General features: G+C 38.4%; 3 protein-coding genes across 6 annotated transcripts; 1 reads left to right on the top strand and 2 right to left on the bottom strand.

Annotated features, from left to right (window-relative positions):
* Positions 1 to 81,085: 81,085 nt before the first annotated feature.
* Positions 81,086 to 112,919, bottom strand: SH3YL1 (SH3 and SYLF domain containing 1). Its single transcript, XM_034436785.3, has 10 exons — positions 112,433 to 112,919; positions 104,165 to 104,275; positions 102,187 to 102,300; positions 100,042 to 100,106; positions 97,397 to 97,509; positions 94,999 to 95,127; positions 94,045 to 94,210; positions 92,357 to 92,408; positions 89,633 to 89,689; positions 81,086 to 82,024 (listed from the first exon to the last, which is right to left on the bottom strand). Coding segments are annotated over exons 1-10 (1,002 nt in total). The 5' UTR covers positions 112,434 to 112,919; the 3' UTR covers positions 81,086 to 81,830.
* ACP1 (acid phosphatase 1) lies at positions 112,825 to 124,573 on the top strand. 4 transcript variants are annotated; one of them, XM_087882433.1, is made up of 7 exons: positions 112,836 to 112,957; positions 113,733 to 113,766; positions 117,524 to 117,597; positions 117,849 to 117,962; positions 119,421 to 119,482; positions 121,380 to 121,485; positions 121,593 to 124,573. In XM_087882433.1, exons 2-7 carry the CDS (start codon positions 113,760 to 113,762, stop codon positions 121,668 to 121,670), a joined length of 441 nt encoding a protein of 146 aa, XP_087738559.1. In that variant the 5' UTR covers positions 112,836 to 112,957; positions 113,733 to 113,759; the 3' UTR covers positions 121,671 to 124,573. The 4 variants fall into 4 exon arrangements, with proteins under 4 accessions (XP_034292679.2, XP_034292677.2, XP_087738559.1 ...); XM_087882432.1 differs by lacking the exon at positions 117,849 to 117,962 and adding an exon at positions 117,678 to 117,791 and having other exon boundaries at positions 112,864 to 112,957; XM_034436788.3 differs by lacking the exon at positions 113,733 to 113,766 and having other exon boundaries at positions 112,825 to 112,957.
* A 1,759-nt stretch (positions 124,574 to 126,332) lies between these two features.
* On the bottom strand, positions 126,333 to 139,399 carry ALKAL2 (ALK and LTK ligand 2). The gene is made up of 6 exons (XM_034436792.2): positions 138,687 to 139,399; positions 136,661 to 136,979; positions 130,225 to 130,278; positions 130,049 to 130,129; positions 127,909 to 127,974; positions 126,333 to 126,953 (listed from the first exon to the last, which is right to left on the bottom strand). Exons 2-5 carry the CDS (start codon positions 136,926 to 136,928, stop codon positions 127,910 to 127,912), a joined length of 468 nt encoding a protein of 155 aa, XP_034292683.1. The 5' UTR covers positions 136,929 to 136,979; positions 138,687 to 139,399; the 3' UTR covers positions 126,333 to 126,953; position 127,909.
* Positions 139,400 to 144,179: the final 4,780 nt, after the last annotated feature.

The raw sequence follows: 144,179 nt of genomic DNA, 5'->3' as shown, positions 1-144,179 counted from the left end.
TTCCTGTTGCTCATCCGCCTCTCCCAGTGGCTGGAGCAAATCAAACTCTTACGTTCTATATTGCATGTAATGCATGTAAGATGGTATGAGTGGGTAGGTGGAATTCTAAGGCTGTTGAAAAGTATATTTTCACACCACCATAAAGAAGAGGGGGTCAACCTATTTTCCAAAGCACCTGAAGGCAGAACAAAAAGCAATGGATGGAAACTAATCAAGGAGAGAAACAACCTAGAACTAAGAAGAAATTTCCTGACAGAAAATTAACCAGTGGAACAACTTGCCTCCAGAAGTTCCATCACCGGAGGTTTCCAAGAAGAGACTGGACAACCATTTGTCTGAAATGGTATAGGGTTCCCTGTCTGAGCAAAGGGTTGACTAGAAGACTTCCAAGTTCCCTTCCAATTTTGTTATTCTGCAAGGGATTATAGCTATTTCCTGTCAACCAGAAAACATGATTGCATATCCTGAACAGTTGCTGGCCTGCTGGATTTTCTCACAGAAGTTCATGTGCACTGAGGAGATGTCAGAAGAAGATGATCTGATGTAAGAGATGGAGCTTAAAGTTTTGATTTTGCCTGGACATGACATTCTCCCAACTCATTCGTTGGATTTTTGGGTGCAGCACAGTCTTTGGTTGTCATAGTATAATTTGTCCCTTGACTTTTATCTCACAGACTTGTATAGATATTGTTGAAACATCAGCCCTTTGAGGTAGACCAGACCAAAAAACAGACTCCACATAGACCTAAAATTATTTTTTTAATTAAGATTGGCTACAGTAACAGAATTTAGCAAGTCTGTATGTCTTTCCCTCCTCCCTTCTTTTATATTTGTGTGAATTAGGACTGTCTGTCTTGAGTTGTTTTTGTAAAATTATCTCCTTCTTTGGGCTTAAGCAATGTTTACCTGTTTTTGTTGCCTTGGTAATGGATCTTCCCTTTCTCCGTCTAGGCCATCTAGACGGAGAAAGGGCCGTCTAGCATTCTCCCCATTAAGAGAACTTTGTACAGAGAATAGCATAACACTGTAGAGTGAACTTTTCCCTCCAAAAGGAAACCCAGTAATCCCCAAAGAAAACAAACAGTGCTCAGTTATCTCACATAGTTAATCTTACTGGTTAATTTTTAAGAAGCTTAGTTCTTTTAAAGGACCGAAGAGTCACTGCTTTCCAATTAGGAACAGGAGTGGGGACAGAGAGGAACACATCTTCTAGTCTTATTGAGGCTACTTGGAAGCTTCCTCTGACGCCTTCTTGAAGTGAGCTGGTGGGATCTTGGTGTTTGGGGGATCCTATCCTTGAAAAAGTGGCAAATGAGGAAACTGGCAGACAACTGGCAGTAGGCCCTAACAATATCAGGAACACTTGAGAATTGACATACTTACTGTAGTAGCCTTTCTTGTAGCTCATTGTAAAAGTTTATTTACAGAAAGGGTAGGACTTTGAATACATCCATTACTTGCTTTTACTTTGCATTGCTCTTTTCTTCCACAGAAAGATACATATGCCCAAATATACAGTCAGCAGGAGCAAATTTCATTTCACCCTTACACTGGTAGTCCTTGACTTACGACCATAATTGAGCCCAAAATTTCTATTGCTAAGCAAGGTTAACTGAGTCTTGCCCCATTTTATGACCTTTCTTGCCACAGTTGGACTAGAAGATCTCCAAAGTCTCTTCCAACTCTGCTATTCTGTTATTCAGTCGTTAAGCGAATCACTGCAATTGTTAAGTTTGTTGCTAGTGAATCAGGCTTCCCCAATGACTTTGCTTGTCAGAAAAAATCGCAAAAAGTCATCACGTGACCCTGGCACACTGCAACCATCATAAATATGAATCAGTTGCCAAGCATCTAAATTTTTATCACCTGACCATGGGGATGTGGCAACAGTCATATGTATGAAAAATGGTCATAGGTCACTTTTTTCAGGGCAGTTGTAAGTTCAAATGGTCACTAAACAAATTGTTGTGAATCGAGGACTATCTGTAATCATGAGACCAGTAAGATTTCCCCCATTGTATCCAACTCTAGGGCAGGGTGTTCATCTTTGTTTCTTAGCTAAGACATTTTTCGTGGTCATGTGGCCAGCATGGCTATATGCCGAGGTGCACAGAACACTGTTACCTTCCCACTGAAGTGGTACTTATTTATCTACTTGCATTTGCATGCTTTCAAACTGCTAGGTAGGCAGAAGCAGGGGCAAGTAACAGGAGCTCACTCCATTGCACATTGACTATGGAACTATTGTATTTTTTTAAAAAAAGATGCAAAATAGGGATTGAATTAAAGGAAAAAGTTAGGGTAGTCTAATTAAACCTCTTAGCCCGGGACCTTTTCAATTTTGGCCTCATGTGGTCTTCAAAAGGAACAACTGAGAGATTGGAGGCTAGCTGTCCACTTTGAGGACTGAAATTTAAAAAATATTAGATGTTCATGAAGTTTTCTTCTACAGAACAAGTCCTGCTGTCCCCCCCCCAAAAAAAATTATTGAGCAAATATCTGTACATCAGGAATCTGCTAGGATTTTTAGCTCATTGAAGCGATGTTCATATACAAAGCAAAAATTAATAAGAAACCCTCTATGTGATTCCCACATAATACTCAAACCAGTTAAACTACTATTTGCTGAAAATCTGCCACTGGAGAAGGAAGTGATGAAGGGTGAACCAAAGATTATTCAAGGCGCAAAGTGTAATGCAACAAGCTAGGACTTGCCTATATACTCATGGGTCAATCTACTTATTTTTCAGGTTTTTCATACAAATTTTATTTCCTCAATCAGAATAAAGACAACTTCTGCTCAGAAAAATGGGCAAACTATAAATCTGAGAATTTTATTTATTTATTTATTTTTGTCGGTGAACTATATCTGAGCTGGTGCAGTGGGATGAGATGTCATCTTTCTTTTTCAGTAGCTGACCGTGCCTCCAATACACTTCAAATCACAAAAGTTCCAGATTCTTGCCTGACCTGCTCCCAGCTTCTAGGCACAAGTCAGTGTGACTCTCCCTAACCCTCCATCAATGTATACGTGATGGCTGCAGCTGATGGGGAAAGCACCATAGGCGTCAAAGCTTTCCAAAAGAATTTTATATGCAGAAGGAATGACAGTTGATGGGAAGATAGCTTTCCTCTTGAGCCATAGCTCAAATTTTAGGCCAAATCATCAGGCAAAATGCACACAGTATGTCAGGGAGGCATTTTCCCCCTGCCTATGTGTAATAGGACACACAAGATTTTTGTTACTCCTAGTTTTGACATTCTTCTGTTTTGTTTTTTTTTACTGAAAGGAGCACTGAACAGATTTATTATGGTCCCTGCTTGTTCTCAGCTCTCCAAAGTCAGCAGTGAAGATGGTTTCCAAGTGCTTGGGAGGGATTGGGGAACAGAATTGATCTGTAGAGATGATTGTAGCTTCATTGTAATGTAAATATTTAGTAGTTTGTGCCTTGGCTTGTTGGTCACCTCCAGTTTGACAAAGGGGGGGGATCAGTGGTGGGGTTCAACCAGGTGCACCACTTCAGGAAAACCGGTTGTTAACTGTCTGAGCAGTTTGGCAAACTAGTTGTTGGAAGAAATCATTAGGGCAGAGAACCGGTTGTTAAATTATTTGAATCCCATCACTGGGGGGGGGGGGAATGTGTATTTGAAAGTGTGCTTTTAAAAGGATTATCATAAAACAACTTGTAGTTGTTAGAATGAGAGGCTTTGATGTAAATGAACAAAGTGCTATATAAAATGCCAACTTGAGTCCACAGTACTGTAGTTAATATATGGTGTAACTTGATCTAAAGGAACAGAAGAGAACGTGACCTTTGAGAAGTTCAATCTCTGCGGTTTCCTTGAGTCAACTGAGATCAAGGGGAGCCCTGAAAGGGTTTTGAATCTGTGTGCTGTTGATTACCTCACTAGAAACCTGAGCTGGTCTTGCAAGAACAGTTTGAGAACTGAAAGGGCAAAACTGGAGATGCTATCAAGCGACGAAGATTGGATTAAAAAAAAGAAAACAGCTTGACCAGAAGGTGAAGTAAAGTGAGATATAGTGAACAAACAACACACTATGCTTTATAAACTGGATTTTGCCTACAATGAATCTGTACTCAAGCAAGGATTTGATTAGGTTTCCCTATGCATATGCATATGACATTGGAACAGCATTGTCCATCCTGTATCATAGCTTTCTACAACTTGGTGTCCTTGCTTTGTGTTGGATTTGAGGATTTTTCCAGCCCATATGGGTTGTCTTTCAGAAGGATTGCATAAACAATATAATTTTCTGCTCCCAGGAACCTTGCAGTGGATAACAGTATGGAAACAAAGATGTCAAGTGAAAGTGAGTAGGAATAGGGACGCAAACTTGATTACAGCTGAAAATTAAGATAAGTGAAAAGGAAAAACGAGAAGATTGAGAATGTGTTTAGAGAGAGAAATTATTGTTTTCATTCTGATCTTTTTCAGTTGCTCATTCCTTCCCATAGAACTGCATTATTTACCTCTACATGTTGTATCATGTACCCAGCCCCTACAAAATTGCCTAATTCTGCTCTTTCTTCAATAGATAACATGGTCTAAAAATGATTGCCCATAGGCAACACCTAACAAAAATAACCCAGCACGTTATCATGATTACTAAGCTACCATTCATCATTTCATTAGAGAGATATTGAGATAATTAGAGTAGTTCGGAACAGATCTTAAAGGTCACATAATCCAACCCACTGCTACACTTGGATACCCAGAGCTACCATTTGTTTTTATTTCTCTCCCTATGTCAGATAACTAAGAAAGGCTAACTTGACGAAGACTTACCTCCTTTATCCATGATACTTTTATAGATGCCTCCACCAAAATGCATCAAACGGGGCTATAAGGAAAAGACTTTTTGGACTGTGATATTGTGTTTGGGGAATGTGCTTTTTGGGTTACAGCTGCTGGAAGAAATGTCCATCTGGGTTCAGTTCCAAGTAGGGAGAAAGACATTGGAAACATGGAGACTGTTTGAAAAGATGGTTTAATGGTGGACAGGACCACATGGTTTGAAGTCCTGGGTAGCTGACCACATGGAGCGGAGCATGAGATATTTTTATACCCTCTCTTGGGCTTTGAACTAGCTTCCTGTTCCTGTGAAAGAAATGTATTCTGATTGGTTGTCAGACTCCCATGAGGCCATGCAGGGGCAATTTGTAGGTTGTCTTGAGTCCCAGGCTTGGTTGAATCCCGCTGGGTGATGTAACCTTCCCAGGTGCCATGTGGTGAGATGGGTAGAGGGCTAATCCTAGTATGTCCTGAGGGTGAAGATCTTTTGTGTTGTAGATAAGGTGGCCCAGTCTTTCTGGGGCTATTAACAAAGGTAGGGGCTACTTTCCAAGAGCACGTTTCTCCTTTTCTCATCCAGGGAGGTATAATATTCTGCCTTTTTAATATTTCCTAGAATATTTCATTCTTCTAGGAGAGGGGTGGGTGCTAACTTCCTACACAACATGACTGTGAATTTAAAACAAGGATAATGGCATTGTGTATATCTTGAACACTTGAGAGGAAGCCCTTATTTATCTATACTTACTATTTGAGAAGTTGGGTGTCCCCAATATTTGGGGCAACCAGTGGAGCAGAGAAGTGTTGATATGATGTTACATCATCTCACATAGTCATCAGAGAGAGACTGGTTGTGGGAATATTGATTGAAGCAGTACTACATTCTTGTAGAGAGTCTAACATTTCCTTTAGTCTTAAGTTTTTAGGCAGGAATATCTGCACTTTACTGGATGTCCCTCAGCTAAATAATTGGCTACATTTTACTAGATGTTCCTCAGGTATATAATTGACTGAAGTTCCAACTAAGGATTATTTGGGCCAAAAGCTCAAGTTTCAGGGAATTTGCAGTGAATCATTAAATATATTTTCCTTCAAGGGTTAACGCCAAAAGGACTTTTGTCTTCTGGATTTCTGTTAATGGTGGCATTTGCTAAGCCATCTATGGCTTGTCTGACGCTTGACAAAGATCAAAGTGTTCCATGACAGTAACTGTGAGACTGGGCAGTATGAGTGAGGCTTATATTATGCCTTTCATCTTCTCTGGAGAGCTTCTTTTTTGCAACTCAGATTTGAATATCCAATGATGCAGTTTTTAATAGACATAGGGATACCAGCCAATCTCTCTCTCAGCCCAACCCACCTCACAGAGTTGTTGTTGTGGGGAAAATAGGAAGGAGGAAGGTGTGTTGGATATGTTCACTTCCTTGAGTTATTTTTAAAAATATTAAAGGTGGGATACAAATTAAGCAAATAAGCCATTTTGAACACAGAAAGACTTCATGTCTGGTTATGGCATAAAGCAGCGGTCCCCAATCTTTGCAGCTTTGCAACCCAGCTGGGGGGAGGAGAGGGAAACCAGCCCACCACTCGCATAAGTGAAGCTGCATGCGCACCGGCCCGCTGCTTGCACTGTCCGGTTCCAAATAGGTCATGGCCTGGTAATGGGCGTTGGCGACCCCTGGAATAAAGGCCATTATGTTTTTAAGGAGCGCTGTAAGTCAGCAGATGCGGCCACTTAAACTGCTGTTGTAAATAAGCCTGATTTGTTTATATATACTACAGGGGTGGGTTCCACTTACCTTTACTACTGGTTCGCAGTGGGAGCGTGCGCGCGCATGCACAGAACTCACATGATAACATTGTGGTGGGTGGGTGGAGCCTCCCGCCAGTTCTATAGAACCGGACCAAACTGGGAGCAACCCACCACTGATATACTATATTGACCATATTTGTTTTTGTAGATCAGACTATTTTATGTGTGCTAGTTTGCTGTGTACGATTGGCTGTCTTCCTATAAATAAAGGAAGTTGTTTATCATAGGAAAAGATTTCACTGTGGATCTCAGACATCAGGTAAATCCACAGGTCAATGGGAGGCCAGCAAATGTTATGTGATGTCAGAAGTGAATGAACTCTCTAAATGGCTTCACTTCCAACTTCTGGAGTCCTGGAAACAAAAGTAAATATGGCAGAACATTAGCATAAATGGTTTCAGGCATTTCTGTTGTATCTGACTGCTAGCAGATCTGAGTGGAAAGAAGAACAACTTCAGCATACCTTGTTTTTGCATTTGGTTGACAAAAGGGCACAGGAGATTTGTGACATTTCAGTATACACAGGAGGCAGATAAGCAAAAACTGCACACAATCACATAAAAGTTGGCTTATATTTTGTCAAAAGGAAGAACATTACTTTTGAGACACGTACAGTATTTATTTTTTTTTGCCACTACTCAAGGAGCTGAAAAAAATATTGACTCGTGTGCTGTAGAATTAAAAAGATTTTCTCAAGCGTGTAAATTTAGATAACTTTCAGAATTGCTTATAAAGGACAGAACCGTGTTGCAATATATGCTCAGCCATTCTGAAAAAGAGAATGCTGAAAGTGTGATTTGGCCTTGGATAGATTCAGATTAATAGATTCAGTCAGAGCAGAAGAAGACTTCATGTCTCAAATACAAATTTAGGGTGCCTTTGGGAGTGAGATGCATATTTTGTAAGTTAACTCAGCTTCCTCACCTTCCAGGATTCTTTCTGTTACCATTTTAGATGAGAAAGTTGGGTATTAGCAAGTGCTGCTTGCCAACAAATCTGCAGAGTTGTGGACAGTCAAGTCCCCATGGATTGGGCTTTACTTAGACCATTTGTCCTTTGGTATAAAGTCATCTGATAAGGTATTTTAGCAAAAGAACTGGACATATGTGGTTACATCCAAGCAGTCTGCACTATCACTGGCAATATGATCAAACTACAAAGATAGCGCATTGGCTAATTTTGAGATGGGTTGGAAAGAGCTATTGAAAAGGGAGTCAAGCTTAACAGTTGATAAGATTCTGTTTTGGTAGATGGTGTAAGGCACGGGTGTCAAACTTGCTGCATCACGTTGCCATCACATTGACATATCACAAATTTTTTCCCTTTGCAGAGCTGGGGTGGGCGTGGCCTGCATGAGACACATCCAGTCCATGGGCCGTCAGTTTGGTGCCCCTGGTGTAAAGTATACAGAACACATCTCTAAAGATGGGGACAGTCCAGATGACAGTTAACAGCAAGCTATTAGGAAAATACCATACCCAAAGGTGTTAGGGGCATTTTAGGACGGTACAGTATTTAGCACCGTACATATCCAGAGAATTATTACTAACAGTGGAAGAAGCAGAAGGGGACCGTCCTAGTACCTGTTGGCTGGATACTATAAAAGATGACACTGAGATGACCATGGCAGATCTGAAGGAGGCAGTGTGAGACAGAGGGGCATGGAGAGTGCTGATCCATAGAGTGGCCAAGGGTCGGACACAACTGAATGGCTGATGATGATGATGACATACCTCATAGAAATCTGCTCAAAAGGGATGCAGTTTGATATATTCCACACTGACAGACATTAGATAAATTAATTAGCCAGTTTTATATTACTTTGATCACATTTTACAGTTAAAAATAAAAATGGACATGTCAAAAATGGGACCTAGTTTCAGGCCTAATAATAATGGTTGCTTATATCTATTGTTTTTACCTTTGATCAACTTTTATCAATATGTGCTTAGTAGGATGGCGATTGTTTCTTTTGTACAAAGCCTTTGCGGCGGATTCCTGCTTGCTTCCAAAGAATGTTGCCATAGTTTAGAATTATGAATTTAAAGTAATTTATACAAAAGAAGATGAGATGTTTGCAGCAAATACACTGACCAGAGCAGCCATGAAATTATCTTCAGATAAAGGAAATTTACCATCAATTGAAATGGCTGCTTATAGTTTATATCCTATAGTCACAGAACTATCTTCTGGAAGATCTCCAGATCTCCAGCAGTGCACTAGTGACAACCTAAAAACATAAAAACATAAACTTTACAGGATGACATAGATTGTGTGAATTAGTTAAACCTGCGGTCTGCCCAGAACGGCTGGTTAAAGTTCAGTTGTGTATGGGATAGTGTTATGAGGGGTACAAGGTATTAGTCCCTTCAGATGTCAGGGAGGAAATGGTGCAGTTTATCTACCTGACATATCAGAGGTCAAAGACACAGGCCACATTTGTTATATATAGCTAGGCATAAAGAAACAGATTGGGCAATTCACTGCATGTTGTTCACAGTGTCAGCTGCTTCAGCACAGCCATGTGAGAAAACCTCTGTTTCCTCCTGAGATTCCTGAGTTGCCTCAGATGAAAGTAGCAGCCAAGATCTTTGCGATAAGATGTTCCTTTCTACTAAGGGTTGATTATTAGAATACTGGAATATGCCAGATGCTAAGTTAAAATCTGTATTTGCATGACATTGGATTCCAACTGAGTTTGTTTATGACCACATCTCTTTGGCAAGTCAAACAATGTTGGAATTTGCACTCCAGTGGGGCATCTAGATAATCCATTCTAGCCCTATTTTTTTCACAGTCCAAAGAGAGGAAGCACAGAGAACAGTTCAGGCAGTTCAATTGATGCTAAAAAACCTTATCTAAATGGATCCAATCCACATTTTGCACCTCTTTGTTGGAGGAATACACCAGTGACAGACACCAAAGTCTTGGGGAATTATTTGCTGGGCCAATAATAGCAGAGATAATGAGGCTAGAATTGCACTATAAACCAGGATGGTTTTCTTATCCTCAGTTTTGCCTTCACAGAGATCAAAATAACAGGGAAATGTGTTAATTAAGTGGAAGCTTGAAACTAGCAAGCCCCATAATAAAAGCAATCCTCCTCATAAGCTGATTAAAAATAATTGTTTCCCCACTTACTAGCTTACTATCACCACACAGAAGAAAGGGGCACACACTATATAGCATGGTTCTCCCCATTGCTACCATAATTGAGAAAAGGGAACAGTCCAATTAATCTGGTGCAGCTTCTGTAAAACTACTCTTTTGTGCAGCTGTCTGCAAAAAGACAGAGTAGATCAGAGATGGGTTTCAGCAGGTTCTGACCAGTTCTGGAGAACCGGTAGTGGAAATTTTGAGTAGTTGGGAGAACCGATAGTAAAAATTCTGACTGGTCCCACCCCCATCTATTCTCTGCCTCCCAAGTCCCAGCTGATTGGGAGGAAATGGGGATTTTGCAGTATCCTTCCCCTGGAGTGGGGTGGGAATGGAGATTTTACAGTATCCTTCCCCTGCCACGTCCACCAAGCCACACCCATAGAACCGGTAGTAAAATTTTTTGAAACCCAGCACTGGAGTAGATGTTAATTTTCCAGAGCTCACCATAGGCTTCATCTTAACTGTTACATCAGAACTAGCTATGGATTTGAATTCTTCCCTCCCTACACCATGTGGTTGGTGGCAGATCACTTCCTTGATTTAGACCAACTTTTGAGGGCACTGGAATTTAGTCCAGGTTGTTAATCAAGAAAGAAAATACAAGATTAACATTTTTCATATTTCATTCCAAGAGATTTGGAGTTTGAGGGGGAAAAAAATCCTCTCTTGGTGGGTTTCAGATTCCATGGTTGTAGTTTTGGCTGATTATTTTATTTCCTCGTCATTGAACTTCTCTACCATCATATAACAACTTTAATGTTCTGGATCATTAAAGGTGATTTTCAGGGGCAACTGAGCTTATCAGATTTTACATCAGGGAAAGTCTGAATGGTTCATTTAATCAGTTAAGGTTCCTCTGGTCTCTCTAACAAGAGCAAAGTGGGCCTGAAACAGTACTTCAAAATCAAAGTCTCGGCTATTTAAATCAGGCCTTCTTGGGGGAAATCAAGTCTGGGAAACTATTTCAGTGTAGTGATCAATTGTCCTGAATAAGAAATAAGCAGAAATAATACTTTTTGAAACTTGGCAGCTTTGAGAGGTGTGGACTTCAACTCCCAGAATTCCCCAGCATGGCCTTAAAGTTGCCAAAGTTAAGAAACACTGATAATAGTATGGCTTGCAGGAGGCAGGAACTAGAGGGCAGATGCCAGGTATGTAAGAATGACCTTGGGAGACAAGGCAATAAACCCTTAAAGGGACAGCATTTAACAAAGGTGAATGACAGATACAATATGGGGATTTCCTGGCAATGGGTATTCTAAGATTGGACTGAAGTGAACACACAGAGCCATGGTTTAATCATGGCTTATTGATAATTCTAAATTTTATAGCCATGATGTACAAAGCATAATACTGAAGTCATGTAAAATATCTGGACTCAGAAGCGAATTAGTAGTTGGATGGGAGAGCTCCAAGATATACTAGGGTTGAAGGTGAAATTGGGAAGTCAAAAAATATTTTAGCAGTGGTAAACCACTTCTGCTCACTTGCAAGGGAAATTGTTTTTGTGTTGTGTAAACTCAGAAATTGAATAAGGAGTTCAAATAAGACCTGCAATGTGCCAGTAACAACCACCAGCTTTGTTGTCCTTAGGAATGAATACTTGCTTACAAGTATAGCAAAGATGAAAACCTATTTTACTATGAAGTACCAGTGAAATAAGAGTCTAAGAGTGCTTGGCTCATAAGTTAATTTTTAAAAATTGTCAGTGTCACAATGGAAAATGTAAGTATTCTAGGATGAGAAGATCCTTAACCAATAATTGTGGTGAGAAAACTGTAAATACAATTTCTACCTGGGTTCCATAGCTCTTTGGAGCTGCAGTTTATGTTTTAGAATTATTAGAGGTTCAACCTAAGAAACAAATAAACAGACAAACGCATAGGAAGAAAACTAGCATGGTCTTTGTGGTAATTACAGTTGTTTTCTCCAGAGAACAAGGTAGTTGCTGATACAACAGCATGGCAATTCAGCTTAAATTGAGAACTGGAAAGTTAGCAGGGAAAAAAATGGTGTGGAAACATTAAGTCCCTGGGCATGCTTCTATGGGGTAAATAACCAGTGAACCCTTTGGGGCTCACTTATGAATAGAGACAGGTGAAAATACTTGGGGTGGGCATTTACCCTCTGTGAGAAGACAGGATTGTTTATTTCAGAGATTTTTTTACTCCTAAATCATTGTGCTATCTTCACAGGCAGTGAAGGATGCTGCCCGTTACCAATATTGAATATTAATCTGCTATCTGATGCTTTTATAAGTAGAAAAGTGGGGTGCAGGTTCTCTAAGTTGTTCTTTGCCTCAGGCAAAACAAGGTCTTCAGTTGACCCTGAAGCTCGATTAACAAGAGGAGCAATTCTAGGATGACCAAATAAATAATAATACTACAAAAATATTATTGTATTGATGCAGTTGAAGTGACGTATTGTTATAGAATTAATTATTTGGAGTTGTAACATTGTTTGGAATGAGATCAAAGGAAAAGAATAGAGAGGACTTCACTGTAAGTTAAGGTTTTATTTTTACTGAAAGCATGTCAGATTCATTCATTCAATTGTTCGAGCCAATTCATACAACAATAGCTGTTAGGTGTTATTGGCACATTGCAGATGCTGAAGTTGAACTCCTTGCTTAATATTTGAGTTTTCATGTGATAAGAATAAGGGAGTTTTCTTTGCAAGTGGACAGAAATGGTTAACTATGGCTGAGATTTTTTTTTTTTACTTCCCAGTCTACCTCTAATTCAGAGTTGCTCTAAATTGTTCATGATTAGCTTGCTGAAATCCATCAACAAGCTTAGCATAATTATGAGTTCAGGTCAAAAAGAAAACGAACAAAAATGACCACTTAAAACATTTGGTGTCATCAAGCAAAAATTGCTTACAATTCTAAATGGGAGTTATGTTTCATAAGGCTCTCCAAAGCATTCCAAAGAGATGCTTGGCACTGTATGTTCGTGCAAATGAAACAGCTTGTACTTGTACAGTACTGGTGAAGGCACAGGTAGTAATTCCAGCACAATGACAGAGAGACTTAAATTAACTAGATAATTGCTAGCATGAGATATGTTGCATCTTTCAAGGAGAGATAAAAATGTTTACCCAATTGCATGGCAAATTCAGTCAAGAGACTTTAATTTAATCAGGGGGCTAGAGCTAAAAAATATGAATCTGAGAAAAGGATTCTTTTACATTGTGGAGGAAGTAGGAATGTTGTAATGGGACATATTAAATCACTTACTGAAAAGTGTACATACACTCATACATATTCTTAGATTTACTTTTCTATATGCTGAAGAGCAGAATATAAAAATTAAACAATGGGTTGTTCATTTTTCATGGTGTTTTGTTAAAAATGTGAGGGTCATATTATCTGTGGATGGAATTATTTGTGAGTACAGTAGTGGCCAAAATTGTGGAAACCTTTTGGGAAGGTTTCCTTTTTGAGGTTTGATGGCTAATAACACCACTTCCTTTCCTTTCCTTTCCTTTCCTTTCCTTTCCTTTCCTTTCCTTTCCTTTCCTTTCCTTTCCTTTCCTTTCCTTTCCTTTCCTTTTCTTTTTCTTTTTCTTTTTCTTTTTCTTTTCTTTTCTTTCTTTTCTTTTTTTTTTTTTTGGAGTTTCAAGATAATCGTATTCCACTGCTGGAATGGCCTGGGAATAGCCCAAACCTTAACCCAATTGAAAATCTATGGAGCCGACTAAAGAAACTTGTTAGTCAGAAGCAACCCAGCAATAAAACCCAGTTAATAGAAGCAATCATTCAATCTTGGTTTCACATTATAACAGCTGCAGAACTAAAAGACTTGGTTCACTCCATGGGAAGACCTTGTAAGGCCAAATTCATGCTAAAGGTTACCCAACTAAGTATTACTGACATGGTGATAATTTTTGTATATCTTGTTTTTTCTATGGTGATAATTTTTGTATATCTCGTTTTTTTTCTACATGTTTCACTTTTCTTCTTTATACTGTAACTGCTATTCTAATAGCAAATCCTTCATAAAAGTTATTGCATTACATTCTTGATTAAATTGATATATAATTTTACGGTACTACTAAAAAAAAGTGGTGTTATTAGCTAGTTTTAGAAAATATACTTTTCCCAAAAGGTTTCCACAATTTTGGCCACTACTGTATATATGATGATTAGAAGCTAATGAGATCGTGGAAGTTCCTAAAAACATTCAGTGCCCAACAGCAAACACCAAAGGAAAACAGAAGACACCAAAATGGAGTATAAAAATATATATATATTAATAAACAAAGCAAGATGGAAGCCTGAGGCTGAGAGAAGTTCTATTTAGGATGTGTTTCAATTGAAGAAATAAACAAATGTGCTGACTGAACTGACAAGTGATTGGAGGAGAATAATTGTTTTTTCTATCTTCAGAAAGGATAAAAGAAGATGAAATTACACATCAATTAACCTGATAGGATACCTGGGAATATTCTAGGGAAGTTCATAAAATATCAATCTATAAATGCATTGAAAACAGTATTGAAATTATCAGAAATTATCATTTAATGAGAATGCATCTTTGCCATATGCAATTTTTATCCTGTAACTTGCTTAATAAATTAGGCCAATGTTATAGAAGTAATATTTTAATTTTGCGAATGTGATGAAATGCAGGTTCCAGAGGTGGGATTCACTTACCTTCCCTACTGGTTCGCAAATGTGAGCACACACATTTACACAGTAGTCTCGCATTACGTCCGGGTGGGTGGCGGAGCCTCCAGCGGTTGCCGCTACCAGTTCGCACAATCCGGAGAGAACCGGCTGAATTCCACCACTGGCAGGTTCCCAGGTTCCCAGGAGGGAGAGATGCATTCCAGGAGAGTCAAAGGCAACACAGTCTGGATTTCCGTGTGGGAGAAAGAGAGTAAACACAGGCCTTGCTTAACAGTTCTCAAAGTGTATAATGTAGTTTCAAAGAGTAGTCCTCAGTCTGGCAAGATTTTTGTCTATAGGTGTTGGAATCGTACAGCAGATGACTGCAATTTGAGGGTGAATCAGCTGTACAATGTTGTTGCAAAACACACAAACAAATATGCTGCACTGACAGAAGTGCAGTATAGTTTTCTTGAGAAACACAGTTCAATTCAACTGGTGTATTTAGTGAGGCTCCCAATTATGTCTAGTATTGGAAACCAGCCTTTAAGAAGGATTCAGGAAACCTGGAAAAGATTCAAAGATGTGGAAGCTTACGAGTCTGGAAATAAGGACTGGTGTAAATAGAAGAAAATGTTCAACTCTGAGAAGAAACTATAACTCATTTCAAATACCTGAGAGGATATCACCCAGAAGGTCAGGCCTTGATCTCTTTCATTCCAGAGCAGAAGATAGAGAATAATGGATCTAAGTTACAGGAAAGCAATTCCTGATAGGAAAAAAAGACCCTTAATAATAAGAGCAGTTTTGACAGTGGAACCAATTACTGAGGATTTGATGGACTTCTTCACCAAATGTGTCCAAAGGAGGCTTGACAGTTCTTTTCAGGGTGCCTTAGTGTGAAGTCCTGAATGGAGCAGTTGGTTGAATGCAATCTAAATGACGCTTTTCAATCCTTTGACTCTACAATTTTACACTGTAGCTTTAAACAAACACTAGGTGTGTATATGTGTGTGTGTGCGTCCACGTATGCATACTTGTGTGTATATATACCTAATTCAATGATTTCTTTCTCCCTCTGCCTTAAAAAATAATTTACAATATGAACTAGTTACATCCAGGCAATTCTACATTTAATGTCTATATGCTGAATCTTTATAATGACACGTGTTAATTTATTACCTCCTTTTTCTTAATTTAGCCTACTTTATTTTATGATTTGTTCTTTCTTTATTTTACTTCTTATTTTGCTTTTGCTAGTTATGAGAGTAGGCTATACTTACAGTCATAATATATTAATGGTGTCTCTGACTTTTCCCATAGGCAGTACCTCCTAATGTTCCATTGATGTATAAGCTGCCTAATTGCAAAATAATTCTGATACAAGTGTTTTAAAATAGAAAGTGTTTGATATTGAGGAACAGGTCAACCTTGTGAAAAAAGGATGTAAGAAAGGGGGGGAGGAATATACAGCTGTGGTTGGTGCAGTGGTAATGTTACAAAGGACCAATGGACCATCTGAGAATAATCCTTCTCTTTGGATTGTTACCTTATTCCATATCTCTTTTAAAACGGTATTAAAAGCAAGCAATGACCCACTGTTAGGTAGAATAGATAGATAGCAACCTGGACCACTTCTTTGTGGTTCTCTTTGTCATGTGAGGGAAATCACTAGAGCAGGGGTGGGTAACTATGGCCCTTTTATGACTTGTGGACTCAACTCCCAGAATTCCTGAGCCAGCCATGTTAGCTCAGGAATTCTGGGAATTGAAGTCCACAAGTCATAAAATGGCCATAGTTGCCCACCTCTGCACTAGAGAAAGCAATTGTGTTGGGAAGAGTTAACAGTAATAGGAAAACAGGCCACCAAAGAAAATGTGGCTGGACACTATCAAAGCTGATACCAGCCAGAGAATAGAAAAACTCAAAGAAATAAGATCAGAAGATGTGGAGGGACCTGCCCATAGAATCAACAAGATTTCATCATCATCATCATCATCATCATTGTTATCCATTAGGAGAAGCATTAAGGAAAGTGCATCAAGTTATGGAAGGGCTACTGACTTTCATTTCATTTTGAAAAACAGATAAAATGAAGGAATGTGTTCCCTTAAGGAAAACATTTTCATAATAGAGCTGAGCTCAAGTAAATAACATTTATGAATGTTTCAAAGACTTTTGGTTATTGTCCTTTTTATCTCTGAAAATGATGGGGTGTTTTGGTGTTCTACAGAAAAAGAACAGAAAAGATATCAACCAAAATTAACTAGCTATTTTCTAGATGTAAGGAACAACAGCCACCAAGAAATCTCAACATGTACACATAGATTTCTAGTGATACTTTCCATTACATTATCAAGAAGGCACAGTTGATAGAAATTGAAATGGTTTTTTTAATTATACTTTTATCAGGCCCATGAAAGCCACAGGAGAAGCTCTTAAATCCTGAATATTCAGGGTCACATTCTGTGACATATGGTAAGCATGCAATATGTGCATAGTGCTACAATAATCAGTGCTCTGGGCACATTGTATCTGACCATGTGCCTCTGGCCATAGGCCAAGAGTTAACATGCTCAAGATTTTTCTTCAGCCCCATCTGCCATATGGTCATATGAAGGCTGAACAGCAGAACTCATGAAAGTTTAATGAAAAAGAGTAACCGCTTCTTAAACTGCCAATGGAGCAGTTGGCCATGTTTGTTGTATAGAAGTCCCTTCTAAATTATACAGAGTGCCTTTCTGCAAAAAACAGCTGCTTGAGATGGGATCAAAAGTTTGGAATATAAGAGAGGAAGTGAGACTGCTTTAGTGGTTTTTGATGTGCTCCTCTTTAATCTCATCCCAGTTTGAAAGTACTTCATAGAACAGTTGAAACTTACAGAGGTCAGTTATGGTCCATGATGTATGAACATTTGATCCATCATATGAAAGAACATTCACTTTCTTTCTATACCAACTCAGAAAGCTCAAGCTGGCCAAGGAGCTGCTGATCCAGTTCTACAGAGGAATTATTGAGTATGTCATCTGCACCTCTATAACTGGTTTGGTTCTGCAACCCAACAAGACAGACACAGACTGCAGAGGATAATTAGAACTGCAGAAAAAACAATTACTACCAACCTGCCTTCCATTGAGGACCTGTATACTGCACGAATCAAAAAGAGGGCTGTGAAAATTTTTACAGACCCCTCGCATCCTGTACATGAACTATTTCAAATCCTACCCTCCAAACGATGCTATAGAGCACTGCACACCAGAACAACTAGACACAAGAACAGTTTTTTCCCGAACGCCATTACTCTGCTAAACAAATAATTCCCTCAACACTGTCAAACTAGTTATTAAATCTGCATTACTATTAATCTTCTCATCGTTCCTATCACCCATCTCTTCTCATTTATGACTGTATGACTGTAACCTTGTTGCTGGTATCCTTAAGATTTATATTGACTTTTTCCTAATATGATTTGATTGATTATTTGTTCCCTATGATTATCATTAAGTGTTGTACCTTATGATTCTTGATGAATGTATCTTTTCTTTTATGTACACTGAGAGTGTATGCATCAAGACAAATTCCTTGTGTGTCCAATCACACTTGGCCAATAAAGAATTCTATTTTATTCTATTCTATTAACAAATATAAAATAATTACACGAACCAATAGAAAGATCTCAGCTTTGTTTCCTCATTGCTCAATTTCTTCATAACTTGAGCGACTAGGAATGTATGTATTCTATTTTCTATTTTTTAAAATGATACTGCATCTATTCTCTTCAACTGTTCATTAAATATAATAATTTGAAAGGTTACACACACTGAATCAAAATGAGTGACGAATACTGAAACCACTACTTTCTCCTAGAAAATAGCATGTATGCATCAGTAAATTTTGGTTTTTAGTTTAGCAACTAAATGTCCCGGTAGGAAACATCTTAAATTGGAATGCCAAATGTACTATTAATTGCCACCCTGATCTCTTTGACAGAGCGTTTTGAAATGAAAGAAAGCCAGTTATTCTGACTTTTGACATTTTTGTATAAAAAAACATGCCATACTCTATATAGTAAACAGTGTTTGATCATAAATACCAGGAGGCCTTGGAAAGTACAAATGCAAAATGATTATATTCAGAGTTTAGAGTATAGTAGCAATAGATATTAGACCTGGGCAAGACCATATTTTTGCAAGAAAGTTTATTGCCAAAGTACAGTCCATAACGCATTGCCTTTTCTGAGTCATAATTGAAGATGATTGACATTCTAGTGAAAAAGCACTTCATGACTCTGCATGAGAATCAAGTGAATGAGTAATCCACATTTCTTAAGAATGGCACTGTGAAAAGATGAAGAAATAAAAATATTTCTTGCTTCCTTACCCCAGTTAACATTCCATGTGTGTTGGGAAGAGGCGTAAGTATAATCAAATGTATCCTATTTCATAGATTCATTAATTATGTACTACTCCGTTCACTGATTTAGCTACATCTCATTATTTCATTTCACAATGAGGATACGTTTGCATTCAAACTGATTTCTAAATTTACTTTTACCATTTTTTAAAAAGGCAATAACAGAAATACATGATTTTACTGAGAGGGATACATTCCACCACCCTTCAAAAATAACCATGGTTCTTTTGCCTTGTTCCCTAAACCAGACTACATTTTGATCATGTTGCCAAAATCATGCTAATGGTATATTTCCTGGGTGGCTTAACTTGGACTAGTCCATTCATCCATCATCGGGAGGAAGAGGTTTGGCATTGAGAGGCATTGACTGAGAGCCACTACCCAGCCTAGAGATAATGGGATCTCCTATTTAGAAGCAAATGTTTTCTGGGACAACTGTGGGCCTCTTGTTTTTTGTTTCGCAAAAGAGAATCCTCGCTAGAGGGCATTTTCTGTTTTGAATCTTGTTCTAGTTGAAAAGATGTTCAATAATCACTGATGAAGAACCTCAAGGAGTGAGCAGGAGCCCAGCAGCTACCCCTCAATGGTGAGACATGGATTCAGTAAAACACAAACACAAATGAGTTATTATTGTTTTCTCTATTATGATGAGACATTTTGCCTGAAATGTTATGTAGCATATATAAAAACTATTTTTCTTTACCTTTATTCTATTATATTTTATGCTACTGTAGCTTTAAGAATAGTTCCCCACCCCCTTGGTTTAGGAAAGGACAAGAACTATGCCACATAGTCAGGTGATTATTTTTTTTTTTTGTTTTATGGCCACACAGCTTAGTGATAACGTTTCCAGTCCCAATTATAGTCATGAACTGAGGACTTAACAGAACGTTGACATTCTGATAATGCTTCCCCTTACATTCCTCTTATACTAAAGACAGTCAAGGCCAGACAGTTTTAAGGATTTTGTCTTGTCTCCCCAGGCAGGGCTCCTGTCTTGCTAAAAGCCTTTGTGCACCTTCCCCAAGGTCATTTCTGTGTTCCTCTACAACTGCCCTCATGGCTGATCCACCAATAATGGTGCTGCCTTTAAGATTTTAATGCAAGACAAGTTAAGGAAAGCACCTGGCGGATTGTCCAAGCTTAGTTTCCTTGCCCACAGCACTATTGCTGGGAAAAAAAACAATCATTGCTTCACATGATTCTAGTGCATAGACCAGAAGTGTGTTTCAGCAAGTTCTGACCAGTTCTGGAGAACCAGTAGCGGAAATTTTGAGTAGTTCGGAGAACCAATAGTAAAAATTCTGACTCACCCCCTTTTATTCTCTGCCTCCCAAGTCCCAGCTGATCGGGAGAAATTGGGGATTTTACAGTATCCTTCCCCTGGAGTGGGGTGGGAATGGAGATTTTACAGTATCCTTCCCCTGCCACACCCACCAAGCCACGCCCACCAAGCCATGCCACGCCCACCAAGCCACACACACAGAACTGGTAGTAAAAATTTTTGAAACATACCACTGGCATAGACTCTCTATTCCTGTTACCTATCAGTTTGGTTATTTATGAACACGGATCTAAGGCCAACAAATCCTTTTGGCTATGAGGAGGAAAAGCTACATTGCAACGGTGGAAAGCGGCTTCTTGTGTTCATTTGTTTGTTATTTTGGAACCAGTGATGGCAGGATGCACATTTTTCTTCTCTGGGTGGCTTATGCTGGGTTCCTGGAGGGATGGAAAACTGACAACCTAGGAAAGCAAGGACTGTCTTCAACCCTGTCCCTTTCCTGTCACCTCAGGAGTGACGCAAATCTAGCCTGAGGATTCTAAGAAAAGTTCTTGTACTAGAGCAGGAATGTCTATGGCGACCCACAGACTGGATGCATCATGCTCAGGCCACGCCGTCCACAAAGGCAAAAAATGTTGTGATACGTGATGTCGTGATACATGATGTCACATGACATGATCAAGTTTGACACCCGTGTTCTAGAGCAATGTTTCTCAAACTTAGCAACTTTAAGTTATGTGAACTTCAACTTCCAGATTTCAACATGGCTGGCTGTGGAATTGTGGGTGTTGAAGTCCACATGGCCACACCCATTTACACCACTCAGGTGACCCTGATGACACAGATAAGCCTCCAGGTGGCTTTAATGACTCGCTAAAAGAATGCAAATGACCAGCTGTCTGCAAGGAGTATAAATCCTTCCATTACCCACCATCCAGTCAAAGTTGAAGAAGCTTCATGGATGAGAAGTGAAAAGTCTTCAAAAAAAACCCAGAAAGTTCAGTTGCCTCTTGAAAAAGCACCTTTGGGGCAGCCATGACCTGGAGGACTGAGAATCTCCATTGACACACATCTTAAATTTGCCAAATTCAAATAACACCCTACTAGAGGATACAAGTGTAGTCAGATCTTAGAATAGCTTTGTTCTCAGCTGACCAGCAACTGCTCTGTTCCACACTATAGGAAACCCATAATGGAACCATCATTTTAAGACAATCTGTTGCAGCACAACCTAATGCATCTATTTTACCTGGCAATTTGATTACTCTGTAATCAGTAAGGCTTTGCCTCCCCCCCCCACAAAAGTTTATTTTGCACTACTCTTAATAAGCTTTCTTTCTAAGGAAGATAGTTGCCTAAGCTACAGTCTAATAAATATTTGACTGGGAATAAAGTCACTGGAAATAAGGGAGCAGCTTATGAAATAATCACTGGAATTTCAGTGCCTATCAATCAAAAGGGGGAATATTTTATGACATACAAACATGCTCCCACTCACATGGATCAGCCTGTCAAGAGTGAAATTTATCAACAAACTTCCTCTCTGTCCTCATATCCACTGATGTTTATCTACCACAGTGAAGAACAAACTTGGACATGTTCAATCTCTCCAACCAAGTATTGTTTGTTGACCATTTGTCCTGCTGCTTTATTGCTGGCAGCCCTGATATTTTGCCCTACTGTCTTTCCTTTGGATTACTTGATTCTTTTTCTGCTTCTTTATGAGGTTTACCAAAGATCTTTATCTCTTGAAATCCTCTCTCTGTCTCTCTCTTATCCATATTCATATATACATATATACATACATATATACATACATACATAATATATAAGGTAGACAAATCTAAAGATTGTGCAATATAAAGTTTAAAAATGGAAGTAAAAGGGGAGATACCAATATATCTTTTATATTTTTGCTGAGCTAAAACAGATCTAGTTTGGTGTAGGGGGTTAAGGTATCAGGTAGAAACGGGATGATTGTGAGTTCTTGTCACAAAGCCAGACTGTCATTCTCTCTCAACCTAGGAAGCAGGCAAGAACATATCATAAATGAAACTTCAGAGATGAGTCCAGGCAATTACTGAAGGTCAAGAGCAGTGGTGGGTTGCCCCCGGTTCGGACCGGTTTGCAAGAACTGGTAGTAAAACCGGCAGGAGGCCCTCCCTACCGCCTTGGATGTCGTCATCAGCGATCTGCGCAATCCCATTGCGAACCAGTGGTAAAGGTAAATAGAACCCACCCCTGGTCAAGAGTGATTAGAAGCTACCAGACAAACAAACAAAGTTTCCATACACTCTGAGGAGTTTATCCAGAAAGGCTTATTTTTGTTAAATAAATTGATCTTCCTTAAGCATGAGTATCTATACATAAATGTATAAACATAGGTTCTTCCCCAACCTATGACTTCCAAATGGGTTGGACTGAAAAATTGCAGAAGTCCTACTAGTCCTCTGATCTCACTGGCTTCACATTCTAGAAGATGCAGTCCACCAGATCTGGAAGGCATCTATTGGAGAAGGAAGATAGAGTCACTTAATTGGAGGAGCAACCACTGCCAATTGATATTAAAACTGGCAAACAGGCCAAAGTTTCCATCTGCACTGGGTTGAAAAATAACTATGTGTAGGCTGAGATAATAGGGAGACTGCAGTACTTTATTCAATCCCATGAGTCATAAAAGTGTTAATCTAAAAGCTGTACTGCCTATTCACTCTTTGCTCTCCTATCAAGCAACAGAATTAATTCATGAGCTTGCCATAAAGATATTAAATTACTGGTGAAAATGGAGGGGGGTGTAGACTCCAATAAGTTTAGAGACTTAAACTATTCCTCAGGTTAACTTCCACCCCACTTTATGGCTAAAGTCATCTTCTTTTTTACTTCCTCTTTTATACTTCAGGAGGGATACACAATAAAATACAAAAAGAGATGGTTTAGGTGGCATTTTTAAAAGGGAAGCTTGTTTGCTTGAAAAGTTCAGTTTTTAAAATAAACATTTGCAGATGAAAGTTATTTATGAACTGGTAAAAAAGAGTGAAAGGAGAAGCTACTACAGTATTTATTTATATCAAATAAGGACTAGGGGAGACATGATAGCAGTGTTCCAATATCTCAGGCCCTGCCACAAAGAAGAGTGAGTCAAGCTATTCTCCAAAGCACCTGAGGGCAGGTCATGAAGAAATGGGTGGAAACTAATCAAGGAGAGAAGCAACTTAGAACTAAGGAGAAATTTCCTGACAGTTAGAACAATTAATCAGTGGAACAACTTGCCAACACTGGAAGTTTTTAAGAAGATGTTGGATAACCATTGGTCTGAAGTGATGTAGGGTTTCCTGCCTAAGAAGGGGGTTGGACTAGAAGACCTCCAAGGTCCCTTCCAATTCTGTTATTCTATATTCTATTCTATTCTATTCTATTCTATTCTATTCTATTCTATTCTATTCTATTCTATTCTATTCTATTCTATTGAGTCAGTAAACTTTGGCAGAGATTTGGCTGTGCTGATAAAGACCACATCTGTCACTGATTCTGGGATGCACTGACTAAAAAAGAAAAGAGAGATAAGGGGAGAAACAGGAAGTCTGAATTGTGGTACCGTAAATACTGATCAATTTATACATAAACTTCCATGGATCCCTTTCACTTCTGAAAAAGCGAAGACTGAAATAATTCACTGTGAGATAGATCTTGTGCTTAGATACAAAAGACAAGAGGTTTGGAAAGGTTAGACAAGGGGAGTGGTGAGCAGGCAAGAATGCTTTGGCAGGTTGAGAGACATCAAATAAAAACTGCTTGAATAAAAGTCATAAATTCCCAAAAGTCAGCCCTTGTCAGTCTGGTACAACAAAACCAGAAATCTGATGGCTCTTCAAAGACCAACAATATCTGTTCAAGACTTGCTAGCTTGCTCACTCTCTGGGGGAAAAAAAGAGTCAAGGTAAGAATATATTACCACACTTTGAAGCATAATTTAATGGTTAAAAGTACTGTATAGCATTAGGATAGCAGATGAAACCTCGATGGAGAACAACAATAGGAGACAGTAATTGGCTTTGTGTCTTGCTTAGAACATTGGCTCTCTGATGCTCTTACTTTAGCTGATGAATTTGGGGGTGGGGAGAGTCACATTTTAAATGTCCAGCACCCAGTGGTAAAATCCAAATTTTTTTACTACCGGTTCTGTGGACGAGGCTTGCTGGGCATGGCAAGGGAAGGATATTGCAAAATCCCCATTCCCTCCCCACTCCTGGGGGAAGGATATTGCAAAATCTCCATTCCCATCCCACTTTGGGGCCAGACAGAGATGGTATTTGCCGGTTCTCTGAACTACTCAAAATTTCCGCTACCGGTTCTTCAGAACCTGTCAGAACATGCTGGATTTCACTCCTGCCAGAACCTTTCATAAGGTAAGTAGAACAATTGGGGGGGGGGAATCAGCTGTGCCACGCAATTAAGCTTCGCTAGAAAGCAGGATTTCCTGCTTTCTAGCAAAGCTAAACCCCACGGCACAGCAGATTCCCCCCTCCCCCGCTGTTCTACTTACCTTCCCATGTCTCCTTTTGGCCCGTGCATGCGTAGTACACACCAAACCTACGGCACAGCTGATTCCCCCCCCCCGCTGTTCTACTTACCTTCCAAGTCTCCTTTTGGCCCATACATGTGCAGTACACACCAAAAGGAGGCTTGGGAAGGTAAGTAGAACAGCAAGGGGGGTGGACTTAGCTTTGCTAGAAAGCAGGATTTCCTGCTTTATAGCAAAGCTAAATCCCGCGACATAGCTAATCGTCGGAAATACCGATTCGGAGGAACTGGTAGCTTTTTTTAACAACTGGATCAACCGAACCGGTAGCTAACTACCGATTCGCCCGAACTGGTAGCTTTTTTTTACCGGTAGTTTCTATCACTACCGGTTCGCCTGAACTGGAGAGAACCAGTAGCATTTCACCCCTGCCTCACATCATAAAATGCTAAGGTCATAGGATCCTAAATTTTCCTATCTAAGAACTTTGCTGAAGACTTTGTCAACACAATTTTGTCTTTGGAAAAATCACGAACTTGGACCCTTTTCCACTTCTCTACCATTCAATGTCTTTCCAAAAGGCAAGGTTTGTTAAGGAGAAAAACACATATCACACAGCTAGATGACACATCAGTGCCAGAAAAAGACCTTTGGGTGCAGAATTTTTTATTTACTTTTTATTTTATTTTAAATTTATATACCGCCCTTCTCCCTGAGGACTCAGGGCGGTGTACAGCCAGAATTAAAAAACATAGAATACAAATATTAAAAACAATTAAAATATATATAAATTTGGCCCAAAATTAAAAATACAAACCAATTAAAACATTTAAAATTTCTTCTTAAACCAGCCCGGCTTGCTGGAAAAAGTGGGTTTTAAGGGCACGGCGGAAGGTGCTAAGGTCTTGGATTCTCCTTATCTCTGGGGGCAACTGATTCCAGAGGGTAGGTGCCCCCACAGAGAAGGCCCTCCCCCTGGGGGTCACCATCCTGCATTGATTGGCTGATGACACCCTGAGGAGGCCCTCTCTGTGGGAGCGCACGGGACGATGGGAGGTCGTTGGTAGCAGCAGGTGGTCTCGAAGATAGCTAGGCCCGATGCCATGGAGCACTTTAAAGGTGATAACCAGCACCTTGAAGCGCACCCGGAAGACCACTGGGAGCCAGTGCAGCTCGTGCAGGAGCGGTGTTACATGGGAGCGCCATGCTGCTCCCATCACTACCCGCGCTGCTGCATTCTGGACCAGTTGGAGCCTCCGGGTGCTCTTCAAGGGGAGCCCTATGTAGAGAGCATTGCAGTAGTCAAGGCGAGAGGTGACGAGGGCATGAGTGACTGTGCACAGGGAATCCCGATCAAGAAAGGGCCGCAACTGGCGAATCAGGCGAACCTGACAAAAGGTCCCCCTGGTTACAGCTGTCAGATGTTCCTCCAAGGACAGCTGCCTATCCAGGAGGACTCCCAGATTGCGAGCCCCTTCTGTGGGGGCCAAAGACTCTCCCCCAATAGTCAGTGATGGAGTCAACTGACTATATCGGGATGCCAGGAGCCACAGCCACTCAGTCTTGGAAGGGTTGAGCTTGAGCCTGTTCCTCCCCATCCAGATCCGCACAGCCTCCAGGCACTGGGACATCACTTCAAGGGCATCATTGGGGTGGCCTGGGGTGGAGATGTACAGCTGGGTGTCATCAGCGTACTGGTGGTATCTCACCCCAAAGCCACGGATGATCTCGCCCAGCGGCTTTACATAAATGTTGAACAGAAGGGGCGAGAGGACCGATCCCTGCGGCACTCCACAGATTAGAGGCCTCGAGGTCGACCTCTGCCCCCCTGCCAACACAAACTGTGACCGGTCGGAGAGAAAGGAGGAGAACCACCGCAACACGGTGCCTCCCACCCCCAACTCTTCCAGCCGGTGCAGCATGATACCATGGTCGATGGTATCAAAAGCCGCTGAGAGATCTAACAGGACCAGAACAGAGGAGCAACCCCTGTCCCGAGCCCTCCAGAGATCATCAACCAACACGACGAATGCCGTTTCCGTGCTGTGCCCAGACCTGAAACCTGACTGGAACGGATCTAGATAAGATGTTTCCTCCAGGAATTGTGGGAACTGTCGCGCGACCACACTCTCAACAACCTTCGCCATAAAGCGAAGGTTGGAGACAGGACGATAGTTGGCCAATATTGCCGGATCCAGGGACGGCTTCTTGAGGAGAGGCCTCACCACCGCCTCTTTCAAGGCCTAAAGTCAAATATTTCCAAGATGAACTTCTTAGTTTTCACCAGACTAGGATACTAGAGGAAAGGCAACATCAGACAATTACAGGAGCTGGTTCGTACTATCCTCACTTCATTCAGTTTTAATCCACACAAACTCTAGCAGTGGGTACAATTAACAAGTGACTGTTAATAAATTGCAGCAGTGGATCGCACAGCATGGAGCAAGCATTATTGAGGACTATCACATGCAACAGATTTACTCAAGTGGTATCTAGCGGGCATCCCAGATTATGATTTCAGCAGTAACTCGTGAAAGTGCCCTTCAAGCTGTCATTTGCTTGGTCCCATAAGGTGCTCCAAATAATCAGAGTATTCTAGGGACTGGTTCACTGAAAAATTGCATCTCCTAATAAAGGCACACTGAGGCGTGCATAATGATTAGAGAGATAGTCATCTTTCTATCTGTGGAGATATAAAGTTTCTGTCAGTGGTTTATCTCATATGGCTTCATGAACTAGTAACTTGGATTTATGTATTACAAAATAAAAATTCTCATTAAGTTGTTTCAGAAGAGAAACATGGATTTTATCTTTGCTGTGGATCCTACTGTTTTGAATAATATATGGATTAAGTGACATCACCCACCTTTTAAAAAAAAATTACAGCTGATAACAAAATCTTCTGATTCAGTCCATTCTAATAGCATGTCAAGGTATTGGGATTCAATTTCTAGAATTACTCGCTAGAAATTGTATACCCCATTGACCAATATGAGGGAGGAAGAAAAACATTAATTAGAAGGGATGAGATCAGAAGCAAATTTTTGAATAACCAAAGCAAAGAGAATAGTGGGAAATGGGACAGAGATGCAGACTTTATATTTTAAGACTAATATGCTGAGAGGAAATTAATCATCGAGCTTAGAAATATGGTGTGAGAGTAACCAAGCAACCGAGCCTATTTCATTATACCACATTCATTTTGATCCTTTGTCCCTTAAAGTCTCAGAATACTGCTCCTCGTCTCCAAAATCCTGACATTTTCTTCTCTAATGAAACAGTCTAAACCTGCTCCCAATGTTAATTAAATGAAAAACCATCCAATTTTACTGAGGGAATAATATACTGCAATTACTAAGGCAATGAATTGGTTTTCAAAAAATGTTTTGGGTTTCATGTGTACTTTGTTGTTACATATGTTGTATAGGATCTTGAAAGAGACAATTGAAAATATTTTTAGAATATTTACTACCACTGTGAAAAATGCCTAATCGTCAAAACTTAAGAGAGAATCCTTATAAAATGTTTTATAGATGGCATCTAGATCCTAAAAAGCTAGCCTGTATGTATCCAAGTTTGCAACCTAAGTGTTGGAGATGTGAATGTGATGATGCCACGTATTATCATATATGGTGGACATGTAAAAAAAATTAAGGCATTTTGGATAAAAATATGGTGGATCATCCAAAACATTCTCAAAAAGAAGATAAAATTTACTCCACAGTTCTTTTTGTTAGGTATAATTACAGATTGTACGGTCATAGAGACTAAATTGATTTTAAATTTAATAACAGCAGCCAGACTTTTGGTGGCGCAGTATTGGAAGAAGGAAGACTTACCTACTATTGAAGAATGGACATTAAAAATAGTGAATTTAGCAGAGATGGCAAAAATTTCGGCATACTTGAAGGACCATTCAAATGAAAGATATACTGTACATCGGAATGGAGAAGATGGATTGACTATATTCAAAACAAATATCGGACTAAAAAGTTTCAAATAGCTTATGAATGAAACCAACATTTTCTTTTCGAATTATGTTTTGTTAGTTGAAAGGGGAGTTAAAGAGCAAGAGGGAGTATGGAGTCTACAGAAAGTTAGCATATTTTAGTTTATGTTTGTTAAATGTTATACCCTGTATTTGTTCTGGGAAGTCCGGGGTGGGGGTGGGTGGAGGGGGGGAGAGGGGGGAGGAGGGATGGGTGGTGGGTGGAGGAGGGAAGGGGGGGAGGAGGGATGGGAAAAAAATTGTTGTAATATTTGATAAAACTTTTTAATAAAAAAAAGAAAAGAAAAATACCTAACCGTCAACAAGGGTATATAACAAAATTTCAGTGCTATGGACACATATAATTAATACTTAAATCTCCCTTTTAAAGTATTGCACTTCTAATTTAGCTTTCTTCAGGCTGTTTTTTTCCCCTTTTTCTTCTATAAAAATTGGTATAAGAGCTGCTGATGAACATTGATGATAGGTAGCATGGTTTTGTAATGTACAGTATATTTGGCATTAATTGTTCATATCAATTGTTTTAGCTTGAAAATTCTCAGAAACTTTGTTAGTTCTAGAGACAATTCAAATGGTGCAGCTCCATATTTTGCTGTTGAAGTGTGTCACATCTAAAACATTTCCAGGCCCAGACAGCTGCCCAGCTCACATTATGACTATAAATAAAATATGCTTAGTGAGGGTACTTTAAAATAGTACTTTAAATTAAATTAAAATTAAACCCTTAGACATGAAAGACAGCGGGGTGATGTTGGCCCTGTCACTCTGTCTTAGCCCAACCCACCTCACAGGGTTGTTGTTGTCAGAAAAATAGGAGGAAGAAGGAATATTGTTTGTGTTTGCTGCCTTAAGTTATTTATAAAGGCAGGCAGGCAGGCAGGCAAGAAAGAAAGAAAGAAAGAAAGAAAGAAAGAAAGAAAGAAAGAAAGAAAGAAAGAAAGAAAGAAAGAAAGAAAGAAAGAAAGAAAGAAAGAAAGAAAGAAAGAAATGTATGTACATATTAATATGTCAAGTAATATGAAAGAGTAAGAAAGTAAGAGTAAGAATAAGAATAAGGTTTAGAACTGAAGGGTGGTAAAAAGGATATTGCAAATAATATGAAAAAATGAAATGAAACATAACAATTGGGTGTAATAATATTATGTTTACTTTTATTAAAATGTATGATACTCAGGTATCACACCATTCACACATCAATATATATAAACAATATAAAATTTTAAAAATTGGAAAGAAAGAGAGGAAGGGAGGAAGGCCTAGAGAATTTCATTATGAAGACTTGTTTTACAATGTCATAATCTGATAACTGGATGCAACCATTTTATAATCAAAAGAAAATTAATATCTCAGAAAGCAAAGCTATTTTGTGTCTCTATGGTTTCTGTATTTTTAAGCCCCTCTCTTTGGTGACAAAACAGAATAACAATATGACAGAGTTGGAAGGGACTTTGGAGGTGTTCTAGTCCAATCCTCTACTCAGATTTCCAGTATTGGAGCATTCCCAACTTCTGGAGGCAAGTTGTTCCACTGATTGATTGTTCTAACTGGTGGTGCCCTCTTGATTTGCAAGCACCCCAAATTGCATGTGGGAGAGAAGCTTCTGGAGATGCTTTTTGTTTTATTGTTGTTATTAAATGTGGATTTTTGCACACTTCAGGTCCAGATAAATGACTCTTGGGCTGTTCTCCTCCCCCCCCTTTTTTTTAAAGGAATGCCTGTGCAACTGCAAAATCAGTTAAGAACTGGAAAGGGGTGGTTTGTCTCTGGGAGGTTAAGCTGTCTTCTTGTTAAAAACAAACTTCAAAGCCATCACGTTAGGGGTGGAGAAGCCTTGATCAGCTCTGTGTGTTCCCTGACAAGAGCTGCGTGTTCTGGCAGCCTTTGTGTCTTGTATCCCCGAAGGGATTACCATTGTGTCTACATGCTTCTGTCTCTTCCTTTTTTAAAGCTAAGTAAGTTCATCATATTACTGAAGTTTATGTAACAGCTAGACAGCTGGCTTTCTGCAAACACACCTTACTTGTGACATGGGGTGGAATAGAATAGAATAGAATAGAATAGAATAGAATAGAATAGAATAGAATAGAATAGAATAGAATAGAATAGAATAGAATTCTTTATTGGCCAAGTGTGATTGGACACAAAAGGAATTTGTCTTGGTGCATATGCTCTCAGTGTACATAAAGAAAAGATATATTCATCAAGAATCATAGGGTACAACACTTAATGATAGTCATGGGGAACAAATAAGCAATCAAATCATACAAGGAAACAGTCAATACAAATTGTAAGGATACCAGCAACAAGGTTACAGTCATACAGTCATAAGTGGGAGGAGATGGGTGATAGAACGATGAGAAGATTAATAGTAATGCAGACTTAATAACTAGTTTGACAGTGTTGAGGGAATTATTTGTTTAGCACAGTGATGGCGTTTGGGAAGAAACTGTTCTTGTGTCTAGTTGTTCTGATGTGCAGTGCTCTATAGCGTCATTTGGAGGGTAGGATTTGAAATAGTTTATGTACAGGATGCGAGGAATCTGTAAATATTTTCACAGCCCTCTTTTTGACTCGTGCAGTATACAGGTCCTCAATGGAAGGCAGGTTGATAGCAATGGTTTTTTCTGCAATTCTAATTATCCCCTGAAGTCTGTGTCTATCTTGTTGGGTTGCAGAATTGCAATTGTTGGGTATTAGGTCATATTTCCAAAGAATCTACAGTAGTGGCCAAAATTGTGGAAACCTTTTGGGAAAAGTTTATTTTTGAGGTTTGATGGCTAATAACACCACTTTCTTTCTTTCTTTCTTTTTTTTGGAGTTTCAAGATAATCATATTCCATTGCTGGAATGGCCTGGGAATAGCCCAGACCTTAACCCAATTGAAAATCTATGGAGCCAATTAAAGAAACTTGTTAGTTAGAAGCGACTCAGCAATAAAACCCAGTTAATAGAAGCAATCATTCAATTTTGGTTTCACATTATAACAGCTGCAGAACTAAAAAAACATTGGTTCACTCCATGGGAAGATGTTGTAAGGCTGTCATCTATGCTAACGGTTACCCAACTAAGTATTAACTGACATGATAATTTTTGTATATCTCGTTTTTTTCTACGTCTTTCACTTTTCTTCTTTATACTGTAGCTGCTATTCTGATAGCAAATCCTTCATAAAAGTTATTGCATTACATTCTTGATTAAATTATCTTTCCATTGATATATAATTTTATGGTACTACTCCAATAAAAGGTGGTGTTATTAGTTAGTTTTAGAAAATACACTTTTCCCAAAAGGTTTCCACAAGTTTGGCCACTACTGTAATTGTCTAGCACAATTCTAGATCTAAGCCTTAGTGCCTTTGGTGAGGCTTATTCTTGCCAAGTATGTATGGATTATACCAGTATTCCTTGATTTAAAACCATTCATTTAATGACTGTTCTAAGTTACAAAGGCACTAAAAAAAGAGACTTATGACCAGGCGAACCGGTAGTGGTGCCGGTGAGAGGCTCCGCCCACTCGCCCAGACGTCATCATGGACGCTCTGTGCATGCACAGAGAAAGTAAGTAGAACCCACTACTGCTTATGACCAGTTACAACCATTGCAACATCCCCATGGTAACATTATCAAAATTCAGATGCTTGGCAACTGGTTCAGATTTATGACGGTTGCAGTGTCCCAGGGTCATGCGATCATCCTTTGAGGCCAGATTCGCTTAATAACTGTGTTATTAGTTTAACAACTGCAGTGATTTGCTTAACAACTGTGGCAAGAAAAATTGTAAAATGGGGCAAAACTCACTTAACTATCTCACAGCAACAGAAATGTTGGGTTCAGTTGTGGTCGTAAGTCAAGAACTACCTGTACTTTCAGCATAATTAAGCAATACAGGATATGTTTTCCTGGCTCATGATTCCTCACAAAATCAGGACATTTGACAAGCCCAATTGTAAGTAATAGGCAGTTTATTATCGATCATATGATGTGGTTTCAAACTGTTGTGATATTTTTTATGCAAACTTTGGCACTGTTCAATAGAATTACATAAAGAAGTCTGTAGTTTATGTTTTAATTAGGCATTAGATATAATAATATATACAATGGAAACATTCTAAGTGTTCTGATGTAGCTGTGCGAAAAGTTTGGCCTTGATTTGATTCCCCTGCTGGCTACTGAAAACCATTCTGTGATGCTAAGGAAGTTACAAAATACTGAGAACTATACTAGTTAAGGATAAAAGGTTTTCTGACTCTAAGGGAAAAAATGAACATTTCTTGAGAGCAATTAGGAGCAGAGAACTGTCCCAGTAGAGACCCAAGCATCTCCTTTTTCTGCTTTTATTTGGCCTAATTTCTCCCTGATTTTCTTTGAAAACCACAGTGTCCCTGCTGTTGTTATGCATTAAATTCTAGCATGTATGTTTTAGTTGAGATGGAGTTTATTAGTTGAGATATGGTAAATTCCAGTATTCTGGACTGAATCGGGAAGAAATATTGTGTCTCTTTTAAGCAAAGCACGATTCCCTCCAAAGCAGCTAGTCTTAGAAATTTTTTCTTTTTCATTTAACCAGAAGAAATAACCACCATTTTGTTATATACAACAGGACAATATATCATTTTTTCCCAGGAATTGGTACATCCCTCCTTCTGTAGAAGATCCCACACCTATGACTTTTAAATCATAAGATGCCAGACCACAAGTACAATTTGTCTTTTTCCCGTTTGGAAGCTTTTCTCTGAACATGTTGATGAGTTTCCTCTCATAGTTTGAATTATAGCCTGAAATTCCTTGAGTGAAATGAAACAAAACTGAAAGAGGATCCAGGTTTGCAGAGACTTGAGGTAAAAATGGTGCCTTAGGACACCCTGAAATAATCAGCAAGGGAGGACTATTGGAATGAACTCACCTGGGATAGTTCTATTTGCACTGCATATTCAGAGTTTTTTTTAGTCTTAGGGAGAAAATGGTGCTCTCTCAAAAATGGAGGAGGAAATGAACAAAAAGAGACTTCCCTTTCCCTCTTATTGCTTTGTCCTTCTTAAAATAAACCGTTGTCCTAAGGTGAGACCTCACCATGCTGCACACATGCATTTATTCATATCACCGTTCAAGTAGGAAATTGCCGAGCAAATGGAAAGCGAGTCTTACTTTGGATTAAAATAAGGAAGGCTTAAGTGCAGCTAAGGGATGCGGTGGCTCAGTGGCTAAGACGCTGAGCTTGTCGATCGAAAGATGGCAGTTCAGCGTTTCGAATCCCTAGTGCCGTGTAACGGGATGAGCTCCCGTTACTTGTCCTAGCTTCTGCCAACCTAGCAGTTCGAAAGCACGTAAAAAATGCAAGTAGAGAAATAGGGACCACCTTTGGTGGGAAGGTAACAGTGTTCCGTGTGCCTTTGGCGTTAAGTCATGCTGGCCACATGACCACAGAGACGTCTTCGGACAGCACTGGCTCTTCAGCTTTGAAACGGAGATGAGCACCTCCCCCTACAGTCGGGAATGACTAGCACACATGTGCAAGGGGAACCTTTACCTTTATCTTTAAGTGCAACTAGGAATGCTGTTCGGAGAAAATTATAGAAGGAATAGCAGAACCTGGGGATAGAGTCAAAAGAGGAATCAGCCTAGAGAACATCTACATAGCCACAAATTAAGTCCAACCCCTCTTGAATTGTGTTGACCTTACCTAGTACCACTAACCATTAGTTGAGTCCAATCCTGAGCATAGGCATGAGTAGTAATAAATCAGTTTAATTGGATCTTCAAGTGTGATCCTGATCTTTTGCACCTGACAAAAAGCCAATGACTCAAGCTTCCCCCAATAACGATGCTGTTTGGGGATTATGGGTATTGTTAGTCTGTTAGGTTGGCAAAAGCTGATTTGTGTTAATCATTCTTCTCTGCCAATCTGCTGTTGGAGAATTCCTTTCCCCTATACCAGGAGTTTGGAGACCTCTATACCAGGAGTCTCCAAACTTAGCAACTGTAAGAATTATAGACGTCAACTCCCAGAATTTCTCAGCCAGCCATGTTGGCTGAGGAATTGTGGGAATTGAAGTCCACAAGTCTTAAAGTTGCCAAGATTGGTGAGTCCCTACCCTATACCAAAGAACTTCACTGGGCCTGATACAGTGACCCCATATCAAAAGCATTTGAGCCACAAGAATTCAATATGGAAGTACTGAAGGCTCAGGCTCAACCCCTCCAAGACATAGTGGCTGTGGATACCGGCGTCCCATGATCTAGCTCCCCCATCACTGTTGATGGGAGGGGAGTGTCTTGCTCCCTCGGAAAGGGTTCGTAATCTTGGCGTCCTCCTTGATTCATGGCTGTCTTTAGTGGACCATCTAACGGCCGTGACAAGGGGGGCATTTGCACAGGTTCGCCTGGTGCGCCAATTATGCCCTTTTCTAGACAGGGACGCCCTCTGTACAGTCACTCACGCTCTCATTATCTCTTGGTTGGATTACTACAATGCCCTCTACATGGGGCTGCCTTTGGGGTGTACCCAGAAGCTCCAACTGGTCCAGAATGCAGCTGCGCAAGTAGTTATGGTGCGTCCTGCTACTCCCATATAATACCACTATTGCACGAGCTGCACTGGTTGCCGGTGGTCCTCCGGATTCGCTTCAAGGTGCTGGTACTCACCTATAAAGCCCTTTATGGCATGGGCCCGGGGTATTTGCAGGATCACCTCCTACCGGCCTCCCACCACCCAGTGCGCTCACATAGGGCTGCCCTCCTCCGGGTCCCCTTGGCTAGACAGTGTCAGCTGGCGGTCCCCAGGATGAGGGCGTTCTCTGTGGTTGCACCAACCCTCTGGAATGGGTTGCCCACCGAGCTCCGGACAGCCCCCGACCTCCACACCTTCTGCGCCGACCTAAAGACATGGCTCTTCCACCAACTTCCCCGATCTGTTATGGATTTTAACTTGGGGTTGGAGATCTTAAATTGGTTTTAATTTTTTCTCTTCTTATTTATTGTCGGGTTGTTTTTATTGTTGTGAGCCACCCCGAGTCCTACGGGAGAAGGGCGGCATATAAATCTGACAAAATAAATAAATAAAGAATAAAGAATGGGCTAACTGGTAGACAGTGAGACCAACATATCTGGTCACTGCTAGATTGTGGAAAACTAATGTATTATTTCACCCTTGCTTCATAAAATAGAGATACATTATCAGTCTTGTTCACATTCATCCTATTGTTAACCTCAACTCACAATCACCATTTAGAATCACATTCCTTATCTACGTATTACTTTTATAAGTGCCTTTATTCTAGGACTTCTGGGCAAACCAAGTAGAAGATATGTGCAGGTTGTGGACAACCACTTAAATAAGGTGATTTGACTTGCAGACCAAAAGTTATGGTGTTGTTCCATCATAGCATTGATAACCTGCTCTTCCCTCAGCAATGAGCAGCTTTATCTAGCTTCTTAACTGACCCTTTAAAAACCTATTGGCCTAGTTGCGCTTCCAGTTTCAATCTTAACTCGGAGCAACAGTCCTGTAAGGGAGGTTGTGCAGATTGGCCTAAAGTCACCTAGTAAGGTTTTATAGTCTAGTGTGGACTTGAATCCAGCTCAGATCCAATCTAGATTAAATACTATGTTGGCTTTCAAACAGATCATATGGGGCACCTGCCAAAGATTTCAACTGATACATTAAACATGATGGAGAGACAAAATGATTTTATTAACTATTTCAAAAAATACTTGTATTTCCTAGGGCCGTGATGGCGAACTTATGGCACGCGTGCCAGAGGTGGCACGCAGCTCCCTCTCTGATGGCACGCAAGCCGTTGCCCTAGTTCAGCTCCACTGCGCATATGCGGACACCTTCTGCCGGCCAGCTGGTCTTCGGGTCTCTGCCGCGCATGCACAGGGCACGTGTGGGCCGTGTGTACATGCGGGGAGTGGGGGGCATGCGGGGCCCACACACGCTTGAACTGGGGAGGGGCGCATGCGGGTGGCGTGCATACATGTGAAGGGGTGGGCTACATGCAGAGGACGCACGTGCACAGAGGAGGGCGCACGCACCTGACAAAATGCATTACACTTTGGAGGTTTGGGTACGCACATGCGCACCCGCGCATGCACATGTGCACACTTTGGGCACTCGGTCTGGAAAAGTTTAGCCATCACTGCCCTAGGGGGTAGATTTTCCTGAACTCCAAAGAAGTCATTTTTTTTTTCATGTAAACATACTTGGAATTGCTAAAAAGCACCATAATAAAGGACAAGATTTGTATGTACACTGGGCTGGGGGAAAAAAACCCTAAGCTTATCTTTCATTTACTATCTTATATTCCATTTTCCAGCTATAGAGAAGAAAGGGGTGGTTTGAAAGCTGCTAATTTGCAAATGTTCTTGAGAGGCTGAATACGTTTACAGCTGGATCCTCTTCATCAGGTTGAAAAGCATCAGCTTACAGCAAACAGTCTTATTCTATTCTCAGCCGAGTGAAGCAAGGGTTTCATGTGTACGTGCGTGTGCCTTTTGGGCTTCTGTTTTGTGCGTGTACCAGCAATGTGGAATGCATGGAGATGTTAGCAGTTGATAATGCTTATCTCTATGCTTTGAAAAACATAGCCTGTTGATTCCTGCACAGCAAACAGCAATTAAAAGGCAGGAGCTGTTTAGGCAACTTCAACACCACTCCCCCCCTCCCCCCAATTGCTGAAGTTAGCTTAGGTAGAGTTCAGGCATTGTGAATGATGGGTGTGCTGTGTTCCTAAGTACAAGCCAGACCCCCTGTTCCCCCTCTTACCTCTAACAAACTCTCAGCAAGCTGGTGCTCAGAGTTCTGTCTATGTGTGGCATATTGTCAGCAGACAATAAAGGCCACTGTAGTTATAGGTATATGTGTCTATTCAACCAGGCTGGCTTTAAACTCACGACTCAAAAGTCCAAGAAAAGTATAAATTTTTAATTTAAGACACCTGAAATATTTGGCAGAATTCATTTATTTCCTGCTGTTCTTCCTTTCTCCTCCACTTGTGTAGCCTGTTCTTATTAAACCCACTAGCTATGCTTGGAAATTAACAGTTGGCTTTGTTAAATACAGAACTGCCTCCTTGATTCTCGGAAAATATCACACGTGAGCAAATGTACTTACTTTCCAATAATATTCTGTTCCAAGTAAAAGACAGAGGCACAAAGAGGTTGGAATGGGCTAAAGCCATGCAGGGCATTTGTGGATTAATATAAATAATGTGAGCAGTTATGCTTTCATAGAAAACATATCCACCTCTCAGAACTATGATTCTGTTTATTATTTATGGGGAAATAGTCATAAAAACATAGACTGCATTGGTTTGAATTTTTATTAGGGTCAGATACTTGTTCTGTATCTAAAAAGGAAGAGTTAATCTCCCTGTTAACATTTACAAAAATATTTTAAATATGGCTATTACTAGTTTTGGTTTCCACATTGCAATGCTGAGTCGTATTTTGTTTGTTGGGATGTCTATTAAATGTATTAGATGCTTTTCACATGTATGCTTTTCAAACCAGGTGCCACTCAAATGATATATCTACAGTACTATGCAGTAAAAAGGCAAAATGTGGTCTTTTTCTTTATATCTTAATAGCAATTGTAAGAATCCATTCACAGACTGAAAAACATACAGTGTACAGATTTTTCTGCAGATGTTATCTCTTCGGTTATTTACTTGAAGTGCCTTCACATGATTTCTCATTAGTTTAACTACTGTTGAAAATTAGTCTAATTTTTTTTTGACATCAGCACTTGTTTCTTGTAGTGCTCTTGAAGGATGTCAAAAACAGCAGTTCTGAATGTTGCAAAATGCACACTTCCTGCTAAATTCGTGATTACCATCTTGTTATCCACATATTATTCAATTTCTGCTTCTTGTACTGTTCTGAATAGGGAGGCTCATCAGAGCCAAAAGCCCTCAAGGCAGGGCTGAAATCCAGCAGGTTCTGACATGTTCTGGAGAACCGGTAGCGGAAATTTTGAGTAGTTCAGAGAACCGGCAAATACCACCTCTGACTGGCCCCAGAGTGAGGTGGGAATGGAGATTTTGCAGTATCCTTCCCCTGCCACGCCCACAAAGCCATGCCTACCAAGCCACACCCACAGAACTGGTAGTAAAAAAAATTGGATTTCACCACTGCCTCAAGGTTTCCTGTATCTTTCTCCCCCAAATCTGATTTTTTTTTCAACACTTTCCTCAATGTATTTAACCACAGTTCAGCAAGGAATATGTATTTCTCTTTACTTTTATTACATTATTATTCCTGTTAAGGTTTCATCACTAGTTTTGAAACCAAATGTAACTTATTCCAGGATCCGAAAGAAACATAGTTTATGATAAACTGCATCAAGAGCAGATAAAAATTTGGTAAAAATCAGGCAGACCATTATTTTCTGTCTCCAATTGCCATCTCTGGTTCTTCAAACCACTGTTTATACTTTCATGAAAAACGGGAATTCGAATAGCAAGGAATTCTACCTTCTTCCCATCTTTATTTAGACATGTCTTCTTCATTAAAGAGGAGGCAAGGTGTTTTAAATTGAAAGGGCCATGAGAAGTAATGTTTGATTAGGAGACTCTCCACTAAATATTTATTAGAACTGCACCCAAAAATTCTATGTACTTCAGTTTTGTTCTAGTTTACAAAAGTGAAAGAAAACAAGTACTGTATATTGAGATGAAACATTTATTGACCGTCAGATCTAGCCCAAGAATGATGTAAAACAATCCAGCCAAAATTCAGTTCTTATTTGAACACACCATATAGACAGAATCTTGCCAGACTAAATCTATACTACCCTAACCTTATGCATATACCCAGAAAAATTCTAAATAGTGGCTATCCTCAATCTCTTCCCATGATCCAGCTCCAGACTATGCCATCTCTTGTTTCACCCTCCTCCTTGGAATTTGCTCCCTCCTTCCTGGGAACCAGATATTTTACTGAAATCCATCACATCACTTCCCCCTTTGTAGACACTTTCCATAACATTGACCCACCTTTTTATCAGCTCTTCTTAAAATTCATCATGGAACATTCTTCACAGAACAATGATCTGCTTGTATAATTATGTAGCCAAACATTGAGGTCAATAGTCATTCTAAGACGAAATTAAGATGGGATGTATAAATTCTTGAATATATCAATCCATAATTCTCACTTGAGGCACCAGGATTGAATTATCCTACTTCAGACACATTATGGAAAGATCTTGCTCTCTAGAGAAGGGTCTAGTGCTGGCAAAGGTGGAAGAAAACAAAAATAACCAGCAATAAAAGTGGGTGGAGTCAGTTACAGTGACTATGGGTGCACTGATAGAAGACCTGAAGGGTCTAGAGATAGATTATCATATGGAGAAAATCTATGTGGTTGCTAGGATTCAACACTGACTTAATGGCACATAATCAGTCAAGCAGTCAAAGTAAGCTCTTATGCTGTTCCAAACATATTTAAATGTTTTATTTTTAAAGAGCAAATTAAACATTAAGTAATTCTGCTCACAACCAAGAAATTATTGGGATTTGTTTTTCTTCTGAGGGACAACATTGACAATATTTGCTTTTTTATATTTCCACCTTAGATTCTCTTGAAACTGATAACTTACTAATGGGTGTCAAACTCAATCACGTCATGTGACGTATTGTGACTCTTTTGCCTTTGCTGAGCTGGGGTGGATGGGCCTGTGTGTGATACATCCAGCCCACAGGCCGCCAGTATAATACCCTGAATGGTATATACTTGTAATTTTCTGGCCAGCAGTAAGGAAGTGGCCTATCATTAACTTTTTCCAATATATGTTTCTGACTTCTTATCTACATCCTGAGATTTCCTAATGGTGTCCTATTGAAGTACCATATTTTTTGGGAGTATAAAATGCACCGGAGTATAAGATGCACCTTAGTTTTTGGGGAGGAAAATGAGAAAAAAGCTGATTGGCAGGTGGATTGGCCTCCCGGAATACCCCCAATCAGCTGTTCTCAGAGGTGAATTTTAGCAACAGGTTCCTTGGTTGTGAGCTCTGTCCTTGCTTTTTTTTTTTTGCTTTTTTTTCCTGCATCCGAAATTTCTGAAACTCTGTTTCAGAAAAAACTTTTTTCCTCTGCCTCTGAAAGCCTCCGAAACAGAGCTTCAGAAAAAAAGCCTCTGAAGCTCTGTTTGGGGGCTTCTTTTCTGAAGCTTCATTTCTGATGCTTTTTCAGCCTCTGAAACCTCCGTTTCAGAAGCTGGGTGGGGCTACATTCGGAGTATAAAATGCACTCAGATTTTCACCCTCTTTTTTGGGGGAAAAAAGGTGCATCTTATACTCCGAAAAATACAGTATTAATAAGAATCAGTTTAGCTTTTTCAATCAACCAAAGTTGTGCAGATGCTGCCATCTGCTTAAACACTTACAAATTTGACCAAAAGGAATCCTCCAAAGCCAGATGACTATTGCAATTGTTCCATTTTTTTGTTTAATGTATTTATTAATAAATGTATAAGGAAAACTTGGACTGATCTTAAAGGACTATTGATTGATGATATAAAGGTACATATATTTGTTATGGAGTTGATTGTTATTGTTTGAAAGCCTGAATAAATTATAGTTGAGTGTTGAATAGACAAAACTGGGCAATGAGGAGTATGGGACTGAAAATTAATATATCAGGGATCAAAATAATTGTGTTACACAGGGGAAAAAACCAAGTGAATTATTTGAAATTATACATAAATGTTAAAAAAGAACAAGTAGAGAGGTTTTCATATCTCTGTAGAATTGGGAAAAGGATGAAGACATTTTAAGATGATATGATATTAGAAAATTGCATGTAATAAGTGATGTGTATAAAATAATGCCTCTGCTAACTTTATTCTACAGAAGTAAGAAATGGATATGTTAAGGGAAGCCTAAAATACTGGTAAGTTAAATGCAGCAAAAACTGGGTATTTAAGAACTGTGTGTGATAAAACCAAAATGAATGGGTATTGAATGAATGGAATACAAAGGAACTGTCTAGCAGGAAAGAAAGCATATTGAAGTGGTTTGACCAGAGAGAACGAAGGAGAATCAAATTGCAAAAACAAATATATGAAAGAAACATAAAGGATGCAATAGGAAGAGGAAGCTCAAGAAAGTTGTGGTTGCATGGAAATGATTGGATCCTGAAAAAGAGAGGGATCATAAATTTAAAGAGCAAAAGACAATGCATGAAAAGGAACATGATAAAAGCAGGAGAGATTTCAAAAATAGAAAGTTACGAAGAATGATAGTGAGAAGAGATGATATAAACTAGATTGAGATATATTTCCTTTTAAATGTCAGGCCTTGTCTTATAATTTCATATCCTTTTCCTGTGCACTGTTGCTTACAGCACAAAGAATAAGTATCTATGTACTGTTGTTGCAGGGTGTAAATCAGTGATGGGTTTCAATATTTTTTACTACTGGTTCTGTGGGTGTGGCTTGGTGGGCGTGGCATGGCATGGCTTGGTGGGCATGGCTTGGTGGGCGTGGCAGGGGAAAGGATACTGCAAAATCTCCATTCCCTCCCCAATCCAAGCGAAGATTACTACAAAATCCCCATTTCCTCCCGATCAGCTGGGACTTGGGAGACAGAGAATAGATGGGGGTGGGGCCAGTCAGAATTTTTACTACTGGTTCTCCAAACTACTCAAAATTTCCGCTACCAATTCTCCAGAACTGGTCAGAACCTGCTGAAACCCACCTCTGGTGTAAATAACTCCTTTAAAAAGTGGGTGCAATGGATTGGATACAGTCCAGATCTGAATTGTAAATGTTATCGTTTTTTAGAATACCATTTTAATAAGGCAGCTCGTTAAGCCTTTGGTTTTTTTATGGTTGTACTTTGTTATATTTGATGGGTGTAACTACAGGTGACTGTCCATAACAGGACTTCATTGGATTCAATTAAGCTAGAGGCCTCCTGACAGCCTGATTTTAGATCTGCATCACTTTCTTGCTGATTGTTTAGTCTTTAATTCTTTTCCTTTCCATTTCCCCCAACCATTCTCTCTCAATATGCTCTTGAAATCATCTCAGTCTCTTCGTCCACCCTTACACCTCTGCTAAAAAAAAAAAAATACCAACAACAACATTTCCTCTTGGGGACAAAAAAGCATTCCTCTGCAAGGGTCAATTTATTATTAATTTATCAAACTTGCTTTCCTGCAATCTATTGAAGTTTCCTGGAGGCTCCTCATAAAAACGCACAGCGATGTATAAATCAATCGATATATTTCTGGCCACAGCACAGTCTTAATTAAGCCTTTGGGGAAAACTTTCTGGGTGGTGGGAAAGAAAATTTTTGCATTCCACCAGCTGACAGATTTAGGGTAGCAATGCCAAATGCAATATCTCTAACCCCATCACCCACAGAAAGTGTGGCTATAAATTATGACAGGTAGGATGGGAATTGTAGTCCAGCTCTAGACATGCCATGTCTCTGCGCTCTGGCTGGAATGGGAGGTGATGGGTTTGGGCAAGGCTGTTTTATAACTCTTCATTTCAGCATCTTTTTATTCTAGTTGCCAGAATTGGCAGGGAGAGCTGAGAGCCGAGACGCAGCAGGCATGTTGCAGAGGTTAAGAAGGCTAGAGGAAAAAGCGGTCTGAGCAACCTCATTAGCCTGATACAGATTCTTAGCACAGGGCAGGTTGGGAGAACAGAGGGAATGTTGAAATGATTTGCTAAACACTCTGAATGACTTTTAAAAAACCATGGTTTAATTATCCAACTTCTTTTTGGTAATGTTACAAATGCCCTGGTCAGGACAACCTTGAAATGGGCTATGAACACAGTTCAGGAAAGCCAGATGAAGAAGAGATAGTCTCCCTCCCCACTCCCTCCATCCACCCCCACCGGGGAAGCAATTTTGCAGAAGATATTTCCCTTTTGGTAATATCAGATTGCAGTCATGGCAAACTAACTCTGGAACTACACCTAGTGGCCTTCTCTGCATATTGCCATACAAGGACACTGCATTTTATGGTCTAATTCTAATGAAATCATTCTTGAATTAAGTCTGGAAATTGATTATTTGGTTTTTTTATGTGTGGCATGCCAACTTAGCTCTTATAATATTCATAGGATTGTAAAAGTTTTAGAAACAAAACTGAAAATGTCTGCAGTCTGCACTCAGAACACTTAAATTTGCAGTTGATTACATTGCTAAAGCTACACTGATATATCCAGTGGTGGGATTCAAATAATTTAACCGGTTCTCTGCCCTAATGACTGACTGGATGAGCGTACCCATGGTGGGCATGGCCAGGGGGTGTGACAGGCAGCACTCAACCTCCTGCAACTCCCTGGGAGCAAAAATGGGCCACGGGGGGTTGTGTGTGGACACTGCCTCCCTGCCCCCTGTTTTGGCCTAGGAGGCCTCCCTGAAGCCTCCTGGGAGCAAAAACGGGTCACGGGGGGGCACGCTGCGCCCCCCCCACTCCATTTTGGGCCTAGGAGGCCTGCCTGAAGCCTCCTGGGAGTGAAAATGGATGGTGTGGGATGTGTTGCACCCCCTGTGCCCCATTTTGGGCCTAGGAGGCCTCGCTGCACTTACCTGGGAGCCAAAATGGGATGTAGGGGGACTCCTAGATGGGGTGGGGTAGGAAGGGGTGGGGCCAGTCAGCAATTTAACTACCAGTTCGCCTGACTCAGCCCAAACTGGCTGAATCCCACCACTGGATATATCTCTGACCTGAGCATCCCCCCCCCTTTTTTTTTATGCCCTTGAGTCATGTGGACTCCTGGTAATTGCAAGGACTAGTCTCTGCAGTTTATTTGCAAGATTTTGGAAGTGGTTTGCCATTGCCTGCTTCCTAGAGCTGAAAGAGAACGTGGCGATCCCAAGGTTATCCAGCTGGCTTTGTGCCTAAGATGGGACTAGAACTCATGATGTAGCCCGACAGATACCAATTTTCAGATTGATACCTTAACCACTATATCCAATTGGCTCTATTTTGTGAGCTGAGCCCCCCCACCTCCTGCTAGATATTTTCAATCCCATCCAGCACAACAGAAGGCAAAAAGGATACAAGTGTGACATTGTACAATTTCAGAATTCTCTGAATTAAAATATGTCTGATCCCAGTATTTCTTAGCTGTCTTACATGTCCATCAAAAGTGAAAAAAGGCACCTTCGGATAGTTTACATTTTCAACATATGTTTGACATACTCTATTTTTATATATAATTCAAGATGGCAAATATATTTAATATTCCTTCCTTCTCCTATTTTCTCTAAAACAACAACCCTGTAAAGTGAGAGATTCATTGTCAGGGAGGACAATGACTTTCCTCAATTCTACAGGGTTCAAGTTAAGAATGAATGATGGTCGAATCACCTTCGTTTCCTTGATAGTTGCACCACATGTTTAAATTCCAAAGAAAATCTCAAAGCTGGCCAAGAAGTTATATCTTTGTGTGCACATAAGATAACTAATTACTTTGTCCAGAAAGATGTGTACATTTTAGAATTGTTGTTGTTGTTAGTTGCAAAGTTGTGTCCGACCCATTGCAACTCCATGGACAGTTCCTCCAGGCCTTCCTGTCCTCTATCATCCTCTGGAGTCCATTTAAGCTCCCACCTACTGCTTCAATGACTCCATCCAGCCACATTGTTCTCTGTCGTCCCCTTTTTCTTTTGCCCTCAATCTTTCCCAGCATTAGGCTCTTCTCCAGTGAGTCCTTCCTTCTCATTAGGTGGCCAAAGTATTTGAGTTTCATCTTCAGGATCTGGCCTTCTAAAGAGCAGTCAGGGTTGATCTCCTCTAGGACTGACCGGTTTGATCTCCTTGCAGTCCAAGGGACCTGCAGGAGTCTTCTCCAGCACCATGGTTCAAAGGCCTCAATTCTTTGGCGCTCAGCCTTTCTTATGGTCCAACTTTCACAGCCATACATTGCAACTGGGAAAACCATAGCCTTGACTATACACACTTTTGTTGGCAGGGTGATGTCTCTGCTTTTTAGTAAGCTATTTAGATTTGCCATAGCTTTCCTCCCCAGGAGCAAGCGTCTTTTAATTTCTTGGCTGCAATCCCCATCTGCAGTGATCTTGGAGCCCAGGAAAATAAAATCTGTCACTACCTCCATTTCTTCCCTATCTATTTGCATTTTAGAGATATTTTCCCCAAATCCCTTTTCTTTGGGATTGGTTTCTTTTTTGGTCAGAATGGTAACATATAGCAAGACAAAAAAACAATACAAGAACAAACCATTATAACAAGTATATTTATTGTTAAAGAGACTGCTGGATTGCCTTCTCACTGTATATTCATTACATTCCCAAAATTTTCAAATATAAGTAATCTTTGATTTACAATCCTTTGCTTAGCAACCAAAGTTACAACTGCACTGAAACATGTGATTTACGACTCATACTCGCATGTACGACTGTTGAAGCACCCTCAGGGTCAGATAATTTGGGCTCTTGGCAGCCAGCATGTCTTTACGATAGATGTAGCACATCAAGATCACATGATCACTATTTGCAATCTTGCCGGACAGCTTCCAACAAGCAAAGTCAATGGGGAAAATCTATGATTCAATTAACAATTGCAGTGACTCACTTACCAACCATGGCAAAAGAAGGTTATAAAATCAGGCTGGACTCACTTAACAGCTGCTTTTCTTAGCAACAGAAAATCTGGTTGTTAAGTCAAGGACTACTGGTAGTACTTCTCTGTCAAGTGAAGTTAAAGGTAAAAGAAAGGGAAAAAAAGGACTATAAAGACCTTTCATTTGATCCAATGCAGCTCCTTGACTTTGAACTACATTTTAATTGTGAAGTGTACAGACGAATGACTTAGATTATATTTAGGAAAAGAGAGACAGAAATTCTCAGAAGATGTATGTGAGTAAGGGGCAAATGGAGGTTAACTCATCAGGGATGGAAGAATTCATATATAGTTTATTGCTTGTTCATCTTTGCATTGCACTCCGTCAATCAACAGCTGTTTTTAGAGTTGTTTTAGCACAATTCTAAACAGAGATACCTAGAAATAAATCTTACTGAATTCCAAAGGAACTTCATAAGCATTTCTAAAGCATCAAAGTTCTGAGCAAGAGACATAATGCCAGCAGAAAAGGTTCTCGGTGAGCTGATTCTGACATTGGAGCCAGACAGGTAATAAGCCACCGATGAACTCATCCATACCTGATGAGGACTTCGATGGAATAGTATGTAGAACATCGTAAGTCCTATCTCTTTCTCCATTAGACTCCAGAATTCTGTCAACATAATGGTGATTGCTGTTGCTGCTACTGTTGATGAGAATATAAAGCACGTTAATCTTTAACTACTTGACTGCAAAATGCTGCCTGTCCTGATGAGGATGATTGATTTGATGTGTAGCCCGACTTTCAGCTCAAAGGGCATTCCATATTGATCAATGACATTTACATGCGAGCTAATGTTACAAATGAGAAAGTTTGAAAACAGATCATTACATTTCGTCCCCTGAGTCATAAACATAAAAATATTTTATAAACATAAAAGAAAAATTAGGGAAATCTGTTTCTTTTCCAAATATGACAGATACTATTTTTTCTGGTTATTTTTTTGCAGATTGTTTTCAATTAGCTATCCCGTAGTACAAGTAGCTTCATAGTAGTGTATTCCTCCTAGGTCCTAACATTATCCAGGCCGCTAAAAGTAATTCCTGATAGGGTCATAAAATCCAGATAATAATCTTTCTTCCAACATTTGAAAGCTCCCTCCCTCCCCATTCTTAACAACTGGAATTCTCCATGATAATGGTCATTCACATTCTTCTGCCTAATGTCTGCCCATTTCAGCATGACAAAGGAGTCTGTTTATTTACCTTTCATTTCCAGAAGTGAGGAAGAGGTACTGCAATTCCTATATCAAATGGCTATATCTGCAAGACATTTCTTGCTCAAACCCATTTCCTTTTTGTGCTTTAAATGCTCCCCCCCAATGCCTTTACTTTCCTTAGTCCAAGGTAATGTTTATGTTTAAGATAATGATCGTGCCTCCATTCATCAAAAAGTGACTCTGTTATGTCCAATAGATTGCAGTTATGAGATGGTGGATTTACATCCCCACAACCCTTTTCTGTGTTTCATCCACTCAATCATTATGTAAACCTGAGACGATTGCTTACAAATTAATGGCTCTGAATCTAGAATAAGCTGTTGTCTACAATAAATCAGGCCTTATCTTCTGCATCTTCTAGCCTATACGCAGATTGCACTCTATCCATTCTGCAATACTTGTCATTTATACATCATACACAAAAAATGGCCTGTATTTGTCAATAAGAGCTGTTGTTATAGTTTGGGGAATGGAGAGGAGGAGGAGGATGATACACCCAGAAAAATAGGGTAGTATGCAGATTTATGATCACAACCCTATGCCCTAATATTCTTACCCTTGCCAGGTGTCCACTATTTGAGCGGACAGTCCACTTTTTTCACATTATGTTCACTATCTTTTTTCACAAAATAGTGGCCCTTTTTTTTATTCAAAAGCTTTATGATGAAACGGTACGTAATCTAAAGCTGTAAGTCTAAGAGAATAAGGATAGGAGAATCGTGTTTTGTCTTTTTTTCCATAAGTTAGAATGAGACAAAGATCGAATATCCATTGAACTTGATTCTCCAAAAAAATTAATGATGAGATTAAAATAAAAATATATTATAAAATTATGTACAGTTCACATTTTTAAAATGTATTGTAGCTTGTGTTGACTGACCTAAAATGGCGTCGAGTGATGAGAGTGACAGCGGTGAGATTTTGAATTCTTTAAAATGAAAGAGAGGAGTGTGCAAATACACCAAAGACTGGGAAGCTACTTTTGCAGGGATTACCAACAACGAAACCGACAGAACAAATACGACGGCCTACTGTAAATTGTGTCAGAAATCGTTCACAATTGAATATAATGGTATAAAAGCTGTCACACAGCATGCAAGCACAAAAAATCATTTAGATATGGAGAAAATAGCTTCCAGCAACAAGCGAATCAATTCATTTTTCATTGTTAAAGACTCCTCTTTCAGTGAGAAAGTGACTGTAGCTGAAATGGCTGAAACTTACCATGGGATCAAACACCATATTTCTTTCCTGGCTCAAGATTGCGGTATTAAGTTAATGAAGCAAATTTTTGATGATTCAGAAATTGTAAAAAAGATGTCTTGTGGAAGAACCAAATCATCAGCTATTGTCAATGAGGTTTTGTATCCTTTTTCTATTGAGTTATCTTAAAACTGGAATTCCATTTTCTCTCTCCACTGACGCATCAAACAAGGGAAATCGCAAAATGTATCCCGTTGTTGCACAATATTTTACTTGTGAAGAAGGCCTGTGTGTGAAAATTTTAGACTTTTATGAGGATTCTTTCGAAGATTCTACATCAATAAAAAATCAGCTGTGTTGAGTTCTTAGTGATAACGAATTGGAAATAAATAATGTTTCAGCTTACTCAGCAGATAATGCATCGGTCAATTATGAAGTGAACAAATCTGTATACCAAAAATTATTGCTGGAAAATGATAATATTGTAGCTGCTCATTGCAATAATCACATTTTACACAACAGCGCAAAAAATGCATTAAAGCAGTTATCTTTTGATCTTTTGCAGAATTTTCGAATTCTGCAAAAAAACGAGAAAAGTTGAAATCGTTTTTTGAGTTTTGCGAGTCAGAATTCCATGAAGTTTTGCGCCAAATTCCAACACGTTGGTTAAGTTTGTTTAAAGCGGTCGAAAGACTTCTTTTAAACTGGATACCTCTAAAATCGTATTTTATTTCTCTTGGATCTAATGAGTGCCATACGGTCATCTGGAACCTTAATTCGGATCAGGAAAATGAACTCGCAAAGGACGATGAACCAACAATTTCAGAATTGTGTTTATATTTCACGCACTTCTTCATGTCAATAATGCAAGACACCCTATTGAAGCTGGAAAGCAAGAAAATTCTTGCATGTGATCTTCACATTATCATGTGTAAGCTGCGTGATTCTTTGCAAAAAAAATACGATGAGCAGTTTTTTGGAATGAAAGTTTTATTTGCCTTACGTAAAAAACATTTGCCTGAGAATGCCGTGCAAAAGTTCAAGAAAGATCAACGTGTATCAAAGAGCCATTGCGTACCTAGAAAAGTGGTATAATTTTACCGATTCAGTATATGAGACACTAAATTGTTTCAATCTAATTGATTGTAATAATCCTCCAATTTTAGAAGAAATGATGAACATCTGGTTATTATCACCATGGCGAGAAGAACTTCCACCCAACACTCTCTTCGATGAAATTTCTGCCTTAGAAGAAGTTTATGTTCATCTGCAGGGCGATTCATCCCTTGATAAGTGGATGTACTTTTTCAAGAAAGAGCCAGCTCCGAGTTTACTGAAACTGTTCCAGTATTGTGCATCAATTCCGGTATCAAATGCAAACGTTGAACGAATTTTCAGTGTCATGGGAAATTTGTGGACTGATGAACGTAACCGACTGCTTGTACCATCAGTTCAAAGTGAACTTTGTATATTTTTTAATATTTCTCAATGTTGTACTGAAATTAAAGAATTATTCCTTAAACACAAAGAATTGATCAAAGCTGCGCAGTCAAATAAAAAATACACACGACAGCAAAGTAAAATGTAATTTAATATTTTACATATTGTTATAATATACTTGATGTTTTGAATTTTAAGTAAAGTTTTGAAGTGATTATTTTAATACGTGTTAAAATGTTTGTAAGAAAATATATAATTTAATTGTAATTTTTTTTAATTTTTTTACTACTTAACCTACACACACACACCCCGGCTTGTCCGCTATTTTTTGGAAGCAGTCCTGGCATCCCTAAATATTCTGAACAATTCCCACTAAATTCAATTCAACACAGTCCTAAATAAATGTGCACAGCATTACACTGCACTCGGATGCAATCAGGATTAAAACATAATGTTTCATTTTAGATTTCCAATTACGTGCAGGAATTATCTCTATACAAATTGCAGCTATTCAACTGGGTTGTTTATGGGAACATCAGTTGAACTAGGTCACAGTCCCATTCATTCTCCTTGGCATAGAACTCAACCTTATACATGCAGCATTATATTAAAATGTTGGCAACCATTACTGCTATGTTTTAGTGGCCTAAACATTATTAGACAAGCCAGCAAAGAAAAAAAAATTACCTTAATATATGAAATCCCTCTATAAATGAATTGAATAGGCTGAGAGGGTTTTTTTTAAAAAAAGAATAATAATTGATTACAACTTGTTAAATTGTCTTTTTTATATTCCCTAGCAACAGGCTCTTTCCAAGGACATGTTGCTCTGAAATTTTTTTAAGCAAGTCTCAGAGGGCTTGCTAAATAATCAAACAATGAAAGGAGGTCTTGAACAGATATGAAGGAAACCATGTGTTTAGATAAAATCTGTGGTAGGCATATCTGTTAATAAATGTTCAAAAAATCAATATGATGACAATGATAACATTTCATGAAAGGTTTCACTTACACTATTTTCTAAAAAAAAAAAAAATCCAATTGAAGTGCAAAATAAAACCAAAAGCTAATGTATCTAACACTCCATGGTTTTCTGTAGTTGGCTGTCTCCAAGCTCAGTTCAAAGTTATTCATACTGTGGATTCTATTTATATACTGCTCTTCCCTTTTAAAAAATTAGGTTTTTGTTTATGTTGGGACCAGCCTTTGCATTCTGCATATCTGATCAAATTTATCATATATAACAGCAGAGACAAGGAAATTACTACATGGCATAGGGCCTGGTTACTTGACGGACCGCCTGACTCCCATAATATCTGCCGAGGCAGTTTTATCAGGCAAAGTTGTTACACTCTGAGCGCCATTAGCTAAACCAATGTTTCCAACCTCAATAACTTTAAGATGTATGGACGTCAACTCTCAGAGTTCCCCAGTCAGCATGTTTAAAATTGGGAAATACTGAATTACACAATGTCATTTTCTGGAAGAATGTCTTCTCTGGAGCATGGCTTGCCCTCTAGAATGAAGTTCCCCCCAAGGTTAGAGCAAGCCCCACCTTATGAGCATTTTCAAGGGCCCTGAAGATGTGGCTCTTTGCAGTAGTGGGTTTCAAATCCTGGCACTACCGGTTCGCTATTGGTAGCGTGTGGGCGCAATCATTCACTTTCCGAGCGCATGGTGCTTCTCCACATGCGCAAAGCATTTTTGATGACATCTGGGTGGGTGGGTGGAGCCTCCTGCCACCACCACTACCGGTTTGCCCGGACCAGAGCAAACCAGGAGCCACCCACCACTGGCTCTTTGCCCAGGTCTTTGTCTGGAATTATTGAGGCCCTTTTTCTTCCTTTCCTTTGTTCTCACCTGGGTTTGTTTTCTCTGCCATCTCTGTTCTTTGTTTTCTATTGTTTTGGGATTTTTTTCCCCCTGCTGGTCCTTGTTTTAAATGTTTTAGTAATTTGTAAACCATCCAATTGGGTAGTGTATACATTTAAATTATTACTATTTTTGGTCACACAGTCAGCCAGATGTTTAGACTGGATATGGCATTTTTATCCACCTATCAAGTCCTTTCCAAGCTTGGGAGAGGCAAGCAGACTTTTACAATTAACTGATGCTGATTTTGTCAGTGCTGGTGGTATTCAAGTGATGCTCCAGATGTTTTAGGTACCTATTACTATTGGCACAACCTTTGCTTTTTTAGACTGGTTTTTATTATTATTATTGGAAGGTAAGGTGTATAATTAGTTTCCTGATTCTTTTCCCCTCTAGCAGACCTCACAAAAGTGTCTTTTAAGGAGAGTTGTCACTGGTAGGAAATAGGTTCACTGATACTTACATGGAAATACTTCTCTGCCCTATTTTAGAATAGTCACACACAGACACACAAAGTCATTTTGTGTTTTTCTATTCCAATGATGTCTCGTGGGATCTAAAATATTGCTTGAGAGCATGGAGGATTGACTTAAATCCAACACCCAAGAAGAAATATAAATCCAGCATTAAGCTTTTGTTAATAAGTTATAACACTGGTTAATAACTGCTAAAGTCTGTGAAAAGATATTGATCAGAAACATAGTGAGATGACTGTGATTTAGCTTTTTTTTTTTTTCTGGGAAGCTGTTCAATTTAGTCACCTGCCTTGAAGCAGGTGATTATTATATAGTGGAGGTCTATTTCATAAGGAAATCAGATTAATTCTTCTCATCGCTGCTGCAGTGAACTTTATTAAAGCTAATTATAACATGACAGAGAACTCAGTGTACTCTACTAAGGATTTAAAACATCTGATTGTTATCTATCTATAACCATTATGACAGAAAGAATTTCAGACTTGTTTCGGTGGACATCATTGCTAGTGGAATTTCTTGGTGGGAAGTACTGTGCGTTTGTGTAGAAAAATACAACAGATTAATCTAGAATAATTTTTATCAATCTGGCCTGTGGATCATTTTCAGCCCTGATATCCATTTTTTTAATCAGTAGAATTGGTGATTGAGGACATGGAATAGAGCTTAGGACCTTATGAGGTGACAAGAGACAGATCAAGAGGGATCAAGCCAGATCATCAGCCATGCCATCGTTCTGGAGCCCCCTCTGGAACTTTCACTGTCACCTCTGTTGGGGTGGGCATTTTTTCTGATATTCACAGACTCCATTGTAGTTTAACCTATCAGCATGGAATAAATGGAATAAATAAATAAATAAAAGATTTAAGGTAGGGAAAAAAGAAGTGTATATGTATGAAAAAGCAGATAGATAGATAAACACATAGATATATAGATATTGATTGCATCCCAGCATATATTATTGAATATCATATATAAGAAGTATAAATTTAGGTTATTAGCATATAAAAAAAATATGCTAATAACCTAAAGAAAAAATATTAAGAAAAATATTTGCTGCCTGTAAAAATACTTTTTAATTAAATGATTTCTAGAAAATTTGACACAGCAAACACATTAACATGGATTAGATTTCAATACTTCCCTACACTGAACCTTATTTTCAATATCATTTTTTCTGCAATATTTTTTTCTGTTCCACTCTTTTTTGTGACAGAAGCATAAATCTTGCTTCTGTCACAAACTGCTTAATGACATTGGATAGATTTCATAGAATTTCATTCAACTGATGTCATTTAAATGAAACTCAATGAAACTCAAGTTTATCTTTCTTTCCCAGACTTTGCCATATAAATGTTCTATGATGTCCACCTTAGTTGGAACCTATTGCCTATTTACTAGTATGAATTACACCAGGGGTGTCAAACTTACATCTTACGGCGGAGTCTCATGATGTATCGGGACTTTTTTCCCCTTCGCTAAACCAGGCATGGCCAGCATGTGACGCATCCGGCCCATGGGCCGGGAGTTTGACAGCCCTAAGTTACACAATGATTTTATGGAGGCAACTTGTAGAACTCTTTATATTGTTTACCAGGCAAATATACCATAAACAACATGTTTATATTTCTTTATATCAAAGTTCTGTTGCCTTGTCTTGCCTTTTGTCTTGCCTTGACTTGCCCACCATTCCATATCACTTGGGTCACCTTCACATTAATAGTTTCATACAGTGCAGAGGTGGGTTTCAGCAGGTTCTGACCAGTTCTGGAGAACCGGTAGCGGAAATTTTGAGTAGTTCGGAGAATCAGCAAACACCACCTCTGACTGGCCCCACCCCCATCTATTCTCTGCCTCCCGGGTCCTAGCTGATAGGGAGGAAATGGGGATTTTGCAGTATCCTTCCCCTGGATTGGGGAAGGAATGGAGATTTTACAGTATCCTTCCCCTGCCATGCCTACCAAATCACACCCACCAAGCCATGCGACGCCCACCAAGTTACACCCACAGAACCGGTAGTAAAAAATTTTGAAACCCACCACTGATACAGTCCTATAGTAAATCAACATTATGAAGTTGGTGATGAGGTTGCATCACAAATACTTAGGATCAACGTCTGCTTATTGCAAAATAATTAGATGATTTGGTAATGCTGCTTGGACTTAAGCATGATCTGCTTTCAAAGTAAATAGCACTGTAAATCTCTTGCAGCGGACATATAGCTAAATTGTATAGCACTCTAGTAGGCGATATTACACATATATATGGCAATGTATGGAAAGCGTCATGGAAACATTTGTCTTTGCAAGTAAATGGAACAAAGAGAGAGCTAGAATACCTTTCTGCTCCGTGTTCTTGTTTTCCATTTGCAAAGAATTTTTATACGGAGCCCCATTCAAAAATAGCATTTTTATTTGCTGAGCTTGTTGTCTGAAAGGCAGGTGATAGCAACTATCAAGGTCTGAGGCCTGGACCTCCCCCTGGGGAAGTATCAAAACCTGCAAGATAGCAGGCACAGCATCACAACCGAGGCCCTGCCTCGTTTTTAGTGTGCACATCACCATGTTGCAAAAGGGGGGGGGATTTCAGTGTGATGTTGTACCTGCCAACTGAAAGATTTGAGACACATGTGAACAAATGCTGTGGATGTCACTGCTTTGAGGCTAAATTCAGTTTGAAGACAACATATCACATTAGAAATTGTTTTTTAAGCAAAAAAACCCAAAAACAACACAGGAAATTATTTTGTGGTCACTCCCCAGACTTGAGGTATCACAATTACAGGCTGAAAAACAGTGGGAGAGGGAAGGGGAGAAAGAAACTTCTAATCCTTCTTGCATATCTATCTTCAGCTTACCACACTCTTGAAATCTCTCCCTTGTCGTTATCAGGATTTGGTGATAGGCGTTACGAGAATGTTTTGGCTGTGTTAGAGTCTAATCTCAATAAGTCTAAATGCTATTGCTATTACCAAACTGCTCTCCTGCATGTCTAGATCTGATCTTTCATAACATGGGCGTAGTTTCACGTCTGCCCCTTGTTGCTCTGTGTGAAGCTACAGAGTGACCTTGTCTGGTTTCTCCCAGAGGAAAGCAACTTGGTGACAACAGCAGCAGCAATGGCAAAAGCAATCTGAAAATTGTCCTTGTTTTTAGAAAATGCTGTAATTTCTAGAGACACAAATGATAACAGGTGAGCATTTGCTACTACTTGAAATGTAGTAAGCTGTACCTCCAGAGAGGAGTTAACATTCCCAACAATTAAAGAAAATAGGACAAATAGACTTTTGGACTTTTTGGACTTTCCTGAATACTGTAGGTTTTCTAGAGAACACTATTTTCTGGAATCTCTGTTTCAGTGGTAGATTTGCATACCAGCATTTAGAAAACCCAGAGTATTAACTGCCTTGCCATGTAGCCAAGGCTCATTTTGAGGGAGAATGAACCTTTGAGTTCACATAATAGAGAAATGAAACAATAAATATGAGATTTTGTTTAAAGAGCCATGTTAAAGGTCTCAAAAATGTATCATTTTCAGCAAATTTCTAAACCAGGATATATTCATATAATGAAAGACTAGGCTGAGCCTGATGAATAATTCCTGAATATTGAATCATACCCTTCCAGTGACTGCTAAAATACAGGTTACTGAATTTTCTTACAGACCAGATTATTTTAGATTGAAACTATATCCAGAGGTAAAGGGATGACTTTCCAGCTTTTTTCTTCCTGAGTAACTGCTTTGATGTTCAGGGGATCTTCTAGAACAGGGATGTCAAACTCGAGTCATCATGGCAGCGCCACATGATGTATCACAACTTTTTCCCCTTCACTAAACCGGGTGTGGGCGTGGCCAGCGCGTGACACATCCAGCCCACAGGCCGCGAGTTTGACAGCCCTGTTCTAGAACTATAGTAAGTATAGGGAGAGGCACCAACTGGAAAAACAAAGTTACATTGTTTTTGTCAGCAAAATTCTCCACTAGATCTACATTTTGATCCTGTCTACAAAACTTAGAAAGAGGCCATGAATCTAAACCATAAGCACAATTTATTTATTTATTATATTTTTATTACATCTTTATTACTTCATAAGTAATTCGACATACCTAATTCTCTTTCCTCCTCCTATTTGCCCACAACAACCATGTGAGGTTGGTTAAATTGAGAGTGTGTGACTGGCTCAAAGATGCTGAGCTTGCTTTCATGCCTAAGGCAGAACTAGAACTCACACTATCCAGGTTTCTAGGCCAGCACCTTCATTATTACACCAAACTGGCTCTCTATTATTAATGGCAGCTGAAGATCTCCTTGGTTTTTATCCTTCTTCAGTTAAAGAAAACTTTACTTGAATTAAAATGCCCAGCTGTCCAATTACTCCAAAATTTTCTATCCAGGGCACTAGACCAGAATGGTGTATAAACCGCTATGTTTTCTAGTAACATTTTAAGTTGCATGATTATTTTTTATCTGCATATGAGAGAGAGGGAGGGAGGACAATTGGTGTCCTGATAATGGGAAAAAGACACTAAATGCTGGGCCTGATATCAGTTTGTAATGAGTTCATGTGCAAAGCATTTGTGGTATTTAGTGACATCTAGGGACAAATTGGTGACACTGCATCCTGAAACACAATCAAACCTTCACAGATGGGAAAGAAACCAAGTTCCATCTTTGCCATAATGCGGACTGGGGAAGATCAAGATGGTCTCATAAGATGTACCTTCTTGCAATGCAATTTATGGGTTACGATGCCTATCAAAAAATCTGAAGAGTTTCCTCATGCAGGTTTTTATCACACCAACATTAAGACTACCATTTTATTAATCTTCCTTGTTCACTAAATTACCGTATTTTTCGGAGTATAAGATGCACCTTTTTACTCCCAAAAAGGGGGTGAAAATCTGGGTGCGTCTTATAGTCTGAATGTAGCCCCACCCACCCGCTGGCCCCCACCCTTGGGAGGTTGTTGGCCTCCGTGCGTCGCATTTTCCGGTGGTTTCAGGCAGTGGGGATCCTCACATTTCCAAAAATGAGCATTGCATTTTCGGTCTCCGCATGCTGGGAGATGGGTGGAGGAAACAGTTAGGGTGCTGCTTGGAACCGGCTGAAAACTGCCGCCACCACATTTTCATGAGGGCGCGCAGCTGTGCGAATTGCATCGGGGAATCGGGGAGGAAAGCGCCAGAAAATGCGATGCATGGAGGCGATGTCTTGTGAAGTGGGTGCTTCTGTGGGAGAGGTGTAAGGCAAGATGGCTCATTGCCCAGCCTGCCCCTTCTCCAGACAACCCAGGCTTCTGCTCCTGGCCTGGGAGACGGATCTGGCCATGAGGGAAGAGAAAGTGAGACTGCAGAAAAGGAGGAGGAGGGTGCGTGGCTTTGCGAATTGCTTCAGGGAATTGGGGAGAAAAATGGCAGAAAACGCAATGCATGGAAGCAATGCTCTTTTTCCTCCCCAATTCCCCAAAGCAATTCGCAAAGCCGCATGATAAAGGTAAGTAGAACCCATCCCTGGTGTGCACTCTCATATTTTTCTCCTGCTACAATAATTTGAGAGAGTTTAGTTCACTGATTGTGACATCAGGCCCACATTACTTGATTTGGTTTCCTAACTAAATCGGAATAGGGTTTTTGAACTCACAACAAAACTATACTTCTCAACCTCCTGCTCATCCAAATCTGTTGTGTAATTGAAGACTCCCAATATCACAATAAAGCTATCAACAAATATTCTTTTGTGTTTTTTCTATTTATTTCTCCATGAAGTGTTTCAGAGATTGTATCCTGCTTTCCACCATGCCATTAAAAGAGAAACATTGACTAATTCTTTAGAAATGCAAACTGACAAGACCTCCTGACTTGAAAATAGAATGATCACGTACCAACACTCAAGAAATTGATTTATCAGTAACAGGGTTTTTTGCCTTATTAACCAAACTCGCAACCTCTGAGTGCTTAGAAAAGTATACAATCATTAACAAACATAGCCAAAAATCAAGTTCAAAAAATACCATCAATCTTTTCCATGGAAGAGCTGGGACCTCTTCCATGGAAAGCAATAACTCCTTTTGATTATTATTTTTTTAAAAAAAGTTTTTTATTAATAATACAAATTAAAAATAGTGGACATAGTGTGACATTTCCAGTTTAAACATTTTCATCAAATTTTACCATATAGTTGATACACTTCCTTATCTCTGTACATATTTACACTAATTATCACATTTCATATATATATATTCTTTCCTCTATGTAAGTTACATTGATATCTAATTCCATCATACCTATCATAACAAATTAACATAAGAACTTCTAAACATTTTACTTGTCAATGGTCCTTTATCTCAGCATTCCTCCTCCTATCCAGCCAATAGTAAAATTTGTTCCAGATTTCATAATACTCTGATTCATTCTTATCTTTAAGTTCCAAAGTCAGTCTGTCCATTTCCGTACAAATTAATATTTTAGCTAACACTTCTTCTTCTGTGGGAGGTCTCTTCGTTTCTCCATTTTTGTGCAAAAGCCAATCTTGCTGCTGTTAGAATATGTAACATTAGATAAATTGCACTCTTGTTGTATTTGCCCTCTATAATACCCAGTAGAAAGAATTCCGGTTTTACTTCTATATTTTGCATTAGTATCTCTTCTAACCATTGTCTTATGTGGTGCCAAAATTTTGTGGCTTTTGGGCATTCCCACCACATGTGATAAAAAGTCTCCGGTACTACCTCACATTTCCACATATCAACGAATGTTTTTTGCTTATTTTTGCTAATCTTGTGGGTGGGAGATGCCACCTATAGAACCCCTTTTGATTATTGATGGCATGCAAAGAGAACATTATCTTACCAAAACACAGTCTCTGATTGAATCCATGACAAATGCATAATCCTTAGCACTTGCTGTTGATTTTTGTAGTCCTCAATAAGAAATATATCCACCAGCCCAAGGCATCTTGCTTCACTGAGGCAGGAACCACCACTCATATTTCAAAATATAGAATGCCATACTCTACAGATGAGTTTCAGACATATTACTTGGCCATTATTTTCTAATAATTACTATAACTACCTGTTATGTAAATCTTGGAACCTTTTGGCAAGGCTTTCTTATCTATCTCCAAAAAACACATCTACCATACCTTCACCAGATTTGATTCATCTGTTGAAAAATCCTTGACAACCTATTGTATCTGCTACCATTTTTCTGAACTCTATTTTCAATCCACCTGATAGCATTGCAACCATAACAACGTATACTGGATGTGAACTGCTGCATTACCCATTGGCCTTCTAAAAATTGTTTCCATCTCAATGAAAACCATCTGTATCACTACACCACTTGTACCATCACAATTCTTCCACTTATGTTCTGATGGAAATTCTTTAGTTTATAAACTACAGTCAACAACTCAATTTCTATTTGAGCATAATTTAGTTCTAATGTATTCAAGGCCCTAGGAGCATAATAAACAAAGATGGCATCCCGCTTCCCCCACTCCCCACCCATTTTCTTTGCAGTGGGTGGTCACAAAGGCAGATGAGCTGCTTGGCTACCAGCCAGGACTGTTGTGGAGTGGATTGAGACCAACCTTTTATCTAGGAGTGGTGACTAATTTTGTATCTAGGAATTGGAGGCATTGGCCAAGCCAATGAGAATATATAATATAAAGTGTTGGGGGCTGAAAATTCAAGGGAAACTCATCTCCTCAGTTGCTGGGGAAAATGAAGCCTGTTTCATCCATAAAGGAAATATATAAAGACTAGAGAGACATGTTGAGGCATCTGAGACCTGAGAGAGAAAGTTAGAAGCTTGGAAGTTTGGGCACTGCTGAAAATAGGTTTTTTTTTCACCAGTTCACACAAAAGGAGGATGGTTTCTTTCTTGCTTCCATGACCATCACTTCACCTTTTCAGGCTCCACCCCCTCCAGTTTATCAACCCTGAAGCTGGCCTGGGCGAAGCCATCTTGAGGCTTCAGTGCTGCCACACTAGAGCTGAGGGATAGGAGGGGAGCGGGGGGAGGATTAGAGATAGTGGGGCTGTGTAGTCAAAATAAAATACTTTCTCTTGGGAACCAAGGACGTTCTCACACCTGGCCAGAGGAAGGAGGAGTGAAGTCTCCAGATCAGCAGATGCTGCCTTGATTGGGCCATGTGACTGATTGTTTGGGATTGGGGGGGGGACTTCACTTTTAATTAGGTGAAAACCAAGGGGCCCATCAGAGTCGATTTTTTATTTATATTTATTTATTTATACGTATTTATATGCCGCCCTTCTCCCAAAGGACTCAGGGCGGTGAACACAAGCAAAAACATACAATAAAAATCCGAATTAAAACCAGTTAAAATCAAATAATAATAAATAATAAAACCCAAGAATCTGAATCACCCCATTTGTTGAAATAGCTAAGTCTTCAGGCCTCGAAGGAAGGAATGGAGATCAGGCACCATCCGGAGCTTGGTGGGTAACTCGTTCCAGAGGGCAGGGGTGCCCACAGAGAACGCCCTACCCTGGACATCGCCAGATGACATTGTCTGGTTGACAGTAGCCTGAGGAGAGCTGCCCTGTGAGAGCGGACAGGACGGTGGGAGGCAGGCAGGAGATGGTCCTGCAGGTACCCTGGACCTAAGCCATGTAGTGCTTTATAGGTAAGTACCAGCACTTTGAAGCGGATCTGGAGGACCACCAGTAACCAGTGCAGCTTGCGCAGGAGAGGTGTTACACAGGAGTAATGAGGAGCTCCCGTAACAACCCACGCGGCCGCATTCTGGACCAGCTGGAGCCTCCGGGTGCACCTCAAGGGCAGCCCCATGTAGAGGGAATTGCAGTAATCCAAGCAGGAAGTAACCAGGGCATGAGTGACTGTGCGAAAGGCATCTCGGTCCAGGAAAGGGTACAATTGGCACACCAGGAGAACCTGTGCAAAAGCCCCCCTGGTCACGGCTGTCAAATGGTCTACTAAAGACAGCCGGGAATCCAGGAGGACACCCAAGTTGTGAGCCCTTTCAATGGGGGCAAGTACCTCCCCCCCCATCAAAAGTGATGGGACCTCTAGGACATGAGGTGCTGGCATCCACAGCCACTCAGTCTTGGAGGGGTTGAGTCTGAGTCTGTTCCTACCCATCCAGGCCCGCACCGCCTCCAGGCATCGGGACATCATGGAAAGGGCATCCCCGGGGTGGCCTGGGGTGGAGATGTATAACTGAGTATCATTGGTGTACTGATGATACCTCACCCCAAAACCACGAATGATCTCACCCAGTGGCTTTATGTAGATGTTAAAGAGTAGGGGGGAGAGAACCGACCCCTGAGGTACCCCACAAGTCAGGGGCCTCGGAGTGGACCTCTGCCCCCCACACATACAAATTGCAAGCGACCTAAGAGGTAGGAGGAGAACCACTGTAAAATAGTGCCTCCCACCCCTAACCCCCCAAGTCGCTGCAGTAAGATACCATGGTCGATGGTATCAAAAGCTGCTGAGAGGTCAAGTAGGACCAGGATGAAGGAACAACCCCCATCCCGGGCCCACCAGAGATCATTCACCAGAGCGACCAATGCCATTTCCGTGCTGTGCCCACGCCGGAAACCCGATTGGTATGGGTCTAGGTACTCCGTTTGCTCCAGGAACTGTGGGAGCTGCTGCGCTACCACGGTCTCAACAACCTTCACTATAAGGCGAAGGTTGGAGACGGGCCGATAGTTATTAAGTGAGTCTGGATCCAGGGCAGGCTTCTTGAGGAGGGGCCAAACCTTAAGAGAGGCAGGGAAGATCCCCTCCCTCAAAGAAGCATTGACAATTGCCTGAATCCAGTCTCCGGTCACCTCCCGGGCAGCTGAGACAGGAGGGACACAGATCTAACAAACTCGTGGAGGCACCCAGTCTACCCACAATCCTGTCCACTTCATCGACAGAAACAGGGTCAAACTCAACCCAGATGCTGCTCCCAAGACTTACCCCAGTCTCCCAAGTGGATTCCGCCCAGTCAGAGTCCAATCCAATCCGGATCTGAGCGATTTTATCATGCAGATACTGTACAAAATCCTCAGCTCTGCCCTGTAAGGGGTCTTCCCTCGCTCCCTGATTGAGGAGGGAGCGGGTCACTCCAGGGCCGCTGGGCGGTTTTCTGCAGATGCAATGAGAGCGGCGAAGTAATCCTGCTTCGCTGCTTCCATCACCACAAGATAAGACCTAATATGGGTTCTTAACTGTGTTCTATCAGATTCAGACCGGGAGGACCTTCAACACTCCTCTAGGCGTCTTTTCCGACGCTTCATTTCCTGGAGCTCCATGGAGAACCAGGGAGCCACCCGGGATCTGTGTCGGGTCAGAGGCCGCAAAGGTGCGATTTGGTCCAAGGCCCTGGCAGCTGCCCATTCCCAGGATACTACCAGCGCCTCAGCCGAATCGTGGGATTGGGAATAGTTGTTAAGTGAATAACTGCAGTTGTTTGGTTAGTAGCACAGTTGTTAAATGAATCTGACATACATTGTCTTTGCTTGTCAGAAGGTCACAAAAGGTCTTCCCATGACTCTGGGACATTGCAACCATCATAAATATATAAATATTTATGATCCAGTTGTCAAGCATCCAAATTTTGATCACATGGCCATGGGGATGCTGCAATGGTTATAAGTGTGAAAACTGGTCATAAGTCAATTTTCAATGCCGTTGTATCTTCGAACAGTCACTAAACAAATTGTTGTAAGTTGAGGTATATATAAAAGTTCTTTGCAGGAGAGAACCGTGAACACAGCAAATCCAGACATCAAGAGTGTCCAGTGCTACTGCATTTACACAGGATTATAACTGAGGCAGTTTATTAAAAGCATCTAGAAATCAAAGATGAACCAATTACTTTGGCGAAAAAGATATACGAGTGTTTCAATTAAAATTCCAGTGTGTCAAGCTAGCACAATCAACAAAAAGAAGCACAAAAATTTGCCTTTATGCCACTTCAGAAGCGAGGAGGTCTTAAACATAAAACATATCTATCTTTGTTTAACCAACTGCTATAATGTGTTTACAACTTGATCACTAGGGTTTTTTCCCTCTCAATCTTTCCACTCATAACTCAGAGATCTAACATGTTTTTTTTTTTACACTGTTTGTTTATATCTGAAAGCATAGTCTGTTGATCTCTGTGAAGTTGCTTTTACAATTAATCATGTGTATAAGGGGGGGGAAAGATGGGGAGGCTAATGTTTTCAGGAGGCAGGAAACAGAGATATGGAGAAGACAAAAGCTTCGTTTTCTTTGAAAAGGAATGCTTGTATTATGCATTGGTCTTCCCCAAAATGGCCAATATTGACTCACAAGGGTTAATGGGGTTGATGTTGTGGTTGTTATTATGGTTGGTTTCACAGTCAGCCAGATGTTTGAGCTGAATTTGGCATTTTTATCCACAGGTCAAGTCCTTCCCAAGAAGCTTATGTGAAGTCACAGCTGCCAGTACTTTAGCTGGTGTTGACTTTCATATGCCTTGAGTTCTTCCCAAGAACCTAGGATACTGTGATGTATCAATAGAATAGAATAGAATAGAATAGAATAGAATAGAATAGAATAGAATAGAATAGAATAGAATAGAATAGAATAGAATAGAATAGAATAACAGAATTGGAAGGGACCTTGGAGGTGTTCTAGTCCAACCCCCATCGGAATTGGCATAGCATATGTTGCAGATCCAAACGGTGTGGCCCAGTCATGGAATTCAATTTTTTTTTACTACCAGTTCTGTGGGCGTGGCTTGGTGGGCGTGGTATGGCTTGGTGGGTGTGGCAGGGGAAGGATACTGTAAAATCTCCATTCCCACCCCACTCCAGGGGAAGGATACTGCAAAATCCCCATTTCTTCCCAATCAGCTGGGACCCGGGAGGCAGAGAATAGATGGGGGCGGGGCCAGTCAGAGATGGTATTTACCATTTCTCCAAACTACTTAAAATTTCCACTACAGGTTCTCCAGAACTGGTCAGAACCTGCTGAATACCACCTCAGGTTTGGCCCTTTTGCAATTGACAGATGGGAATTTTGTCTATACACGAATTTTCTAAGTTCCATCCAAAAGATTTTGGTATGACACCCAGTGTGTCAATAACTGCTGAGATCACTCCCAATCAGTTTATTCCATTGTCTTTCCATTTCAATTTTCAGATCTTGATGCTGTGTGATCCCAATTCTTCAACTTCCATTCTACCGTCTCCTGATATTACCACAACAATTATTCACACTTTCTTCTTTTCAACCACAATTAAGTCTGGTGTTTTATGACACGTGTGTGTGTGTGTGTGTGTGTGTGTGTGTGTGTATGTGTGCGTGCGCTAAAAAAAAAAACCCTGAAAGAATCATGGGAAAACATGAAGATTTCCAAATGGACAACAATATTGATGATATTTGAAAACCTCAAAACCTGAGGAGATAATATGAGGAGATAAGATTTCATAAGAAACACCCCAGCTGTTTCTGAGCATGAGCATTATATTCTCATACATCTCAGAATATAACTATTCTCTATTTTTTTTTTCAAGGTTCTCCATAAACAGAGATGACAAGGGACCATCTAAGGTCTGGTTTGTTCTCCAGCATCATTTATGAAAAACAAGTGGCCTCCTAATCCAGATTTCTTCTTCCCCAAACTTCCTACTAATACCGCCATCACTTTTCTCCCATGAGTTTCAAAGTTTTCTACTGTGTTTTGCTTGCTTCTCATAAAAGTGTACCATGATAAAACCGTTGGCCCTACTTCTGTTCCCAGCAATATTTCTGCCAGCCAGCCTTGGACTTCTTACTGAGTTTCTGAACATTTTATGAGTAGTCGAGCTACAGTCTTGGCACTGTGAAGACATCTCCTGGAGCACATATTTTCCCCCATCCCATAGATGAATGTGGAACCAGACCCAATATGGACTAAATACCTCCCTGAACCAGGTCACTTGAGTTAGCATAGTATAAATCAACTGTGGAGTCACCCTGTTATTTATTTGTTTATAACATTCTTCTTATGTTAACCTCCAAAAGTTGAGCCTATTTTTATCAGTTTTAATAACGTTTCTCCTAACCTAAGGAACAGAAGGCCAAGTTTCTCCCTGGATGAAATCCATAGGGCAGAGAGGCATTTTAGCTTTCAGAGGGTGAACAGACACATTAACCTCAATAGCACAGGCTATTATAATGCAATGTAATCTATCATAACCCTTGAGGAAAGAAAATCTATTTAACGCCGAGACGCATCCAAACATAAGCCTCTTTTCCACAAACACTCTTACCTGCTTATAAAGCCCAGTAAACCATGAGTTTAACAGACTAATTGGGGGGAAATGTGTCCTTTTGTTCTTTGAATCTGATTTTTGATGTCTTAGATTTACCTTGGACCCTACCCAAAGTCTATTTGGATTAGAGTGGGCTTGTTGTTGTTAGTTGCAAAGTCGTATCTGACTCATCACGACCCCATGGACAACGTTCCTCCAGGTCTTCCTGTCCTCTGCCATCCTCTGGAGTCCATTTAAACTCACGCCTACTGCTTCAATGACTCCATCCAGCCACCTCATTCTCTGTCGTCCCCTTCGTCTTTTGCCCTCAATCTTTCCCAGCATTAGGCTCTCCCAGAGTGGGCTACACATATTGGAAAAGAAAGTAAATGAAATTAAAAGAATGTAGTAATGAAAGTAATGATAGAAGGGAACATATGTAGCTCAGGTGGAACTGTGGAATCCTTAGTGCTCTCTGAGCACGATTGCTTGCTTGTAGACTTTTCATTAACTGACAAGGTAACATCATCAGGGCTACTGAATGTGGAGGATCGCTCCCCATTGAAATTTAGTAGCTTGCCTGCCAATGCTTGTCAAGAAACAAAGAAAACTGACATTGGTAGGGCAAGCCACTGCATAGAAACAGAGAGCAAACCTTACACTCACTAACTCTGATGAGATTACCTAGTCAGATAATGAAATATCTGCAACCAAGCCCAGAGCCCCAAGGACTTTCTGTAATGGTACCTTTTACTCATACATAGAATGGTAAACAACTTTTATCCATTGCATCTAAAGTCCAGTTAATTAAGAGTTTAATGTAGTCACTTTATGTAAAAGAAGCCAAAACCTCTAACGAGAATTGTTCCAATGTTTTCACACACCCAGCTAGATGGCAGCATCTCATTGACTGTGCTAATATTAAAAAAGCTAAACAGAATCCCAACAAAAAAGACTGAACTGTAGTCTTCTCCCCTTTACAGAATGTCTTACAATGGGAAAATGTTCCCATCATAAACTATCACTTATTGACATATCAATTTAGAGGTCGTATCACACAGAACCAGCAACATTTCACATGGCTGACTGCCAACCAAATAAGAACTGGAATTCATTTAATTCTAAAGGTCTTGCCCCTTGCTTGAGTAGAATTTCCTATATGATCACACCAAAGACAAGTAGATTTATATTTAAAAGGACAGTAAGTTATACAATCAGTGAAAAGAATATGGAATAGGTTCAGACTATTTACAGGGGATCAAGTTTCCTGAAAACTTCAGTAAGAGGGGAAAAAATATATAAAGAATACTAGAGAAACAAATAGTCATGTTGTTTTACATCATGTACTGTGTTAATATAGGCTGTAAGTGCTCATAAAGTTTCTTGGATTTATATAGGCCCATCTAGCTAATAAAGATGACAATTTCAAGGGCACTATAATTCACATTTTATTCTATAAATCCAGTGTGTTTCATGACACCATGTGTTTTGACTGCAGAAAGTAAGTAATTCTATGGAAATTAGATAGGAAAAATCCAGTGTAGAAATTAGTGTTCCTGTTGAATAACAGTTGGGTACCTGAGGTTTACCTCTGTTACCTCAGAATAACAGTTGGGTATCTGAGTGAGTATAGAAATCAGTTATACTTTTTTCCTAAATTTAGATTTTGCAAAACTTGGTGTTTTTATTTGAAGGACATGAAACTGAATGATCTCAATAATGCAGACGGTTGCTGCTTTACCTAACCTGCTCCTCTGACAACCTCCCTCCCACCTGTGGATTCCTGTGACTTGGCAAGAATTCAAGTGATTAGTCCAAACAAACTGGCCTCAGTGCTAATTTTAAACACAACACATTTCATCCAACACAAAATGTGAAATGCCAATATAGAGCATGCCTGCTTGGTTCAGGCCTCCTATTTCGTTTCATGAGAAGATGGTTGCTTGTTATCCCATACAATATAAAGTGGTGCATCTCATCCAGTTTGATATTTATTTTATTTTATTTTATTTCTAATTTATATACCGCCCTTCTCCCTGAGGACTCAGGGCGGTGTACAGCCAGAATTAAGAACATGAAATACAAATATTAAAAAACAATTAAAATATATATAAATTTGGCCCAAAAATTAAAAATCACAAACCAATTAAAACTTTTAAAAATTTCTTCTTAAGCCAGCCCGGCTTGCTGGAAAAAGTGGGTTTTAAGGGCACGGCGGAAGGCACTGAGGTCTTGGATTCTCCTTATCTCTGGGGGCAACTGATTCCAGAGGGTAGGTGCCCCCACAGAGAAGGCCCTCCCCCTGGGGGTCACCAGCCTACATTGTTTGGCTGATGGCACCCTGAGGAGGCTCTCTCTGTGGGAGTGCACGGGTTGATGGGAGGTTGTCGGTAGCAGCAGGTGGTCTCGAAGATAGCTAGGCCCTATGCCATGGAGCGCTTTAAAGGTGATGACCAACACCTTGAAGTGCACCCAGAAGACCACCGGGAGCCAGTACAGCTCGCGCAGGAGCAGTGTTACATGGGAGCACCATGCTGCTCCCGTCACTACCCGCGCTGCTGCATTCTGGACTAGTTGGAGCCTCCGGGTGCTCTTCAAGGGGAGCCCCATGTAGAGAGCGTCGCAGTAGTCAAGGCGAGAGGTGACGAGGGCGTGAGTGACTGTGCACAGGGAATCCCGATCAAGAAAGGGCCGCAACTGGTGAATCAGGTGAACCTGACAAAAGGTCCCCCTGGTTACAGCCGTCAGATGTTCCAAAGTTAACTTGGAAATATTTCTTTCAAAATTGGGTGGAATGAAGTCTGATTAAACTTCAGTTAGTCATGTGCGAGTCAAAAGGTGATTGTGAATGTCCCGTCTCTCTTGTGGAATCATTTTAGTAGTCTGCAAACTCCCTAGAACCTTTTACTTCAGCTAAAAATCAAAGGGAGAAATTATGAGCATGGTGACCATATTTCCTTGGAAAACAAGATAGAGGAAAAAGGGCACATCTGGAAGAGGTACGTAAAGAGAAAAAAATTAAATGGTTTAGATTAATAACTTTGCTTTACAAAAGACAATTCAAGAAAAAAACAGGAAATTTTTTTTATAAAAATGCATATTTTAATAAAAATATCTACAAGCACATAACCATGATTATAAAAAGCAGCTGTTAAAAAAGGATTTCTGCAATCAAACTGCATAAGCCATACCATTTGTATAGTAAAAGTTAAATGACCAAAACAAAGGACAAAAGTGAATGTTTGAAAAATCAATAAATCTAAAAGACAGCTTTCTGAAATAAAGGCCTGTCCTTTATAATCAAAGACATATGGGCAGTGTAATTATGAGGGAATTTCTCCCATTGGACTTGATTGGAAAGCTAGCATATGTAGCATGGCACACCAAAAACTATTTTAGTGTCATGGTTATAATATCATTGAACTGAATGTGGGAAGATCCAGGCTGAAGTCCCCAATTAACTATAAAGTTCAAAGGATTTTAGGTCAGTCAGTCTCTCTCAGCCTACTTCGCATAGCTGTCAGGATAAAAGGAAAGGGATATCCATCAGTGGTGGATTTCAAATTTTTTTACTACCGGTTCTGTGGGCATGGCTTGGTGGGCATGGCAGGGGAAGGTTACTGCAAAATCCCCATTTCCTCCCGATCAGCTGGAACTCGGGAAGCGGAAGATAGGGGCGGGACCAATCAGAATTTTTACTAGTGGTTCTCCGAACTACTCAAAATTTCCGCTACTGGTTCTCCAGAACTGGTCAGAACCTGCTGAAACCCACCTCTAATGTCCTTGTAGCATTGCTATAGAAGAAGAGGAAGCAGATCTGGAATGGAGTTAAGCATGTCATCAGTTTAGAGTCCGTAAGTTGACACAAACACTCCAATCTTCTTGAATTTTTTAACCCTTAAGGTACAGGTAAAGGTTCCCCTCGCACATGTGCTAGTTGTTCCTGACTCTAGGGGGTGGTGCTCATCTCAGTTTCAAAGCTGAAGAGCCAGCGCTGTCTGAAGATGTCTCTGTGGTCATGTGGCCGGCATGACGAAACCCCAAAGGTGCACGGAACACTGTTACTTTCCCACCAAAGGTGGTCCCTATTTTTCTACTTGCATTTTTTATGTGCTTTTGAACTGCTAGGTTGGCAGAAGCTGGGACAAGTAACGGGATATCACCCTGTTACGCGGCACTAGGGATTCGATCCGCTGGACAACCGACCTTTCGATCGACAAGCTCAGCATCTTAGCCACTGAGCCATCGCATCCCATATCTGTTGACCCTTATTTGGTGTCAATTTAGTATTGAACTTTAGTTGACTAGATTCTTTTGTATAGGCTTGAGCAATAAACCTTCTGAATTGCAACGTAACATATGATTCTGATCCTGACAATTGTTATGTCATAATAGTAAAACTGTAAGAAGTTGAAGAGCCATCAAAAAGTGCGTAACACAAAACACCCCTATTGGCTATACCAATAATGCATCTGCACTTTTGACATTTGAAACAGATTTTCAAGCATCATGAAAATAAGGTAGAAAACCACTGATAAAAATAATTCCATATTTTAAAATATTCTGAGTCTTCTCTATCCTTAATCATCAAAGTTAATCTATTCATTTCTGCACAATCAAATTTTTTTTTATTACTTCATAATACATATGCATAAATATGTGATGAGTAGAATATTATGTTAGCAATGAATTGATATCATGGATTGGACAAGGATCAAGATAGAAGAAATAACACATATACAGAAGAAGAAAGAAACTTTGGAAGATAACACCGAGATGTCACAGGGAAGAGATTATTGTTGTATTAAATGTTTGTTTGTCAAAAAATAAAAAAACTTTTAAAAAAAAAGAAAACCAGGAACCCCTCTACAGGAAAGAAATGGGAAATGCTAGGGCATCGTTCACTATGAATTCAGAATGGAATAGAAACATCAGAAACTGAAGATGTGCTGCCTTATGTGTATCAGGTGGACAATTTGACGAAGCATTTACAAGGTGTTGCCCATCACCAAGATTAGCCTTGGCTACTATAGAGAAGTACATTGAGACTCAGGAAAACTGATTTACACCATCCTACTCCAAACAAGAAAACATCTCTTTTGTGAAAGAAAACTGTTGCGTGAATGTGCAAAATAGTTTGCTCAAAGACGAATGGTTCTCTCTCTTCTTCTTTCTGCAAATGTTTAGAAACATAAGCACCAAAATGATTATTTTTTTTAAATGGTTCTTTTAATTCAGGACTAGCGCCTCTATCACTAACTCTATTCCATGGCATTGTGGCATTGGATGCTGGTATTTTATAGAGCAATCCTATGTACAGGTGAAACTCAAAAAATTAGAATATCGTGCAAAAGTTCATTTATTTCAGTAATGCAACTTAAAAGGTGAAACTAATATATGAGATAGACTCATTACATGCAAAGTGAAATAGTTCAAGCCTTGATTTGTCATAATTTTGATGATTATGGCTTACAGCTCATGAAAACCCCAAATTCACAATCTCAGAAAATTAGAATATTGTGAAAAGGTTCAATATTCTAGGCGCAAAGTGTCCCACTCTAATCAGCTAATTAAGCCATAACACCTGCAAAGGGTTCCTGAGCCTTTAAATGGTCTCTCAGTCTGGTTCAGTAGGAATCACAATCATGGGAAAGACTGCTGACCTGACAGTTGTGCAGAAAACCATCATTGACACCCTCCATAAGGAGGGAAAGCCTCAAAAGGTAATTGCAAAAGAAGTTGGATGTTCCCAAAGTGTTGTATCAAAGCACATTAATAGAAAGTTATGTGGAAGGGAAAAGTGTGGAAGAAAAAGGTGCACAAGCAGCAGGGATGACCGCAGCCTGGAGAGGATTGTCAGGAAAAGGCCATTCAAAAGTGTTGGGGACTTTCACAAGGAGAGGACTGAGGCTGGAGTCAGTGCATCAAGAGCCACCACAAACAGACGGATCCTGGACATCGGCTTCAAATGTCGTATTCCTCTTGTCAAACCGCTCCTGAACAACAAACAACGTCAGAAGCGTCTTACCTGGGCTAAAGAAAAAAAGAACTGGTCTGTTGCTCAGTGGTCCAAAGTCCTCTTTTCTGATGAGAGCAACTTTTGCATCTCATTTGGAAACCAAGGACCCAGAGTCTGGAAGAAGAATGGAGAGGCACACACTGCAAGATGCTTGAAGTCCAGTGTGAAGTTTCCACAGTGTGTGTTGATTTGGGGAGCCATGTCATCTGCTGGTGTTCGTCCACTGTGCTTCATTAAGTCCATGGTCAACGCAGCCATCTACCAGGAGATTTTGGAGCACTTCATGCTTCCTTCCGCAGACGAGCTTAATGGGGATGCTGACTTCATTTTCCAGCAGGACTTGGCACCTGCCCACACTGCCAAAAGTACCAAAACCTGGTTCAATGACCATGGGATTACTGTGCTTGATTGGCCAGTAAACTCGCCTGACCTGAACCCCATAGAGAATCTATGGGGCATTGCCAAGAGAAAGATGAGAGACATGAAACCGAACAATGCAGAAGAGCTGAAGGCCGCTATTGAAGCATCCTGGTCTTCCATAACACCTCAGCAGTGCCACAGGCTGATAGCATCCATACCACGCCGCATTGAGGCAGTAATTGCTGCAAAAGGGGCCCAAATCAAGTACTGGGTACATATGCATTCTTATACTTTTCAGAGGTCCGATATTGTTCTATGTACAATCCTTGTTTTATTGATTTCATGTAATATTCTAATTTTCTGAGATTGTGAATTTGGGGTTCTCATGAGTTGTAAGCCATAATCATCAAAATTATGACAAATCAAGGCTTGAACTATCTTGCTTTGCATGTAATGAGTCTATCTCATATATTTGTTTCACCTTTTAACTTGCATTACTGAAATAAATGAACTTTTGCACGATATTCTAATTTTTCGAGTTTCACCTGTAGAACAACTCAGTCAACCTACATTCATTCTCAGGCCAGCATTCAGCAGCAGAATTTAGGGAGAAAGTTTTATCATTTGTATCGTTCTTGCTGTAATATTAATCCAGCTAAATAGTTGACATTTATTCACAATATCTGAATAAACCTCTGTCATTTTTTAAAAACTAGATAAATGTCACCCTGGCCCAGGGCTTCCCTCTCCTAAACCTACGGAACTTCCATGTGTAATATTATCCAAAGCAAAGTGATGTCAGATAACCTTGACAACAAGCAAGGATATCCTTTTGTGTTCACTGGGGGTTATGCTGGGGTACAAACAGTAATCACTTTATAGGAATCTGGATGGCATCCAAAACATTGTTGGTATTGGATTTTGTTACCACATGCTGCAAAATGTATGTTTTGTTCCATTGAACCAACAGCTGATATTTGTCATAGATGCTAAATACACAGAATCTCAAGAGAAGCAACTAATGATGTGATGAGAATGGGAATCTTCTACTGCAATTATTCTGATCCTTTGCAATATCCAGCAGGAATGCCCACTTTCAACTGGTAATTGATTAAATCAACCTTTTCTAACCTAGTATATTTTAGATATGTTAGATTTCAACTCCCAAATGAAGTTATGGGGACCAGAATTTTCTAAGATGAAGCCTAATACATTTGGAGAACACCTGGACTTGAGAGGTTTGGCTTAAGCAGACCCTTGGCATGATTCTAATAATGCCAATATTGAAAATTCATTTTGGAACAACTTATCTTTTATAGGAAGTGGAATTAAATGGCATCTAAAAACTGCTAAATTAATGCAAAAAAATTGTTTCTCCCAAACCCGTTTCTCGTTTTGCTCTCTGGCAGAATTCCACTACTGGGAATCAGTGGCCATTTCGATTAGAGGGTGTAGGACTTGTAGCCCTGCACCTCTTGAGGACAACAAGTTAGAAAAAGTTGCATCACATCATCTGCAATGCAGATAGAATAGAAGGTAATTCTACAGGCTAATTCAATCCAGATTGGCAGATCAAATCCATCTGTATCTGTAAATAATTAATCATCAGTTTAAATAAGCCTGAAAACCAAGGGCAGTTTCCAGCTTTACTGAGTGACCTGAGGTAGACTTTAAAGATTCTATTTTGGAAAGCTGTTTATTTATTTATTTTCTCTCTCTCTTTTTTTTTTAGCACAGGGTACCTAAATGCCCATGCAAAGGATGTCCCTATAAATAAAAAGGAATATATAAATTATTGTGCCTTCATAGAATCCAGTATTATTGCACCAAAGTTCTCCACTGCTTATTTCCCATCTTAGTTTCCCACAGTTATTATTTGAAAAAAAGAACATTTTTCCATTCCCATGTTGTTTCTTTTTAATAAAATATATTTAATTATGAAAAGAAAACAAGGCCATAAGGTTGCTTTGAGAATTATGGGTGTTTTGGGCAGCTGGGGTTTGCAAGAACTGCCAATTCTCCTATTTTTTGTGGGAATGTAATAATACTTAGATATTTGGTGAAACTGATGCTTGCAATCTTGATAAGGCACATAAGGAACTCTAGATTTTTCTAGTGGGTTTCTCTGTTTGCATCTCCTAAGTGAGGCGTGGTGAGTAGGAATAAAATTGCAAAATGCATATGGAGAATGCATGCTTTGAGAAATGAAATATCTTCTACTTTCTTTGATTTCATTGATAACCAGAGATGAGAATTTTATAAAACCTGGTATATTGATACAGTTTACAAAATGGATATGCTGAGCATATGGTGAATTCTAGGCACTATAATGACTGCAGTACTTAAAGCAGCAGTCATTATAGTGAATAAAAATATGTAATCCAGAACTGTTCCTAAGACGCTTTTCCAAAAGGCAACTGGACTTTCTTGGGTCTTTCCTTTGAAAACATTTCGCTTCTCATCCAAGAAGCTTCTTCAATTTTGAAGAACTTCTGAAGAAGCTTCTTGGATGAGTAGCGAAACTTTTTCAAGGAAAAAAACCAAGAAAGTCCAGTTGCCTTTGGAAAAGCATTTTTGGGACAATCATAATCTAGATGATAGAGAATCTCCACAGACAGTGATCTCAACACATTCATACACAACTAATACTGTATGATAGAAGAGGAAAGGTATAGTTGAGGGTTTTTGTATGATGAGCCATCATTTTCCCTGGGATCAATAATCAGTTTCTAGTTAATATCCCCTTGCCAAGTGAAAGATATCCATCAGTGGGATGAAGAGACAATTACTCATCAGAACATCTCTGCAGTAAATATGAGAGGAAGCATAACTAATGCACTTGAAACTCCTAATTCCATGCTTTATATCATCATTAAGTCTTGCACCAATTGAAAAAAGACACTTGTGCTTATCAAAAAAATTTAAAAAGCAGTAATGGAGGAAGAGGTCATGTTTTAATGCAGGGCAGTGAATTTTGGATTTTTGTCACGTATTGGAGGAGCAACTAAAGTGTGTCCTGTCATTCTCATAATCTGGAGGAAAGGTGGGGAACTATTGCCCTTTTATGAGTTGTGGACTTCAACTCCCAGAATTCCTGAGCCAGCCTGGAAAATGACGGCTCATCTTACAAAAAGCCTTAACTACTATGGCCAAAATTACCCTTTAATTATAGTGATATGCAAAGGCCACCAACATTTCCTGTTTTTTCATTGTACTCCTTATTTTTTGTTAGGCTTTACATAGGACTGGCATGATATTTCCTTGGACCTCAGAAAAGGCATAGCCATATGACAAAGCAAGCGAACAGAGATTTATAATGGCAGACAATTTTTTCATGTAGTACCTTTCGACAGCTTCTACTGTCCTTTTTGGATTTTCTGCATTGGTCATCCTCTTCTTGTCTCCCCTCCTCCTATTTCTCTCTGATTCTATGCTAAGGTGGCCTCTACACCTCCTTGTCTCCTTTATGCTCTGAGGAACAACTTGAGGGATAGGAAACAATGAAGATTTGGATACTCAACTTTGCAAAAGAATGTGCCACTGAATCTGTCATGGGCTAGGCCACAGTGTGTCTCAACCTCAGCAACTTCAAGTTGGGTGGATTTTAACTCCCACAATTCCCTAGCCAGCAATGCTGAAAGTTGTCTTAAAGTTGCTGAGGTTGAGAACATTGGGCTAGGCCCCACAGATGTCAAACTTGTGGTGTCACGTTGACATTATGACATTTTTCCCTTTGTGGGGGTGGGCATGGCCTGTGTGTGACCCATCCGGCCCGTGGGCCGCCAGTTTGATACCCCAGGCTAGGTGAATGTTAATATCTGATTTATTACAGTTTTAACTGGTTTTAGGAGCATGCTGGGCTAAGCTGAGCATCTTGTATCTTGTTATGGCAAGTGAAGAAAGTTAAGAATACAGCATATTCTTAGGATGAAAGACATATAGACATCTCACAGTCATTCTCATAGTCATTCTGCAATGAAAGTTGTATTTTCTTATTTAGGTAGAGTATTACGCATGGCTTTACAGGTCCAGGATATGCTCCTATAATTTGTGGGATAAATTATTTGCTTAAATAAAAACAATTACTTATAGCATGGAATACTAATTAAATAGTAAACTTATTTATTGCCACTGAGAGTCAAAAAGCTGAATCCATACATTAGGCTTGTTTAATTTTGGATTATCATGTTGTATTAACTGAGAGATTGTAAAATGTGATTTATAATATGTCTGTTGCTGCCCAAACAGTATTGTTAAAGCAAATTATAACTTATAATATAATTAAAAGCGGCTTGTAATGTAAGCAGAGCTTTTTCAACTAAGTGGCTATTCTTAACTACATTTTCACTGAAGAAATATTGCATTAAAGGAGAAAGAAAGATGCACAACCTACATAGCTGCAGAAACCTTCCTACCTGCAAAGAAAAGCCTAGTGTTGAATGTTGTGACAAATTGTGTTTGACAGCTCTGTTTATGTTGCAAGGAGTAATGAGTGCTGACAGTTGTGAGGGCCACCCACCAGATTATTTACTTTCAAAGTCAACTGTGTTTAGATAGTGTTTCAGCTTTTGCATCTGGCTAGCCCACAGATGCTACTTAAATACAGCATTTCAGTTAGCACAATCTACCAGGAGTCTAATCAATAACGAGTGTATGTCAAGTTGTCAAAGCAAGCACTATTAATATCACACTCTTGAGGCTTCTATTAAATATTTTGTTCCTCTAGAGGCCAAGACAGCTTGTTAAAGAGTTCTTCTTTTGCACACTAAGGGAAAAAAAACACACTTGTGGAATGGTTTATTAAGAAACAAATATAAGATAATAACGGGGTTGCAAAAAAAATGTTTTAAGTAGAAAACAAACAAAATACTCCTTTAGAAATATTTAAAATGCCTTTTGCCAAAAAGGAACATTCAGATTTGATGCCACAAAGAGAACACAATCAGTAAAATTGTTCAAGATATCCACTTAGGGTGCCAGTGAGAAGGCCCTTTTTTATATATAAATGCATACATTTTTTAAAAAATTAAGAATTTTACAATACAATAAAAGTATAAAAGATGAAAATTAAAATAAGGGTGGACTTTCTGGGGAATTTTGGGAGTTGAAGTCCCACACATCTTAAAGTTGGTAAGGCTGAGAAACATTGTTTTAGCCAGTTAAGGCTTTAAAATTTTAATCCACATCCTGAATTGGGTCAGTAGCAAACAGATGTAGGAGATGATCAGGTGGAGCCCGAAGGAGGGGTCAAATGTATCATCAGTTTGGAATCATTACGTTTCCACAAGAGATCTAAGTTGAGATGTGATCTAGTCTAGCCTCTTATCTAGCGCCAACTTGGCTTGATTGTTAGTAAATCAGATTCTTGTGTATAGGTAGCATGAAATAAACTTCTAGTGCCTTGAGCTCTATTTCTGTTTCTGTTTCTTGTGCTTGACAATAGGAAACCATTACTTAATATAATTACTTAAGCATTGGAATGGAATGAATCTGTTAACAGGTACTGTAACTTAAAAAATGTTTAATTATATTTAAGCAATTTTATTGTTGTAAACTGCCCAGAGTAGCTTCCTGATGAGATGGGCAACAAATACATTTAACAAAAAAACAATCAAACAAATAAATAACAATAACATGTCTCAAAATTTTAGCTACAAAATTTTGAAAAGGTTAAAGGCTCCAAATTGTTTAAGATAAATTCCAAATTTTACAGCTGGTGCAGTTTGCAATGCCTAACCCTTACTTCTTTCGGACCAATAATCAACAAAAGTTTTTCTTTTTGCCAATTTCGATGAAAAAATAAAATATAATTAATTTGGAAGATGAACCCTAAACTGTGTTTAATGTGACTTGGAAAAGAGATCTTCTCCTAAACAGAAAAAACTTTGAAAACTGTAAGTCTGCTCACTGATTTCATCCAGCACATGTACAGTTTTGAATAGTATACTGTACACTTTTGAATAGTATATTGTTTTAGCCTCTGAACAGAAAGTGACATATAAATCTAATAAATAAAATATTGACAAATCAACCAATAGCTATGGTTCTTAAAGGTTTTTATGACTTTAAGATCTGACTAAGTAATTAACATGTTTTCTTTTATGTTTATTGGCATCCTGGATAATATTTAAAAAGGATTAGCTCTCATTCTCAACATGCTAGATGTGTAAAGTAGGTTAGGTGATACTTTGTCATGATATAGGCGTGTCCCATTATTTCCATGCTTTGCTTTAATATTTTGATAAATGCATTTTAAACATCTGAATGTATGCTTGAATTATACACTCCAAACTTGGAATTGTATCAGATATCAATGATTTATCAAGCATGGTGGCAGCAAGAATTGCTCTTCAACACTGAAAAGACTGGCACCAAATCTGCAGTCCTGAATCATCAATATGCATTTGCTTTTTGTTATGAACTGGATCTCTAGCACTGCAGTGGAAAAACTGATCAATACTATTCTGTGTGGCCAAGGTTGAATGAAGTCTTGTGCTGAATGATTTTCTCTATATGTGTGATACACACACACACTTTTCTCTTTCTTTTCTGTATATTAAAGCAATAAAAATACAAAAGAATTTTAAGATAAACACTGCAGCATATTAAGTTAATTATTTTAGTCTATACAATGTCGTTAAAATGGTGACCTAGCTTGAAAATGAAAGGAGATCAGCTAAATACAAAACAAGCATTATTTCATAACAACACTATATGCTGGGAATTAAAAAGCTAGATTGGTGAACCAAAGTACAGTATGCTGGCAGATGAAATATTCCGAACAGGAGAAGCTTAGAAACATAATTAATGAAGGGCCAGCTACACAACATACCTGATGCAACCTGTTTACTGCCAAAATGAATTTATTACTTTTGAGATGTGTAGGGTTGTTGTTGTTGTTAATTAATTCAAAGCCAAGAGAAACATCAGTAGATTCACTACATTCTGTTTACAACTCCACGCAACATGTCTAGTGGTGCTACATGGACATTTGCTGGCCCAAGAGTTGACGTTAATTAAAAGCCCATATACAAAGTGAGTGACCCACAACACTTAAGTGACCCACAACACATTTGTTGAGTTCTTTTTTGCATATGTATTTGTCAGAATATGATAGATGACAAGCAACCAATTAAAGCCAGCATGATGGCTTTGGTTTATAACTCAGGGTAGGGGGTTAGTTTTAAAAATCTTGAAGGAAGGAAAAGATTAGGTGCTTTAATACACAAAGAATCTGCCAAAGAGAGTAAGAAGCAATGTGAAACAAGACACCATTTCCAGAATGAGCTGCATTTAGTTTTCTAAATAAACTGGTACTGAAGAATGTGCACAGGAGATTGACATGGCAATCAGCCAATTAAGCAGCATCGGTTTTCAGTATTTGGGACTAAGTACTTCTTGATCCCAATCAGAAATTGTTAACACCAATTTTGTAGCCATTACAAGAATGTTACAAGGATAACAGGCAATAGAAAAAATATACCTATACCTCCCTCCTGTTTTGAGCCTGAACGAATATTATGTGCAAATGAGCACGCACACAGATATACAATTACATGCACACAAGCTTAACCTTTACACTCATATACTGCATTTTCCCTTGCACATTGCTTAAATTCACTCAATTTTTACAATTTTGAACTTCTCTTGCTTGAAGGGCACGGCAAGCCATGAGACTTGCATTCTCTGCTTCCACTCCCCAGTGCACAGAACTACAGAGGATAAATGAGTTGGGCTTTTTGGGGTTCCGATTTATCTTCTGTGTGGTTTATATTGCTATAGAACAATGATTAAGAGACATTGGTATGAATTGTTGTTAGTAAGCCCATGACACAAAGAGAGGAAACTGGTGATTGTGGTGGACTGATAAAACATGGGACAGTAAAAGTTGAAGCTGAAGCCTGACAAATTAAGAGATACTCCTGATATCAGGAAGATTCCTTCGTTGAATGGAACTGTCATTTTTCTAAAAGGATGGTCATTTATCTGTGCTTACAGAGTTAATGCTACTAGTGAAGGTACAAGGAATGCTTTTTGAAAAGAAATGCTTTTTTTCAATCTCTAACCATCCTTGTATAGGCAGCCCACAATGACACTGGTAAGCTTAAGCAATCCTGACTGCATGGTCAAAGAGCTGCACTGGGTGCCAGAATATTACTCAGTGCTTGAACTGAGAAAGTTTGCATGTCTTAGGACCTGGATGCTGATGGATCACCTTCTCTCTTATATAATTGACCATGCATTCCTTCATCTCTAGAGAAAATGCCATCTTGAGGGAGACACGTTTGGCAAGTAGTGAGTGGATAGAAAGCATTCTCAATGCATTGGTCATGACTGTTGAAATTCCGACCTCCATTTCCCTTCCCAGGTCTTACAAGTTGTACAGAAGACTTCTTATTCATGCATGACTTCAGCTGAAACTACACTGTTGTGTTCCTCTTTTTTTTTTTTTTAATTTCATTTATATGCCGCCCTTTTCCGGAGACTCAGGGCGGCTTACAATGCGTTAAGCAATAGCCTTCATTCTTTTGTATATTTTATACAAAGTCAGCTTATTGCCCCCACAAACTGGGTCCTCATTTCACCTACCTTAGAAAGGATGGAAGGCTGAGTCAACCTTGAGCCTTGGAGAGATTCGAACCAGCAGAAATTGCAGGCAGCTGTGTTAATAACAGGGTGCACTAAACCCCTGTGCTATCAAGGCTCTTGCCTGCAATGGTTTTGCTGCTACCTTGTCTCCTGTTTTATGGTTTTGAATTAGAGTACATAATTTTCTATGCTCTTCGTCAGTTTTGCATTCTTGCTTTGTATGTTAATTAAAAATAGATGTAAATGTAAAATAGTAAAACACATTTTACATAAACCAAATAATGAAGCTTGGCCTACACATCATGAGGAACAACCAAAAGATGCGTCTTGGAGTTTAGCAGAGAAACTGTGAGTTCTTATGGGAAATGCTCAGAGAAAGGCACGTGGATCAAAATCAGTGCAAATGTTTGTCACTACATATAACAATCTAAAATGGTTTGATTCTTCTTTTACTCATCATGATTTATTAGCTTAGATATAAGAAATACAAACAGTAATTTAAACCAAATCCAAAGGAATAACGTTTACATGCTTAAACACAGTACATAATATGAAAACATTCTTTTGTTCAGAAAAAATACAGAAGACTCTTGGCAAAAATAATTTAAGGTTGTATTTTGAATTAGTAATGAGACCATATTAAACACACAATATATTAAATGCAGCACCTGTCATGCAGTTTATTCCAATTAGTTCTATGCGTTGTTCATTATAGAAAGATATTAAAATTTATGAAAAATATTATTTTTGAATTTATTTTCAAAAAAAGCTTGAAAAATATGGTAGAGTGATCCCGTAAAACAAGCCTGATCCACATAAATTGAAGAGCCCTAATGGATCTCAGTAGCAGCCTTATTTCCTCTGCCAATAGCAGCATGAAACAGAATAGGGGAATTCCAGGAATCCAACAGTGTTTCCATATCCCTCTCCAACATAATATCTAGCTTTAGAATGAAAAACTGACTATAGGAGACATATGGTATGTGACTCTACAATCTCCTTTCTGTAAAATATAGGGCTGTAGTGGAAGTTAAGACCATGAAAAGAGTGCTTTAATGGATCTTTCCTACAGGAGCCCACATTCAACTGAATCAAAAAAATATAAAATGATCAGTCTTATGTTTATTTAAGAAAAGGTTACCAATCAAAAGTATAAGGCCATTTTTAAGTAAATACTTTAGTTCAGTGTTACATAATTAGCAGGAAAAATGCCAGTCCTGCCGTGTAAACTTCCTTCCCACCAATCAAATTGGGAATCCGTTTTTGTTGTGACCTTGATTTTGTCTCCAGCATTAAAAGTCAAATCTCCTGGCTGCTGTCCTTGAAAGGGATATATGGCTGTCACAATTGTAGGATTGAACTTGGAGTTTTCTGGGAAAAAAAAGAAAGTAAGTTAGCTTTGTACAAATTTAGCTGTGTCATATTTTACCAGGAACAGCTAATTTCACAATCCAGAAATCTAAGATGCCTATGGAAATATCTGAGGAGTTGCCTAGAACAGCAAGAAATAGAGAAATTCTTAGTCAAGATATCACATTCGTCTTCCTTAACTTAATTTTCTTAAAGGATCCAAATGCGTTTGAAATGGTGCAAAACAGCTAAATTGGCTAAGTTAATTTTTTTGTTGTTGATGTTTCTTTTTCATTCTAACACAGAATTGACAAATTGTTACTTGTTTAAACTAGATTAACTTTAAGTGATTGACTAGATTGCAAAGGCCCTAAATCTTTAGAAAGAGATGTTCTCAACACAACTAAAAACACATTTTGAAAATATATTGAACTAGTTACTTGCTTCTGCATAAGCAGACAAGATTATGCAGTACAAATTTGCTTAATCATTATGTGCATTAAGTTCTTTCAATTGTAACTTTTAAGTATAAAGCTTTCACAAGATGGTGCTACAGTGCTACCTTAAAAAAAATAGATGTAAGTGACCGAGTCATGCTGATCCATTAATCTGTAACTTCTAAATCAAAGATGATGATAAAGTCATGAGTTATGTTATTAGTATTGCTACATTAGAATAGGAAAAAATAGTACAGAAATAGGTACACGTCAGCTGAAAGAAAGCACCTCTAAGTCAATTTGAGATAAACTTAAAATTTGCTAAAGTTCATTTTATGTGTACGGCTTTGATTACTGAACCTGATTCAGATATGTTGTTGCTCTCCTCTCAGTGATTTCAGAGGAAACAAGATAATTAACCTATCCCAGAGAAACCTAATTAATCTAGACAGAACTTCCAGCTTATTAAATTTTATGAACTGCATATAGCACCCTTTACTGGCTCAGATTTGTAAATGAGACATGCCTATATTTTACTATCAACATATTTTGCAAAATAATCAGAAAACATTTGTTATTTATCATTGATCATGATAGCAAAAGTTGGTGTGGTGTCAGATTTTGATAACAATATTTGCTCTCCTTTTTTATGTATTATGCAGTGTTTCTCAACCTCGGTGACTTTAAGATGTATGGACGTCAATTCCCAGAATCCTCCAGCCAGCTAGTTGCAGTCAATACATTTTAAAGTTGCTAACATTGAGAAACGCAATATTACAACATTACCCAGGCAAGGTCCAATATCTCCTGTGTAGTGCCACAGAACTTTGAGTCTGGCATGTCATCTGGCACATTCTCTTTTTAAGCCCTCTTCTACTAAGAGGTGACCTATAATAAACCAAGTATATTGACAAAGTCTAAGGCCACACTTCTCTTCTCTACATTCTCATGAAGCAGACGTTGGGAAAGTTTTAAATGGCTATCCAGAATGACCTGACATATTTATGACTATTAATTTGATTTAAATACAAAAATGCCATGTTTCTTTTTTTGCTGTCGGTACTGGAAAATACTTGCAGCTACTGCAATAATATATCTACCATAACCTTCAATCATACTTTTGTCAGAGTTTAATCTTAGTAGAATGCTTGGATCATCTCCCAGGGGGATAATTATGTTGCAAAAGGAAACTACAGACTGAATGTTTTCCAGATTTCCAAATTCACTTCTGAAAAGTTAATATCTACCTGCTAAAATTGACATAAAAGTGGCAATGAAAGAATAAATAATTATGAAATAAACTTTCACAATGAAGACAAAAAACATTTAGTTATTGCAGCAGGTAGTAATTTTTCTTTTTTAAAAAATCCAAGCTATTATCTAATATTCTAAATGCTAATTTTACAATAGGGCAAAGGAAAAGAAATCACGATGAGCACATGCATATATCTCTACAGCAATTTCTAGATATTACTTTGATCCTTTATTTTTTTACTGCTCTGTCCTTGAGAGACCCGTGTAGAACAAGCAACATCCACTTATCAAGTTTTGATTGTTAAAATATACATTAATAATAATTGCTGCAGTGCATTGTTTTCACAGTGTCTAAGCCTGGACGGGCAACATCATTAAATACAAAAAACAAGAGAGTCCATGCTACATTTTGTAAAATATGCAAGATTCTTGTATTCGGACAAGGTTCCTAAAATGATATAAGACAAAATAGAAGCAATGGTAATAAATATACACTTGTTTATAAATGAATGAGACATATTCATACTCAAAAAGTGAAATTTTAAGAGGAGATATGCAAGTCTTATGTTTAATTCCTTTCCAAATTATCTTGCAAAATGCTTTATTTCAAATATTTCCACTCTAGGGTCTCAAGTATTGCCCTTGGTGACTTCATGTAAGGCTGGGAAAGATTCCCATCTGGAGTTCTGTAAAAATATTGTTGGTCAATAGACACAAGGTTAAACCAACTAGTTTTAACCTGGGATAATACAACAACTTATGTTCCACTTACGATATTAGAGCTGAAATAGAAATAAATAAGAAAGATACATAAACAACAAATGAGGCTGCCTCCAACAACTACAAGCTGTGTGAAGTTTAGTAACATTTAAGCTAGTTTTCCAAACCAATGGCTTCAGATATGTTACATTACTATGGCCACCATCTTCAACCAGATAGAAAGGTTATCTTAAAGGCTTGCATATCAGCCGTTGGGAACTTCTACAAAAAATTCAATGGATCCATATTGCTCCTGGAACTGGTATTTTACACATACATACATTTTTTTTATCTCTCTGTACTGTTTAAGTATTGTAACCTTTATTACTTGCCTCAAAATTCAAGCTACTGCACTGCTGGAGCTGGATGGAGAAGAGTTTTAAAGTTTTAGTGATATTTTCAATGATTGGCTGAAAGACCATTGCACACTGTAAGAATTTATTTCTTTGGCAAAAACAGCAGAAGTACCACGTTAAGAATGCTAGAAAAATACATGTTTCTAGTGCCTGCCTATTATTCAGTAAGTTTAACACAATGGCATTGGCCCAAAACACACATAAAACAAAGACCTCAATTTTCTAGTCCTAGCATGCACTGACCTCAGTTGCTATGTACCTTTGCAATCAGCTGGCTCAGCAGAATGGATTTTTCAAGCTTTTTTTTAATAGCAAGCTACACTGCATTTTTTTTTTTTTTTGTCATTTCAAGAAAGTACAGGCCAAAAAAGAGGCTTCCTTCAAAATGATTGCAGAATTGATCACAGCAATGTTTATTATAACTGAGCCGTTACAAATAATCTCAGCAAGTTTCCTGTGATTTCCTGCTTCAAGGAACAGCATTAAGGGAATTTAGATTAGTTAAAACAGCAAGAGAGATACTATTAAATGCATGATTACTTGTCTTTAAAATCAGCTGTTAAGTTCCACCAGAGAATCACAAAAATAGATTATGCTCTCATAAATCTCCTTAAAAGGGGAAAGGATTCAGTGTTGCATGCCATGTTTTATAAACTTATATAGATTATACTTTTGCTTACGGATCTTCAGAAATACATATCTATCAGTCACCTTGATCTGGCTTGCTACCCTTATAGTTTATAACTAACTATAGGTTATTCCCATAAAATTATTACAAATATATTGGAACCCAGTTTATGAGCATCAGTTCTGATTATCCTGAAACAGTTCAACACAGTGGCCCCCAACCGTTTGGCTACCAGGTATTGGTTCTGTGGAGAGAGGTTTTTCTGTGGACCGGAGGAGGCGTGGTTTTGCATCCTGCCTGCATCCAACGGATGGGGCTTCACCTGTTTGCGCAGCCCGGTGCCGGTCCATGGACCGGGGGTTGGGGACCCCTGGTGTAACAGAAACATTTTACCTGCTTCAAAGAGGTAAACAGTCTGTTCTTATGAGAGGCAAACATTATTATTTAAGTACCTTTTCCAATAATATTACAAAAGTTGTTACTCAAGGATGCAGTTAAATATAATTATTAAGGCAAAGCCTTACCTCTTTTGTGCTGCTAGATGTGTTAGAACTGCAGTTCTCCAGTACTACCAGAAGTAGTATTTGGTTTTCTACAAAAAACTCTCTGAAGGATTGTTTTTTTTTTCCATAGATATGATGTTCATAAAACATGATATGCAAGATAATGTAATGTCCATTCTTTCTGATATAAAACTCATTGTGCTCAATAGGACACGCTTCCTTCATCCTTACTAAGTTTGCAACCTAACTGTTTCTGTTTCTATATTACAACTGTAGTGTGGGAGCCACCTTCCTATAAGCCTATTCTGTACAAACTGTGTCTACACTTAGAAACCACAATGCATACTTAGCTATTTGTTATTTGGTCTGAAAAGGGAAAAATATTACTAATTTCTATGAACTAATATAAGGATATAATACACAACAGTCTGTGAGTACATTACTGTATCATATACTGTATACTATATCATATACTATATAAGGATGGATTTGATTTAAATCACTAGTAAAAAAGGGGGATGACGACAGAGAATGAGGTGGTTGGATAGAGTCACTGAAGCAGTAGGCGTGAGCTTAAATGGACTCCAGAGGATGGTAGAGGACAGGAAGGCCTGGAGGGTTGCGATGGGTCCATGTACTATATGTATACTAGGCTTCTGGAAAAGTAACTCAACAACTAAGGAGCCCTAGTTACTATCAGTGTTGTCTTTGGATAATGAACCAGTTTAATGGAAAATTATGTCCCTTTATATGTGCCAGGTTTTAAACAAACAGATTCTTGCTATTTATCATCTCCTGACTCTAACAAATAGCCAAACTAGAGTCATTTAAATTTTAGCATAAACATGCTATGTCTCTACAAGTTGTTCAAAGGAATAAAATGCTCGCAAGGACAGTGAAGTTAAAGAACAAAATCAATTTTATATCTTTCTATAGAAAATAAACTTTATAGTTCAGAAGGCAGTCCTTTACTTTCTCTGACTAAAGGAATTAAACCCACCATTAACTGAATGAATAATATCTAATAGGAAACATTTATATCCAAGTCCCTGGCTGCAAAGGAAGGCCTACCTTGTTTTATTATGCTTTTCTTTATTGTGCTTCACAGGTATTGTGGGTTTTCTTTACAAAACACTCCACCAGCAAAAAGATTATGACTTGCCAAAGGCTCAGATTTAGCATTTTTTAACAACAAAGTATTTTTAATTAAGGTATATACGTTGTGGGTTTTTAGATATAACTACTGCACACTTAAAGAGACTACAGTGTAGTGTAAACATACATTTTATATGCAACGTAAAACAAAAACAAAAATCTTATGTGTCGCTATTTACTTTATTGCAGTGGTCTGGAACTGAACTTGTAGTATCTCCAAAGTATGCCTTAGACAAAATGTTAGGACTCTACCAAGTTCTGAACAGGAGAATTTCATCCAAAAGGAGCTTAAGAATTTTTGCAGCATTTATAAAAGGCTGATAATTAGTGTTTATGTTAGCTGCTGCTGTCCTGACAGCAACAAAGTGGGAGAACCTAGGCATAAAGTCACTTGGTTGAACTGAGCAGCTATATAAATTAAATAAAACACATGTAATATATTGAAATTGCTCACTTGGAAAGGATAGTTGTGAAAGTTTACTGCATTAGCAATTAGCTAATTAACAAGTGGAGGAAATCCCATAGTCCTATTGTATTGTATTCTGTTCTGTTCTGTTCCCTTTCCTTCCATTCCGTTCCATTTTCTTTCTTCTCTCTTTCATCTCTCTCTTTCATCTCTCTTTCATCTCTCTCTCTCTCTCTCTCTCTCTCTCTCACACACACACACACACACACACACACACACACACACACACCTCGAACTCTGTTACTTTAAACTTCTTTTAGCCAGGCACCACATCCTGAGAATCAGAGCAGAGAAAGAAAATAATATCATTAATGAGAAAAAATGCTGGGACCAGAGGTGTTGGATAATGTGCTTCAAACTAAATGTAGTTTGTATGCTCCAGAATTGGAGGACTTTGGCCAAAAAAGTTTACCAAGCAAGTTTTCTAGAATCAGGATGAATAAGAATATGTAAAATGAGAATTTGTTCCTTCCTATTTACTTTTTGGGGGGAGAAGGGGAAGAATGGAGGAATGATAGGCAAAAAATGGAAGGGGAATATAAATTCTATAGATTTTGCTCTATTTATTTATGATGGTCTACGACCATAATATAAATTTGATTTGCTCTCTGCGTTCTGAAAACAGCCCTGAGCATAGTAGAAAACATACCATAATGTTTTACTTACATTGAAACATTCACTTTCTGATTTTTCCAACTTACTTTCCACTGATGTAGGTCATGCACCTGTACAGAATGTAGTGAGCAATAGTCCATATTCAAGCTGAAAGAGGACTATGCTTGCATCAAACATCAGTCAATCAGAATAAAGCTGGAAGGGATCTTGGAGATCTTCTAGTCCAACCCCCTGCTCAAGCAGGAGACCTTATACCATTTCAGACTGTCTCTTCTTAAAAACCTCCAATGATGCAGCACCCACAACTTCTGAAGGCAAGCTGTTTCACTGGTTAATTGTCCTTACTGTTAGGAAGTTTCTCCTTAATTGCACGTTGCCTTCCTCCTTGATTAGGAGATCCTTTGTTTCTTGTCCTGCCCTCTGGTGCTTTGGAAACTAAATTGACCCCTTCTTCTTTGTGGCAACCTTTCAAATACTGGAATACTGCTATCATATCACTCCCAGTCCTTCTTTTCTTTAGACTAGCCAAACCCAAATCCTTCAACTGTTCTTCATATGTTTTAGTCTGTAGGGCTTTAATCATCTTAGTTGCTCTTCTTTGCACTTTTCCAAAGTCTCAACATCTTTTTTTGTAATGTGGTGACCAAAACTGGATGCAGTATTCCAGGTGTGGCCTTACAAAGGCTTTATAAAGCAGTACTAATATTTTATCAGTTTACACAATTTTCTTTTTTCAAGAATACTAGACTGCCTTGCCAGTCCATGGCCCAAAATTTTGGCTGTTTTGGTCATATGAGCATAAGAACACTAAAAGTTTGAAGAACTCTGGATTATTGGTATCTCATTTTCTTTCAAGGTAACAGCAAAAAGTAACATTCTATAGACCAGTGTTTCTCAACTTTGGCCACTTTTAAGATGTGTGAACATCAACTCCCAGAATTCCCTAGACAGCCATACTGGCTGGGGAATTCTGGGAGTTGACGTCCACACATCTTAAAAGTGGCCAAGGTTGAGAAACACTGCTATAGACAGTAATAATTTGTTTTACTTGTTCTATTCATAACTATTCTAGGCCAAATCTGCTGAGATTCTAAATAATTGTAACCAATATATGTGTCTGTGTGTTGCCCCTTACCAAAAGCTGTATGTTTTTAACAGCTTAATCTTCCTCAATCTCATAACTCATATTTAAATTGTAGGCTGGAATAAATTTCTAAATGGGCATCTGTAGGTGGAACAAGCAAGAAAAAATGACAAAACAGGTACCGCAACATTGCAACGGAAACTGCATCTCTTTTGTATCAGTGTTGTAAGATTCTGTGGACCTTTCTGAGTTCGTATGTGGAGAAGTAGACCAATATCACAGAAACCTTCATTTACTTCTATTCAAACAATTTCCCGAGTTCTATAACTCTCTGCGCTGACTATTATGACTTATAATACAATAAATACTCACCTATTGCAGTGGAGTTCTTGGGAAGCTCAGGATAAAGTCTGTTCGATGTTCTTGGAGCTAGAGAAGAATTCAGAACATTACTACGTTAGTTAACACATTCTATATGATGGTTTCTTCCTTTCCTATTAACAAAGCTAAAACTATTGGCCCAAGCTAGTCAGGAACTACAGTATTAAGAAAAAAAAGAGAGGAGACTAAATACTAGCTTACCACAAGAAAGAATTCATAAAGCAACAAAAGAGAAAGCCCAGTCTTAATAGGTGGTGGTGATTATTTGATACAGCACATTGTGTTTTCACAAAGCAGAAATTTAAAAAGATTATGGGAGGAAATTGAATTTTTCTTTAAAAATAAATAATGGAAAATTGATGAGGGTGAAGTTGAAACATTTCATGTATCAAGAAGAAAATAATCTCCACTGTCCTCAACCAGATCAGTGTAAGAAAAATAAAAAGATTTTCAGATTTGATTCAATGTATTATAATTTCAGTTTGTGATTTATACTGTATTTACAATGAACTTAATTATGTACTCTTAATAGTAATTCCTAGTTTTGTAAATCATGTAGTTTATAATTCATAAGTAATTAATGATATACTAGAACACTGTAATCCTCATAATAGCATAGATCCTTTATTTGTATGTTAGTTTACATTTTATTCTTTTTACATGTTTTCTCTGTTTATACTGTTCCTCTAAAGTCTTTCATTACGAAGTAGAAAACAAAGATAATAATGAAGAGGAAGAATTAGAGTGTATGTTAAAACTTGCTTTAACATGCTTAACTCCTGATGGAAAGACATTACTGAAATAGGCTTAGATTAAAATGAAAAAATTGCAATGAATATTCTACTAACTGATTCAAAAGTCCTCTATTATTCTATTGTATGAATACGGAAATTCAGTCACTACTTAAACAACCCTTGTGTTAAAGAGGTGGATTTCATTTGTTTTTGTTTGACCACAGGACAAGGAAGAACACTGTCAAATTCTGGAGTTGCTTCATTTATAACATCATTTCCAGGCTCACTGCCCTGGTTTTTTTCCTTTTTAAAATGGCTGTGCTTTATCAAGAAGTTTTTTTTTTTAACAGTACTATATGTATTTGCATTTTTCTTTTAGTGTTATGAATGTATCTTGACTGCCACTGTTTGCCTAGCAGCCCTTTGACTTGGGACAGAGATCACAAGGTCTACTGGAACTCAACTCAATAACAGAATATAATACAACACAATGTTACTTTGAACCAAGGAAAAAGAAGTGAAAACATTACAATGTTCTTAAAGAAAAACAACCAGCAGATCAACCATGAAATGTTGTCATGAAGCATCCTTTTTGTGGCAACATGTGATGTGATGTGTTCCCATAAAATTGCACTTTATAACCTTATCACTTGGCAAAGGAAATTGCAGTCTCAATTGCCATCATAACGTGAGGACTACTTGTACACCAAACTGGCTCCAGATGTCATTTACTGTCTCTTTTATCTGCTAAAGGTTCTTGCATTCCTTGGCCAACTTTATCTTTGCCGTACTGTCTAAAAGTAGCCTTAGTTACAATACATATCACTGTTTCAAACATTCACTATGAATGAGTCAGATTACTCCAAACCCTCTCTCTCTATGTCCAAAAGGTTTCATCATTTTAAAAAGAACAGTCAAAGGTCAGAAAGAAGACTGGGAAAAGCAGAGCACTATAATTTCCCCTCAGCTTCTGATTAAACTTTTCTCAGGAAAATGGAGGTCCAGGTAACTGGAACAGAAAAAATATATTTCTCAGGACTCTTCTGTTTCTGAAGAAATTGTTAAGATGTTTAGCAAGGATGTTGCACTACTGTAGATTTGATTTCTGTTTTCTATGTGGCCCCAAATCTTTGCTGCAAAAGGTGGGAACTATATATATTTTCAGCCATTATCTATCATTCAGGGTGGGTTCAAATATAGAATGTGTCAGCCTTGGAACCCATATTAGGCCGGAAGCTTCAATGCTGCCATCTCCTCATGTGTGGGAAAGTAGGAGGGGGATTTAGGAGAGGGGAGTTAGTAGACATAATAGCATTTTTTTCCTATCGGTCAAGGTTAGGGCAGTCCAGCATCTGGAGGAGGAGTGGTCAGGGGCTGGGCCAAGGCGAAACCGACAGTAATTGGAACATGTGACCAAAAGGGGAAAAAGGGATTGGTTTTGGGAGCTTTGTATTATTGAAGAAAAGCCCGGGTTTTTCAGATTCGGGATTTCCCAGATGTGCCAGTTTACCTATTGCTAGTAAAGAGAATTTTGGAAAATGCCTGCTTCTGCGTCTTTACTGGGAGTAGGGGGTTTTCTGGAACGCTGACAGCATGCTTTCCTTAGAATCTATTTGTGGTTTGTAATAATACTAAGAACAATCTTTCTCCAGAGACCTGCAGATCATTTTTTATTAGGAGCAATCCAGTTCTATCTAGAAGACTAGATTTCTTAATTAAGTTGAGTTATGTGATTTGGATGGCTCTGTAGTAGAACTTCTCCATAAATGAATGTCTGCATTTTAATATTTAGAGTTAAAAGTTATTTTTAATGTTTTATATTTTTCTTTGAAAAAAAAGTTTGATTTTGTTCATCTCTGAGGTAATTGGTCTATCTACCAAAAAGTCAAAAAAAGTGCTGGACCTTCCGTGTCACCTTGCACAAAGTAGCACTATTGGGGAAAAAAAGCATTTTTCAACAATATTGTGAATTACACATTACCTTCTGGTGGAATGTTTTGTGGTGTCCTACTTGGCTGTTGCTTTACATAATTCTGTCAGGAAAGGAAACAGCCAAAATCTTTATTATCAATATACATCATAAACAGTTTACTGATACCTTATAAACATACCGGATTACAACTGTCATAATTTCCTAGCCAATAAATGCTATTGGCTAAGTATGTGGGGAAAAAAAGATATGGAATAATTTTAGAATATGCACACGCTTTCTATGAGTAATTATTTTAGTCTGTGATTAGCTAATTCTGCATGAGTCTGACTCCCGCCTGAAAAAGTATACTGTCCCAGTTTATGGATACTACATTGTTAAATTTGGCTCTTTCTCTGGAGGCCTGGATATCAAGAGCAGCTCTCCACCACTTAAAGCTCACATGTCACCTACAACTCCTCAACTGAGACAGCTTACACTTCATTATCCAAGCACTAGTAACAAGTCTTTGAGTCCACTGTAACACATCCTAACAAGGGGCTACCTTGTTAATGCAATCATAACTACCAGCTGGAATTGAACAGAGCATTGGAATATCTTTATGGTTTTCATGTACTATTGGAAACACTGGTCACTCAAGAGTATCTGCCTCCTATTTTCACATGTTTACCTACTCTGGGAGATTAAATAGAATAGACCAGGATGTCCCAAAGGTGATTTTTCTTTTCTTTTTAAGAAAAAGTCTTACAATATAAAATACAAAAATACAAAAGCAAATAGTAGGGAACAAACGGAAGGGAAAGGGGATAGAGAAAAGTGTAGGAAAGAAGAGGGGGGAGGTGTTGACTTCCGACTCCCTCTGATGCAGTAGAATAAGACAGTAACATCAAACCTCAACTTTTTAACTTTTCCATAATAGTATAAACTAGCCTTATCTATAACAACAAATCTATCTAATCAGTAAAACCCAAAATCAAAATTTCATTTCTCCCCCACTTCAAACACAAAGTCCAGAAGCAGTTTCCAAGTAGAAACAAAAGATGTTCTTTTCTTTAATCAAAGCAGTCAATTTAGCCATCTCTGCCAGCTCCATCAACTTTTGCAGCCATTCGTCCATTGTGGGAGTCTAAATGTCCTTCCATTTTTGTGCATAAAGTAGTCTTGCTGCCATCGACATATATATTATCAAAGATCCAAAAAAAAAAAAAAAAAATCCATTAAGCCCAAAAGAGAAGTTTCTGGTTTTATCTTTATATTCACTTTAAGAATTCCGCCTTTTTCAAGGGGCAACTGGACTTTCTTTGTTTTTCCTTGAAGACCTTTCGCTTCTCATCCAAGAAGTGAATGTCTTCGAGGAAAAACAAAGAAAAAAGCACCTTTGGGACAACCATGACCTGGATGGTTGAGAATCCCCATAGACAATACAGAAGGATCTGCTTCAGATTGTATGCCAAACAATTTAAAATCTCTACTAGTTAACTAGTTAAAATCTCTACTAGTTAAGTCCTAGTTAAGAATGGGGGGAAGGGGAATGGCAGTTAATTTAAGAAAGCCCTTTTCATTCTTTTATATTTGCAGGTATAAATTTGTAAAAGCACTTTTCAGGGCTTTTGTCATGATACTACTGGCAGAGGTAGATTTCATTGCCCTCGTTCAACTGAAACAATAAGTGGTTAGAAGTACAGAAAATATACATCATAAGAAGGAACTAAGCAGGCATGAAGCAGGTTAACACAAACCTTTCTTGGTTCTTTGGCCACTGGTGCACTACTGTAGCTTCTTCCTTCCTCAACTTCATATTGAAGAGTAAAAGATTCAAGGATATCATAAAGATCTTGTGCCTGAAGTGGAGGAGAAATATCACCAAACAAAATGGCACTGGCACGAATATCTCGGCCATAGAACCTAAAAAGAAACAAACAAAAATCCTTTATGTTAGTCCACAAGGTTTTATTTGTTTTTTAAAGAAAATTTATACTCAGGTTACAAAGTTGGGGGGGTGGGAGAGATGGGAAACAACACTTCATGTTCCTAGTAAACTGAAGTAAACACTTAATGTTCCTAGTAAACTTTCATTGCATGCTAACTAAATATGAAACCTGCATGTTGCAATAAGTAGGATCTGGGCTGTTGCACTGAGTGTTCAGGTTTGAGCCATGGCCTCTTTCAGGATGTTCCAATATCTGTGCATTTATGATCTACATTAGTTAGAGTCCCTCCCATAAATATACAAAGTCTTGGAAGAATGTAGATAAACAAAACCTTCAAACATTTATATGTGTGCCAGAAGCGTGCATAAAACAAGATGCTCAGTATTTCATGATTAAGTAACCAGACTTTCTACAAACTATAATCCTTTAGTAATTTCTTCCAGGTAAAGCATTTCATGCTGCATTTTTATTACAAACTGGTTTTCTATGTAATAAATATCTCAAAACTGATCATCACTGTCATATTATCAATATTCCTTGTCATAAATGCAAAGCTACTTTGAAACTATTCCAGTTCTAATCCAATTTAAAGATGCTGATGGCTGAATTTAACATTTCCTCCTGTTATTTCATATAAACCACATGCAGCATTTTCAAGAGATAATTTTTAAAAACAAAACACTTTTGTTTATATTATGGCTTTTTTACACCACAGGATGTAAATATTGAACTCAGCACATTGGGCTATTCATTTAAACATACTTGCTGTTGGTTTCTTTTCTTTCAATTAAGCAAGTTCCTTCCAAAGAGACTCCAGCAAATAGGCCTCGAGATTTGCAATACGTATACACAGCAGCAGAGCTCCGCAGTGCCACATCCCCTTCTAGATTTCTAAGAAAGGTAAAAAACATTATGAATAGAATAGAATAGAATAGAATAGAATAGAATAGAATAGAATAGAATAGAATAGAATAGAATAGACTTTATTGTCACTTTGAATGTACACTAATCGGCATACATTTTTGCATACAGCTCTCAAAGGATCACCACCTCCAATATACACCATATAAACATGACAAAATTAATAAATACAAAATTATGGATATAGCTACATATATAGGACACAGAGAAACAACACAGTCTAGTTCAGATGTATACTTGTACATGGCGAGTAAAACGAATCTTGCAACTTTACCAGCCAGATGGCGTAGGGAACAAAGCTGTTTCAGAATCTGGTAGTCCTGGTAGAAATACTTCATATTTCTAGTTAGATTCATATATATTTTCTATACTTGGGGACAGGTGCTTAAACTTCCTTTCACCTTTCCCCATCCAAACTAGATTGCTGGAAAGTGACAACAATAGCAATAAACTACACCCTCAGAAGATGACAGCACCCATCAACCTTGGATTTCTGATCAGCAAGTGGATGGGACACCAAAAGGAAATCTCAGCACTTCAGCCTAGATTAGGAAGTTGAAAATAACTTCTAAAAGAAGGCAAGGCAAAACCACTCTCCTATTGCTATTGTGAAATCTGCACGATCATGGCAATACGTTTATCTGGAATTGAACTCAACTCAAGGAAGGCTTGTTTTTCTAGTAAACTATTAATTGAATCTTATAATTAGATATAATGGAAGTAGTTAATTGGAAAATCCCTAGTTAAAAGCTATCATGGCACTAAAATGCTGAGTCAATAATCCCCAGCAAATGTTAAAAGCTGAACTGTTTCGGAGAAGCTTGCCTTAAGTTTACATCTGCTTTCTTGCCATTTTCTGTGTTTTTCTATGGGTTTTGACATGATTATTTTTGCTATTGTTATTATTCAAATTGGATTTAAGCTAATGGTGGTTATTTTAAAATCTCAGTGGGCAACTGAGAGACTGATTGCAACAGGGCAGAAATATAATTAATAAAAAAAATAAACATTATTCTAACTAATATCAACATATTTATTAAACCTTACTGAACTTTTAATTTCATTGTTGCTCAACTTTGTATTGTGTGCCAATTATGCCCTTTCCTGGTTAGGGAGGCTCTCCGCTAGGCCTCATGCTCTGGTCATCTGCTGTTTGGAGCATTGTAATGTGTTCTACATGGAGCTACCCTTGAAAAGTATCCAGAAGCCTCAGCTGGTATAAAATGCGGCCGTGTGGGCAATTTTAAGCACCCAAAGAATGACACCTGTAAAATCTCTGCCAAACTTGTCATTGCTTCAAGAAAGGTGGTACATGAGGCAAAAGTGCAAGTGTTTTGCAGAATTTTTAGTACTGAAAGATTTGCCTCAGTGAAATTTTATCCAAGTCATGTTATCACTCCAAAATAAACCTTGGTACACAAATTACTTCCTTTTAGGTTCCTTCTTAAAATATTTTGCAGTTTCAAAACATATCACAGTCATCTATTAAAAGAAATACTTCCAAAGATCTGAAAAAAAAACCAACAACTACTGTTTGATAATCAAGTCTAGAACTTATAGAAAGTAAGCAAAAATAAGTTCATGGACTGTACATCTTTTATTCATTAGATTTTTATCCCGTCTTTATTACTTTATAAGTAACTCAAGGCAAAGAATATACGTAATACTTCTTCCTCCTCCTATTTTCCTCACAACAATAATCCTGTGAGGTGATTGGGCTGAGAGTGACTGGGCCAAAGTCAAGCAACCAGCTTTCATGCTTAGGGCAAGACTAGTACATGCAGTCAGCTAGTTTCTAGCCTGGTGCCTCAACTACTACACCAAATTGACTCTTTTCATATTTTCTTCTCTAAAAGTAAAGAAAAAAAGGAAAAAGAAGAGGAAGGGGAAGAGAAGAGAAATATTAATAACGTGTACAGATGAAAAGAAGCACTTGATGAGCCTTCAGGTAGTCATTAGTGAGTGGTTTGAGTCCAGAGCCTGAAAAAGTTGTAACTGCCTTATTCTGTTCCCTTTTGCACGCAAATGTTCTGACATGGAGAAACATTAATTCAGGTGAATTCCCTCAGGCGCTGGGAATTGGTACAGGAGCCAGGGAAGTGGCATTACATGTTTTGCCCGAATGACTCTCCAAGCGTAAGATGAACAGTACAATTTTCAATTTTCAGGAAACAATTAAATAAGGAGCACAGAAAGAGTTTCAGGCACTCTGACTTTACAGGATATTAATGATACTTACCTCCCTAAAGGTCCAATTGCCACCGTGAAATTTCCTCCCAGAGTAAGATTTCCACCTTTTGCAAAAGCTTCAACTGCTCTTTCATGGTTCAATATTATTACAAGATCTGATATCTGATGGCAGCAGTTTGGGGGTGGAATAGGAGAGAAAAAAAGAATTTAATGTTAGTCTTTTTCCAGAACCAAACTATGGGTTGTTGAAAAAAAAATCTTGGCTAGTGCTAAGGTAAACAATAAAATGCCTGTTGCTGTTTGTCAAGATACATTACAGGCACATACAAGACTACTGTACCTATTTTTTTAATGTTAAGAATATAAGAATTCATGAGATTTCAGCAATCTTAAATTATTTTTTTGTCATTTTGTAGTGAAATCTCATGCAACTTTGGCAGTTGTGATTGATATTCTTTGTTAGGAATCACAACTGGGGCAATAGGTGAGGAACCTAGGTCAGACTGATCACCTCCAACTCAGTATAATGTAATAACAAAACCACTGTGTGTGAGAGACAGAGGGGGGAGCGATTTCTTGAATTCTTTCTCAATGTGGTTTGATAATTCCCTAGGATCAATGAAGTAACTTAAGTAGCTATCATCTTATGGTAAATTAAAGGAAGACAAACTCTTTATTAGGAACTGAAATATAAACATTCATTCTGAACTTGTCTGAATGTTGTCTTCACTTGCCTTGACACAACCAGAAAGGAATTAAATGCAATTCCCAAACACTGCTGCAGAAAAGCAGCATTTCTTTGAGTGAAAGGGAGTGATAAGGTTGACTTTGAAAAGAGCAGAAAAAATCTTGGAGAGGAAAAGAAAAGGAAGAATTATTAGGCTGAGAAGTATGCTTGAGCAAACCTGCTGAAACCCTCATTATTTATCAAACCAGAAAAATCATATGGCCTATAATGATCTATGGTAGATGCAGGATTTGCCAAATGACTAGTTAGTTGCTGTGAAACTGTATCACCATCCTATAAACTATATGAATGCTTGAAAAGCCCACACACATCACTTCTAGTGGGATATAGCTGAAAGCTCATGTGTCAAAGGCTATTTCCCACCAAGTCAACCTGGATAACCTGGCTCAGTAGTAATAACTGAGAGAGGGATCTTGGAGTCCTAGTGGACAGTCACTTAAATATGAGCCAGCAGTGTGTTGCAGCTGCCAAAAGAGTCAATGCAATTCTAGGCTGCATTAACAGAGGGATAGAATCAAGATCATATGAAGTGTTAGTATCACTTTATATTGTCCTTGTTAAGGCCACACTTGGAAAATTGCATCCAGTTTTGGTCACCACAACACAAAAAAGATGTTGAGAATGCAACATCATAGAAGGAGTGTAAAGAAGAGCAATAAAGATGATAAGGGGGATGGAAGCTAAAACATATGAAGAATGGTTGCAGGAATTGAAAAGGACTAGGTGTAAACTGATAGCAGTGTTCCAATATTTGAGGGACTGCCATAAAGAAGAAGGGTGGGGGGGGGGTTGTCAACCAATTCTCCAAAGCACCAAGGCAGGACAAGAAGCAAGGGATAGAAATTAATCAATGGGAGAACCAACCTAGAACTAAGGAGAAATTTCCTGACAGTTATAACAATTAATCAGTGGAATGACTTACCTCCAAAAGTTGTGGGTGTTCCAGCACTAGATGTTTTTAAGAAGAGATTGGACAACAGTTTGTCTAAAATTGTATAGGGTTTCCTGGTTGAGCAGAGGGTTGGACTAGAAGGTCCAATATCCCTTCCTATTCTGTTATTTTATTAGAGACCCTGGCATGGTTCTTCAACTCACAAAAACTTCTGAGCAAGCTTCACTTTCTAATTTTCTAATTTTACAATAGCTTTTATTTCCTTCCAGAAAACAGTAATAGTGGGAGACTGGATGGATAAAGCACAGCCAGAGGAACAGTTGTGTCATCCCCACCAATTTACTTCAGTTCATTGCTTGGCTTTGATAATTGACAACTGCAAGACAAATGTGGGCAATACAATTGTTTTGAATCAAAACCTCAGGATCCTGTAGCAAAATCAATTAATCACCATATAGAGGTACCCTGCTCTTCTTTTAATCCACAAACTTTGATACATTATTTTCTTATTTTCATCTTGGAATATAATTCTTAAAGAAAGCAGAATACATCTGCATAACTGGATAAATGAATTTGCAAACTACTGGTTATGAAGCTACTATCCACTGTAAATATTGGTTCTTCCAGGGCATAACGTATATCAGTGCAGAGTAAACTCCCATGGAATTGTTTTGAAAATATAAATAAATATGGAAAGAAAATGAATGTAAAAGCAAAAATATTGTATGCTTGGCTAAGATCTTATTAACACTGAGAGCTAACAACTTAAATCACCTCTGCAAAAAAGAAAAAAAAAATGGGATTCCAGAAAATGCAATCTCTCTAACATTATTGGATCATATTAAATCTAGTAAATCTAGTTAAATCTAAATCTAGTTAAAATCCTCTGCTCCCTTGGATCATAAAGAATGACTCTCACTTGGTTCACTGTTGCTGTTTTGCATATTGCATGACTTTTAAAACATTACCAAATATTTCAGATTGTAATTTACTGGACTCATCTTTTTAGTCATTTTTAGAACTATTAAATGTAACATCACAATTTAATACTCACCTCAATACCTATTTCAAATCCACCACCAAGGCCAGCAATTCCTATGGCAGAAGGAGCAGACCAGCCTATAAAGGTAATTTAGAGAAACCTTGTGACTATGCTGACTGCTTAATTTTGATACAGTAAAAATCGAAAGATGGTAGAAACAGTTTTCAAGAATGCAGTGATATTCCAATGAGAACAAGAGAAGAAACAAAGCTTATCTAAGTATGAAAAATAGTAGAAAGCAAAGTCACCTCACCAAAACTTTGTTCCCTATGCCATCTGTCTGGTAAACTCGCAAGATTTGTTTTCCTCGCCATGTACATGTATACATCCGAACCAGTGGTGAAATCTAAAATTTGTTACTACCGGTTCTGTGGGCGTGGCTTGGTGGTAGGGGGGTAATGTGACTGGGTGGGCGTGGCCAATTTTTTTTTTACTTTTAAAACAATTTTTTACATGTAAAACCATGTAAAAAAATGCTTTCAAAATGTTCTGTCCCCGTCTCACACACGCACACAAACAGACAGCCGGGGGTTAAATAAACTGGCAGACAACCAATTCTTCCGATAAGAAGCTTGGCAGCAACCCAGTAGCTGCTTGCCAAGAACTTTACTCATTAAACAAAATACACACAGTCAAGAATTGTCCAGTTCGTAAAATAAATCCAAGGCCGATAATGTTGTTTCCAAAGATGCAGTGTGACTCGATAGTAGTTAGTTTTGTCCATCACAGAGTCTGAATGGCCACCTCACCCACTTTTATACCCTGTGGGGTGTGGTCCAGTGACTCAGCTTAATCTCTGGCACGCCTTTTCTTCTGTTGCGCGCGCTTATCTCTGCGATGCTGCCGAGGGTCCAGCCAAGACTCATTTCCCTCATCACTGTCCACCTGTGGCTGCGTGGACATGCTTGACCCCGGCCCTATCTCTTGCCCTTCGGCGGACACTGAAGGCATTGCCAGAGAGGAGGGTCCTGGAGAGGGAGGCCTTGCCAACTCCTCTCCTTCACTCTCGGAGACCTCTCCTGCCGATGACACAGGCTCAGGTAACGGAGCCACAACACAAAAGGCTCTGATGATCCCAGCTGAGTTGCCTGATCATCAGAGGGTTTTTAAAAAACCCTCTGCTGATCAGGCAATTCAGCTGGGATCGTCAGAGCTTGGATTGTCAGAGCCATTTAAAAGAAAAAAACTTTTTTTCTTTTAAATGGCTCTGACGATCCCAGCCGAGTTGCCTGATCGGCAGAGGGTTTTCTAAAAACCCTCTGACGATCAGGCAACTCGGCTGGGATCGTCAGAGCCTTTTGAAAGCATTTTTTTACATGGTTTTACACGTAAAAAATTGCTAATCAGGCAACTCAGCTGGGATCGTCAGCGGCATTTAAAAGAAAAAAGCCTCTGATAATCGCGCCGCTCAGCTGGGCATGGGGGGCGGGGGCAGGGATTTTTGCTACCGGTTCTCCGAACTGCCCGCCGCCATCGCTACATACTCACCCGAGCCGGTCCGAACTGGGAGCATTTGACCCCTGATCCGAACTACACTGTGTTGTTTCTCCATGTCATATAATATATATGGGTATATACATAATTTTGTATTTATTTATTTATTTATTTAGTCATGTTTATGTAGGTTATATTGGAGGTGGTGACCCTTTGAGAGCTGTGTGCAATGAAATTTCATTTTAATGTATGCCGATTAGTGTACATTCAAAGTGACAATAAAGTTATTCTAAGTTCTAAGTCTAACTCCATATCCACAAAAGAAAGAGACTGTTGTGTCAGGAGTATTTCTGGTAAGGACACAGGAAAGTGTGAAAGTATCAAAGGCAACTAGTTGTGTCCAACAAGGAACATAAAGGTACTAGCTTGGGCAGTGGTGGGTTGCCCCCGGTTCGGAAGAACCGGTAGTAAAACCGGTGGGAGGCTCTGCCCACTGACCCAGACGTCATCAAAGTTTATCTATGCATGCGCAAAAGTGAGCGCAATGTGAACTGGTAGTAAAGGTAAGTAGAACCCAGCCCTGAGCTTGGCATATTATGAAAGTAAATGGACACATGGGATGAAAAGATGTAACCATCCTATTAATGCTCTTAAGAGGAAGGACAAGAAAGAGCAGGTACTTAAGGTTTGTCTGGTGTACTAAATTAGGAAAGAAAAATTTACCTCCATTAGGCAGGCGAGCTAGTACTATCCCACTGCCTCCTCGAGCTGTTACCAAAAATCCTGCTTTGATAACGGACAAGATTGCAAGGCCTCTTGCTTTGGCAATTACATGGGCTACAAACAACAATACAATTAAAGATTACATCAGAGGTACTTTAAAAAAATATATTAACAAATGAATTTATATAGTCAATACCTGCCCCATTTTCTAGGTAGACGAAACAGGAAATATGACCAGATGAACTAACTCTCGTTATTTCTTTATGGTAAGTTTACATTAACAGAATCTTGCCAAGCCTGAAACTATTTCTCTCCCCCTCTACTTTCCCCTTTACCCAAGAAAACAGGGAGGATCTCTTCTGAGCCTCTAGCCCTATCCACATTCCTGCTGCAGGCTCAGCTGCCTTTTATTTGACAGTCACCTTGGCTGTGTCTCAATGTCCTGTGTAACAGTGTCATTCTCACATACCATTACAATATGCTGCTATTATGCTAACAACCAGTTGCAGACTTCCTGTTAGCAGTGAAGAGACCAACCTCTTTGCTTTTTCATTAGAAAACTGTTAAGAGTTAGAATAGATAGTCTCTACACCAAGGAAAATGGGGTTGAACTGATTCTAAATTGAAAGTAATTCGGTTCTGGTAAAGGTTTTAACTCCATTCAATCTATCTCAATAAATCTTATTAAACAGAACTCTAAGAGTGCTGGAGGTATGAGGAATTTTATTTTAGACAGCTACTGAAGTGCCTGAGAAAAGCTGCTTTTCTTCCAGGATCATGGGGCTGCCACAAAAATTCAGGAAAACCTGTCTTTCTTTTCAACAGTTGCAGGTACAGCCAACTCTTTTGCCCCTGTATTCTCTGGATCACCATTCTGCCTTCATATCTAAGGCACTAACACAGCCCTAATAATTACAGCATTCTTGAGAAAGAACTGTCAACTCAATGTAATGATTCCTTGTCATTTTACACTGATTTGGGTTTTCAGTTTATGTAGAGCTGTCTTGATTACTGTAGCTCTTTAGAAACTGAAGAGACTTGGTTCTGATTTAATTGAAAAAATAAGATTTGGATTCAGATTGATTCATTAGAGTATGCCATTAAATTAGTCATTTGTTTATTTTATATGGCCTGAATCCAATTTAACTCTAAATTTAACTCCCCATTTGAAGATGTTGTTACCAAAGTGGAAATTACTACTGTATGAGAATCAAAACTGAAAAAATAAGATCTCAGAACTGTCATACTTGAAGTCAGTCTTTAAAAGAAACACATTTTCCCCAAAAGACAAAAAGTAGTTTTCTATTACAAAAAATTCAAGCAGAAAAGGCCGTGGAAGGGCAAACTCTAAGGTCCATTTATTTGTAAGTTTTAGTTAATGGTATAAAAATATTACAATACTGCTGCTGTGTAGTTTTCTCTTCTAGGTATTTTGAGACAAAATTTTGCTTCATGAACAAGAAGCAATGAGGTCTGTTATCATTAATATTCTGAATGTCATCTGAATATTCAGGACAGCCGGGGAAGCAGTTATCTTTTAAGCTAGACCACATTATTTCTAAGGGCAAATGGAATAGGAAAGGAAGTGTGCCATAAAAATATTATTTCACAGTATTTTTTCAAAATATTGTTTCAAATAATATTATTATATTATTATAATCCATCTGAAAGAAAGCCCAGTGTGATTGCAAAAACATTTTAAAAACCCTTCTTGATCTAGTGATACTGGGCCATTGGCTACTAACTGCTATCTTAGGTTTTATAGAAAGCAGGCCCCTTAAAATGTAACATCATATGCTTTTTACAGGCTCATAATCCGTTTCACAAGGTAAATACAGAATCCATGCCTGTATAATTTTTCAAATAAACTCAACAGGCAAAGACAAGGCCTTAGAGGTACTTTAAAAAAGAGAGAAAGCATAAATCAAGGCAGAACAAGGATTCCATAACATATAGAAATGAAAATCTCACTCTTTACCAGGTATGAGCTTGTCGGGACCATTTCTGGAGGTTATTTCAGTAAATTCTCTTAAAATCTTAGCTGCCTTTTTGGCTTCCGATTTCAAATTGGAAGGTATGGGATTGTTCACTAGAAGAGAAAAAAATAATATAAAAGGACATTATTACTAGTATAACATTGACAAGCGAAGCTGAAACCATCTTTTATTTTTTCCAGTGGTTTGTATGACTTGATTGGACCATAATTCTCTACCTTAGTCATATTCTGTGATGCTATTACAATTTCCTTCAATAGCTGCAATAATGGCAGAACTCAGGAAAACATTGCCCTCTCATGGAATGAGGAACTGAGGGACAATCTCTTTCCAATCACATCCACCGGTCCCATCAGCTCATCTGGGATGGGTATGTTTTGCAACCTGTCAGCTAGGGAATGTTGTCTGGCTAGAAAAAAGAACACTTTTATGTCATGGCTCCCTCCCTTTGGAACATCATTCCTCAAAGATCAGATTAGCCTTGACTTTCAGGCCTTTGAAGTAGTCCAGAGAGGGAAGCGCTAACCATGAACATTAACAGTACATTTATTGTAAAGTTACAGTAACAGCATCTTGGAGGCCTGAAAGTACATCTCCCTCCCACCCACCTTTATAGTCCTAGAAATTAGGGAGGGTCCTTTTTTAGGCCTCTGCCATGCCACATTGCTTCTGAAAGCCCAGATGCCACTTCTCTGATTGTTGCTAGGGTCCTCCTCCTCCTGTCTCTCAAGGACATTTTCACAGACCATAAGACTGACTTTGCTGGCTTCCCATAAGGCCTTGAAATGTGGTTTCACCATTGGGCATGGGGAGCTGGAAGTATGGTAAAGAGAGCCAGTGCGGTCTGATGGTGAAGGCACCAGGCTAGAAACCAGGAGATGGTGAGTTCTAGTCCTGCTTTAGGCATGAAAGCCAGATGGGAGAATTTGAGCCAGCCGCTGTCTCTTTCAACCCAGCCCACCTCACAAGGTGGTTGCTGTGAGGAAAATAGGAAGAAGGAGAGTTAGGTACTTTCACTGCCTTAAGTATAAAAAAAAATAGTAAAGGCAAGAAAAAAAATCAAATAAATAAATAAATACATACAGCCTGTGTAGTAGTTATAATATTGTTGCTGGGTATTGGAATACCTCAGCTATAGATTTTGTTGTATGGCTTTTATATTGTTTTAAATTGTTTTTAATCCTTTTTTTCTATTTATTTTGTTATTTTAAAAAATGTGATGACCTGCACTGAGTCATATATTTGATATTGGTAACTATATAGGTAGGTACAGATTGAAATAAATAAATGAATGAATAAATGAATGAATAAATGAATAAATGAATAAATAAATAAATAAATAAATAAATAAATAAATAAATAAATAAATAAATAAATAAATAAAATCTTAACACAGGAATATTTATTGATATTAAAGTAACGGGTTATTTTTTTCCACCATTGAGCTCAATAAATAATTGCTCTAATTTAATTCTACCAACTATCAAGAGAAAAATGTAGCGGGAAATACAAAAGCAGTTGTTCGGTTTCAGCAAGGAAATTTGCTAGCTGATGATTTTGAAATGCTTACTTCCCAGCTATTAAATTGAGAAAGATGATAATGAACAGGAAACCATATTTTAATGCTGCAAAAGATTTAAAACTTTAAAAAAAATCAGTTTATAGTTAACAATATGACTAGTTACTCACTGAGTTTATTCTGAAAAGGGAAGCCTTTTTCTCATAAAACTAATCCAAATGAAATAAATGAAGTTCTGTTGTAAATTTTAATGATCCCATTAAATTCTAAAAATATTTAAGGATCTGTTATGATATTTTCAAGAACTTGTAACTAATGAATAGACTACCGCAACTTAAGACAGAAATAAACATTTGAATTGCAATATATATGCAATATATATTTGCTTATAACAGCTACAATTAAATACTGAGCTGTTCCCCCAGAGAAAGAGGGAAATGTATTTACATATATGTATATATTATGTGTTTTTTCATTTAAATACTGCCAAAATTGTATGACTCCTAGGGGTTTCTAATCAAAAAACAAAATGAAAATTAAATACAACTTGTTCAATTTTTATCTTAAACAAATTCAACATTGAAACATTAAAATAAACATTTATTTGTGTTGTCTTCACGCTAGGCAACATCAATTTCAAAAGGTCCACTATCTATAATAGCTGCAAGTACTATTTCGTAAGAGAGCTTGCAGCCGCCTCATGTGTCAATATTTAATAAGAGGGCAAATATTATTTTGTACTACCCAGTTTCTTTTGGTAACATGGGCTGCCACACAAGTTGGATTAATAAATTATAAAAAAATGGAAATAAGGTAAAGAGGTGGAAATATTTCAGGAACATTTTCTTATATTATTGTCCTTTTATTGCAAAAGGCCAGGTTTGTCTTAATGAATTTACAATTACAATTAGTATTTGATACAGAGAGAGGGGTCACATGAGATTAGTCACATTTTCACAAAGTTACTTCTAATTTACAGTACAGAATGAACACACTGTTTTGGAAAGTATAAGATCTGAGAAACTCTTAAGAAAGAGATGAGAGAGATAAAGGAAGGAGGGAGGGAAAGAGAGAAAGAGATGTCATCTCACAAGAATTTCTGCCCTGCATTATAATTAAACAAATACATGGTGCAAGACATGATTAGAAAAAAGCAATACACCAACAGTATTAAAAATACAAATAAAACTGCTCTTGCAAATTGGCATCAAATAAGTTAAATTTACTTAAATAATATATAGAGTTTCAGGCTTCTGAGTGGGGTGGTGGCCTAGTGGGAGAGATGGGGTGCCTCCCACTTGGAAGATTGAGAGTTCAATTATAGGTAATGGCAGATATGTCTCTCCTAGGGGCCAAAGAAAAAAATAGCTGCTGTATGCATAGCGTCAGGAAGGGTATCCGGCTAGTAAATCTTCAGCTCTATCCAGTTGCTTTGATTCTACCCTGAATTAAGGGATTACAGGGTTGGAAAGAGGGAGTTCACATCTAACACCCAAGGCACCCTATGAAATACTGCAAATAATAACGTACTGTCATACATCAAATACAATAGGTCCAGGAAATTACAGTACATAATTATTATATCATTTTCCCCATTGACCATTTGCAGTACCGCCACAGAAAATAGACAGTCCATGAACCATAAATTGGGAACCATCATAAGTATAAGTAGTCCTCAAGTTACAAACCACTTTCATTCAGCAACCAGAGTTACATTGGCACTGAACAAGTGGAACTTATAACTGACAATTGAGGTTGTGACAGTCGCAATGTTCCAGCAGTCTTATGATTGCAATTCAGGTACTTGGCAACCAGCTCACAATTATAAGGGTTGCAGTGTCCCATGGTCATGTGATCACCATGTGTAAACTTCCATGCTAGTTTCTCATAAGCAAAGTCAAAGAGAAACTTCCAAGAGGAAGCTAGTAGGAGGTTGCAAGTTACTCACAATCCTGCTTTTTCTCCTGAGGAGCCCGTGTCACATGGGGATTTTGTGCTGAGTAGCACATACCCACCCATACCCTGTGGTGCCCACCCTTTTGGCACCTACTGATCTGCACCCGGTAGCACCCACAGGCCTGCATGTCTGGGATGAGCTTTCCCACATTGTGTTCATATGAGATCCTTGCTTAATAACCTGTGTGATCCTTGCTTAATGACAATAAGAACTGCCAGGATTGCCATCACTAGTCATATGGTATCATATTCATGACTGCATTCCTTAACAATGGAAATTTGAGCCCAATCATCACCGAACCCCTGAGGATTACATAATGACTACTACAATCTGACAGTTCTCTGCTGTGGTTAATAACATTAATTTCCCTTTTGCAGCTGTTTTCAAAAACATAATGAAACACCAGGGATAACAAAAAATGCCCCAAAGCTCACATTGTTGTTAGTTGTGAAGTTGTGTCCGACCCATCGTTCCTCCAGGCCTTCCTGTCCTCTACCATCCTCTGAAGTCCATTTAAACTGACGCCTATTGCTTCAGTGACTCCATCCAGCCACCTTATTCTCTGTCGTCCGCTTCTTCTTTTGCCCTCAATCATTCCCAGCATTAGGCTCTTCTCCAGTGAGTCCTTCCTTCTCATTAGGTGGCCAAAGTATTTGAGTTTCATCTTCAGGATCTGGCCTTCTAAAGAGCAGTCAGAGTTGATCTCCTCTAGGACTGACCGGTTTGATCACCTTGCAGTTCAAGGGACTCGCAGGAGTCTTCTCCAGCATCGTAGTTCTAACGCCTCAATTCTTTGGTGCTCAGCCTTTCTTATGGTCCAACTTTCACAGCCATACATTGCAACTGCGAAAACCATAGCCTTGACTATACACACTTTTTTTGGCAGAGTGATGTCTCTCTTTTTAGTATGCTGTCTAGATTTGCCATAGCTTTCCTCCCTAGAAGCAAGTGTCTTTTAATTTCTTGGCTACAGTCCCCATCTGCGATGACCTTGGAGCATAGGAAAATAAAATCTGTCACTACCTCCATTTCTTCCCCATCTTTAACAAATAACATGCATTAATTATTTGTTGATTTAAAGCAGCACAGCCCTTCTGCACTGTACAATTCTTTCTACCTACATCCTATTGATAATCTTGTTCCCATTTATTGTAAAAAGAAAAGTTGAGAATAATCTTAGAAACACTCATTCTATTAGTGTATCCTTCTACGGCTTGCTTTCTCTGTGATCAAAAGACCATATCCATTTTTTAGAATTGCAATTCATTTATATATTTATCAACAATGAGGTGGAGACTAGATTATTTGAGATATTCGTAAAGATTTCCTAATTAATATTGAAGATGACTATTAGAATCTGAAAGTTTACTGAATGTATTAATAACATTTATCATCCAAACAGCTAAATAATTCTGCTCTCAGAAACTAAAGCACCTGGTTTTGTTCATTCCATCTAACACAGTTATGATCTCTCTGGGAAATTGCTACGATGGAGCCATATCTGTGGGCACACAAGTGTTGCCCTAGCTCAGCTCCAGCGTGCATGCGTGCGCCAGCCAGCTAATTTTTGGGCCTTCCAGGCCCACCGGACGTCGGGAAATGGGCTGTTTCTAGCCTCCGGAGGGCCTAAAATTTAACTGGTAGTCAATGTAGTCATGTGAAATTAAAAATGATATGCTACTCATAGATATTCCTCTAAAATTATCTACAAAATTATAAAACATTGAAGCTATCAGCAGCTTCCGCGTTAGGAAAAAAAAGTTACTTGAACAAAGGTAAGTTTTAATAGCTTCTACTAACTCAGAAAGGCAGGAGGAAAAAGAACCCAGAAACTTAAAAACACATACTTCTATGTGTTACAGTAGATAAATGTATTGTATACAGATGGCTTCCTGCTTGCCTATTATAAATTAATGAAATCTTTCCATTGTAGTCTTGAGTCTTCTGCTAAGAAGCCAATTCCTAAACAAAGGCTAGGTATCTGGAGAACAGAGTTTTACCTTGCCTAGGCCAAGGCTAATAATATTTTTAATATTTTTAAATTAAATTCAACTCTTCAACTATCTTCAAGATTAACCTTATGTAGTAATCTGAAAAGACTGTAGTCGAAGCATAAATGATGTAACAATTTAGAATACAGGATATAAGTGTTGTAGAGTTGGACCTTTCTCCTAGTGTGTGGGTGAAGAGTTATAGCTTTTATAATAAACAGCAGCTGAAGCTTAAATGGATAAATGCCTAGAGCCTAAATAAGAAAACAACTGGGAAAACTGACCCTCTGGAATGAATTACCCACCGAGCTCTGGACAGCCCCTGATCTCCATTCCTTCCGCAAAGTTCTTAAGACCTGGCTTTTTACTCAAATCACCTGATCTGGTTGGGTTTTTTAGTTAACTGTGGGATTTTAAATTGGATTTTTAATGCTATTTAGTGATATTGTTTTTATTGTCATTTTGTACTTGTGAGCCGCCCCGAGTCCTTCGGGAGAAAGGCAGCATATACATTTTAATAAAATAAAATAAAATAAAAACTGGGAAAACTTGAAAGTATCTTAACAATATCAACCCCTTGGGTCATGTGACCCAAGAATTAAAGGAATTGAAGAATAGAGGGGTCTTCTGCAGAGTTTTGATCAGTGGTGGGTTGCCCCCAATTTGGACCGGTTCGCAAGAACCAGTAGTAAAACCTGCGGGAGGCCCCGCCCACTGCCCCGGATGTCATTATCAGCGATCTGCGCACGCGCAGAAGCTTTTGCGTATGCACAGATCCCATTGCGAACCAGTAGTAAGGTAAGTAGAACCCACCCCTGGTTTTGATCCACTTCTAAACTGCCTCTCCTAAACAAATACGTTGGGGAATATTTTCCCCCTCTGCAGTACTCTTATCCCGATCCAACAAATTTTAGATGTAATTATTCTTTTCCCCCTTTCCCCCTATTGTTTTTAGAAGCAGATAAGCTGTGTCTTGAATTCTTTATTCTTAATCTTTTTTCAATATTCAACTGACTAAGAAGACTAAAAAAGGATAATAAGAGCTCTTCCAGACCTGCTTTTTGGCAAGGATATATGAAATCCCACCATGCCCAGTTCACCTTAGTTTTGTCTATAAGTTTTGTCAACTTATAACGGGGAATAGTTTATTTAAAGAACTGCATGCCATTAAAAAAAAAGCCTGTTTTTCTGGTTTCTATTAGTCTGCCCTCCGTTCACTGCCTGAAACAAATGAGGAAAGAAAAATTGGAGCAAGGGCTTATTATCTATCTGGATTTTCAAGTGTCGAGAGTAATTTATCTAATTACTAACCATAAGCATTTTTAAGGCTACTTCAGGGTCCAACACCACAGAAAGTAATACAACTGCATGCATATCTCCTAATTTACAGGTTGGATAAATAGGGTCAATATGAATCGTTTATTTACACACACATACTTTAGTTATTTTTTATAAATAACTCAAGACAATGAACATCCTTCCTCCAATTTTTTCCACAACAACCACCCTATGAGATGGGTTGGGCTGAGAGACTATAACTGGTCCAAGGTCACCCATCCGGCTTTCATGCCTAAAGTGGGACTACAACTCAATTTCCTGGTTTTTAATGTGGTGCCTTAACCATATACACAATGTAATTAATGTGATGTTTCACTGTCTCTCCTCAACAGTTTCTACTGCTATGTGTTTTGGGAATTGATAGTTAATATTATAAAGTGAGAAGTTTTCAGTTACTACTGAAAAGTAGTACTTTGGGTACTACTTGGATAATATTTGAGTGGTACTTTAGGTGCTACTTTTGCCACAATTTCTGGCAAAAAAAAATTCCCCCTCCCATTAGCACAAAGAAGATACTGACCTAGATTACAGTTCAGTTGTAAAATTTATTCTAGTAACTCTTGGCTACTTCCAAAACTATATTTTGATTATAAAACTCCAATCATGGTTCTTCTTTTTAGGTATTTAGGAGAGCAGCGTTAGTTTCCAGTATCCCAAAACCAGAGATCTATTAGTATCTTTTCAGACTAATATGCTATAGACGCTTTCTCCTTTTACACGTGTATGCCTATAAAACTATTTCCCAACAATTTTTTTTTTATTTTATCACATAAATTACCAGGAGAAAAAAAATCAATCAACCTGGGTGCTCTTCAATCCCATTTATCACAACAAGAGTAAACCAAACATAATTTTACCTCAGCAGGTGGCAGCACAGGGTTTGCTCTGTCTGGTTTACTCATAGCTCAAGCATGGTTGGGCGTGATTAGTATTTGGATGGGAGAGTATCAGGAAAAACAAGGGCTATAGGCTAAACTAGGAAGTCAAAAAACAAAAACAAAAACAAAACCATATCCCCATCCTGAAATAAAGCCACAGCAAGCCGCATGGAAAGACCATATATGTGTCGGAGTCATGTTTATCTCTGTCCTTAAAATATATGTTTATTAGATTCTTATCCCGCCTTTATAATTCAAATAAAGAAGTCGCATCATTAGTATAATCTCAAAGATTATGAAGGAGATATAAAGGGTTTCGTTTTAGCTGGGGTGGATCTATTTTTCCCACACGTTGATTGTAAGCCCAATACATATACAAATACATATTCATTACAGACCAATACAAATACAGCAGGTTTCTAACAAGGCAATCCATAGATGGGTCTATGCAACACAAGGAAGAAATGAAGGCAGATGCGGACCCTCCCGGACTAACCCCACAACCTTTCTCAAAATCCCAATATAAAAAAACCCTCTCCTTCGCAGATCAGCCTTGGCCAGATACTCACTTCTGCCGGGCGTCCCTGGTTGGAAAAGCTCCTCTTGACTTAAAAGCCACGAGGTCACCCACGCGAGAAAAGGAACACGGTCATATCCCCACCGAAACCCTTCGCCTGGGCAAGACGGAGGCTATTGCGGCAGCAGCTAGTGCTGCTACTGCTGCTCACCTGAAGCAGGTGCATTTGGGAGGGGAATAGCTGACTTCCCGAGTGCCTGATTTTTAGAGGGGGGAAAAATGAGCGAAGGAAACCGCGCGGGTTGACGGACATTTTGCTAATACCTTGGGCTTCTGGTTTGAAATTCTACGTATACCCTATCCAAAGAGGATCACCAAATGTCTCTGGTCCTGACATTTTAAATTAATATCCAGGCAATGGACGAAGACGGACCTGGCCGTTGCCGTAAAGCGGCGAAAAGAGGCTTTACGTCAGTTCGAGAACGGCTTTGGCCGCTTTTCCTTCGCTCATTGCTTTCGGGGTTTCGAGGGATCATGGCGGCGGGGGAAATGAAGTCCGTTTTATTCGTATGTCTGGGTGAGTGAATGGCTTTTTTTTTTTTTTAGGGAAAGAGAGGTGGAGTGCATCGGTTGGAGAAAAAAGCAGGGAGGGGGGGACATTAGCTATTGGTCTTTCCCCCCCCCTTTTTTTTGATACAGGGACTAATAAAGAGACGAGAAAGGAAAGATTAGAAATGAAAAGAATTTTCATTTACTTCTTTTCCCTCTTTCCCCCGCTGTTCCCAAGAATGATAAATAAGGACCGTTATTTTCAATTGCACATATTCTTTACTTCTCATCTCTCATCTTTGCTGCTCCTTCCTTGCATTCTTCCTGAGTTGCTAGATTGCATCTTTTGCCTGCGTCTCCGGCATCGGCATTTACATGTACAGTACAGCAGCAGAAGGGAGGGCTGCTGTTTTACCCTAAAACTCAGTTTATCGGCCCTGCGATTCACGAAGATGGGGAAATAACTGTAAAGGCGGGAGGATAAACTGTTTACTTTGGCGAGCGTGCATTATTTCTGCAGAGGAGAAGCTCTACTTGTGACTGCATTGCTTTCCTTTGGATAGCTTCAGAATATCTGATGAAACCAGACACGTTTTAGTCCATTAGCTTCATAATTTTATCCACTTAATATTTTTTAAAATCTCACTCCCCCCCTTTTCACTTCCCGTGCCCTTTTGCAGTTAATTTGGGATGCTGTAAATAACAATAAGCAACATGAAATGACTCTGCTTGCATGCTATGTAGACACTTCTCTTCACTTTTGCTATTCCATTATTTTTTATTTATTTATTTTTTTGAAAAAGCTGGATGATGGATTCACTAAGGCAGCTATGACAGGTACTGAAGGACACAAGTCATTAATTGAAACAAGTGACTTGGGTTTTTTAAAAAACAGCAAATAGTATTTAATTCATAATTTAAACAATTCTCTAAAAGATCAATTCTATTTCTTGTTTGGGTTTGTACAAATGGGGCTCCTGTCATTCACAATTGAGGCAGTGAAACTTGGGACAGCTGTAAACCGGAACTGTTAAAGAAGATATACCAATCAGTTCTTTAAAGAAAATATTTAAAATGTCTAATATGTACTGCCTAAAAGCATGTTTACTTATGCCTACAGATATGATTACTTTTATAACAAATGAACCACTGGGTTTATAAAACTACTTTTATAACAAATATACAACTGCTACAAAAAGAAACCTTAATATGCAGATAAATTGACACTTTTAACTGATTCTTGGTAATACTAGCAATCATTGGTAGTTGTTAGTTTAAGCATCTTTGCAAATGCCGCTTTGAGCCGATTTTAAGTGTCTTAAAATATAACTTCACATACATGGAAAGGTGAAGCAGAGTTGGCAGACATCTGCATTCTGATAATTCTATAATCCACAACTCAGAATAATGAGCATCTGGAGTGGGGGCATTGGAAGCAAGTGATAGCGTGCATTATGATATCCTCCTTCAAATGTATATACATATTTGAATCAGATGCTGGGACCCAAGTATCACAGCATTTACATGGTGATCTTACCATATAGAGTATGTGTCAGTATTTTGACATGATTGTGATTTGCTATAGCTACCACTACTTAGAATTACTTTCTGGGACTTCATTACTATAAATTTGTGATTGTTAGAATGCAGTTCCGTCACTCAAAGAATTTACTAGTGACCATTTCAGATGCCATTGTGTTGCTTGAAATATTTACCTGTACTGTGAAGACCTTAATAAAATGTTCTCTATTCAATTTGTCTTGTTGGTACACCATGGTTTTGGTGATCTGTTACCCTAAATCTGCAGGAAATTAGATACAGTTATAATCCTATGCATGGTTACACCAAGGTTGATCATGTTAAATTCAATAAAAATTTACTATCAGTCTGTAAAGGTTAAGGCCCAAATTTCTGTTATCTCTTTATGGCAGGAGAGTCATGACTCATTTAATTTCTGATAATTGCATTAAAGAACATGCAAGTAAATTTCTATATAGTCACAACTCTGTTTAACTTCTCTTTGAATATTTGCAGAACAGAAAATGAGTTAATGCAATGGTTTGGTTTATATTATGTGTAAACGTATTGAATAAATCCCAGTGGTTTATTCCATATATTAAGTACCATAACATTTAGCAAGCCATGTATGAGCTTGAATAATTTGTCATCAAACCAGCAAATAACCTATATTTGTGATCCCAGTAAGTGAATTAAATTTAACCAGCAGTTTTTTAGTTGCAGCTATTCTGTACTAAGTACAACCAGATCTACTAACTAATTTTAAAAGTACTGTCCTAGTAATTTTATAAACACACCATGCTTTTGAAACCAGATAGTGTAGGACAGAATACCGTATAGGACACCCGTCACTTAGTACTTTGTTGAAGCACCTTTGGCAGCAATTACGTCCTCAAATCTTTGGGTAAGATGCAACAAGCTTTACATGCCTGGAATGGGGGATATTCTGCCATTCTTCCTTGCAAACCCTCTCAAGCTCAGTCAGGTTAGATGGCGACCTCCAGAGATGGTCAGTAGGGTTCAAGTCAGGGGTTGGCTGGGCCATTCTAGGACATTCACAGAGTTGTCCCTAAATTACTCCTGTGTTGTCTTGGCTATGTGCTTAGGAATGTTGTCATGTTGGAAAGTGAACCTTTAGCCCAGTCTGAGGTCCTGAGTGCTGTGGAACAGATTTTCATTGAGGATATCCTTGTACTTTGCTCCATTCAGCTTTCTCTCAACCCTGACCAATCTCCCAACCCCTGTTGATGAAAAATACCCCCACAGCATGATGCTGCCACCACCATGCTTCACTATTGGGATTATATTGGGCAGTTTATAAGCGGTGCCTGGTTCCTCCAGACATAATGTTTAGAATTGAGGTCAAACAGTTCAATCTTGGTTTCATCAGACCAGAGAATCTTGTTCCTCACAGTCTTGAGAGTCCTTCAGGTCCTTTTTTAAAAACTCCAGAAAGGCTAGCATGTGTTCTGCACTGAGGAGAGGCTTCTGTCTAGCCACTCTACCACAAAGCCCAGATCAGTGGAGGGCTGCAGTGATGGTTGTCCTTCTTGAACTCTGTCCCATCTCCACACAGAATCTCTGGAGCTCAGTCAGAGTAACGATTGGGATTTTAGTCATTTCTCTTACTAAGGCCCTTCCCCCTGATTGCTCAGTTTGACCGTGCGACCAGCTGTTAGAAGAATCCTCATTGTGCCAAACCTCTTCTATTTGAGAATTATGGAGGCCACTTTTAGGAACCTTCATTGCAGCAGAAATTTTATTGTAGCCTTACTCAGATCTGTGCCTTCCAATAATCCTGTCTCCGAGCTCTGCAGGCAGTTCTTTTGATCTCATAGCTTTTGCTCTGTTACAGTATGTCACTTGTGAGGCCTTCTATAGAGAGATGTGTGCCTTGCCAAATCATGTCTAATCAATTTAATTTACCAAAAGTGGACTCTAATCAAGGTGTAGAAACATATAAGCAACGATCAAGAGAAATGGAAAGCACCAGAGCTAACTTTCAAATGTTGTTACAAAGGGTATGAATAGTTATGCCAATGTGATATTTCAGTTTTCTTCTTTTTAATAAAAAGAAAATTTAATAAATTTACAGACATTTCTAAAATTCTGTTTCACTTTGTCATTATGGGATACTGAGTGTAGATTCAATAAGTTTAGAATCAGGCTGCAGCATAACAAAATTGAGAAAAGTCAAGGAGGTCTGAATACTTTCTGAATGCACTGTATAAATTAATTAAATATTTCCTACATTAGAAAAGGAAGACCTAATTCGAAAGGAACTTGGTGGCTTTCTCCAGGCCAGGAAAGATTAGATTTGTTTTTAGCTCAAGCCGAAAGGAGACAAGTTTGCCTTTTTCTTTTTCCTCATACCTGCCTACATATCGTGTTTTCCTGAAAATAAGACAGGGTCTTATTTTCTTTTGACACCTCCCCCCCAAATAAGGTCTTGACCTTATTATCGGGGAGTCTTATTATTTTGGGGGTGCAGGAGGCAGCGAGTGTGGGACTGGATGTCCCGTTGCTACCATTGCCTCCCCTCCCTGTTTTTCACGCCGGCTGAGCGGCCCAACACGTCCTACCTCACCCCAATGGCAACAACTGTTTCCCTTCCCCAACGTCTCTTTATTGAGAGGGGTGGCAGGTGGGGCGAGGGAGAAGCAAGACGCGTGGAGCGAGACATGGCTCCCCTTGCCATCTCTTCTCCCTCCCTCGCCGGGCATGACAGGGCTCCTGCCCCTCGCTTAGCCACCCGCCGCCTTTAGGGATGCAATTTGGGAGTGGCAGGTGGGGCAGGTGAGAAGCGGGACACAGGTCTTACCTTTCAAGCTCCGTCACTTTCCTCACCATTGTGTCCAAGGAATCACGTAAAAGAAAACCTTATCGCGAGTTCGAGAAGTTTGATTGAACTCGCGAGAAGGCTTTCTTTTACAGCATGTTTCCCTGGACACAACGGCTTATTATCTGGACATGTTTTATTTTCGGGGAAACACGGTATGTCTCATGACTACATATTTTTTTCCATATATGTAAAATTGTATTTTAGAATGATTGGACTGAATCTTTATTTCTACAGGGAATATTTGCCGGTCTCCCATAGCTGAAGCTGTTTTTAGAAAACTTGTAACTGAAGAAAACCTTGAGAACAAGGTAAACTTGATTTTTATTACCAGTACTCAAGCCATTTTTCTGCTAGCATTATTTAAATAAATTGCTTTGTTTTTCTATAGTGGAGGATAGACAGTGCAGCAACCTCTACATATGAAATAGGAAATTCCCCAGATTATCGAGGCCAGAATTGCATGAGAAACCATGGCATAATTATGAATCATATTGCCAGGCAGGTACTGTACCCATATTTTTTTAAAATGTCTGTCTGCCTATGTTCTTATTGTTTGCAGTGGTTAATAGACAGTGGTGCTGTTTCTGACTGGAATGTGGGACGCTATCCAGATCCAAGGGCTTTAAACTGTCTGAGAAATCATGAAATTGAAACTGCTCATAAAGCACGACAGGTAGAAAGAAATGTCTCTCTCTCTGTGTATGTGTACTTGGGTGCATGTGTTTTCAGAAAAAACGGGCATACCTGCATGGCACAACTGTTTGGTGTTCTGTGCAAGGGTGGATAAAGCATTATATATTGAATAAACAGTGCAACATCTTCGTAAAAATGAAGCTATAGATACTGATAACACTGTAACCTGATTCACTTCTGAACGTGGGGTTTTGCTACAGATCCTTATTGGGAATGTCATTGGCCATTGGCCATTTCCTCAGCTTGTACATTTGGACTTATCTTTGCTGGGTTTACACATGCTGAATAGGATGGCATCCAGGACAGTTTAAAAGTTAATGATTTTTAAAAATGGAATTTTAAAAATTTAAATGGGATTTTTTAATTAATCTCAGATTTTAAATTGAATAAAATATGTAATTGTGAAAATTGAATTATATTTTACTTTATACAAAGTACTTTATACAGATAGTTCTCAACTTAGGATGGTGCTATAGGAAAGAACTGCCACATGAACAAAATTTGGGCACAGGACCTTGCCTACAGTTACGATCGTAGGAGTTCTGCAACTCCCCCATGATCTCCCCTGCATCTCAGCTGCCTTACCTAGTCAACTATTGAGCGCAAACCTACTACAGCCAGGGAGGCCTTGGTTGGCTATGGGATCCACCAGCATGTGCAAAGCATCACAATTAACTTCATTGTTTTTCTTCAGCTGCTGATAAGCATGGCCAGCCTATGTGAGGCATAGCCTTCCTACCAAAGCTGCCTCATGCCATTCTCCAAGCAGCATTAATTAATACAGGCAGGGAGGCTGTTCTCATGGGGCCAGCCCACTCCATGATTGCATGGCCCTCTGTGCTCCTCCCAAAGGCCACAGAGCCAAGTTTTGACCCCTTTGCAAAAGGCCAGGAGCATGGGGGTTGGCCTCTGTGGGCAAGGTGTTCCATAATGCGGGGGCATTGGCAGAGAAGTTCTTCCTAGATCCCACCAGCTAAATTCTTTGACTTACAGGGGCTGCAGCATATCTCCCCTGCCTGATCGAGTGGGATGGGCTAATGGGGCAAAACTGGTTCTATAGCAAACATAGTGTCATCACACAGATGGCTTTATTTGCATATTGGAAATCTATTAGACATCAAGTCCATTATATCAAAGTCCACTGAATTGAGATGCCACTGTACTTACCATTAAAGAAAGTTTTCAGTTAAATTCTTTTCATAAAGAATAGGAACTGTATGCAATTATTTGTTGTGGGTGTTTGGAGAAAAAAAGAACAATCGTTACCAGTTTTTATATATTGTACTAGAATCTTTGGTTCTTTCTGGCTGGCATTCTTGAGCAAACAACAAAACATTGCTTCTGGTTAAAATAGCAATCAATTGCATTTTTAACTGTTCATAAATAATCTTATTTTTTCTTCTTTAGTTTAAAATTGAATATATCTTCTGAATTTTAGGTTACAAAAGATGATTTCCTGTCATTTGATTATATTCTTTGCATGGATGAAAGCAATTTAAAGTAAGTGGTAAAAGCTATGAATTTTGCTAATAAATGTTTGCATATCCAACGTACTTCCTTCACATCACTTAAAGGAAAACCTTGTGAAATTCAGTGTTCTTCCTTCTAAATAGACGTGTGTAAGATTATTTAAAATGTACAAACATATTAGAACGGAACATGAACGTGTGAAAAACAGGGGTCTTTCTTTATATCCAAAGCACTGACATACAGATCTCAGCAACCACTTTTTTCTGCTGTGTCTCTAATGTTACCTTCGTCTTGTCGGATAGCTTCAAGTAGTCCTCAGGATTCCAGTTTTAAGTAGTAGCATTTTCCCCATGAAGCAGGTTGTATACCAGGACAGTTTTACAGTGGGTTCAGTTTCACTGGCCATTCTGCTGGAGTCACCGTGATGTGAAACCTAGCATCTATGAGCCACTTTAGCTGGCAGTAGCACGCTTGTCATCCGCCCAAATATTTGAGCAATGTCAGATGTTTTAATTTGAACAGCAGGAAAGTCCAGTGTATTCACACAGACTCTCCCCTTTACCTACTACCCCTGTTTCCCTGAAAATAAGACATCCCCTGATAATAAGCCAGATTGGGCTTTTGAGCGCATGCGCTAAAATAAGCCCCCCTGAAAATATTTAAACACATGCATAGCCAGTACCCGCCATTTCCTCTGGTTAGGGTTAGGGAGACAGAGCTGGAAATCAGGTAAAACTGCAAGAGAAACCCCATCTTGCTCCATGTGCCCCAAAATAATAAGACCTCCCCGAAAATAAGGCCAAGTGCTTATTTCGGGGTTCAACAAAAATATAAGACAGGGTCTTATTTTCAGGAAAACACGGTACTTCTCCAGGCAGAGAGGCCTTGATTAGTTCAAACTAAGTTGACCACTACCAATTCCCTCTCTACCACTTCATACGGCACCTCCCTTCTGCCCTGCCTGTCAGCAATAACTGGTTTGGCACTCTCTGAGCTTTAAATCCGCATCCAGTAGAAGCCTCTGTGAACGGACTTGTGCAATGCACGTGCACAAAGCCAGAGTGAATTTTAACAGATCGCTAAATCCATCAGCCTAGCCATCTGTTAGAACTCATCCTCGGTCCCATCCCACATGAATGAGTAATAAATGTTTTCCTCATAGCTGGTGATGCTTGATGGATCAGGAAGGAAACAAAGCTGGGGGGAATTACTTTGTCCCTTTCCTTAACATGTGCTCAGGGCAAAATAAGGTCCTAGCCATTTGGCAGAGTTACGCCTGTGGTAGAATATTAGGCAAATATTATGCTGGTTAAAGGACTGGTGGATAGTACTTTAACTTGGCTGTGAGAAAAAGTTATAATACTGCTCCATTGCTTCATCTCCAGAACTTTGATTGCAATTCCATATTTGACAGTCAAACTGACATCCCTTAATTGCAATTTCCCTGTACAATTCAAACATTTTTCCTTGCTTTAGGATTCTCTCTTTTACATCAAGCCAAGGGCTGGATCATGAATTAATTAGGGCTTGCCTACTTTAAATGAGCCATTATGACAATTATCCTTTTTGGATAGTTGCAAGAGGTTAGCCATTTCCTACTGGCAGGTATCCGGAGGAAGATGCAGCAACATTTTTACATGTGATTTTTCATCCCATTTTATTGGCTGAGAGTAAACTAAGATATTTGTTGCTTTCCCCCCAGTTTTTCTTCCAAAATGAATTATGAACATTTCAATTTCTACTTGGCAATATGCTTAAAAGCCATAGAAAATTCCTCACTGTAGATCTCATTGTGAATAGATGCCTTTGTTATTAGAGGAGTCTATTACACCGTTCCAAGAGCAGGTGTTTCTTTTATATGCAGCAATACTGATAAAAAATATATGCTTTACTTAATAATAATGGAAAGTTAACTAATCTTTTTTAGTGACTTGAAAAGAAAATGCAATCAAATTAAAAATTGCAAAGCTAAAATTGAACTTCTTGGTAGTTACGATCCAGAGAATCAGCTTATTATTGAAGATCCATATTATGTAAGTATTTTCTCATTTAATCTATTTAATTATTGTTATTTGTAAGAAAAAAATTGTTTGTAATTTGGGATTCTGTATTTTCTCTCTTTTTTATTTTCCACCTCCAGGGAAATGATGAAGATTTTGAAACTGTTTATCAACAATGTCACAGATGCTGTAAAGAATTTTTGAAAAACCCTCATTGATGTGGTTATGTTTCTGAACGTAAATAATTCTATGACATTAGTGCAAAATCTCAATTGACATTAAACTATCATAGTGTGCCTCTAAAATAGATACATTTGTGCATTCTTAATTTTAATTTTTGTGGTATACTGAATGGGTATACATTATTTGAGAAGATGTTTTTTCAAAATTAAATTGATTTTATCAAATATATGATGAATGAATATTGTGCTGCTCATCTATATAAGAAAAAAAACCTGTTGGTACTAAACTAAGTGAATAAATATGTGTAATTCCATATACAGGTAGTCCTTGACTTGTGACTTGTCTCTGGGGGGTGCTCGACACAGGCCACGTACAAATTGTAGGGGTACTATGGTGTGCCACAGATGCAGGGAGGCCAGGGAAAGGAGCTGTAGTTGATGACCCTGCAGTGCAGCGAAACAATGTGACACTCAGAAAGAAGCTTTCACAGTGAGGCATAAAGCAGCCCTCCCATCATGAACCCTGAATGCCTGGGAAACTACAAACCAGCTGCCCTCACTGCCCTGCCCTGCCCGCCCCATGCCAACTGACTTTCATCAGCTTTATCAAAAAGATGAAAAATGCTAAAGGCAGCAGCTCAGCTGCAGTGTCTTAAAATACCTCTTTTCCCATGCTCCTGGGCAGGACTGGAACACTGGAGCTTGCTTCGTGTTGGGAAAAAAATCTTGCCTCACTTTGCCCTGGCTCTGTGAAGAGATCACAATTTCCCGAGGCTGCGCAAAATACTCTCAATTCTAAAAGCTAAAGTTTCAGCTGGCTTTAGCATTTTTCCATGCAAAGAGTCAGACTGGGCATGCCTCATAAGCTTGATAGTTTTAAGAAGTTTCAGGTTGACTTTCCTGGGTTAAAACCATCGAGCACACATTCCTAGAGGAGATCAACACCCTTGGAGAGTCCGGGGCATTTGGAACTTCCAATGAGGCAGCTGCTTTGTGCCGCACTGTGGAGGCTTCCAGAGTGTTCGGCCCTGGGGAGGGCTGATTGCTTTGTCCTGCACTATTCAACTTCCCTGGCATTTAAGGTCATAGATGGGGGCAGGAGAGAGAGGCAAGTGGAAGGAACTTGAATTTTGATCATGTGACTGCAGGGAGGCTGCAGTGGCTCTAACTTCAAGCATGGGTCATATGTCCCTTCATTCAGCGTGGTTGTAAGTCGACTGCCTACATACAGATATATAACAGTTCATTTAGTGACCATTTGAAGTTATAATGGCACTGAAAAAAGTGACATGACCTTTTTCATATGTATGACCTTGCAGCATCCCTATGGTCACATGATTGGAAATTGCAGTGATTCATTTAACAACTTTGGCAAGAAAGGTTGTAAAATGGAGCAAAACTCACTTTTGGGCTCAATTGTGGTCATAAGTCGAGGACTATCTGTATTATAGATACATAAACATTCTTGGATGTGTAAATGTGGCACAGAAGTCTGTTTCCTGTTGCTATTATTAACTATAGTGTTCTAAACATTTTTTTCACATCGAAACTTTATAAATACTTACCTGTACATTTTTATTTGTCAATTGCTAGATGTCTGAAAACTATATTTTGATATCCTTTCATCACTATATACAAAATATAGATGTGGAGGTGAGCCAGAAAAAAATAATAATATAGGAAAGATTTTATGATATTCAGCCATATAAAATGCTGTGATGCAAATATTTGCAGTTCTGCATTAGCACTGACAAAATAATTCCCTGTTGGTATACTCTTTTTTTAAAAGAATACAAATTGAAGTAAATAATTGCTTATTTATTTTTAAACTTAAAATAGCTTTAAAGGCTATTGACATGATGTTTGAAAAAAGTACTATAGCATTCTGAAGTAAGATAATAATAGATTATGTGTTTCAAGTTCTGATCAGTTCCTTTACAGTTCCAGCACTAATAGAAATAAGAGTAGACTATGTAAGGATAAACTTCCTTCATTTCCATAATATGAAAAAACTAAAAAAATTATGTTAGGAAATCATTACATTCTTGTTTGTTACACAAATGTAACCTTATGGATCCTGGTATATATTTGTGGAAGGCATAAAATGATTGAGGGAAGGATTTAAAAGCCTAGAGAGTTTGTAGTTTTCCAGTGGAAATAAAACCACTACCCTCCCCTCACATTTCATGCCTCTTTTTACTGATCTTCCTTATGACATCATTGGTTTCTTTCTTTTCTTCACTTGCTCCCTCCTACTTTTGAAACAACATTGTTTATGGATGCTTCAAGATTAAGCCAAAGAGAAGTTGTTAGACAGAAGCAGGCAGCGAAGTCCATAGTAAGCTGGCAAAGATCTGCTTACTAAAAAAGCACATACTGAAGGATGTTGACATAAACCAGTGATTCTATGTAAATATTGTATGAGTCATTTCTACTGATTATTGTCAGTACATGCAGTGTAATATTGTGTGGTTAATTAATTGTTTAAAAGATAACAGAGGATTGTATGCAATTGTTTGCCAAAACTTTCATCTTCTACTCAGAGCATATGAATTTTGCAATTATTCAGAGTGTTGCCATAATCCCTTTTTAGCCAAGAATCCTTATAAACGCTGCGTGGAGAAGTACAAGCCAGCACTATTTTCCCCCTTCTCTTTTAGAGTTAGTTTTTGTGTGTTTTCAAGTCTTCCCAAAAGAGGAATCTTCATAGGCCTGTAGTGGATTCGCTGCTGTTCGTGTTACCTTCTGGATTTGTCATTTTTAAGCCATAATTCCTATTAATAAGACACTTTGCTTAAATTCTATTAAAAAATACTCTAGGGACCTGTTTTGCTTTCATGAATGTCAGGTTTTATTTCAAGCAAATTTACAGACTTCATAATTAACTTCCAGGTTTGTGATTAGTATGTGCAAGATCAAATAAAATAGTGAAAAAGCTATTTTACTTCTTGTAAAATTTTCATTTTATGACCTAACTATGGTAGTAACTTTATAATTGTATTTTCAATTATATATCATCTCTATGCAAAGAGATGATATATGAAACCTGGTCCTGATCATTTACAATGTTTTTCTTTCTATGGTAACTGTTGATTTACCACTTAAAAATAAGACTATATTTTTATATCACATATTAAGGATATTAAAAATGAGTGTTTTGTATATTATCCTTAACTTGACTTTTTAATAGCAAAATATATTGTTAGCGAGGAACAATATATTTGAACAAGGTTTATCTTATTCTACATAAGTTAATTGAACACAAAGGGATTTTTCAGAAAATTTGACATTTGTGTTTCATAGCCAGCAAACTTTGGTAATTTAAAAAAAAATTAGAATGATTTGATCATAACAATTTTTATTATAGTTAATTATTGGGGCAGATTTTGATTGTATTAATGATTATTACAAGCAAATTCCTCACTTTTGATATATTTAATCAAACATGAGACCCTATTCAAATATCCTTAAATACTAATGTTTCCTCTGAACAGACTTTGAAATTTACATTTTCCCCAGGTCTTTGGTATTTTTTAAACTGTCTCAATTTGTGGGTAATTGATGCCAGCACTGAGTGTTTATACACAGAGAAAACACTGTTACCAATTGATTAAAGTTGAAAAAATGAAGGCTATTTTAAAAAAGCTTTAATCAATTATAATTTTACCTGAATCTTCTGTGTGCTTTTAAGGGCAGAAGATCTAAATAATTAGGAAAGCTGATAAAATGTTTATAGCTAATTAAAAATAAACTGATTCCCATTGTGAAAAATATATAGAAGCTATGTTTGTAGTCTGATGTAGTCTTCTCCAAAATAAGATTGTTAAATTCTTTTTTTTAATCATGTAGTTTTCAAGGATGCTGTGGGAATAACATATCTTGAGTTCAGTAAAGCATTTGACCAAGAACCATTATGGATGGTAATACCTATTAATTGACTCCACAGTGGATCCATGGTGGGTTTAAATGAATTCTTATATAGTGATATCTCATCAAATTGGAGAGAGATCTTGTTATTACATTTTTATTAGAATCTTGAGCACATACAAATAAAATTCTGACTCCCATTCCAAAATAAGTAACTCCGCTTTTCAAGCTACATAGAACCTTGGAATTGGAAGACGGTGTTTTGGCCACCAAAACACCGTCTTCCAATTCCAAGATTCTGTGTAGCTTGAAAGCGGAGTTACTTATTTTGGAATGGAAGTAGGTGAAGCAAATTTAGAATTAACTGGTCTTATTAACTGGTAGGATGAGAAGGACAAAAGCATGATTGAGTAGGCAATAGTGTTTCACTCTGGAAAAGCTATTTGGCAAGTTTAGTGTTTGAAACATGCCCTCAGTTACACCTGTGGTAATTGACTGCCATCACTTTGCAGTGTCGAGTTACATTAAAATTAATTCTTATTAGAACTATTTAAATGCATAGTCCTTATTGCCAACCCTCAAGTATTGAGAAGTATTGCTTCTCAATACTTGAGGGTCTAGTATTGCATAGAATGGTAGTATTGAGATCAGTTAGATTTATCCAGATTTATTCAGTTGTAAGCTTCGAAATCCATCCAGAATATACACTGGATAAGTATTATGGGAATAGTAGTCCAACATATGTGGAAGGCCTCAGGTTGCATACCTCTGCTTCACAAGTATTATTTCTTCCAAACTTGAATATGAAAGGAATAAACACAAAGAACCAGATTATATACAAAACATTTTATTACATATATTTGTGAATTTACAATATGTACATATTGCACATTTAGCTGGAATGTATATTTCTATTGTACAGGAAAGAAGTGACTTTAGAGTGGATACAGAATCCAACCTAAAACAGGTTTATCTCTTGCCTATGGCATGCAGTCTAGTAGACCACCACTGTAACAGCTTTATGAAAAGTTTGTAACATAACATTTTCAATTGCATAAGCAAGAAAGATATCAATGCTTCCTCCACAGGCAGGTTTCCTTGATTGTGCTGTAATGTCTCAACGGGAAACATGTCTATACTTGAAAAGATGGTACTTGCTACTTTTTTGGCAGTACAACACAACTGTTGTAGAGCAACTTTAAAGCATAAAACATGAACAAGTAATTAACCTTTTGGTAGTTTTTCACTAAAAAGAATGCATCTGTAAACAGTGATGATGGGATACAAAACACATTTTTAAAGTTTTATGAGACGTAGTCCATCAATTTCCAAAAATAAATCTCTGGTTCATAATGCCATATATTACAAAAATGCTAAGTTCAATTTCCCTGTCAGTTTCCAAGGCACTTCTCTTGGTTCTTCTATATATTTTTCCTTTGATAATAGTAGCCTCTGAAATAAAACAAAAACACAAAAGATTAAACTATACTTTTCCTGATGTTTCACATTAATTTTCAATAAATCCTGTTAAATAATAATTCAGATTGTTTCCAGTTCCTATTGGAATGTGGGAATTGAGACAAATGAGAGAAACCTAGCATAATATAAAAATCTAAATTTATAATCCATGTTACAAAGTACAGTAGACTATTCCCAGGTTCCATTCGCCAATTTGCACCTCTTTGCTGTACAGTTTCTTTTTTCCAAACTTAATAACATTCTTTTGCACAAGGGTGATCCTGATTGGTATTCTGAAGCACTACATAAACAACTTGAACATTGGAAATAGAAGGGATGGTATTAAATTTCCTCTATATCAAATAATTAATTTAAAGAGAAAATAATCCAGTGATTCCTTTGGGGGCATCCATAGTCCCTGGTATTGCTATACAGTATTGCTGTATTGCTTTACTGTATTGCTAAGCAGGTATAGTAATTCAAATACAAATTGTGGTTGAATAAGCAAATAGATTTTAATGCTGTTTCATTCTATGTGTAACAAAAGCAACAATATTTATATGCTGCATTATATCATGAATGGTGTAGATGTGTAACTGGTTTCTACACATATCTAATATTAAAAATGTTTATTATATCAACAAAAAGGTATCTAGTATAAATAGAAAGAAATAGCAGTTGATTTAATTCCTGAAAAATTAGCTATGCCCAATACGGTATCTACTAACTGCACACTACTATGAATAATTCACAGTTGTTGCCTGAGAGTCTATACTGTATTGCTTTCCAGTAAGTATGTTTTTATTAACAGTAAATATTTTACTAAATGAAAGAGTTTGCATCGCTTTTTGAAACAAGCATATTTCAGTCCAAAAGATATTCTGCTCATGAATTAGTCATTGTTATCCACACAGTGGCAGCATACAATTCTTCCTCTCAATAATCTTACCTTATCCTTCTGTGCACATTGGACTTACTGCCAACCGAGTAAGAAGCCTGGCACATCTTTTATAATCTGTGATGGGGAAAAAAAGATAAATAGTGTAAAAAGTTCTTCTGGGGAGGGTTGGGTTATTGTATTTTTAAAATGCAATTTGTATGAGGGAATATAAATAATTCATCTTGAAGCACTGTATTGTAGATTTGAATTTGTGTGCTTAAGGAGCTAATTTTAAACATGCTTCTTAGATTTTTAAGCATGGTATATAAGTTTGCCATCCTATGAAGACTGATTTGGCATAGGGCACTGTTGAATGGATGGATATTTCACCAGACTAAGATGATGGATATTTACTGATATCCATGAAAACACTTTCCACTTGCATGAGAAAAATCGGTTTGTATGTTTCTGCAGTGAACTATTTATATAACTAGCCATACCTATGAAGAAAGCAAATAAAATTTGATGTTAATTATGGGGCAAGTTAATCAGCATTCCGCTATCAATCTAATATGGAATACGATAGCTGCTAACAGGGTAGTAGCAAGAAAGAGGAAAGGAGGACTCAGATGCTGAAAACTTGTAGAAAAGGAAAAACAGTACAGATGGTCTAGCATAGCAGCTCTCAATCTTTGGCAACTTAAAACATATTACTTGGTCCATCAAAAACTCAAGTCCCATAATAAAACCTACTATTTCAAAGGTAGGTTTATATATGTTTAGACTTTCTGTTGCCATAAATATAGGAAGTTTTAAACATTTCAGTGAATTGCCCTGTATCCCATTAAACAACACATTTTATTTAATTATTTAGCATATTTAGGAACTGCTCATGTCCCTCATAGAGTGATTATTAAATCTTAAATTATGCAACATTGCTTGCACAATGTCAACCTTTAAATGAAGTATATTTTGATGTTCATTAGTTAAATAGTTCCAGAGCACATTAGTGAAAACACTGGGAGCTAAAACAAGTAATAGAAGCAGTAGCAAAGCATGTAAATTCATTTTCATCTCATGAACTAATAGCATGTTTTTGTTAATGACCAGTTTATATTATATGCTTGTACCCACGCAGATTTATGCAGAAATGTGGATGCAATAATAAGAAAAAGAAATGTGTCTTACTAAATACTGTACAGTATTTAGGCTGCCACTTAGTTCTGTAATTGAGTTCCTCACATATCATTTAAGTTCACTCTAGCAATCAGGGTTGGTTTTAAATCCTATGAAAAGTAATCCTTAGTGGAAAAACGTTGCTATAGGGTAACATACGTTGCCCAGAATCTATGGTAGTTTTTCTAGAATGTTATAATGTAATTAATTCCCAATTGCCAAGCTTATTTTAAAATACCCATTTTTGTTCAGTTAAAATTGTTGGAAAATAAGAAACAAATATACTTTGTTGAATTGCTGACTCTTTATTTGGGAAGCCTTTGACTAGATTTGACTAAATACTAAATTTGATATGGTTCCTTGGTTTTGGCTTAGATTAGTTGAACAAACAAATGTTGGTGTTTTCAGCTACTCTAATAACAGGTATTAACAGATTTAACACAATGTGTGAGAGATTTTGTGGTCAATTGTGAATAGAGGGATAAATTCATAAGGAAAAGTTAATCTACTTGTAGAAATATTACCTCCTGCTTACATGAATTTGGATTGGAATTGTTTTCCGGTAGTACTTCATTTATTTTACTGTCTTCAGAATTCAGAATATTTCGGCATAGTAGGTTTTTTTTCATTATCTTAGGAAATTATACTTTGAATAATTGCTTTTCTAGGAACAGTAGTACCAGGATTTTTCAGTGGTGTATTTGTGCTTTAAGCACAGAGCAAGTTTAATTTGTAAATTTCTATTATCTGAAGTGATAAGAAATTCAGTTTCTGTACTGAAATCCTAAAACAAAAAGAATTGGCATATAATGGAAGAGCAGATTGGCTGCCTGCACAAATATGTTTTAAATGATTGTTTATGAAATTAGAAATTAGAACCATTAGATTGCCCTGAGGAATCGCAAGAAGGCACTCCTCTATTTCATGGCTTTAACTCTACAAACTCTCTACAAACTATCATGTTAATTATACAGGGTGATTCTTTAAAAAGCTATATTTATTAGTAATTCTGGTCTTGGATGATAGAACTTACATGCAGGTATGGTACAATCTCTTGTATGGTGATAAAGTCTATGAAAGTGTTTAGTGCATTTTGGGCCAAAGTAAAGGTGACCTGGAAAAGAAGAAAATCAGCAGATTAATTTAATTAGTGCCATAAGAAAAAGGATTATAAGTAAGGCAATAATTCAGATGTGAAATTTGGCTTACCTGTTAAATGGTTTAAAAATTTGTCTTTCATTCTCAGGTCTCTAGGAAATATTTCTGTTAAAGAGAATAAAGATACTTTTTTAGAACAGTCAGTATTTATATTCTGGTTCTGTAATTCCCTGGAATGTACAATTCAAGGCAAAAGTAAAAAAATTGTCTGAAAGGGCAATGATGTTTTAGAACAGGGGTGTCAAACTTGTGACCTGTGGCCTGGATGCTTCATGCATTGGCCACGTCCACGCCCAATTTAGCGAAGGGGAAAAAAGTTGTGATACGTCACATGACACCGCCGTGATGCTATGAGTTTGACACCCCTGTTTTAGAAGCAAAGTATAATCTTTCTTGTTTTGCATTTATAGTTTTGGAACAAAAGTCTTATATAATTAAGATATTCCCATTTAATAAGAGCAGCAAGTTTTTGAGTAAAGATGACTAGTATTTGGCTTCACAGCTATGATCTTGCTAAAAGTTCTTGGAAATCAGCAAATTGTAATTATTTTGCTTTATTTCTGTGCTTCCTAAGAGACAATATTAGTGACTTAAATTGATACAATTAAATAATAAATAGGACTGTCTCAGGGATTGGAATAGGGAGATACTGTCATGCAATGGTTCTCTTTCTTAAAGGTTGTTTCTGGCACCAATGATCCAGAGAAATACTGTCTCAGATTCAGAACAAATATTCCGCCACTCTGAGATGATCCACAATTTGAACATTGATACAGGGGCAAGGATGTCAAATTTGGGACGACACGTCATGTGAAAATCACAACTTTTTTCCCCTTTGCTAAAATGGGTGTGGGGGTGGCCATCGTGTGACATATCCAGCCTGCGGGCCACCTCTGGCTTAGGGGGACAAGTGGTTACTATAGCAAAAAAGGCTTTTGCCCAGTTTCATCTTGGGCAACAATTGTGACCTTTCCTGGATCAGTACCCCCTGTTCATTGATAATAGTTATCTAGCCACTTCCCATTTGGACTCTTGTAATATGTTTTATGTGGGATTGCCTTGAAGAGCATCAAGAAGCTATAATTGCAATGGCCTGAGCAGTCATGGATGTATTTTATATGTATATAAAATGCTGTGGCTTGGGCAATCTGTTCTGGTGATCTCTCTGCTTTGGGATTACAAACTAAAGGGATTCCTCTGGTCTCTTCAAATTCTAGCTTCTCTGTGCATCTCTATTCTTTTGGCTTGATGCTGATTTGCTGGCAAAGGTGTCATGGGCCTTCTAGTTGTTTTAGCTAAAGCTGCTCTGACATGAGAGGGAGAAAGGACTGTCAGCTTAAGTCTCAGTAGCTGTGGATAATATCCTTAAAATCCAAGATCATTCATCTTAAATTATGCAACATTGCTTGCACAATGTCACCTTTTAAACGAAGTACATTGACACTAATTAGTTAAGTAGTTCCAGAGCACATCAGTAAAAAAACTAAAAGCTAAAGTGAGTAATAGAAGCAATAGTAAAACTTGTAAATTCATTTTCGTGTTGGAACTAAGAATAGCATATTTTTCTTAAGGAGCAGTTTTATATCATATGCTTCTATCCATGCAGATTTATGCAGAAATGTGGATGCAAAATAAGGAGTGAAAAAAAGAAATGTGTCTTACTAAATACTGTATTTAGGCTGCCATTTCCTTCTGTAATTCAGTTCCTCAACATCCTTATCCAGGATGGGGCAATATTGACACACATTGTCAGAGAAATTGACAGAATATTATATTTTGAAAGAAATGAAACCATGTTGTTGAACAAAATATGGAGGCGAGTGGGAAATACATAAAACTATTTAGTTACTGTTTGCTTTCTCATAGCTTATTCAATGGATGGGAATATAACTAGCTTATTGAAATCTTCTTTAGCTTCTCATGGCCATCTCTTTGATTTAGTGTCATATTTAATATTGTTATTTACAATTTTGTCATGATGACAATTGCATATTATCATTAATATTACCATAAATTAATACATAAATGACATTTCCCTTTGTGATTTTTACATTCAACTATATCTGGCCGCTAGGGAGTTTAGCTATTTCTCAAAATTTAGCTTTTATTTATTTCTAAGTATAGTCCAACTCAGTTGAATTGATCCTATCATATTTTGATTTAATTCTGGCAAGTGCAGCACTAAATGCTTAGGTACTTCTCTCAAAAGTTGACAAGATGATGGCAATTCTGAAAGGTAGTTCTGGCTAAGTTTCTTCAGAAAAATATTTCAGAAGTGGGCAAGTTTTCATTAAAACATATAGTCTGCATCTGTGTAGTCCGGATTGTGGGGGCAATAAACTGACTTTGTATAAAAAAGAACACTGCTTGGGGGCCCCAAAAGCCCTACTAAGCAGGTATATACAAAAGTATGAAGGCTATTGCTTAACGCACTGTAAGCCGCCCTGAGTCTCCGGAGAAGGGCGGCATATAAATCGAACCAATAAATAAATAAATAAATAAATAAATAAATAAATAAATAAATAAATAAATAAATAAATAAATAAATTCTGCAAAATGACACACTGAATTTCAGTCTGTTGCTTAAGCAGATTTTGCAGTTGTTTTAAAGTTGTATATTTAAAAACAGTAAAATATATGATAGAATATACATCTCAAACTTTTGGTGAATGCATCTTTCTCATTTTATGGATAATATTATTGAAGTGGTTTGCCATTGCCTTCTTTTGGGATATGTTTTTTTTTTCAGCTTCTCTTTAGCCAATAGTTCTAACCTTAGCCAATAGTGCTAAGATTTCTAGCTACAGTTGAGTTTAGCCAAGGTGAGCCAAATGTTCACCAAATGAGGAACATATGATTTCTATAAGCATTTTCAAATACACATAACCAATGTTAATTCTAGGATAAACAAACATCTATTAAAAATGTATGTTTCATCCATACATTTTTCTTTTTCCTATAATGATTAAAACTGTAGCACTAAGCAACCTTAATTAATTGATCCCTGATAGAACTTCTTCCAAAGAAATACAGCATGTATTTCACTAGGATAAAAATCACATTAAACAATATCTAATATGATGGGTACAACTGGTTTTCCCATAGCAAGATTGTACTTTTTGCTACATTGAAACTTCCCTTTCCTCAACAAATTACTAATACAAAATTAACTATTCTAAGAAAAATCCTTAAATTTGACATTCTGAATTTTTTTCAAAGAAATGTGTCTGCAGTATTTTGGAGAAAACTATTTTATAGTATTTTGCATATGTGAGGAAGCAAAAAGCTAAATCTATGTATCTATTTTCTGGGGAGTCAAATATTTTTAAAGTATGTTCCATATTCACTGCTTTCTTTAGACTTAAGACAAGACAATATTTTAACATGAAATTTAGTTCATCAGTTCTGTTGAAACTTTAAGAAGAAACACATTTGTTTCACAGATACTAAACCACCAGCATGAAGGTAAAACAATTTATAAACCCGCAGGTTTTAACAAATGCAATCACTTTCAAATCTCATTGGTTTCAATGTGAGAGGTGGAAAAAGAATTATAATTGCTTACAATTGTACTTTCTATCAACAGCCTTTTGTAAAAGCACATTAGTCTAATATATGTCATATCCTTCCTGTGGAGGATCAGGTGAGTAGAGAAGACATTGATCTGATTTGTATATTGCACTGAACCATTTGAAATAGACTATAGCAGTAGCACTTAGACTTATATGTAACACGGTATATAAGTCTAAGTGCTATTGATATTGCTATATACCGCTTCACAGTGCTTTACAGTCCTTTCTAAGCAGTTTACAGAGTCAGCATATTGCCCCCAACAATCTGAGTCCTCATTTTACTGACCTCGGAAGGATGGAAGGCTGAGTCAAACTTGAGCTTTGTGACACTCGAACTGTCAAACTGCAGTCAACCAGCAGTCAGCAGAAGTAGCCTGCAATACTGCATTCTAACCACTGCGCCACCATGGCTCAATTATAATTAGTTTGGCTCACACAACTTGCTAAGACAAAATGAAGCAATCACATGTTGGCTTAGTGCAATAAGTTATTGTACATATATTAAAAGAAAATCTTATTTTGCTCTAATAGCACAAACTTTGTGTCAGTTACAAGATTCACTTTGAGGATGTGTTAAATTTAATGAGTCTTTAAAATATTAAAGTACTGACCACTATGCTATATCACCTTGAAGAAATAAAAGGTATGTATCCCATTTTCTCAAAGCCCTGGTTTGATGGGAGATGACTTCCTATCTTTTTAATTTTTTCATTAATACCAGAGGGACTCTAGGATGCTGAACTTAATATAGAATAAATAAACAGTAGAGAAGCAGAAAATCTGAGATAGACTCAAGGGAGTTCAGGATTGGATTCTTGCACAACTGCTTTTGATTCCAAGCAGACAGCAAGCAAAGCACACTTAGAATATGCATATGCAGAAATGGGAATTTTACCAGGTACATTTGCTTCATGCATATAAGACTGCACCTGCATAGTAGGAATGAAAATCTGAATTGTAGGAAATGAAATATTTTATAACACCATATATAGTGAATATGCCTGTAAGCAGCTCTAGCAGTCATTGGAAAATTCCCATTACTGTCACTATCATAAGTAATCAACTGATAGTATATTAAACACAGACTGATAACTTTTTGGAATTTCTACATGTGTATCTGGTTTTTTTTGCACCTGACACTCAGTGAATTGGGGACTTTTAAACTTTTTAAACTTTTAATGCATTATAATTTACACCAAAATTATAATGATATTTTATTTCTGTATCATTTTTCCTCCTAGATGAGCCGAGAGCAGATCCATAAAGAATAAACATAATTTTCAATAGAATAAAAAAAACCAAGAAAAATAATAGATGAAAATAGCTAAATGGCTAATTTTAAGAAAGGATTCTAAAAGATGGTATACCGGGAGCAGTTATCTACTCATACCTGGATGAACTATTATCTTCAACAGTCATACAAAAAGATCTGAGGCTAGCTATACTTTCCATAATAATGAGTACTCAGAGAAGACTCTTCCTGGCCAAACCCAAAGGTGACCACACACAGAACCTCCCTTGCTGATTTTAGTGCAATCTTGTAAGCCTTTGAGTCTTAAACTGCTCAGAACTTTATAAACTAATTGAAACACTTGTGTTGGTCCAAGAACTCGCAGTCTGTGCAGCATTTTCAGGATCAATGTTATTGATTTAAATTTGATTTATCTATTCCGTTTAGCAATTGAGCTGCTGCATTCTAAATATGATGGTGCCCAGTGGTAGCCCTTGACTGGATACATTATGCTTATCCCATCATGAGATTACTAGGGAATGGTTCACTGAGACTAGACTAGTTAGACCAGATGCCCGAACAAACTTAGTCATAAGATTTTTTTGTTACTGAACTACCAGTCCTATTAGTTGTCAGAATCAAAGAGAGACCCCATTGTATCCATCGTGGGAGTTGGCTCATCTAGAACAGGACACTCTTAACTCCTAGATCTGAAAATTACTCATCTACAACCATTATATTTGGTTCAGCTTATTGGACCTTATCCAATTTATCACTGCCTCTAAGCCAAGAGTCTGAACTTCAAATGATCACTAAAGCTCTATGTGGTCTAGTTCCTTAGCCAAGAGCTACAACATTAGTCTTTTCATGCCACACCATTTAGAGAATCTTCCTCTAAAAATGCTTCAAATCACCTATGAAACTGCTCACCTGCCACCCCAAAATCTTGGCTGTGTGGTACACTGAAGATGCAGTGCTGGTGGAGAAATAAAATAAAATGCACAGAAAACACATCCTTGCGGTTTTCCTAAACAATCATATTCATAGTGAGAATTAAGCCCACATATATTCTTACTAGTTAGAGTTAGGATTTCTTCGTTGCCCAGAGGTCCATATTTCATGGCTCCATACTTAGAGACCATACACGGTGATAGACCAAACACTCATTTCATATCCAGATGACACAAACAAGAAGTACAACAGAATTGCCAGATACACATCTCTGAAGCTACAGCATTTTCAAATTGGAGTTGTTGTGAGATGAACCATTTTATAGATGAGATTTAGATATAAGTAAGTTAAGTAAATAATACAGACATCTCAGATATGGTTTTGTGGCAGCAAGGTAGGCTGAACCCTGTTCTGTTTCTGCATCCCAAATCAAGTAGAAACAGACCTTAGCAAATGTAATATGTCATATCCTCTCTAGTCTATGTTGATGCTAAGCCAAATACCTAATTGGGCAGAACTTGGTCAGATCAGATCTGGTCCTCTCATTTCCTCTAGCTTCAGAGCAGTTGAACCCATTCCTCTATGCAAAAATCAGTCAGGTTATCTTTATACAAACTATAGAATTCTTCAGGGACAACTGGCAGTGTAATTGCACATTTTTCTTTTTAGTAAAGTGGGGGGTGGGGTAGGGAGAGATCTTATCAAACTATTTAATACAACACAATAGACTTACCAACTTTCTGTTCCTCTGAGTAAGTTCCATAGTCAGGCATTTCCCTTTGATCAAGAGGTGGGTAGTCTTGCTTGTACTGCACTCCATTTTCTTCATCCTCTTCTAGATGGTATTTTTTCAGTTCTTGAATTATCTCCATTATCAGATTTAAGAGATTTTGTCTTTCCTTCAGCCCCACACTAGATTCTGATTTTTCTTTACAATGTCCTGCAGAAAGTATCAATGCCATCAGCCCAATCAGCACTGATGACCTTAGAAGTTTGCACATTGCACTTGTGGGGACAATCCAGAAAAAGAGAATGTGTTTCCCACTTACTCCCTGAAAGAGAGAAAATGTTTTTTTTAAAAAAAATCAGAAAGAAGACACTAATTTAAATAGAATATTTTTCATTATATGTATGGAACAAGCTACTTAGAGTTGTTGCTGCTTCCTTTTTTTATTTCAGTAAAATATTCTTTAGCTAGGAAGACAGTTGGACTTCTAGATGCATTCATGTAACAGTCTGACCTTGTCCTTCACACTCAAAAGTATCAAGAACTGTAATGAAATTGGTGAAGGAGAGAAGATACCCTCCAAAATCAGCTGGGCAAAGAAAAAAAAAGGAAAAACAAAATCTTAGAAAACAGTCAACTAATAGCACAGATAAAATTTCTCCATTTGCTTGGCAGAGCCTGAAAATCTGAATGAAATTTATGTGTTAAGCACCCTGCCTCTTAATAACGTTAAGAGCAGATAACAAAGTTCAACAAGGAGTAAACAAAAATGTGGGGGATGGGAAGAGAGAAATCAATTTTAATGTCACCTGACTCCAGTATATGGCTTCTAAGTCACTGGGAAATTTTTCAGCCTATTCAGATTTTCTTGACTTGATCTTGTTAATTTATTTAAAAATTTTCATTTATTATTTATTTAAAATGTATTAAAATTTTCTGCTGGTGGTTACAGAGACATTGATCAAATAATAACTTAGCTAAGTATTTAAAAATCTACATGGCAATCATAACGGATTTACTACTCTTATTCCTGGTTTGGTGATGTTTTCACTATTTTCAGTCAATACATTGGGAACTATTTCTAATTTGTACACTGGCCTTCCATTAAAATTCTCAAAGCAAAGTATCTCTGTATGATTTGCATCTTACTCCAGTCATAGTAAGATTCTACAAGGCTGCCAAATGCTGTTACAGGCCATCAATTTATTAAGCGATTATACCCACTGTACCCCATGGTATATGGTCCTACAGTGGAGCCAGTTCAGAAAGCTCCAAAACCTTTCAAGGAAAACTTCCACATCATACAGCTCCAGACCGAATTGGTCTGGCCTGATCCCATCTAATGCTTCCTGTTCAAGGCATAAAATCTGAATTTAACACCTCCCACCACCATTTATCTTATCTGCTCAGACATCCACAGTGTGTCAATTTGGCCGACCTTACCGGGAGGTCGTTTTTTCCACATCGCTTGGGATGCTCAGTGCAGCTTCACTGCATTTGGATTCCCAAAGCTAAACGGATTGCAGAAAAGAAAGCACCCAACCCAGCATCGCGGAGCGCTCTCACTTTTCATGGGATGGATGTCAGATTTCACCTAGAGATACCAACGCTACTTAAAATGACTTGATTCGGACTAGATCTTCCACTCTTGTCTTTCTCCGGAGGAACCTATTCTGTGACCAGCTCTATCTCTGGCTTGTATTCCTACGGAGCAGAATTTTTCTACAACGAAGCAACTCCCCCAGAGGTGCGTTTTGTCTCTCTGGACTGACATCAGCTCTGAAGCAGAACCGATCGAAGGAAGACCTTGCAGCCTAGCAAGAAGGAAGCCTTCTTCCGACAGGCTCCCAAAATTCGCCCGCGCCCGCACTCGCCCATCGCCACCAAAAGAAAGCGCCCCGAGAACTGTTGAGGAGTCCGCTAAAACTTGGCCGGGAGCGAGCGGGCGCTATCGCTGCAGCTGCCACTCCTAGCAAGCAATCCGGAGGCGCTGGCGCTAGCCGCTCGCACTTGGGAGACTGAAGGGGCATACCTGTCTCCGCTGGCTTCAGTCAGACCCCTGACTTAGACGGTCCTGATGTCCCCTGAGCTGAGCTGCAGCAGCGAAAGAGGAGCGTTTCACCGCCCTTCTCGGCTTTTTCCGTCTTCTCCCTTACGCGCCCGCCGTCTGTTCTCCTTCACCTCCTACTCCATGTCTGCGCTTTATATAGGTTCACAAGGAGTTCATGAGGTGGCCGCCGCCGCCGAGTCAGCTCGTCTCGATTTGCGAGTGGGTGGACGGCCGGCTCCGCGTCCCGCTTGGCTACCTCGCGAGCGCCGCCGCTCTTCCCCTGTTGCTGCCGCCACCGAAGTTCCCTCGGACTCCCCTGCTTTGCCACCGCGCGCTCTCCTCTTATGCTGCTCCCCCCCACCCCACCCTGCAGACGTAGAAGGAGCTGTCCCGGCTCGGGCGAAAGGGGGTGGGGGGTGGAAGGGAGGGAAGGAGGGGGGGCACTCGCCAAGTTTCTTTAATTAGAATGCCTGCGCTGATCATTTCCCGCACGCGCGCGCACACTCCACCCACCTACCCTCTCCTCATTCTCTCTCTCTCTCTCTCTCTCTCTCTCTCTCTCTCTCTCTCACACACACACACACACACACACACACACACACACACACACAAACCACGTTTGTTTCGGACGTCCAACCTCCTCCACGCTTCCCGTCTCGGGGTTGCATCTTCGGGGCATCGGCGGCTGCCAACTGAGCATGACTTGCCAGCAAGATTCGTGACTGGACGGCGCTGGATAGGAAAGGACGGACTGGGTGGAAAAGGGCGGGAATGAGGACGGGCGACGGCGATTGTCTCATCTTCCCGAGCGAGAAGAAGAAGCGGTGCCAGTCCCGCCTTCCGATTGAAGGGATGGGGCTGTCCGGAATTCCCTCCCTGTCACCGAAGAAACTTTCAGCCAGGTTCCCCCTGGGTTGCTCCCTCAGCCCAGGACAAAAGTCCTGCCCTCAGGTTCTCCCAGAACGACCTCTGCTGGACCCCGATTCATCCATTCTCCTATGTTTGTGGGATGGGAGTGTGCCAGGTCAAGAAGACCCGTCCCTCCTTGGTTTCCCGCTATTGAAACTTAAGAGCTGTGGGGAGTGGACCAATTCTTTGTGATGAATTTGTCTAATGCTTTTTTTTTTTTTATAGCTGCCTGCCAGCAAGAAATGCCACAAGTTGTGGTAGAAAATTCTGCACGGTGAATTAAGTGCTCCCAAGTTGTGGGAAGAAGCACTATTTCTAAGCCTTGAATATCCTGTCAGCCTCATTAGATGGAGTGTTAGAAGAAGTTTTAAGAGGAAATTTGTGGCGTGTTTCTTTATGACATTGGTGTTTTCTGCCTTTCCTACAAGCAGCTCAAGGGGGCATACGTGGCTTTCCTTACTGTAATCCTCACACCAATTCCGTGGCTGTGCCTGCACAATATGTGGTTAAGGGAACACAGTCACTAACCTACAAATTTGGCCAGTCACAGTTTTAAATTAGCAGGTTGTGCCAACTTAATCTATGAGTTTGATTTAGCAAGCAGGTCTCATGTATGAATGCCATACTGAGTAGCAATATAAATTGTTTCTTACCATTCCTTAGTTTCTGGAGTCTGTGTTATAACTGAAGCTGTTAAATTGTATATAGAGATTTAATTGCTTTAAATCTGTGGTTGGCCAAGTAAAAGTACATATCAAGAGGGCACCTTTCTTTTCTCCCTCCCCCCCCCTCTCTCTTTCCAGTGAATTTATTTATTTCTTTATTACATTTCTATGGAACCCATCTCACCTAAGTGATTTATCTAAGTGACTAAATTTGAATTTTGAAATATATGCCCCTATAGTAAGGTCAGGACAAAACAGCATCAGAAAAATTATGCAATTAAATCCAACTGTTAATTAAATAAGGCAAATAGGATTGCTATCTATCTATCTATCTATCTATCTATCTATCTATCTATCTATCTATCTATCTATCTATTAAACAGGAGCCGCCCTGAGTCTTTGGAGAGGGGCGGCATACAAATTGAATTAATAAATAAATAATAAATAAATAAACTAATGATGACCAAATAATTAGAATTTAGTACATAGACTTTAATGGTGGACTGTGAGACCATTCAAGATTAATTTTTTTTCCTCATTCAAGTGGAATAGAAGTTCTTTTTCTCCAGGCAATTTTTTTGTGATACGGTGTTCCAATTCTGGATCTCAGAGCAGTGAGAGGCATAACATTCCAAAAACAAAAGACATCTTTTGCTTGAGTTTGGTTGGAAAAATTGGCTTGGAGAGTGGGAAAGAAAAGGGGATTAAATTCAGGAATTCATAGATATGTCTTCAAATTAGAGTGGGCCTCAAATGTGACCTTTTGGATGTCTGGCAAAATCTGAGAAAAGAGGAAGAGGTAAAATATGTTTGCTGTTATTCTACATCTGATTATTTCTGAGATTCTCTCTGAGGAATTCCATGTGAACCTACTTTTTTTCAAATTTGGTGTTTTTCAGTTTTTCTAATCAGTACAAAAGAAAACCAAAGCAGCATATAACAAATTCACAAAATAAACACATATATATTGGAGTTTCCTAACATACCAGCCATGATACTTGGGGAAAATATTAGATCTTAACAGTGTTGTAGAAAGTCAAGAGGGTCGGGGCTCTCTGAATCCTGGAACAAGTTGTTTCATAAGGCTTTCACTGCAACAGAGAAGTTGTGTCTCCTTGATCCTTGGTCCTGGAACTGGAGGGGACCTGTAGGATGTTCTCTCTATCATATTTGGTGTAAAGACCATACAATTTGAAAGCTTGCACTAATTTCTTTGATATTTTGTGTGCTTCATCATCTCACAACATCTACTCCCATGAATTCTGAATTTAAAATACTTTAGAAGCCATTATGCGTACATAATTCTTGCACATGAGATAATAGGGTCACAGGTCTCCATATTTTCACAAATGAATTAGAAAGTTCACTGGTTTGCACAGACTTCAAAGTTATTGGATGATAATTTCAGAGAAATTATACATCCAACAACTTTTGGAGGTTACCACAATCTTAATATACATGTCTCTGGGTTTATGTCCCCATTGGTTTTCAACGGAGAGGTAAGTTATATTGAAAAGTATTCTACTTTACAGGTAATACAATTATGAAATGTTGGATTAGGATCTGGAACACCTAGGTTCAAATCTAGCCCCAGCCACAGAAATTCAATGGGCAACTTGGGACAATCACACAAACTGCTTAAGGGGGCATTGTGGATAAGTTTGAATCAGGGAGTGCTATCTATTCTGCTCTGAACTTTGGAGGAAAGGTCAGCTATAAGTCTCATAAAACTAATAAAAATAAAGTTCATACATCATACATTATATATCTTGCTATTATGCTTATTTAAGCAATCAAGGCAGATATTTTACTACAGCCATCATGCAGTCCCTGTAATTGCAATTTTTACAATTACAACAGCAATTTCTAGAGAGTTTTCAAGGAGAACCCCACATAAAGCACATTGCAGTAAACAAGACAGGGATGTAACCAAGGTATAGATAATTGTTGCCAGGTCTTGCTGAGAAAGGGCTGTAGTTGATACATATCCATAGTTATGCTAACGGGCATTACAACCACCACTAGCAAATCCAATGGCAACTGGAGCTCAAAGAGTACTCCCAGACTACTAACTTGCTATTTTGGTGGGAATAGTATGCCATTAAAAATAGGTTTCACTTGAGTCAATCTTTTCTGGATTTAATTTCAGCTGGTTTGCCTTCATCGATTCCCTTATTAAGATTAGGCAATTTCAATAACATTTATTGCCTCCTTGGAGTTAGATGTGGGGCAATTGAGCTGGATGATATCAGTCCAATGATAGAACTCAAAAAGTCTTATCCCAATAATTACACAGCATGTGAAACATGATAGAACCCTGTGGAATACAATGTCAAACTATCTAGGTGTCAAGCAGTAATCTTCCAGTAAGCACTCATGGCCCAACAGGAACAACGGGAACTATTGCAAAGCAATGCCTGCAAGGTCCAGTCCTAACAGGCAGCTCAGACGAATTGCCATGGCCAGAAGTAATAAAAGCCACTGAGGAGTCCTGAACAACTAGGTGATGGACACCCTATCACCTAGTCTCTGGAATGAGTTACCCACCAAGATGACCAAAGCATTCTCGTATCTTCCTTGATGAAAATCCAGTCGGAATGGGTTTAACTGATTGAATCCAAATGCAATTTGAGCTATGAATCTTCTTTATTCTTATCCAGAAATTGAACGTGAAACTGGCATTTATAGTTACAGAGATCTTCCGGATACAGGGAAGTTTTCTCAGTACATGTCTTATACTGTAACAAGCTTCTTCAAGCAAGCAGGCACATATTCCATCATCAAAGAGGCATTGACTGCATCCTTTAAGCATGCGTTAGTCTCAGTCTGGCCAGAAGTGACGTAGATTAATGAAATAGGTGGGCTATTCACATATCTGACAATGTTTTTGGTTTTTTTAAGTAAAAATATGAACAGGGCAAATGGTTGCCAAGTTTCATATACCATGTCCCAGTCTTCTACTCTTACAGACCTTTATAGCAACAATTACTCAATAACTGAGCAGAAATGATGACTCATATACAATAAGTGGTCAACATGAGTGGTCTACAGTATTTACATCAGAAGTGTGCTATTTAAGAATTTCAAAAAAAGTCATAATTCTTCTTCCATGGAATTCTATCTTATCAGCCAAATGAATAATATAATAATAATAATATCCCCCCCCCCAAGATAAATACTATAGAAATGAATGGACTAAAAACTGCTATAAGGTTCTGTGTTCTTGATATATGCAAGTGATTAATCATAATAATAAGAAAAGGATTATTTTTAAAAATCCAATTACTTAAATGAAACATTCATGTCTTGCAAAGAAATATCATACCATTAAGATACCTGCTAAACAAGATAATATGGGACTAAACATGACTGAAACAGGATACAGCAGAACAATCTTATTTGCTCTAATGGTGTGTACATAAACCGCTCCCTTTTCTGCTAATAAAGTAAATAGAAAGTTGGTGTGTTGTGATCATTTCTCAACCTGTATGAAATTGATAGAGGGAAGCACTAGAGGTAATTAAGATGAACTCTGATTGAAGTAGATAAATAATCATATCCCTTGTAACATAATTGTTTCAGAAGCAAAGAAAAAGCTGATCAGGTGGGCTAAACATTGTAACTAGATACCGTAGTAACAGTGGTGACACATAATGGTGATACCTGGTATTGCTCTGGGGAAACCTTTTTTAACCAAATAAGCATAAGAAAGAAAGAAAAAGAAGTATTTAATTAAAAGTCTTCTTCCAAGAGCAGTGATTCTATGAGCCCTTTACTACACGCACATTTTAATTCATGCAAGCTCTCCTGTTCATTACTAAAGTATCATTATATTTCTGTAGCTTAGAGCTAATAGGTTTTAGTTCCAGTTTCATCCTTTGAGACTTTTACAAACACAGAG

This window comes from Pantherophis guttatus, chromosome 1 (genome assembly GCF_059756535.1).
Source record: "Pantherophis guttatus breed Tessera chromosome 1, ASM5975653v1, whole genome shotgun sequence".
NCBI lineage: Eukaryota > Metazoa > Chordata > Lepidosauria > Squamata > Colubridae > Pantherophis > Pantherophis guttatus.
Note: the sequence above shows the minus strand (reverse complement) of the source record. Positions and strands in the feature narration are given on the sequence as shown.

Coding starts and splice junctions, on each gene's coding strand:
- SH3YL1 (XM_034436785.3), bottom strand. Junction 100,107..102,186: donor AGCTCGCCTGCCTAATGGAG/GTAAATTTTTCT, acceptor TTACCTTTATAG/GCTGGTCTGCTCCTTCTGCC. Junction 95,128..97,396: donor GCAATTGGACCTTTAGGGAG/GTAAGTATCATT, acceptor TACCTTTCTTAG/AAATCTAGAAGGGGATGTGG.
- ACP1 (XM_034436788.3), top strand. CDS start 112,915: ATGGCGGCGGGGGAAATGAAGTCCGTTTTATTCGTATGTCTGG. Junction 112,958..117,523: donor CGTTTTATTCGTATGTCTGG/GTGAGTGAATGG, acceptor TTATTTCTACAG/GGAATATTTGCCGGTCTCCC. Junction 119,483..121,379: donor ATGGATGAAAGCAATTTAAA/GTAAGTGGTAAA, acceptor AATCTTTTTTAG/TGACTTGAAAAGAAAATGCA.
- ALKAL2 (XM_034436792.2), bottom strand. CDS start 136,928: ATGTGCAAACTTCTAAGGTCATCAGTGCTGATTGGGCTGATGGCATTG. Junction 130,130..130,224: donor ATTTTTAAACCATTTAACAG/GTAAGCCAAATT, acceptor CTTCTTTTCCAG/GTCACCTTTACTTTGGCCCA. Junction 127,975..130,048: donor AGATTGTACCATACCTGCAT/GTAAGTTCTATC, acceptor TCCCCATCACAG/ATTATAAAAGATGTGCCAGG.